This window comes from Chlorocebus sabaeus, chromosome 9, assembly GCF_047675955.1.
Source record: "Chlorocebus sabaeus isolate Y175 chromosome 9, mChlSab1.0.hap1, whole genome shotgun sequence".
NCBI classification, from domain to species: domain Eukaryota; kingdom Metazoa; phylum Chordata; class Mammalia; order Primates; family Cercopithecidae; genus Chlorocebus; species Chlorocebus sabaeus.
The window spans coordinates 121339725-121483903 of NC_132912.1; the positions used below are offsets into that span (position 1 = coordinate 121339725).

The 144179-nt window shown below is 43.0% G+C and overlaps 1 protein-coding gene and 1 pseudogene across 1 annotated transcript; both read right to left on the minus strand.

The window, feature by feature from the left end:
- Positions 1-7945: 7945 nt before the first annotated feature.
- Positions 7946-71502, minus strand: CACUL1 (CDK2 associated cullin domain 1). Its single transcript, XM_007964236.3, has 9 exons — positions 70913-71502; positions 49815-49941; positions 48815-48917; positions 26353-26448; positions 21867-21969; positions 16461-16550; positions 12540-12678; positions 8750-8793; positions 7946-8328 (listed from the first exon to the last, which is right to left on the minus strand). Exons 1-9 carry the CDS (start codon positions 71277-71279, stop codon positions 8288-8290), a joined length of 1110 nt encoding a protein of 369 aa, XP_007962427.2. The 5' UTR covers positions 71280-71502; the 3' UTR covers positions 7946-8287.
- Positions 71503-138278: 66776 nt separating this feature from the next.
- LOC140712471 (uncharacterized) lies at positions 138279-138961 on the minus strand (annotated as a pseudogene).
- Positions 138962-144179: the final 5218 nt, after the last annotated feature.

Below are 144179 nucleotides of genomic sequence, written 5' to 3' on the forward strand. Positions count from 1 at the left end.
CTCATCCATGTTGAAGCCCACAGTGGTATGATGCCTTGACTACTCTAGAGAATTCCACTATCTAGCATACACTTGTATGTAGCATACACTTCATTTATTCACTGTTTGCTAGATAGGCATTTGGCTCCCTCCTTCATTCCCTGTAATTATTACACATAATGCTGTTATAAACATTCCTGTATATGTTTCCTGGTACACATGCACATGAGTTTTTCTAAGTATAAATAGTGGGCTATAAGAGATGCCTATGTTCAATTTCATTAGACAATACTGTTCTCCAAAGTATAGATTTACACGCCAACAACAGATGGTTTGTTGTCATAATCTCTCAGACTGTTATTTTCAGACTTCTCATAATTTCTGCCAAGTTGTCAGTAAGGAAATAGTATCTGCGGTTTGAATGTGCATTTTCTGATGTCTAATGAGGCTGAACATCTTTTTACATTTATGGGCCATTTCTGTTTCTTCTGTGAAATGCCTGCTAGTGTCTGGGGTCTGTCTCTCCTGAGTTGTTTTCATTGCTGATTTGCATTCAGGTGCTCTTTAGCAGTTATGTATATATTATCAATATTTATATCTTATTCCAGATTTGGCTTCTCTTTTCACTCTACAGCATGTTTGGTATTAAGTACGTATGATCAATGTAGCCAAAGTACTTATCTTTTAATTGATAGTTTGCATTTTCTATCTTGATGAAATTCTTCCCTACTCCAAAGTCATTGTTTTAATCACTATCTTTGGCAGTAAGTGTTAGAATCTTGTAGTGCTCGTTCCCCTCACAATCCATTCAGAAAGGTCTTGGATATCCTTGGCCCTTTGCTCTTCCATTTATATCGAAGAATCAACTTGTCAGGTTCCACAGTGAAAATCACTGGGAACTTTTTTGGAATTGCAATTGGGAGAAAAAGTTGAGATTTAGATAATATTGAGTGTTATCCCTTATATTCTCTACATTTATTTAGGTCCATTAAGTTTTTTTCATTTTCTCATTTTAAAATTTCTTAGGTACTTTTTTTGTTCCTATTATAAACAGCATTTCTTAATTACATTAAAAAACCAACCTTGTATTCCTGAGACCAATCCATTTCAGTCATCATTTGTTACATTTTGAATACACTGTTAGATTTGGTTTACAAAAAATGTTTATTTTCCTACTGAAGGGTACAACGTTTTTTACATACGTGTGTGTATTTATCTGTCAGATCAAACTGATTAGCTGTACTATTTAAATCTTCTATGTCCTTAATAGTCTTCCTGATTTGGTCTTTGCAAGATCTATTAATTACTGAGGAGTCTGTTGAAAATGCCCCGTATGCTGGTAGATTCATCTATTTCTCCTTGTAGTTGTGTTCATTTTTCCTTTTTGTAGTCTTTTTTTAACTTTTTAAATTTTTTTCTAGACAGGGTCTCACTCTGTTATCCTAGCTGAAATGCAGTGGTATCAGCATAGCTCAATGCAGCCTCAAACTCTTGGGCTCAAGCAATCCTTCTGCCTCACGCCTTAGCCTCCCAAGTAGCTAGGACTAAAAACAGGTACCACCACGCCCAACTTTTTTTTTTTTTTTTTTGAGACAGTCTCACTCTGTTGCCCAGGCTGGAGTCCAGCAGTGCAATCTTAGCCCACTGCAACCTTCACCTCCTGGGTTCAAGTGATTCTCGTGCCTCAGTCACCCGAGCGAGCAGCTGGGATTACCGGCATGTGCCACCATGCCCAGCTAGTTTTTTTTTATTTTTTATTTTTAGTAGAGACAGAGTTTCTCCATGTTAGCCAAGCTGGTCTCGAGCTCCTGGCCTCAAGTGATCCACCTGCCTCAGCCTCCCGAAGTACTGAGATTACGGGCGAGGGCCACTGTGCCAGGCCCAACTTTTTTTTTTTTTTTTTTTTTTTTGCTTCAAATAGTTTCACTCTTGTCGCTCAGGCTGGAGTGCAATGGCGCGATCTCGGCTCACTGAAACCTCTGCCTCCCGGGTTCAGGCGATTTTCCTGCCTCAGCCTCCCGAGTAGCTGCAATTACAGGCGTGCACCACCACGCCCCACTGATTTTTGTATTTTCAGTAGAGACGGAGTTTCACCATGTTGGCCGGGCTGGTCTTGAACTCCTGACCTCAAATGATATGCCCACTTCAGCCTCCTCAAGTGCTGGAATTACAGGCATGAGCCACCATGTCTGGCCCTAATTTAAAAAATTCTTTTTTAGAGATGGGGTCTTTGTTGCCCAGGCTGGTCTCAAATCCTGGCTTCAAGCAACCTTCCCACCTCAGCCTCTGAAAGTGGTGGGATTACAGGTGTGAGCCACTTTTTCTTTACATATTTTGAGGTACACTATTAGACATGTAGGTACATTACTAGAAAGTTTTGAATTATTATGCCCTTCTGGCTTAACAATTTAGGGAGGGAGAAGGCTTAATAAAGGAAAACAGATTAAAAAAAAAAACCTACTCAAGATTACAACCAGTTAAGCTAGTTGCTCTCAGGTTCTATTATGTGTGATATTCATTCTACTATCATGCTTTTTGATATTCAAGGTATTTTAGAATTTTGGATTATTGAGAAACAGACCAAAAGAAGAAAAAAAATTCACACACATACACACACACACACACACACACACACACACAGCTGGTTCTAGTAGAAAAGGTTTGTACTTAGTAAAAAACAAACCTGCTAAAGGGGAGGGAGGTTAAATGGCACCCTACTTAACTGTGGGGCAGGGGAGTGAAAATGGAAATTGTCAGAGTTGCTGAATTCTGCCATATGTGATAACCAAACGGTAGATAAGGTTACAAATAACCTAGGGGATGGCACTAATTTCACAGCAAGAAAACACAAAGGGTTATAAAAAAAACCATAGTACCAATAAATGCAAACAAAAAAACAACCTAAGTCCAAAAGTTGATTAAAGGGCCACAGAAGAAACTAGGGTTTAAAACACAAAAATTACAAATATACTGATATCCGTATCCATACTATATATGAATATAGAATAGATATGACCATATGTATTTTGTTACACACAGTTTTTTAGCACTGGTTACAGAGGTCAAGATCAACACTCACCCTGCAGGCTAAGTAACTGTGCTAACAGACGTGTGCTCTGTGTGGCTGTCACTTAGGAGGCAATATTAATATGCTATAAGCAAAATCAAATGTTCTATATTATAACAAAGTTCCAGTGAACCAGGTATTAAGGCCAAGGACATCTGTACAGGATTTATAACATAACATAACAAGGCCAAGGACATCTGTACAAGATTTATTTCATTTACCACAATGTTTTAGAGTGATAGTATACGCCCTAATACAGAAGGAGTGATTCAGAACCCACCAAAAGATCAAGAGCCAAAGTCAGTGGCTTTGTATCCCAGGTCAGTAGGAGTTTCCTCTGCCATTTTGTTTTTCTTGGATTAATGAGATGATGTACAGAACGCCCTGTGCTGAGCTCACTATGGCTTCTGACAAACAAGCACCACTAGGCACAAGACTTCATTGCTTTATCCTTGCTCTGGCTGTGCTAGTGAGTGGCAAAAGCCTCTTGCCTGTGCTTGCCCTCCAAATTTTTCTTAAGCATTCCTGTTACTAGCCATAGCTTCCCATTTGAATAAGTTATCCTGAAGTGCGTGGCTGTAATATTGACAAATAGGACTAGTGAGAGTGAACTGCCATCTGTTTAACAAAACGCACTCTTCTAAGAGAACACCCACAGTCTTACTGCATTTAGTACATAGTCACAACATTGAAATGACATGTAAGAATCAATACAAAATATTTATTTTTTTTCAAACCACAGAATTCTTAACCCCAGAGCCACACTATAAAGTTCCCAGAATCGTAAGCCATTAACATTTTTCTAAATGCAGTCCAGAGATGAAGATAATTTCCAACCAGCAGGGATGCAATATATAGTAGGTTCCCCTAAGAATGAAGCTCGAATTAGCATTTCCTTTAATACTCCCATAGCCACTCCGTCAACAGAAGCAGAAACAGTACACGTATTCATGCCACTCGGCTCTGAAAAGAGGTTCAAGGTGGGTCTTGGCCAGTGGAGGAAGGAAGGTGTCTGGGACTTCAGTTAATCAACAGTGGGGACAGAGAAGGATAATTTCCCTTGGAAAAGAACAGGGTTCCTTTCTCATATTCTTGTGGCCAGAAACTGGGGTGAATTTCAATGGGGGTAATGAAAGAAATAGGAGAGCTATTTCTCCATGAACTCCTATGACCTCCATTTTAACTTCTGACAAAAGTGAACTTCATTTACACAATTGTATTGAAAACAGTAATCACAACCAAAAAGGTCCTATAAACCTGTAATAGGTGTCAAAGGGATTGACATTCCGAACTTTAATTTTAAGGACCCTTTAAAAGGCCTAGACTTGGATTAAAGTAAACATAATATTCCAAGCTAAAAGAGGCACCATAAAAAAATCAACTCAAAACATCCAAACAATAGCTAGATGACTAATGCAGGTTGTTTTCCTTTTTAGTTGCAAAGCTTTTCAGTATCTCAGATTAGTGTATTTCATAAAACAATGCTCAGTTATTTTAATAGCTGCTTATGAAACAATAACATTTTAACTCAAGGGCAATCCTTCTTGCATAATAATCACAAAAATAATTAACTGCTATAAAACAGGGGGAAAAAGAAGAAAATAAAGCCAGCCTCAATAATAATAAGACAAAATCTGGAAGGGTTACTCTGCTTAAAAAGAGATTAACCAGGATTATTTAAATACTATAATACAAGTGCTCCTGCTCACTTCCAACTGCAGAAACCAATTTTGTTTGCTAGATCACCATTACCTTTGCTAGTATGTGTACAGACCACCACTCGGAAGTCATCCTTTTGTGCTGAAAAACATTCAAATCCCTTGTTTGGTCAGTACAGAATATTGCGAGGTGATGCTCATGCAAACTCTTCCTGAGGAATTTATGTGTGCAAATCTGCAACCCGACAGCATGGCATGCAGCCAGGGAGTGGTAGCTGCACGGGTGTGAGCACTGGAGATGGATGTGCAGTGTTCACAGCCATGGACATCCATTCTTCTGCAATCTCATCTACCCACAAATTAGCTTTCACTCTAGACCCCAAAGAAAGGGAGGGTAATTGCTACAAATGTGTTAAAGGGACAGAAGGAAAGTAACTTGTCTACAAAATAATGCACAATGCATGCATCTGGGTTTGTGTTGCTTCTTACTAACCTTGCCTAAGAACTATTAGGATAATAGTCACAACACCAGGTTTTGCTTTCTGCCCCACAAAAAAACACTAGTAATTCCTGTCAGGTTAGGGTACAGCTGTGACAACAAAAGGTCACAAATGACAATGTTACTGAAACTTAAGGCCAACCTTTAAAATATGTACCGTCTCTCAAAACAATTATCTATTTACTTTTACATGTCATTTTTTCAAGATGACTGACCTGGCTTTCCTTTTAAGGAGCTAGTTTCAGGCTGCACATACATACTAGACAGTTTAAGCAAATCGGCCACTGACTAACCAGACAATCAGCCTGCATGTACAGTTTTCCATCTTCAATGATTTGGGCCTTTAGTGATGTTGGTACAAAAGCCAGTATGTAATTGGGGTAGAAAAACCATATACTGTACTGGCAAGAATACAAAATAAAAGGCCAGGCAAAGTGGCTCACACCTGTAACCCCAGCCCTTTGGGAGGCCAAGGCGGGTGGATCACTTTGAGGTCAGGAGTTTGAGACCAGCCTAACATGGTGAAACCCCATCTCTACTGAAAACAAAATACAAAAAGTAGCCGGGTGTGGTGGCACATGCCTGTAATCCCAGCTACTCAGGAGGCTGAGGCAGGAGAATCACTTGAACCCAGGAGGCAGAGGTTGCAGTGAGCCAAGATCACACAACAGCACTCCAGCCTGGGTGACAGAATGAGACTCCATCTCAAAAGCAAAATACAAGAAAATAGAAGAAAATACTTTCTGGCAAACAGTCAATATAAAATGAGGGGAAGGGGTAGGAAATCTTATTTCCTCTCATATTGCAAACTCAGAATTTTTAAGAATCCCAATAAATAACCAAGTCTATTTCAACTTAAACAGGTCCTTCATACTGCGATGTGCCTCAAGGGGCCAAGATGATTAACAGCCAGGACATGCAGACTGGGAGACTATGTACAACCTTCCTAGAGTGCCTTCCAGGCAAGGTTTTGTTGTAATAAGCCCTGACCCATAGCCAGCTGCAGTCACTGAGCAAAAATTTAGAGAAACTAAATTTTGCAGACTTTACTTTGCCCACTTTTTATTAATACATACATAGTAAAATATATTTCTCCATGAACTTAATAATGCAAAAGCATCCAAAGATTTTAATGCCAATTCACATTATACTGTGATGCTTTTATAGGGAAAGTTCTTTTGTAAAAGAATGCTCTCTCCCAGAAAAAGCATTTGGGTATATTATTAGGATACTGAAGAAATTGTCCACATTTAAAGAAACATTCCAATTTTATTCCTTTCAGAAAAATAATTAACACCACTCAGACTTCAGTTCTAGGTGTGATTTGTAAGCCTGCAGCAAGCATTCCATTGAGAAAAGTAAAATGTGAATGTCATGATGAATGGAATTCTCCTTAATACTAGAATGTTACCGGTGTAGTAAACTGTCCAGGTCATAGTGAGAGCCTGTCTACGTTCTTACAGTAATTCAGTGTTCATCGATGCAATCCAGGATGCTCACACAGTGAACTGAATCAAATTAAAGTCCACAAAATCCACCAACTCTGGTTAAGTACTTTAAAAAATAAATCTGACAACCTTTATCTTTACTTCTCTGCATAACAGTTTTGCAAATCAAGGACTTCTATCATTGGGTGACTTACTTGCTCCCAATATCCCATTTCTAACCCTCCCATCCACACCACTGCCCCCCAAAAATAACAAACTGAATTGGCAGAGGCAGCTTCATGAAAAACCTGCAGAGCAGGCGCAGTATCCCTGGGATGTTTCTTTTCCCCTCAAGTTCTCTGAAGAGGTAAATACTATTAGTCTGATGTTGCCTAGTAGAGAAGCCTATGCTCAATTAAGATTCAAGCAAAATTGAGAAGAAAAGTATTTTTCTCTTGCTGCATCTATTTTCTTGGGCTTACAACAACAACCTTTTATGAAGGACTAAAAAGCACTGTGGATGTAGAGAAACAGAAATATAGCTTTGCCACAGCTAGAAGGGAGCCTTAAGACAGCAGTGCTACTTCTTCCCTATCACACTCAAATATAATGTTCAAATGACAGACTTTTTTTAAGTAATTATCTCACTCCATTTAAAATGAAGTGATCGGGAACCCCACACCACTGGGTGTATTTGGACTTAATAACTATCTGCTTCCTAGAGCATTACAGGAAGTAGCTCTCAATAATACTAAGGGGAACTTCAGAGCTAAAGTACCGCCCATCCCTAGAGTACTGCCAATACTACAGCAGCTGGTGACATCGTGTTAAGTGGCACAGGGAATGGAAATGCTCTATGAGAGTTGGTCCCTAACATTAACATGAATATGCTCTGGTGAACCAGGGGAAAATCTGACCAATATGCAACAAGTGTCTATTTTCCCATTTAATTAGCATCCTGCTACAGGGCCACACCTGCCATCTGGGTGGGTGAGTTTAGATACCATACACTTCTCCAGGAGGAGTTTGACAACATGGTCACACAGTTGCAAAGTGCACAAAGCTCAAGGCACAGAATAGAAAAAAGTTGTGAACTGATGGGGGAAAGTTCTAGCAAAAGCAGAGTTAGCATTTTCCTTTACTAAGACTTTCTAATGCTAAACAAAGACCAACTCTTTTAAAAGGGGTTGTTTTGGTTATGGGTGAAAAATACTGTATTGTAATGATCTGCTTGGTTTTAAAGCAAAAGAGATCCTGACATGTGAAACCAATACACCAAAATGCCAAGTCCACAAATGAACAAAACAAGTGCTTAAAACAAAATTCTTCTGCTCTTCTATTTTTGGAGGAAGCTGCTGATTTTGGCTGTCAGATTTCACTTAGAAATGGTCACTTTCTGAGATGCTTTTTCCTCACAGAATCTGTAGATAAACTCATTAAAAGATTGTCCCATTTCAAAATCACCCCCAAGTCTAGCAGCAACTTTTTTTGTTTTTTAGTTTTTGTTTTAAAATTACAAACCAAGTAAGAAGTCCAACATCCTCTTCCACGAACAGCTTTGTGACAGAGCTCCTGAGTGTCTGCAGCCCCCACTGTGCTCTGAATACAGTCTCTGCAGCTCCAGTGTGTCCTCTTTTCAGGAAGGAAAGCACATTCACTATCTGTACCCCCTGGAACTTGCACACGCTGACGAACTGTCTGAAAAAACATCAGAACAGGAAAAAGTATGAAGAGCAGACAGCATTTGATAGTGGCAGGAATCTGTTTATTCAACACATTTCTCACTCCTCTCCCAACTCCCCAAAAAAGGCTTTAAAAAAAAAATCCTCAAAACCATGTGTGGAGGGAAATAAAAGGGGGCTGAGATCCTAAGGCACTGAGACTGGGCTACAATGTCACCCCAGTAGAAACTAAAGAACTTGGTGGCCTCTTGCCAACTCCCTGAGAACCATCACTACCAGCTGGAGCTGCCACAGCATGCAAAGCACCCTGATTACAAGCAGTGCCTTATGAGAGCAACATGGGTATCATCAAATTCAATGCACTGTTATCACAGTGCATTAATATGGCTGCTTTACATCACAAAACCATCAAGATGGGAAGGAATATCATTACTTACTATAAGCCAGCTCATCCCCAGCTCTCTTCCGGGACTGGTCACCTCTGGGGATAAGAAAAGAAGAGGCAGTCAACAAAACTGACTTCACATCAAAACAAGAAGAATGGATCAACATATTTGAAAATAAAAGTACAGCAGACATTTCAGTTCTAACCAAACAACCTATTTAAAAATACATATTAAACATCTTAGAATCTTGATGTACCTCACTATGCTTTCTGGAGATGGAAGAAAATGAGCCTTTACCTGTATCAAGCAGCTCATCGTCGAACACCTGTGGAAGTTCTAGTTTCACTTTGGAGTTAAGTAAATAGAGGTTCTCATCAAAACAGGAAGAATGGATCAACATATTTGATAATAAAAGTATAGCAGACATTTCAGTTCTAACCAAACAACCTATTTAAAAAATACATATTAAACATCTTAGAATCCTGACGTACCTCACTATGCTTTCTGCAGATGGAAGAATATGAGCCTTTACCTGTATTAACCAGCTCATCCTCAAACACCTATGGAAGTTCTAGTTCCACTTTAGAGTTAAGAAAATAGAGGTTCTGACTAGGCCCTAAGCTACCTATAAAACCTATTTTTTTGTCTCTCCAGCTTCTCAGACAATAACAGAAATGACTCAAATGCTTAGGTAATGAGTAATAATAATCACTACTGGCCTTTCTTCCTCAGCATTTGTAAGTGGATTTCTTCCTGAAACACGAGTTTTTCTTTTTAGGCTTCAGTAATGCCACAGCACATGTTCCTGACCTTATTTCACCCTGTCTGCCATCCTTTTCAGGTCTCCTTTGCTGGCTCTACCCAGCGCTCTGTCGCTGGTCATCTTTTCTTCTCCATGTGCATTCTTCTTAGTCTAGGATGGTGATCATACACTCTCCCCACAGGCCAGAGGCTCCCATATCTACATCTCCAGCTCTGCATTCCTCTCTCTCCTTGATATCTGCAGGTCCAACTGCCTCATCACCATGTCCATTTGGATGATTTACATACACTGGCAAGTTTACCATGACCAGAATACAATGCTCACTCCAATCCATCTCCATTCCTCCCTCAATCTTCCAGCTCAATCACTCAGCCCAAAATCCCTGGTCATCCTCTCTTTCCCTCATTCTGGGGCATTCTGTCCCAAAACCAATCATTCCTCATCAACTCCACTGCTATGATCCCAAGCCAAGTCACAGTCTTCTCTTCCCTAAACAAGTACACGAGCCTTATTTATCAACCCAGACAAGAGCCAGTGATCTCATGTAGAGGACAGACTAGTTCACGCCTCTCATGAAAGCCCTTCAGTGGCTTCCCACTACCGTTAAAAATTAAGTCCAACTCACTCTCCAGCCTACTCTCCCACCTCACTTTCCTCCACTCTCAGCCTCGGTTCACTACACATCAGCCATCCTGGCTCACTAGCTGTGCCTGTAGGGCTAGCTACTCAAAAAAATTTAAGGAAAAACTATTAACTATAATTCAAAATATAGATATGGCCAAAAAAACCTGAAAATCAGATACTTCTGCATGACTTCTGCATAGCAAAACAAAACCACCATAAGCAAAAACAAATTGAGAAAAACATGTCATATCTTGGGCAGAGAATCAATGTCTTCACTATAGAGATTTCCTAGAAATCAAGACTAAGAAAGAGAAAAACAAGCAAAGAACTTTAAACAGGTAGTTTGCAGAAAAACAAATGCAAACATATGAAAATATGCTCAACCTTACTCATATAAGAAATGCAAATTAAACCACTTCTGAGTAATTATTTTTCACCTACTAGGTTGGCAAAAATACAAACGTGTAACAACATACTGTACACGCAAGGCCATAAAGAATAGGGACTTTCCACCTTTGCTGGTGGATATGCAAAATGGCATAAATCCCCTGTGGAGGGCAATCTGGCAAATATTAATCAAAATTACAACTGCATTTATTGTTAACCCAGCCATCCCACTTCTGAGAATTCACCCTCCAGATATACCTGTAACAAGCACAAAATAATGCATATACAAGGTGATTCACTGCAGCACTGTCCATTGTAACAAAAGACTAGAAATAACTCATGTGGCCATCTACTGGGGACTGGTTAGGTTTTAGTCTATACATACGATGGAATGTGTAAGAAACAGAAATATGAGCATATATTGTGTTTGCTTGTATTTATATTTTAAAAAATGAAGGAATCACAAACATAAAAATGGTTACTTGATGGGGTGGAATGCGTAGGGAGATAGGTGGGAGGCAAAACTTCTCAATGTATACTTTTTATAAATGGCCTCATTCTGTGTATGAAAATAGTATCACCCTCTTTCTGCTGGAGCTTATTACAATTAATGTGAGGAAATACCTAATCCCTTGACACTAAAGAGAAAAACTCTACATTTCAGCATTTCCCACTGGCCCGCCCTTCCCCTAGCCACAGAAAGCCCCAGGTCTCCCAGGCCCATCTCCACAACTTCACTGATCCCTTCTAGTGTTAAGCTGTCAATGATGGGGTAAATGATCAGTGCATTACTCACTGCCCCCACTACCACACCAGTACAGATGTTACCAGGACAGAAAACGGAAATACCAGTCCAGGGACCAACAAATTACCTGCTTTTGTCCCTAATCTGAGACTTCATAACAGTGACCCTAGTCAAGGCTTGTTTTTCTGAAATTCAGTTTGGCCTCAGACCCTTTGAAAAAATGCCCAGCCCCAGCTCTAGCCAGATAAGTGAACACTCAACCTACTTTTTGTAGACATGACTATGCCTAAGATACCTCAAGCGTGTTCCTTTCCACAACTTTCTTCCTATCAGGAAGCCAAATGAGAGAGGGCACAGAGCAGCGCTAAGAGTAAGGATTATAAAAATGCACGATACGACTGTGCCCTTCAATGATTTGCTGATATAGGCTATTTTCTCATAGGGAATCACAAAAATTTTATTATAATGTATTTTAGTTGAAAAATGCACTCTGCAAGATTTTCTGGGATATGACCACGATAATGAAGTGCAAAAACTTTAGGAAAATTATCAAAACCAAGACAGGCAAATAAAGAGATGCCCTACTTTTTAAGAAGAAACCGCTAGAATTTAGGGCAAGAAGGGAAGTGTGAAATACAGAATTTAAAGCTCTTTGCTAGGTTAGCCATAAAAGTACATTATAACAGATCATAGAAGTTCTATAATGTTTTTCCATATGCACAGGACTAATACAAGAAAATCAAAGTTAAAAGAGCTCTTGGAGCTTGCCCTCCTAACTGCTCACCCAGTGAGAAATCCCTTCTTCAAAAGGTATGGGCTGGGCCTGGCAGCTCATGCCTATAATCCCAGCACTTTGAGAGGCCGAGGTGGGCAGATCACTTGAGGTCAGGAGTTCGAAACCAGCCTGGCCAACATGGTGAAACCCCATCTCTACTAAAAATACAAAACAATTAGCCAGGCGTGGTGGCGCACATCTGTAATCCCAGCTACTTGGAAGGCAGAGGCAGGAGAACTGCTTGAACCCAGGAGTGGAGTTGCGGTAAGCTGAGATTGTGCCACTGCACTCCAGCCTGGACAACAGAGCAAGACTCCGTCTCAAAAACAAAACAAAAAAAATGTATGTAATGAAGAGCAGCTTCCACAAAATCAAAACCTGGCTTCAACATTTCTACAGACAAGGAGCTAATTAATGTCTTCTTGCAGCAGCAAGACTCTTGGCCAGTTACCTCCCATTCTCAGAACCTTACCATTTATCCCATGTCAAGCCAAACTGGCCTAGGGAAATGGACATATTTGACCACTAAAGAAAAAAAACAACTTGCCTTGTAAAACCATTCTGTATAAGTTCTCTTTGAAATTTCTGATCTTGAGCAGCATATTCAGAAAGTTCAGATTCCACCGCCGGAGGGAGAATGTTTGGAATAAATTTAGAAAATAGAGTTGGAGCCATCTGAACCCACTCTGTGAGGAAAGGAAACAATTCATTAAGGAAAGCATATAAACACATCAAATTAAATGGAAAAGGTAAAGTTTTCTTTTAAAATACATAGTAAGCCAAATTTAAAGCAGGGGAAAAAATTAGTGCAATCCCATTCTGGTAAAAAACATATAGCAGTAAAATTTCCCTTCTAAAAAGAGTTTTACAGGCCAGGCGCGGTGGCTCAGGCCTGCAATCCCAGCACTTTGGGAGGCCAAGGCGAGCGGATCACGAGGTCAGGAGATCGAGACCATCCTGGCTAACACGGTGAAACCCCGTCTCTACTAAAAATACAAAAAATTAGCTGGGTGTGGTGGGCGGCACCTATAGTCCCAGCTACTCGGGAGGCTGAGGCAGGAGAATGGTGTGAACCCGGGAGGCGGAGCTTGCAGTGAGCGGAGATGGCACCACTGCACTCCAGCCTGGCCCACAGAACAAGACTCCATCTCAAAAAAAAAAAAAAAAAAAAAAAGAATTTTACAGTATGAAGAAAGCCATTTTTTATATATTTTACTGATTTTACTGATTTAACAGAACTTAGTGAAAATCCCTAGGGAATTTTTGAACAAATCTGAAGTACGGAAGAAAACATGAATGTGATTACCACACAATTCTGAGTGGGAGGGGGCTTGGTGGAAATATCAGCCTTATTAGCCATTAATTAAAACAATATATAATATATAGCCCAAGAATAGAACAGTAATTTAAAAAAAGAGGCAGCTCAAAAGGTAGGGGGGACTGAAAGTTTAAAGTGGGCTGGAGGTAACTGGTTAGTACTCTGAAAATATTTTTTGACCCCTGTTAAATTACAGCAAATATATATAAACAACAGTTAAAAAAAAAAAAAAAAAGAATTAAGTTATCAAATCATTTTTTAAAAGATCAGGAGACTATAGAAAATAAGGCAAAGAAGTTATAGGAAAACACCTGTACCAGATATGACAAAGACGAATTACTATCTTTATTATGACGAATATGTACAAATCAATAAGACCAGGTAAATGAAAGAACCTATAAGAGTAATATAAACAGAATAAATAGCCCTGTTAATATTAAAAAAAAAAATTCAAGCTAAAATAAACATGCTCTCTCCCTTTTATTCAGTGAGCATTAAAGAGAATTAACACCCACCTGTATCAAGGGCATGGGGAAACCATTATTTCCCTTCCTTGGTGGTGGTCCTCAATTAACGCTATTATTCATTTTGAATTGTTTTAATCTAGCCTGTTCACATTTTTCCTCTTGGAAAATATTTTGGCTATACATCTCAAAAACTATAAAAATATCAATATCTTGAATCTAGTAAACCCATTTTAAAAACAATAATCTGAGTAAATGATTATAAATTAGAAAAAGCCACGTTTGATGCTGTGGAACATTTGGTCTGTGTTAAGTAAAAAAGTGGAAGTTAACAAAATGTCTAACAGCAGAATAGCTAATTAAAATTGGCAAATAAACACTGCAAATGATACAAGGACCAATTCATTCAGTCACCCCTTGGGAGAAACTCGTGGCAAAATGTTTCCCTCCTTCCAGTCGAGCTCAAATATGGCTTCACCAAGAGTCTCAATACAGTGCTACGGGGAATCACTAATCAGTCAGAGCTGGCAAAGTCAAACCCATCTGCTACAAAATAAAGATGAAGAAACAAAGTGTGTGTATTAACTGAAAAAGGGCAGAATAGGATTGTTGCAACTATTTCTAAAGACTGGATGCCAAAATGGGAAGTCATCAGAATCTCCAAGGATTACAGCCCAGGAATCTAGACTTTAAAAAGCCTTCATAAGTGACTCAGATGCAGTCATACAAAGACCAGCTCTTAAGAACTACTGCAGTGGAACAAACTTTTCCTTTCAAAATTCAACTTTTAAAATATTCTAATCTTAATCTGTCAGGTGAATAAAATGGCTTTAATAAAGCAGGAACATAATGGGTACTGGCAAAACATGTAAATGTCAAAATATGTTTTCAAGTATCTCAGAAAATGTGCAGGGCAGCAAAAGGTTAGTATGTGATAAAATTCACCTTTTCAAAAGGACAATTCTCAAATATAGAATTCTCCTTACAAGTAGTATAAACCCTATTACAAGAGTTTGAACCTGGATAAAATAGCATTTAGATAAACGTGTACCCACAATACATTTCTACCTTTAGTGATTAACTTTATTTTGCAATTTTGTTACTTACAAAAGCCAGAGCTTATAAAGCTGCCTACTTGGGAGGCAGAATTTGTCATACTGCACTTAGATGCTTTCAAAAGAAAAAAAATCGTTCATAACCTAGTACACACACACACACACACACATACAATTTCAGGAGCCATCTTCATCACACTGCTGTAAAATTCTGAGAAACTAGATACAGAAAAATATCAGTTTATTGGACACATGCAATAAAATATCTTTACTACTTTATACAAGTAATTTCTGTCAAAAATCAGAGAGTAGAGCTCAAAACCTAGATCCAAATTTAACAATAAATTTGAATACTCTAGAAGTCATTACTAAGAAGGTTGTTTTTTGTTTTTTTTTTTTAAGACAGGGTCTTGCTCTATCACCCAGGCTGGAAGCTTCACCTCCTGGGTTCACGCCATTTTCCTGCCTTCCGAGTAGCTGGGACTAAACGCGCCCACCACTATGCCAGGCTAATTTTTTTGTATTTTTAGTAGACACAGGGTTTCACCATGTTAGCCAGGATGGTCTGGATCTCCTGACCTCGTGATCTGCCCGCCTCAGTCTCCCAAAGTGCTGGGATTACAGGTGTGAGCCACCGCACTCAGCTTAAGAAGGTATTTCTAAAATCAGTCTACCAGTACCAGTTTTCACTTGGTTTCCATTTTAGCTTGCTAAATTCTGACAGGTCGTTTAAATTAATGAAGCAAACAAGCCATCAATTAACTAAAATAACCATTAAACTCAAATGGATAGTAATAACAGCAGTGAATGTTTGCATGCTTATTACGTTATCAGGTACTGTGCGTTAAGCTCTTTATATCATGTTTTATTTCATTTAATCCTCAAACAATAAAAGAATTTCACAAAAAGGCAATTATTGTCTAAAAAGCATTCCTTGTGTTTATAGATTGTAGAACAATGTTCTATCTTGATAACTTCTGTAATCTCTCTCCCACGGACATTTGTAAGTTGCCAGACAATTCTGACAAGTTTGAGGTTCTCGCTTATAGAAAGATATATACAAAAGCTCCTTGGGATTCCTTTAAATTTATAGTGTTTTATTCTAAGACAGTCACATTAAGATAATTTTAAAAGCATGCTTTTGACTATAGTTATCTTTGGTATTTCCTTTAGTTCTTGTGATTATTTCTATTTCTCTCCCCAGAACATCTTTACAAAATGACTGTAACTTTACCAACACTTCTAGATTCTTTGCAAGTTACTTAACAGGCCTAAGAAGATGGACTTGTGAATGTGGATATCTGTATGTGCAGCGTGAGGTAGGAAGTAAAGGAGAAATTAAGACCAAATATGAGGTTCAATTTTATCCATAAAATAAATTGTATTCTACAAGTTATTTCTTGTATTTCCCTCACAGGTTCTGCAAAAAAACAAACTAGTTGGTTTCCACTAGCAGAGAACATTCCAACTGAGCTGAGTTTACATTTTACAATGATGAATGTCTATTCAATTTTTTTGCTCCAGCAAATGCAAGTACCATTAGGCCTCACAAAACACATACAGAACCACTGCCCTTTTGGAAAAGGCTGTAACAAACAGTTCCAACTCCAACAGAAATGAGAAATGTTTACCTGGTCTGAGGGTATACAGGCCTTTCACAATATTTGCCATAGTTGAAGGTGTGACCTGAAATGGTGTTGATTGGGCTTCTAAAAGTAAAGCTGAAATAAGAGAAAACAGGTTAAAAAGAATGTAACACGTATTGATTGTCAAGATTTCTCTATTACTGTTCTCCCAAAAACTCCTGAAACATAAACAATTGTAAGAAACGAACAGTCAAATAAACCAATCAAACATTTAGATACTAAGGATTTTATTTTTTCAATCCAGTGCAGTAGCTAAAATACGTGAAGGTCTGCTGATACACTAATGGAAATGAATCAATTCATGGAGGTTCTGAAAAGTAAATAAAGCTTTCTAAAAGCACTAGTACAACCTATCATGAATGATACATTATAACTGAGTTGAGTTGAAAATGCTTCCATTACATTTGGAGAATAAAGTATCATACAATAACCTCCCTCAATCATTTCTCCTTCCCCCAAATCACCATTAGTAATTACTTGGTAACTGTGATCAGAGACAGAAATTCATTTGCCCAAACGCTATAGCTACATCTACTATTTTCTTACAAGAGCTAAGGGCAAGGGATGATGATGGCTCATCTTTCTCATTTTTCATGTCTTTGGTGACCCTGACTCTGAACATGACAACAGAGACAGCTTTCTTTTATGTTATCTACTGCCACACAAACATTTTTTAAAAGTTTTTAATGAGGAGGAATAATTCCTCTAGATCACTAACAAATACAACTAACAATTCCTCTAGATTAGATCACTAACAAATACAAATTCCATTGATTAGTGAACACAACAGATACTACTGACCTAAAATGATTCATTTTTAATTTATCTCAAAGACCTACATTTGCTAATAACAACAACAAAAAACTTGGTATGATTTTACCCTAAGCCAGGCTTGTAACATCACATATAAACTGATTTTGTTCTATTCATGCCTTTCTAAAAAGAGAAATGCCATCTTACTAGGCCAATGAGGATTTTATAGTCTCAAACATACAATTTGAGTTATGTCTGCATATATATGATGACGGCCATCAGAGATAGACTGTTAAGTTTATCCTTCCGATTTTATCATCAGTAGACAGTTACAAGTTTGAATGGCATAGACCACCAGGGGTGTCCAATCTTTTGGCTCCCCTGGCCCACAATGGAAGAACTGTCTTGGGCCACACATAAAATACACTAACAACAGCTGATGGGCTTTAAAAAAATTGCAAAAACACCTCATTTTAAGAAAATTTATGGGCTGGGAGTGGTGGCTCACACCTGTAATTCCTTACACTTTAGGAGGCTGAGGAGGGTGGATCACAAGGTCAGGAGTTCAAGACCAGGCTGGCGAAACCCCATCTCCACCAAAAATACAAAAAAATTAGCCAGGCGTGGCAGTGGGCGCCTGTAACCCAGCTACTCAGGAGCCTGAGGCAGAGAACTGCTTGAACCCGGGAGGCGGGGGCTGCAGTGAGCCGAGATCACGCCACTGCACTCCGGCCTGGGTGATAGAGCAAGATGCCATCTCAAAAAAAAAAAAAAAAAAGTTTACAAATTTGTGTTGGGCAGCATTCAAAGCCTTACTGGGCCACGTGGGGCCCGCAGGCCATGGGCTGGACAAGCTTGGTGTAGGCAAATGCTAAGCTTTTCAGAAAATCATGTTGCTTTAAAATGCAATGTTTAAAAATTTAAATTCTAAGTGTTAGGTTTTCAGTTTTTTCTACTCATAAGATTCTAATTTCAACATGTATCCAAAATCCAAGCACTCTCTCTCTTTATTAATCCATCTTCCTAACCTTTTCACCATTTTGGCCTCCAATTAGGCATGATCCTACTAACTCTTCATATTTAACAACATATTATGTGGTCAAGTATATACATTTGCAAACCATTCCTACCATTACTGTAATCACCTATGTCAAATTTGATAGCTATGAAGAAATGATAAATACAAAGATACACACATAAAATGTACATAAATATTTGAAATAAATTTTAAAATGATTACATTTAATAACAAAAGATTATTAGAGTTAAGGTGTCACTCTTTTTAGGAAAAGTGTTTAAAAGATTTTCTAGTCAATCTCCCCTTTTAAGGAAAAAGAAATGGGAGTTTGGGGGTGGTAACTTGAGAGAGGAAAGAGTACTGAGCATTTAGCAAGTGCTAGGTACTTTACATATATTTAATTCTCACAAGTTCGATCATTTACCTTTTTATTTTTAACAGGTAAGGAAACTAAGGCCAAAACAAAAACCCCTCACTGAATAGTTCACCTGAACTCACAGAGTTAGCTAGAGGCAAAAGAGGTTCAAGAACATTTCACTCTAAATTCTGTACTCTACTTCACCATACCAACACCGAAATGCTTATATGCAACAATCATCACACAGATATCAATAAGCCATATAGTTTTAACACTAGAATAGGTAAGTTCTAATCGTAAAGTCTAGACAGGTTAAGTGCCTTGCTGAGAAAGTCACACACCTTCTGATACCTGAATTGGGACCAGAACGAAGCTCCTCTGCTCTTTCAAGTATTCCTCAGTGCTACACACTTGCTTAGGAGATTCTCTCCCTTATTAATTTGAAAAGCAATTCTTAAAATCAAAACTGAAAATACTCTTGGCTTCAAAAAAATTTCAAACTACAATGGTTTGAACTAAAAGGCAGAACTGCCTAAGGAAATTAACTAAAACGTAATTATTTAGAACACTATGCAAACTGAACTAGAAATCTTCTGCCGTAAAAGTCAACGTACTATATTTTCCCAGGAAATTTCTACCATTAACCCCATGCTACACATTTATTGTTACATTTGGTCAGAATCACTAACACACTATGTAAATAACCTTGATTAACAATAGATCCTAGTAGTTCTGCAGCTTTCAGAGTTTAATTCAAATAATTTCAAAGGAAAACAATTTTACTATCAGCCAAAAATAGAAGCCACTTTATTTTATAAGCAAATATGTAAAAAATGATTATACCATGGAGCCGACAGAAAACTAGTTTTATCCCCAGTAAGAAGTTACTGTTTTCATTCATGAAACATACCAATAATGAATGATATGGGCATTCAATAACTGATTCTTTATTAACAGAGACAGTATTGGTTTTACATTTTTGTATTGGTTTTAAGACATGGCTCCCAAATTCTTCTGACATGCCTTTTATCAAGAGGTAGGATACATTCCTCTCTCCTGGAATTTTGGCTCTGTGACCACTTGCCCAGCAGAATACAGCCAAAGTGGCACTGTGCCAGCTTCTGAGCCCAGGATCTAAGAAACCAGCAGTTTCCATTTCCTGTATCTTGAGATACTCACTCATGAAGGAAACACAGAGGAACCAAAAGCTAGCACCAACTTACCAGCCATGTGAATGAGTCACACTGAAAGCCCCAGCCCCCAGTTAAGCCACAACAGACAATGCTGAGCAGAGCAGACATAAGCTACCCCACCAAGCCCTCCCAAATTGCAGAGCAAAATAAAAGACTGTTGGTGTTTCAAGCCACTGTGTTTTTGGATGATTTGGTACACAACAATAATAAATGTGAACACTAGCTTCCCAGATCTATCTGAAGCCACGGGAAGGAAATTATTGATCAGATTGTAGAAAATTACAGAAATTGAATGTAGTTATTTGTTTTGCTGCAGTAAAGGGGTAATATAAAAATGTATAAGTGGAAACGATATTAATAGCTGTGCTTTTCTGGTTGAAACTTTAACCTCTCTGTTTTCGTTTCTCCATTTCTAAAATGAGGGTAATGATTACACCTATCCTATAGGGTTAGGAGAATTAAATATTTTTAAAGTATAGGTCCTACCAAATATAAGCAGTGCCTGTGTGTGTTTAAAAACCTTCGATGATCATCCACATAATACAGTTAAACATTGTCCCTTGTTGTTCTGAAGCTCAAACCAATGAGGCCAGTCATTTCTCTAAGTACAATGCCTGATAATTGTGCAATAAATATCTGACAAACTCACTTTTGTCCAATTTACAAAAGCTTAAGGACCTTTCTGTTTACTTGGAAATAAAAAGATATATCCACCTTTCAGTGTAATTTTTATTGAAAACCAGACAATATGATTGTTTTCTCTCATCAGATCTGGACTACTATATTCTTTCTTGAATATTCTCTTTGCATACATCCAATAAAATTAGTTTCCAAATTACTGGCAAATATAAAAATATATTTACAAAGTAGACAGGCTTTTTCTACCAAATGGTAGCATTTCTCTACAGAATTTTAACAAGATTTCAAAATGCTCTATCTTGTCATGAAAGCAAAAAGACAATGTCAGTATCAGGAAATACTTAAGTGGTTATAATACCTGAAATACCTCATGAGACAATGTTTAAAGATGTTTATAAACATCTCCCAGTCTTACAAAAAAAAAATGCAAGTCATATTCCCAAGACTCTAGGCCTCTTTTCTGATTCTGGAATCTCTTGGGAACATAATAATGAAATGTATATTATCTTCAACTACACTATCTTTGAAAAAACCCTACCTTTCTAAACTAGCCCCATGCTCGATAATTCTTTCACTTAACATTAAAAACAGGAAAAAAAAAAAGTTTATGGTCAAGCTTGGAACAATTCTTTTGTAAATGCTACTAAAAGTTCATTGTGGTAGACACTAATTATGGTTCACAGGAAAGCAAAAATACATCCTGCCAACCCAAATATGTGCCACATTCGAAAAAATGACTTGATGTGTCACACAAGATATGAGCTTTAAAAGGATGCCGAGACATTAGGTTACAGGGACTTCCTAACGCTACCTGGAGAAGTATATTCTTTCAGGAAAGGTAGGATGAGATGCTACCTACTGCGAGGGGAAGAGGACTCAAGAATGGGGAGAGGAGAAACTAACTGAGCTTAATATTCTTAATAATCTACACAGGCACATGAAATATTTTACAAATCCTAATTCACAGGAGAGAAAACTCAGGGCCACAAGAGGCAAAGAAGTTTGCCTAAAATAGAGAATAATGACAGAACCAGACTAGAGAAGGGTTTCTGCACTAAAGAGTAAAAATCAGAGGATTCTGTACTACCATTTCAGAGAAACAACACTGTATTCCTTCTAGAGTTACTGGTAGTAAAGTTAGAAGTGAACTTCCTAATAATACTTTCCCCACTGTCAGGGAAAAAAAGGGGCGGGCAACAAGTTATCAGGGCAGACACAACGGCACTGTCCAATGACCTGGTAAAGGTGCTCACAGCTCACCGGGTGACCTTCAAGTCCCATTTTTAATTCCGCAGTGTCTCAGGTGGGCTTCAACACTTCCTATCTGGTTCAGAAGATGTTAATATTGGGATTTACATGACAGTGCTCTCAGACCAAAAAGGAAAGATCATTGCTAGTGTTATCTCACCCCTATAAGCTGAATTACTTACGCATTAGGCTGTAAATGTGCTTTTCTGCAACATGTTCCGTAAACAGCTTTATAAGGTCATCTTTTAAGTCTCTGTTAAGCTTGGTTTCGATGTAAAACTTATTCTGAAAAATAAAATGAAATCTTTTTTGTGTATTAATTGGGGAAATGGTTAGTCTAATGAACTGGAGCACTAAATATTTTAGAAAACAATGCATAAAGGCATCAATTAAAACAGAAAAACTCAACATCCAACAAAAGCCCTGCAGCTGTTAGTTACTTGTCTTTCTGGCACGGGTTGAAAACATGAAAAAAAGTTTTGAACCATACATCTCCGAAAGAACACTGGGAGATATCCAACATTAACTAGACGGGTGCACAAACATTGCAGAACCACAGTGTGTAACACTCTTTAAAAATATATCATCAAAAGACAACATGGAGAAACACTAATGAAAAGTACCCCATTTATCAATGATCTGGGTTGAAAGCAGGCTGTGGACATGCACTGGTTGACTTCCCAGCACACACTCAATTTCACTGATGAAAGTCATTCAGCTTCTGGCATTCCCTGGGGACCACCTTTGGTTCAGACGTAGACACTCAAGGCAGCCCAAGCAGCCTTAGAGAAACCCTGGCATGAGGGAAAAATCTCTTGCAGTCATCTTATAACCATGAGGGGAATGTCAGGCCTCTGAGCCCAAGCCTGCACCTATACATCCAGATAGCCTGAAGCAACTGAAGAATCACAAAAGAAGTGAAAATGGCCGGTTCCCGCCTTAACTGAGGACATTATCTTGTGAAATTCCTTCTCCTGGGCAATGAGTCTCAGAAGCTCCCTCTGAGCTCCTGGTCTGAGCACCTTGTGACCCCTGCCCACCAGACAACAACCTCTTTGACTGTAATTTTCCACTACCTACACAAATCTTATAAAACTGCCCCACCCCTATCTCCCTTTGCTGACTCAGCCCACCTGCACCCAGGTGATTAAAAAGCTTTATTGCTCACACAAAAGCCTTTTGGTGGTCTCTTCACACGGACACCCGTGACAGGGAAGAGGATAAAGCAGATGTTATGGACAGCAGAGAGACCAAAAACCAAGTCCTTAGTAATACTGTTTTATCCACAGATTCAACCAACCTTGGACACAGCCTTATTTCTGGAGTTTTATTACAAGAGATAATACTCTTCATTATTTAAATCACTTTGAATCATGTTTTCTGTTTCTTGCAGCTGAAATCTTGACTAGAATTACTGGCAAGTCCAAAAAAAAGTTGGTTTTTTTTGTTTGTTTTTTATTGAGACAGTTTTACTCTTGTTGCCCAAGCTGGAATGCAATCATATTGGTCAGGCTGGTCTCAAACTCCTGACCTCAGGTGATCTGCCCACCTCTGCCTCCCAAAGTGCTGGGATTCCAGGCGTGAGCTACCACGCCCAGCAAAAAAAGTTTTTCATATTTAAGTGTTAATGCAGAAGAGTAGAAAACACATAGAGGAATGTTAAGTCGCTCACTGATTCTCTCAATTTAATTTAAAAAGATTTTTTTTTTTTTGGAGATAGGGTTTCAACTCTATTGCCCAGGCTGGTCTCAAATGCCTGGCCTCCCACTTCAGCCACCTGAGTAGCTGGGATCACAGATGTGAGCCACTATGTCTAGCCATTTAATGCTTACACAAGTTTTTTTCCATCTTTTTAAAAAATATATAAAAATAAGATGCACATGGTTAAAAAATAGAAAGCATGCAAAACAGTATGCAATAAAAAGTCTCTCAATGCAGACCTTCTGACCCAATCCCAAAAGGTCCCATTCATTCTACACTGGGAAAACTTCTGTATATTCTTTCTAGGATGTTCCTTGCATATACGTGGATATGCTTTTTTCCCCCTAAAAAAAAAAAATACTAGTGAGAAAATATTAAACACTGCATTGTATCTTGCTTTTTCATTTTTCATTTAATGTTGTATATTGGAAGATTTTTCTCTTAAAAAAACAGAGTTGTGTTAGTTATAATTGCATATTTTTCTGTCTTCCATAAATTATTTAAATAATAGTCCCTACTGATGACAATAAACCTGCGTAATTCTTATATGTGGAAGTCTTATAGGTGGACAGATGTTAGAGACCAGCCTGGATAACATACCAAGATCCCATCTCTACAGGGAAAAAAAAAAAAATTTCCTAACATTAGGTATGGAAAAATCTACTCCTTCCTTACTGATCTGAAATGTCACCTTTCTTATTAAACTTCTACATTTACTTCAGCTTATTTCTGGGCTCTGTTCCCTTGATCTATCTATCCCTGCCACCAATGACAATCTGTTGGGAGCAAGCCCCCCAAAATCTGGCCATAAACTGGCCCCCAAGACTGGCCATAAACAAAACCTCTGCAGCACTGTAACATGTTCATAATGCTTTTCTCTCCTAGTATATTGTCCTATTGACATTTAAGATCTGAATGCACAGCATTTTAATGTACCCTTTCTACTCTTTGTAAGTAACTAGAAACCATTAAAAATAAATAGTATGAAAACTTCAGAAGTACTTAGAAACTCCAATTAGTCCACCTGTTTTTAACTTTCTCAGGTACAATCATGTTAAAGTCCAAAATTGTAAGCAAAAATAAATGTCTTTATTTGATCTCTGTGCCTTTCAACAAGACCTTAGTTACAATTAATCTTCTAGTTTAATGACAATTTCTTGATATTCATATAGACAGACTTCTAACAAAGACATTAATTTTGACAAATGTTTTAAAAAATTTGTTTCTGTGTCAGCAAAAGAAACTTTGCTTATTATGGCACTAGTAGGTTAACATTTCAAACTATTTTCTTTAATATACTTTTCTAACAAAGCAGTACCAAAGTTCAAATAATTTCTATCTTCTGGACAATAAAAACAATTTTAAAAACAAATTTTCAAAAGTAACTACAAAGCAAATTCAAGCTCTTAATCTATAAGAAAAGTTGTAGTTAAGCTTTACAATCTAAGATCCCTTATTTGAATTCTGCTAGCTGAAAGAGTAAGTTTGAAGTTCATTTACTCTTAATTGACACAAGACTTCTTAAACCCCAGGATCCCACCATAAAGTTTAAGAAAGCAACAATGGCAATACAGAAAAGCGTCAATCACCTTTCTGTCTTAACCTATTCTTTTAATAAACTAGCTATTTACCTTTTGATTCAAAATTATAAATTAGACTTTTGTTTTTATTACTAATGCTGCCTAGCCAACATACTTACTGGTAAATGCCATTAAAATGGCAGACATGCAAGTCAAGAAATCTATTCACCCATCCTTAACTCCTTTATCCACAAATAGGCCCTGTCTTTCAGCTTCGCTTCCATACCTGGTCTCCACTGAAAACTTTAAAACAGCAAGAATAAGGAGTCGGCTGACACGGAAATAAAATGTTTGCTCTGTCAGTACAGGACATTTACCTAACACACACTCCTGATGAATAGCCCATGATAGGATTTCACCAAAATGATACAATGTAGCTACCTCCCAGGCTTACACTCTTCCCAGTAAGTTAATTCTGCTAACCTAGAGGCACTTATTCCTAGTGTCATCAATAATATTTTTCCTTAGTTTCATGATTCATAAAGGAGTTCTGGCACTTAAACCAAAAGAAAAGCCTTTTTATATATTCCTTGGTAAAAGGCAAAAACCCGTTTCTTTGGCATTATATTGACTAGAAACCTAGTACTATTAAAACTGTTGTCAGTAACCAAGAAATAAGTGTAAATGAAAATCATGAAGTACTACATTGTCTTTTGGGAAGTGCGTTCTAAATTAGAGGTAGGTGTACTTTTTTAGAGGTAGGTGTACTTTTGTTTTTGTTAAGTGTATTTTATGGAGAGTAAGTCATTCGTAAGATTGCCATCCACATACAGCAACCTACATGCTACAAAAAGTAGGATCAACCTGAACATCTCATTCCCTAGTCTAATAAAGAACGGGGATCATGGTTTCTAAGGGCTCCTCCATGCAACAGGAGCACTAACATTAAGACTCTATGACTCTGGATATTTAAAACAGGGAGGACGCTGATCAACAAAGTCACGGTCTACAGCTTATACTCACAGCATAACTCTCCAAATAAAACAGATCATCAGAATGGCAGCAATGTTTTACTGTTCTATTTTTTATGGAAGAACTTACTTGGCATTTTACTTTCTGAGGACAAGAAATCTTACATATCTTTATATTTGTAGAACCAAACACAGTGCCTTCCACATAGCAGAAATAAAATAAGTACTCATGTGGGTGACTGCTTATCTTAATGCCTACTTGTCTATTCAGCAATTGTTACTTAACGGAATTTCAAAGCAGAAAAAAAAGTTCTTCTATGTCAACAACTATCAAACATTACTGAAATAATTAAATTTCCATTTCTAACACAAATGTACTAAAAGAAAAATAGAACATGCTTAACTCTTTGCATCTATTTGTGCTCTGACCAATACACCTAGGTATTTGGGAAGGAGGAAGGAGCTCTCCAACTTACCATATATATGAAAAGAGGCACAATGCTCTGCAATGCTCCCATATATTGTCCAAGAGCTATATTAAATCTTTCAATATAGAGATCTGGAGGGCTGGCCTGTGAGAAAGAACAGAAGTGTGATCAATCTGGGAAACCTGGGAAAGACCTTCCACCACAATCTGAAATACAAATAGAAGGAATTCAAAATTCATAGAGATTCACCAAAAAAAAAAAAAAAAAAAAAAAGGAAGACACGTACACTCTGAAGGTAAGACTTCTACCTTTGTTCCAAAATCTATGTAAAACTGAGGTTTAGCCATCTTTAAAAGCTGTGTAACCTCAAATGTTAATTAAAAGGCTTCTTCTTTTACTGAATAAAAAGGTGCACTCAGGCCGGGGGTGGTGGCTCACACCTGTAATCCCAGCATTTTGTGAGGCCAAGGTGGGTGGATCACTTGAGGTCAGGAATTCAAGACCAGCCTGGCCAACATGGTGAAACCCCATCTCTACTAAAACTACAAAAATTAGCCAGGTGGAGTGGCAGGTGCCTGTAATCCCAGCCACTTGGGAGGCTCAGGCAGGAGAATCACTTGAACCTGGAGGCGGAGGTTGCAGTGAGCCGAGATCACACCACTGCACTACAGCCTGGGCGATAGAGCAAAACTTTGTCTCAAAAAAAAAAAAAAAAAAAGATGCACTCAAAGATAAATAACATGATTTTTTAAAACTATTACTGAATTACATGGATATTCTATATAGAAACCAAACTATATTTGAACCTGGAATAAGTTGGGAGGATATTCAACTAAGTGGTATAGGCTTCATGTACTACTAGAATGGCTAATGAAATTTACAATTACCTTAAGCACAGAAATATTATGATTTCTATGCTAACTTGGTTGTAAACCACTTCTGTAGCTAATTATAAATATTAGTTAGAAAGCATGGACACAAATGACACATATACATCTTCAGCTCTGTAGAGTAGTAAAATACAATACATTCCTCTATTAACTCACTTTTACAAAATACCAAATCATATAACCATCAAAAGAGAACACTTTCAACTTTTTTATATGTTATAAACTGAGTAGAATATAGACTGTGTTCCTCTAAAATTCCTATGTTGAAGCCCTAAACCCCTCGTACTGCCATACTAGGAATAAGGAAGTAATTAAGGCTACATGAAGTCACGAGGGTAGAGCCCTGATCCTATAGAATTAGTGTCCTTAGATGAAGAAACACCAGAACACTCAGGTTCTCACTCCTCCCACAGGGCTCAGAAAAAAAGGCCATGTGAGGACTGCAGTGAGAAGGCAGCCATTTACAAGCCAGGAAGAGGGCCCTCACCCGGAACCAAATAGGAAGCACCTTTGTCTTGGACTTCCTAGCCTCCAGAACCATGAGAAACAAATTTCTTTGTTTAAGCCACCCAGTTCATAGTACAGCTGACCCTTGAAAAACCGGAGAGTTAGGGGAGCCAACACCCAAACACAGTCAAAAATCTGTGTATTACTTTTTCATATCCCCCCCAAATTTACCAGACTACTGTTGACCAGAAGTCTCACTGGTAACATAAACCGTCAATTAACACATATTTTGTATATTATATGTATCATTTATACTGTAGTCTTACAATAAAGTAAGCTGGAGAAAAAATATTAACAAAATCATCAAGAAGAAAAAATGTATCTATTCATTAAGTGGAAGTATATCATCATAAAGATTTTCATCCTCATCTCCACAGTGGGAAAAGGGTTGGCCTTGCTGTGTCACAGGGGTGGGAGAAGTGGACCTACGTGGGTCAAACCCGTGTAGTTCAAGGGTCAACTGTATTTTTTTGTGGCAGCCCAGTCGAAGACACTGTTTTACAAAAGTGCATCCATGCATGCTTTCATTCTATTCTGTAAAGCTAAGTTAATTAGGTCCCATTTTAACACTAAAGAAACACCTAAATGGCCACTAATTTGTCTAAGATTAGACCATCAGCAAACGACAGATCCAGGTCTTCCAATTAAGAATTCATTTCTGGGTCAGAGTGTTGGGGGATGAGCATGGTACACAACAGAATGCAAACAAAACTGATTCTACACAAGAACTAACTTGTGGCAGGTCCCACAGCCTATCAATCACATCTTACACAAAAAGTCTTGCTTTCAAAATAAGGATATTAAGAAATGCCATATGGAAGGATTCCTAAATATTAAATTTTAAAACATGAAATTATAAGACCACTTCAGCTAAGCTGTTTCAGAAATGTTCAAATATTTTGATAATACTTTCAAAGAAGATTCAACTCATATTTCAGTTCTACTTAGAAGCTTATATACATGTAAAGAATTGTCTTTACTTATCCTAATTCATCTTTCATTACTGAGTACTTACAGGTTTGGTGCACGCTAGGTGTTTTTATTTACATTTCCTTTTTTAATTTTTTTTTTTTTTTTTTGTACATTTTGAGACAGGTCTTGCTCTGTTTTCCAGGCTGGAGTGCAGCTCACTGCGGCCTCCACCTCCCAGGCTCAATTGATCGATCCTCCCCCCTCATCCACCTCCCAAGTAGCTGGGACTACAGGTATGCAGCACTAGGCCTGCCTAATTTGTTTGTTTGTCTGTTTGTTTGTTTTGGTAGAGATGAGGTCTTGCTATATCGCCCAGACTGGTCTTAAATTCCTGGGCTCAAGCCTCAGCCTCCCAAAGGGCTGGGATTACAGGTGTGAGCCATCACACCCAGCCCATTTCTTTTTCTTAGTCCTTCTAACTGCCTATAAATTGAATGTTATTTCCATTTTACAGATGAGGTGACTGGGGCTCAGAAATAGTCACCTGTCTATAATTCTACAGTGAATAAACCCAAGAACTACGAGTCAAACCATGATCAATCCAAGGTCTTCTGCATCTACTTAAATTCTCCTTTGGCACCCTGAAACCTTTTTACAAACTAATCAATATAGGGCACAACTGTCCACCTCTGGTTGCACAGCAAAGAACAGGACTGACAATGGGAATACTAGCACTCCCCAAAAGACATAAGGCCTCCCTGACTGTTCTTTCTACCTGACCATCTCTATCCACACCCACTAAGCTGGCTAACTTCTCCTAGTCATTCCTTCAAATATATCTGACTACATGGCCCTTCCGTGGGGCACCACTACACTCACTTCCCTCACTGGGTAGTCTCTGTCCCTACCTTCAAGCCCCCGGAGGGCAGTATTTGTGTCTTATCTGTGTATCTCCAGTGCTGACCACAGTGCGTGGAACATAGTAGATACAGAATGCATTGTTTTGCAAGGAAAGAGTCTTGTTTAAATCTCAACTTTGACTCTCAATCTAATTTAGCATTATTTAAATCTAAATTCCTACTTAACAAGGCTGCATGACATTAAGAAATTCATTTTGCCCTCAATATCTATATCTATACATTCAAAATAGGAAAAATACTAGCTGTGGTACTTCCAAGATGTGATGAAAATCAAATAAAATAGTGGGTGTTTTGAAAATGTCAAGTATTACACATGTATATGCAACTAGGAAGTAAACTCCTTTCTGAATTAATTACCCATCTGTCTAATGCTTCAAAAAAAATCCAACAACATTTTTGTTTTTGAGATGGAGTCTTGCTCTGTCACCCAGGCTGGAGTACAATGGCATCATCTCGGCTTACTGCAACCTCCGTCTCCCGGGTTCAAGTGATTCCTCTGTCTCAGCCTCCTGAGTAGCTGGGATTACAGGTGTGGGCAACCACACCCAGCTAATTTTTGTATTTTTAGGAGAGATGGGGTTTCACCATGTTGGCCAGGCTGGTGTCGAACTCCTGACCTCAAGTGATCCGCCCACTTCGACCTCCCGAAGTGCTGGGATTACAGCCATGAGCCACCGCACCTGGCCTAATAACATTTTTAAAAGCATTCTTTGTTAACTAAAGAACTTGGGGAAAATGGATCTATGTTATAGGCAAACTTTCACCTATAACTCGTGAACAGAATCATATGTAACATCTTCCTCTAAACTGCTTTGAAGAACTCTAAAAATGATTATTTCGGCAAAGAAATACATTTTAGAAGTATTATGTGAAAAAAAATCTTAAAAGCTGTTGCATTAAAATGATGTTCTCTTTTTACAAAAGATCACTTCATCCTACACTCTAGGCCCCATTGGGGAAACTGTTACCTATTTGATTTACCTTATTTCAACATGACAGTATTTGGCTTGGACATTCAAGTTTTTACCCCTAAACAAGCAAGCTTTGCTTTTTCCCCAAAGAAAACAAGAAAAAACTGCCAGAAAAATAATAACTATTGTTACAGGATCTTCGGGGTGTCGTTTTTCTGGCCGGAAACCCCTGTCTTTACCTGAGTTTTGCTGAGACCCACTGGGTTCATTTTGCCCACTCGACCTGGCAGGCTGCGCTCGGCTCACACTACTGGCCTGGGTCCCACGCCTGCCAAAGGCAAGTCAGGTGTGGAATGGCAAGGGGTGTGTGAGTAAGCATGGGGTCCAGCCACTGCACACAGTCAGACATGCTGGCTGCTGCAGCAGGGCAAGCAGCTCCAGGTGCTGGCACAGGTGCCGGCTCTCTGAGAGGCTGTGGCCGGACCAGGCACACCACAAGCAGCTTCCACAGATGGCACTGGGAAATATGGTGGTGCCTGGAAGCTTGAAAACTCCAAGAACCAAAGGGCCCCAAAGAGGGAGTGACAGCCCTGGCTCAGGGAGCTCCCAGGTCTGGGTTTCCTGAAGGGTCACAACTCTTCTTTCCTTCTCTTCGCCTACAATGTGGCGAGCAAGGGGCATGTCTCAGCCCTGTTTGTGTTATAGCTCTTTAGCTTCACCATTCAGTGGACCCCGAGTTCCTTCCTGGGACCAGAAGAAAAGATCCGCAGACAAGTGGAGGAGCAAGACAAAGAGGAGCTTCACTGAGCAACAGAACAGCTCAGAGGAAACCTGCAGGGAGCAGCTCCTTTCCACAGCCTGGGTGTCTGGACAAGTGTTCAGCTCCTAGCAGAAAGGGTAGCTCCTCTCTGCAGCTGGCCGTCCCACTGTCTGCACAGCTCTCAGCAGAAACAGGCCCTAAAGTGAGTGGCTCCTCTCTGCAGCTGGTCATCTCAACAACTGTTCAGGCCTGGGTAAGCCCAGGGCTTTTATGGGCCCAGAAGGGAGGAAGTACATGCCCACTGGTCCATGGCCAGCCACAGGCAGGCCTGGAAAAGGCACCACAAGTTCCCACTCCAGTCTGTAAGACTGGCAGCCTGGCCCCAGCCTTCAGGCCCTCCTTGGCTTGAAGGTGAGGGCCTCACTGGGGACCTGCCCTCTTCCACCCAGGAACCTGCCTACTGCTGCCGTTCAAGGAGCCCACGCTGTAGGTGCCAAGGGGCGCCTGCAGGCCAGCGCCAAGCTGAGCTCGGCACCCCTCGGCTTCCTTTCTATACTTGTCGGTGCCCAAAGTCCAAAGGGGACTGAGGCAGCAGGGGGCTAGTGTGTTTGCAGTGCCCTGAGCATGTGCACACCTGGCCAGGCTGCGACAGCACCTGGGCTCACCCCCAACTTTGCTCCAAGATCAGAGTGGGTGCCAACAGCAGGGAGAAGCCAGGCAGTGGGAGCAGACTCTTCTGAGCGTTCGAGGGCAGGGGATCCTTCCTGGGCCCCCAAGAATGCAGGGATGTCTGAGTCCACAGCTGTGGACTGGGTGGCTGCAGCAGCACCCAGTGTGCTCCCACCCAACTCAGAAGAGGCAAAGCTCCTGCTTGTCCCTAGCTCCTGCCGGGTCCATGGAGCGTGCAGCCCCACCTGTGCCACCTCCCTACTACAGCGGCGTGATGGCAGTAGCCACTCCAGATGGACCGCCACCAACATCACTATTACTCCAAACTTGCTCCAATTTTTCGTAACAGATCTAGATTCCCTGAGTTTTGTAATATAGCTGTGTGAGAATATTTTTAAAACAATGAGTAATGCATTCATCTGGTTGAAAATTCAAATGAGTTCAAATGGGTTTAGAGTAAGTTTTCCTTTCATTCCTTCCTCCCTGAACCAACCAATACTTTTTATATCCTTCCAGAAGAACTTTATGCCTATACTAGAAAATAAATGTTCCATTTATAGCTCTTTACACACAAATGCTAAGGTATAATCACACACATCTGTACTTTCCCTAACAATGGATCTTGTAGTCAGTTTTATTCCAGTGGTTCTTGCTAACATTTTGGTCTCTGGAAACCTTTACACTCCTAAAAACAACTCAAGATTCCAAAAAGCTTTTTGTTTATATGCAGGTTGTATCTATGAGTATTTACCATAATAAAAATTAAAACTAGGTTCTAAAAATACATATTAATTCATTCTAAAATGACAATAACAAACTCATCACCATCTTATTTTTATGAAAAATAACTATTTACCAAAACAAAATTTAGTAAGAGGCGTGTCACTGTTTTTACATTTTTGCAAGTCTCTTCAGAGCCTAGCTTAATAGACGACAGCTGGATTCTCATATCTGCTTCTGCAATGGAATCAGTTGTGATGTGTTATTTTCTGAAACAGTCAATGAATCTGTTTTAGTTTATTCCATTAAAAGCCACTGGTCTATCTTCTACTTTGAATGGATCTTTTCCATATATACTTTATAACATCACACATTGGTCATTTGGAAAATACTGTTCTCTGAGTTATGTAGATCTTCCTAATGTTGATTTCATTAGACAATATCAAAAATACATCTCTGATGAGACAGTATCAACACTTATCTCATCAGAAGTCTTTTTAAGTATTGGGAAGCTATCAAGGTCACAGTGGTAGATACAAATTTTCCAAAATTTTAATTTTCGCTTCAAAGCTCAAACTCTATTATTGGCAACAAATACTGTCAGTCATTTTCCTTGAAGTGACAATCTTAGTCCACTAATTTCTGAGAAAATGTCTGTCAAATGCCAAAGTCTAACCATAGTCTGTCAGCCATTTTTCAAGTGAAAATAGTGTTCTATGGGGAAAGGCGGGGTTAGTTCAAAATTCATACAATCACACAAGCACTTTTTCTCAAAACCACCATTGTACTCTGGCATGCAGTGTCCCATTTCTTTACATAAAATATTTTTTAAAGTATAAAGTCAGAATTTAATAAAATTAATAATTTTCTCTGTTTCATCTGGGACATTCTTAATGAAAACGGCTTCCTCCCCCTCATAAGCATGTGGAAATGAAGATTCATGCTAAGGCACCAGCATCTATCCATCATTATTCATAGATCCCTCTAAAAGGCTTTTGGGGACCCTCCGAGGTCCTCAAAACACACACACTAAGAAGAATATCTATTTCTGTAAGATGCTTGAATGCACTATTTATTTAATCAGATGTCATACTGATAGCTTGGTGCTAATCCTTTGTTACCAGATTGTTGCACTGAGTAACTTCATATAGATGTTACAGACAATAATTTCAAAACAACTTTTAAATTAAAAAAGGTAGAACTAGATAATAGTCTTATGCATAATTATATAAAAAATAATTTCAGTGTCTAGTTTAAATAGTCAAATACCACTGTGAAATACCGCTAAAAAATATACATATACATACATGGTCCTAGTGTGAAAAATGCCTTACAGCATGAAAGGAAAAGACAGATTTGATATACATACCACACCTTCACAGAAGGGAAGGGGAAAGAAAGCTTGTCATCTTTAATTTTCAAAGCTAAACGAGAAAGGTTGGTTGGTCAGTCACCCTAATCTGATGTATAGTAATAATTTTAGAAGAGGATGATTTGTTTAAACAATTTTACTAGTCAACAGACTTAAATATACTATCATGTGGGTCAGTACTGCCCAAAGGAACTTTCTTTGATGATGGGAATGTTGTATATCTGCACTGTTCAATATGGTAACCACTGGCCACGAGTGGTTATTGAGCCTTGGAATGTGTTTAATTAAACTAAGGAACCAAATATTTACTTCATTTTAATTGTAATAGTCATACATGACTAACTGGACAACGCAGATGTAAAATACAAACGAGTTCTACAATTTCATATTTATATCCCTCCCCCTCTGCCTACCCCCATCCAACCAAAATGAAACATGAAAAAAATTAAGAATATGTGCTTTTATCTTCACAAAAGCATTCCGGTTGTCTTCAAATAAATAAGTGACTTTTGCATGCTGGAATGAAGTAGACAGGAAGAAGGGGAAGAAGAGAAGGCCTTAATAAACATGAAAAAACATGTATCTTTGTGGAAGTAATATATGTTCCTTGAAATTTTTAAAAATTTAAAATGCAACTATACAAAAATAACCACTACCAACATTGGTAGAAAATTATTACCATTTTGGTCCCTTTGTTCTTTTTTTTTCTTCCTGTGTGCATGTGTCTGTTTCTAAACAACTATGGCTTATTTTGTAACCTGATTTTATTTTTATTTTTTTTAGAGACGGAGTCTCGCTCTGTCGCCCAGGCTGGAGTACAGTGGCACGATCTCGGCTCACTGCAAGCTTCACCTCCCAGGTTCACGCCATTCTCCTGCCTCAGCCTCCCGAGTAGCTGGGACTACAGGCGCCTGCCACCACACCTGGCTAATTTTTTTGTATTTTTTTTTTTTAGTAGAGACGGGGTTTCACTGTGTTAGCCGGGATGGTGATCCGCCTGCCTCGGCCTCCCAAAGTGCTGGGATTACAGGCGTGACCCACTGCGCACAGCCTGTAACCTGATTTTATCGCCCAGCTATAGATCATCACCATCTCTCCCAGGTCAAATTTCTTTCTATAACCTAATTTTAACAACTGTTTGGACACATCATTGTCTATTTCATCAGTTCCTTGTCACTGGATATTTAGGCAATGCTTTGCTGTTTATGTTATCCAGGTCTGCATGGATACTTCTAATCCAGACCAGCACTCTAGCTGTGCAAATGTATGAGCAGCATCAGCAACAACACAATCTTACTTTTTTTTTTTTTTTTTTTTTTTGGACACAGAGGCTCACTCTGTGGCCCAGGCTGGAGTGCAGTGGGGTGATCTCGGCTCACCACAAGCTCCGCCTCCTGGGTTCTCGCCATTCTCCTGCCTCAGCCTCCTGGGTAGCTGGGACTACAGGTGCCCACCATCACACCCAGCTAATTTTTTGTATTTTTAGTAGAGACGGTGTTTCACCATGTTAGCCAGAATGGTCTCGATCCCCAGACCTCATGATCCGCCCGCCTCAGCCTCCCAAAGTGCTGAGATTACAGGCGTGAGCCACCGCGCCTGGCCCACAATCTTAAACATAAGATACACTGCACTCCCTGCTTAAGAGAGAGACTAGGTTCAAAACAATGATACATTTCCATAGGCCAATGGACCTCAAAGAATGCTTCTCTCCGAATCACTTGAAGGGACTGGTAATGATGCAGATTCCTTTGCCACACTCCAAAGTCTTGATGCGGAAACTTTCCGGAGGTGTGTATTTTTAGTGAGAACTTCAGGGAAGTCTACACAGCTGGCCCACCTGTCAAGCATTTAGGAACCTCTACATCTTAAGTCTCTTCCAAGAAATGAGAGGAGCTCTACAGGAAGGAAGTCTGCAGGATTCAAGAGAAAACTGAGCAGTAATCACCCATGTAACACAGGCATTTACTGCAGAACAATTTAGCTGCAAACTGCACTGAAATCAGTAAAAATAGGATACACTAACATTTTAACATTATTGTTAGACTATAGGTAAATTTTTCTCTTAAAAGTTAACGGCTTCTTGACTAGTATCAAATTCAGGGAGTACAAAGTTATTAAAATACAACTCAAGTTCCACCTCAGCTTAGAAAGCAGAAAGCTGTGAAAGAACATCACTCCCATTCTTATGATAAGAAAAAGCTGGTTAACCAAAATAATCATAATTTTTTGAGCTCATCAGACACCTAAGGTGTCTTTAACTTACACTTGCAATGTCCAACTAGGTGAGAAGAATTTCAGAGCGACAAGCTCCTCTAAAGAACATAAAGGACAGATGGACTATTTCTCTGTTGGTGATGGTAGTCATAAAAGCATGTAAGCAAACAACAGAAACTGTAATGAATCATTAAAGGCCACGTGTAAACTAACAGTGCAGAATCCCTGGGAGCTTCAACACAAGGGCAGTCAGTACCTCCTCTCCAACTCTTTTCCATGGGTTTCCACTGGGTCATCAAGAGAAGGACTAGGGGCAGGGAAAGAAATCAGAGAGGCCATCCTCCATGACAAGATGTGCCGGGCTTAGTAAGACTTGAGGATGAAGCAGGAATACCTAAAGAAGCCGATGAACACATCATAGGGTCCCCCTTGACAAAAAAGATGGTGATTAATTGCCAATGGAAGACATGAACAAAACTGCCTGCGCCCTAGAACCTACCCAGATTCAAAGGAAAAGCCATTTGCTGAAGGGAAGGAGTAAGAAACCCTGCACCCTGCTGACCCTTCTTTGACCTTAGGCAAAATCTATCTACCACTGGAAGACAGGCAGGTGATCCTCCAGCCCTGCTGACAAAGGTCAGCAACCATTTTCAGGATGGTAGAAAATCCACTCATGCCCAGCTTTCCACACTATTATGAAGCAAAAATACACTACTGCTGATGGAAGCGCAGGAAACTTGCTTACTCCCAAGGTTCCCCAAAGACACAAGGTAAAATGTGGTTGCCACAGGGTGTGTGCCAGGCAGGACAAGGGAGGGGAGAGTGGGGGAGGGAACTCACCTGCACACTAGACCAGAGATCAACAAACTAGAGCCTGTGGACCAAATCTTGTCTACCCCCTGCTTTTATTAAGTACAGTTATTTTGGAACACAGCAATGCCCCTTCATTATGTAATCTGTGTGGCTGCTTTCATTTGCACCAGCAGAGCTGAACGCAGGAGCTGGACAAAGACCACACGGCCCATGAAGATATTTACTATCTGACCCTTAACTGAACAAGCTGACAACCCCTCACCTGACAAGATGTAAGGGCTATCCACAACTGGGGTGGGGAGAAGGTGTATGGGAACACTGAGAAAGCCCCACCTCCGAGGCTTAGGGGCACAGGGACTACCTATGACTGAGGCAGGAGCAAGAAAACAAAACAAAACAAATTCCCAAACAAAAACCCACACACACAAACCTGCTCTGCACTCCCACCCCAAGCCGCGTATCAAGTAACAACAGCTACGGGAAGCTGGGAGAGGGACAATAGAGCAAAGACAGACATCCCCCTACCCCTCCCAGTGAGACAGGGCCTGGTAGGAGCTGAGGGCAGGAGCAAAGCACTGAAAACACTCCTGAATCACATAAAGAACAGGGTAGCCACAGTCCACCACTAGAGGAACATGAAGCCTAAAGCAACAAGAAAACTCAAACTATCAACTACTGACAAGATTAACTCAACTCCTCATACTGACAGAAGAGAGCCATGCCCATTTCGCTTTGTTTGTTTGTTTGTTTGTTTGTTTTGGGACAGAGTCTCGCTCTGTCACCCAGCCTAGAGTGCAGTGGTGCAATCTCTGCTCACTGCAAGCTCCGCCTCCCAGGTTCATACCATTCTCCTGCCTCAACCTCCTGAGTAGCTGGGACTAAGGTGCCTGCCACCACGCCCGGCTAATTTTTTCTATTTTTTTTTTTTTTAGTAGAGACGGGGTTTCACTGTGTTAGCCAGGATGGTCTCAATCTCCTGACCTCAGGATCCGCCCGCCTCGGCCTCCCAAAGTGCTGGGATTACAGGCGTGAGCCACCGCGCCCAGCCGAGGCATACCCATTTCCAAACAGAAACTGTTCTTTTTAAGCTAAACTGGTTCTTTTTATTTTAATAGTTCTAAGCTAAACTGTTCTTTTTATATACAATGTCCAACATTCAATAAAAAACTAAGACCAAAAGAGCAAAAACACAGCCCACTGTCAAGAATTAAACATTCAACACGCACAGACACAGAGAGGGCCCACATGAAGGAGCTATCATACAGACACTTTAAAATAACTATGATTAATATATGCAATGACCTAGTAGAAAAGGCAGATAACATGCACAAAAAGATGGAAGAATTTCAGCAGGGAAATGGAAACTATTTTTAAAAGAGTCAAATGGAAATGTTAAAAATTCTCAAATAGTTTATTCAAAGTCCTTTAACATTTATTCCTAATAAGTACAATTTTGGCAGTTTTGTATCCCATACAAATCCACCTGGATGCCATCTCAAGGATCCTTAATACTATTTTCTCAATCAAATTGGGAATTTTTCTAAAACTCTGCCTTTAGCTGACTATAGCAAAAACTACTAATGGGTAATATGCTTTTAGTCCAGCTTATTCCATGACTTTCCAGAGCAATACCATATACTACCATGGACAGTTGTGTCAAGGCTCTAGAAGCAACAGCTGTTACATACTGGAAGCTGACAAAGACGCTTCATAAAAACAGAATTTCTTGGCCGAGCACGGTGGCCACACCTGTAATTCCAGCACTTTGGGAAGCCAAGGCAGGCAGATCAACTGAGGTCAGGAGTTCAAGACCAGCCTGACCAACATGGACAAACCTCGTCTCTACTAAAACTACAAAATTAGCCGGGAGTGGTGGCACATGCCTGTAATACCAGCTACTCGGGGGGCCGAGGCAGGAGAATCGCTTGAATCTGGGAGGCGGAGGTTGCGGTGAGCAGAGACAGCGCCATTGCACTCCAGCCTGGGCAACAAGAGCAAAACTCCGACTCAAAAAAAAAAAAAGGTATTTCTTTCCAAATATACAAATACATCTGACACTCCATTCTCATTCTTGCTGTGCAGATATTTCCATATTAGAATAACATCCAAAAAATAGTGATACAGAAGGTAATGATCTTCAGGAGCTATTTAAGAGCTATTACATATCAGACACTTCTCATATAAACTATAAGCATGGTTTTCAATTGAAAGCTACAATAAAGTCAACTGAATCTAAGAAGATATTTCTCTTTTCACTTAGATCTTTTACTTCTCAACGTTAACTGCTACTATCATTATATGAAATTTTTTTCATGATTTATTTCTAAAATAAGACTTCCTTCATTTTCCAAATACTATTTGGACTTAATAAACTGAATTAAATCCGGCTTCTGTGATCCTGGGTTCATTTAGCTTATCTACATGAAACAATCTGTATTCTAATCCTAGCTTTTAAAGTAACTAGCTAGGTGACACTGAGCAGCTATAAAAGGTTCAAGTATTACTAAATGGAGAAATATTCAAAGAAGCCAGATAAAGCTAGGCTGACTTCTCCCTTCCCCACACACTTTATCTCTATGTAACACTTAGCAAACACTAACTTACTTACAGTACTTACACCTACTTGCTATTATTTTGGAAAGGAAACCTTTTTCCTTATCTTTTCTAACTTAAGTTACACAGTTCAGTCTCAAAGACAGTATATTTTAAAAAGAATACAATCCATAATTGTACTCTGTACACCATGATAATAAACAAATGCAAATAGCTATTATTTATGTGATTTTACTCTCCTGCTCATTTTCCAAGTTCCGGATGATGTTCCACCTGGAACAAATACACACCTCTAGTAATGTCAGTGGTAAAGCCAGCATATGTTTTTGTAACCAACTTATACCAAGTACTTTTTACTGGATCTCTATTTTGGGCCTGGTATTATGTTAAGTCCTATGAAAGCACATGAAAATGCAAACAAAATCCTTGCTTTCAAAGGAAGACAGTAAACTTATTAGAATCATGGTCTGAATGAGAGTCTATCAAATGATCGAGGGTTAGGGCATCTCCCTGGCAAATTCTTGGGTTTGCCACAACAACTGCTTTAAGTTCTAGTAGAGATTAAAAAAACAGATTTCCACATAACTTAGAAACATTTTCAGTAGAACACACATGTAAAGGGCTATTTACCAGTTGCAATGATATTTATTTTATTTGAAACCTATGAAGGTATCAATTTCTTATTATCTAAAATCTTACTTTAGCAAGGAACAAATAGAGTATGTGGGGGAGGAAAGTTTTCTTAGAATACACTTTGTAGTACAAGAGATTTAGAAATTAAAACCTTTAAAACGCATAAAAAATTTCAAAAGACCATACACAAGATAACTAGTTGAGTTATGCTGCCGCCCACTGGACAAAAAATAAATAGCAAAGCAATCCTTGCTCTCATTTTAACCACCAAGGGATTTTCACCACTCAGTTTATTGGCAATCTGGCAGTAAAGATTTTATATGCAAATTGGAGTCTACAAATAGTGAATCAAAGTTAAGTACTGTTGGCTGATTACGGTTTAGTTTCTATGAATTTCCATTATTAATTTATTTGACAGTCAACTTATTTTGCTTAAAACCAACATATAGTTAGACATCAATATTACTCTAATTTTATTAAAATGGTTTAAATGTAATCAGTTAACTTACTATTAAAAGTTAAATATTTAAACTACTATAAATTCAACCTTATTTGAGATAAAAACTACATTTCCCAGCACCTTTGTCTCTGTGGTCTCTCCTCAACAGGACCCTGAATGCAGGTTAGTAATATCTGCGCTAATCCTCCCATTTGAATGTTACCATCCTGGCCTAGGAACCAAATCTCTGTGTCAACACTGTTTACTAGGGCTAACGTACAGTGTGAGTTGCAAAGCACTGACAAAAGAACTGTTAATGGGTCACTGAGTACAAAACTACTATATCAAAATGTCAGAATATTTTTATTTGGTGAAAATATACTCTTTTACTCTTTTAGATAACACATTAGCATATACAATAAATGTATCAACACTAATTGGGGAGAAAATGCCTCACAATTGTTTCAATGGATTCTGGATTCAGAAATACACATAGAAAAAATGAAATGAGGAAGTGTCATTTAAGACAGTTTTAAAAGATTATATATCCATCTATCCATTACAGTAGTCCCCCACCTTATCCAGTTTCCCTTTCTGAGATTTAAGTTACCCAGTCAACCACAGTCTGAAAATATTAAACAGAAAACTCCAGAAAAAATTCTTTTTTTTTTTCTTGAGACAGAGTTTCGCTCGTCACCCAGGCTAGAGTGCAATGGTGCGATCTCGGCTCACCGCAACCTCCGCCTCCCAGGTTCAAGCAATTCTCCTGTCTCAGCCTCCTAAGTAGCTGGGACTACAGGTGCCTGCCATTACATCCGACTAATTTTGTATTTTTTTTTAAGTAGAGATGGGGTTTCTCCACGTTTCCCAGGCTGGTCTCGATCTCCCGACCTCAGGTAATCTGCCCGCCTTGGCCTCCCAAAGTGTTGGGATTACACGTGTGAGCCACTGCACCTAGCCACAATTCTTAAGTTTTAAACTGCATGGTCTTCTGAGTAACGTGATGAAATCTTACACCATCCAGCTCCCCACCTGAGATATCTATCAGCACTTTGTCCAGCATATCCACACTGTTGACACTATCCATCTGTCAGTCCCTTAGCCATCTCAGTTATTAGTTCAACTGTCACGATTATCACAGCACATGCTCAAACAACCCTTACTTTACTTAATAATGACTCCAAAGAGCAAGAAAAATGACATTGGCAATTCAGATATGCCAAAGAGAAGCCGTAAGTGCTTCCTTTAAATGAAAAGGTGAAAGTTCTCAACTTCATAATAGGAGGAAGAACTCTACTCCAGAGGTGGGGCTTGGGTATCAGGACCAAACGGAGGACAAGCTAAAAACAGGTCAGGGCAGAAGCACCTCCCCATAAGACATGCCCACCAGTGTGCCATGTCAGGTGACCACTGCCATGGCAACACCCAGAAGTTACCACCCCTTTCCATGGCAACAACCCAACCCAGAAGTTACCACCTTCCCCTTCGTTCTAGAAATCTCTGCATACAGCCCTTAATTTGCAATAGTTAAAAGTGGGTATGAGTGCAGAACTGCCTCTGAGCTGCTACTCTAGACACACTGTCCACGGGGTATCCCTGCTTCACAAGGAACAGTACCAGTCTGAAATTGTCTTCCTTTTTTTAATGCAGCACTTAGTCTTTAACATTTCATATAATAATAGACATGTTGAAGTTTTATTATCCTACTCTTTTTCTATTTATCTCATCTGTTGTCTGTACTTTTTAAAAATCCTTTCTTGATTTATTTTAAAATTATTCCATTTTTTTCCCCTCTATGTCTTGTTAACTATGTTCTTTTACTACAGACTGCATCCTTGCCTTATCATAGTCTAAAAGAAAGTAGTGTTTTACCATTTCCCGGACAATGCAAGCGTTTCAGAACATTTTAAACCTTCACTCCCCACACTTCAACCTTACACATTATTGTTGCGAGTTTTGATTTTATATATATATATATTCTTATACCCTAGAAGACATTATCATTATTATTGATCTACACTTGCATATTTATGTTTTCCCTTCTTCATTCCTACGTGAATCTTCAAGTTTTCATCTGGAAACATTTTCTTTCTACCTGAAAAACACTTTTATTTCTTTAAGAAACTATTGGTGATGAATTCTCCCAATTCTTGCCTAAAAACATACTTCACAATTTCGCCTGGTTTGATGATCGCCTCATCTCCTACTGTGACTAGTTATTTCGGATTAAGTGCCAGATTCTGCTTATGAAAAACTATAGAAACAATTTGATGCCTAGGATAATGGCATCTCTCCAGAATTTACTTTTGCTACTAGTAAGCTTAATCAAGGCTCTAGCAAATCAAGACCATCTTTTTTTTCTTTTTTTTTATTGGAGATGGTGTCTCGCTCTGTAGCCCAGGCTGGAATGCAGTGGCGTGATCTCGGCTCACTGCAACCTCTGCCTCCGGGGTTCAAGCAATTCTCTGTCTCAGCCTTCTGAGTAGCTGGGATTACAGGCGCCCACCACCATGACCAGCTAATTTTTTTATATTTTTAGTAGGGACAGGGTTTCACCATCTTGGCCAGGTTGGTCTTGAACTTCTGATCTTGTGATCCGCCCTCCTTGGCCTCCCAAAGTGCTAGGATTACAGACATGAGCCACTGTGCCTGGACAAATCAAGACCATCTTAATCCAATCAGGAATCAGGCTTTAGAGATTAAGAAGGCTAGTCTTTTTTTTTTTTTTTTCTTGCTACTCCTGGGATGTGGTACTTCAGGTTTAATGGGCCTTACACTCCAATTTATTACCCAACCCCCACAAGTGAGTCAAAGCTCTATTAAATTTCTCAGCTCATTAGCCTCCTTTTCCAGAATAAACAGGTGACCCCAGTAGATAAATGGCTCAAATGTTAGGTTCCTCTCTCTGAGTTTCCTTCTTCTCTTAGATCCTGGCGCTATAATTCACTTTTTTTGTTAGTTCTGTGGTCTAATTTTTGTAATTGCTCTCAGCGGGGGGACGGCCCACACTATCTAGTCTTACCAATTTTATGTCCACTACTGGACCTAATAGAGTCATACTTAAATATGATACATTAGCGTTACACTAGGAACCCCTGCAACCAATAAAACCACTCAGTTTTTTTACACGGACCAAAAAATCAGCTGTGTTTACTTAATTAAGGAAAGCAGTAAACAGTACTTTAGATTTTTGAACAAGAAAGTACATCCATCAAATTAGGGTTTTTAGATTGTTCAGCCAAAAGAAGAGACTGCAGGAAGACAACCAATTAAAAAAATACTCCACTAGTGCAGGCATGAGCCAATGACGACGTGGAAGAGGAAGACAACAACGGGAATGAAAGAGGACAGAGCAAGAGATATTATAGCATTCCATCCACCTTAAGCACCCAGAAATACGAGAGAAAAAGCTAAGAGGAATATGAAATATCAAGCCTCAGAAAGAAACTAATTTGAATGAAGAGGAATTTAGATTTGGACCTCAGTATGAGGTATCTGTAAGATGAAATTCAAATCCAACAGGCAAGTGTAGGTCCTAGTCTGAGGGTCCTGGTACAGGTCTCTCACCAAAAATATGGTAATTTCTAAATGTTTCCATAGAATTTTCCAAAACCATTCAGAATATTATTTACTGAATTGGTAAACCAATTTACTCTCTATAGTCATCTATTTGCATTCATTGATATAGGAAAATACCAGAATTGGAAATTTACATTTTGACGTTCTAGAGATACAGAAAAATAAAAATAAAAATAAAATTTCATTATCACATTTAAAAAAAGAACAGCCGGGAGTGGTGGCCCATGCCTGTAATCATAGCACTTTGGGAGGCCAAGGCAGGATGATCACTTGAGTCCAGAAGTTCAACACCAGCCTGGGCAACATGGTAAAACCCCACGTCTACAAGAAACACAAAAATTAGCCAGGCATGGAGGTGCACACCTGTAGTCCCAGCTACTTGGGAGTGCTGAGGCCAGAGGATCATTTGAGCCCAGGAGGTCAAGGCTGCAGTGAGTCAGGATTACACCACTGCACTCCAGTCTAGGTAACAGACTGAGACACTGTCTGACAAATAAATAAATAAATAAGAAGAGGGGAGTTAGTAAGGACAAGAGAAGAGCATGGTTTAAAAACATTAAGGCAAAATATACTGTCGCAATTTCAAATAATCCAGCAGTAAGTTAACATGTATAGATATACACATAGTGAAATATAATAGTAAGGAGAATACTAAGGGGACTTAGCTATTTGTTTTATTAGTTTAACAGCAACAACAAAAAAAAACTTTTTAAAGTGCCTGAAGTAGAAATGTCATTATTTCCAAAATGAAAGAAATGTGTTCAAAAAAAAAAAAGAGGCAGCAAGTTAGATTATGCTGTCACGTAAAAAACATTTACATTCAACAAATTATTCTAAAATCTCTAAAAACCATGTTCTCTAGTTTTGAAGTCACCACTAAAAATAACTGGAGAATATAGGAACATTATTTTATATACTCTTCAATCTCCCCAACAGGATATGCTTTGGGATAAAAATAAATAAATCCCTCTGACATATAAACTATACAAACCCGCAGCTATTTTAAGATGCCCTTGACTGAGGCTGACACCCTCTAGGTCCAAATCATTGATTTATCAACTCCAGCACTAAATTTCTGATTATCTGTCAAATGCAACTCCTCCCACACACTTGTTTTGGCTCATAACAACAATATTTCATTATGAAAACCAGAGCTGCAAACAAAATGCTCCATCCAAATAAAATGTTTCTGGCTCATAAAGCCTGGCACAGTCTCTTGATCTGTCCCCCATGAAAACTGCCTTAAGGTCTCTATAAAATAAAGATTACATCAGGCCACACACATCACACTGAACAAATAAAATGCCTACAAATCTAAAGAGCATAGGAGTAGCAGTCATCTGAAGCTAATTATGCTACTCTTTCCATTAGCACAGCTCATATTTAGTTACTCAGCATTCAGCCAAAACACATTTGCTGAGTTGTAATTGTGGCAGACACTAAGGATAAAAAGACAAACAAGACAGAGTCCCTCCCCGTCAAGGGAGGGCCTGTGAAGTAGCCAGATAGGGAAGCAGAAACAATAACACAATCACTGCCCTAACAGAGTTCTTATTGCTGAGCTGCTATGGATCCACAGAAGAAATGCCAATAGTCTGCTCTGTTTAAAGAGGAGTGCAGGAGTTCCAGGAAGGCTTTACATAGATGGACACAAATAAGTTTAAGCCTGAGAAAAGAATGAAGAAGCATTTGCCAGGCAGGAAGCAGAAGAAAAAAATACCTTACACTTTAGCGTAAAGAACTAGGTATTTTAGTAAATCTACTTCCTTTTAATGTCGAGAAAATACCTTACACCTTAGTGTGAAGGAAAAAGATATTTTAGTAAATCTACTTCATTTCAGTGTCAAGAAAATGTATAAGATGATATATATTAGCATGTTTAATAAAGAGGCAAACACACAAATGCTGAGAGACAGAGCTGAAAACAGAGCCCCGGACCCCCCTGTTTTAAACTACTCCCCACTGCTATTTAATAATGGTTACAGACTTTATATATAAAAGGAATCACTTTGAAGCTAGACTTTTCATAAGACCATATTGCTGAACTCAAAGTGGGACATGTATTGATTCTAAAAACAAACTAAATATTACCCCTTTTAAAAACATTAACATCAGGCTGGGCACAGTGGTTCACACCTGTAATCCTAGCACTTTGGGAGGCTGAGGTTGGCAGATCGCTTGAGTCCAGGAGTTTGAGACCAGCATGAGCAGCATGGCAAAACCCCATCTCTAAAGCAAGAAACACAAAGAATTTGCCAGGCATGGTGGCACACACCTGTAGTGTCAGCTACGGGGGAGGCTGATCACCTGAGCCCAGGGAGGTGAAAGCTGCAGTAAGCCATGACTGTGCCACTGCACTCCAGCCCGGGAGACAGAGTGAGACCCCCATCTCAAAAAAACTAAAAAAACACTAACATCAAAAGAAATATCACCCTGACTTATGTTTTAATCATTAATAAGAATCATTCCTATATATATAAAACTAAAAATTATTTAGTTTCATAATAGTCTGTATTAGTAGGGTGAGGGAAAATAGACACTGTGATATACACAGAACTGATGGGAATGCAACTTGATACAACTTCTGTGAACCACAATATGGACTTAGTAAACAACATTACTTACAAGACTGACTATTCACTTCAGCACTGTTAGTAATAGCCAAAGACTGGAAGTAACCTAAATATTCATCAATCAAAAACTAGTTAAGGTATATCAATAAAGTATGGCAGTTGAGATAAGCATTTACTTCAGCAAAACACTTGAGAAATGATGATGAACCTGACTAGGGTACTGGCAAGTGAACAGAAGTGGACAGAGTCCACAGCGAGACCAGAAGTTCATAAATTGGATTCAGGTGGGAATTCAGGTAGATGGTGGAGTGAAGAATTAGAAAGCAAATCACTCAAAAGCTATAAAGCACAGATCTAGGGTTTCATCAACAATTTATACACAATGCCTAGGCACTAAATATATGTGTTAAATGAATAAAGATTTTATAGTTGCGGCAAAAATATGAAGAAAGAGGCCGGGCGTGGTGGCTCAAGCCTGTAATCCCAGCACTTTGGGAGGCCGAGACGGGCGGATCACGAGGTCAGGAGATCGAGACTATCCTGGCTAACACGGTGAAACCCCGTCTCTACAAAAATACAAAAAACTAGCCGGGCGAGGTGGCGGCGCCTGTAGTCCCAGCTACTTCGGAGGCTGAGGCAGGAGAATGGCATAAACCCGGGAGGCGGAGCTTGCAGTGAGCTGAGATCACGCCACTGCACTCCAGCCTGGGTGACAGAGCGAGACTCCGTCTCAAAAAAAAAAAAAAAAAAAAAAAATGAAGAAAGAAATTTATACTAACAACGAGAAAAGTATACATTTGCCTATGACAAAACACAGCTCTAACATTTGAAAAAGAAAACAAAATGCTACTTAGTACAACAACTGTTTGGGGGGAAAAAGACAAAAAAGACTAAACTATCTCAGACCACAAGTTGTGAAGAACAATATCCAAAGCCCAAAGCACAACCCAGCATATGCTATAAACTGTGGTTATTTCAAAACTGCTGGGGTGCTTCCTAATTGTGGTGTAGACCCTGGTAATCTATTGTTGAGTGACTTTTCTTTTTTTTTTTTGAGACGGAGTCTCACTCTGTCGCCAGGCTGGAGTGCAGTGACGCAATCTCGGCTAACTGCGACCTCTGCCTCCTGGGTTCAAGCGATTCCCCTGCCTCAGCCTCCCGAGCAGCTGAGACTACAGGAGTGTGCAACCACGCCCAGCTAATTTTTTTGTATTTTAGTAGAGACGGGGTTCCACCGTGTTGGCCAGGATGGTCTCCATCTCCTGATTTTGTGATCCACCCGTCTCAGCCTCCCAAAGTGCTGGGATTGCTGAGCGATTTTTCTAGACATTGTTCTACTTCCATACCAAAAGCAAAGTGGGATCAAGCCCTGTTATAAAGATTATTTGGTTGGTGCAAAAGAAACGGAGGTTTCTGTCATTATTTTCAATGGCAAAAACCACAATTACTTTTGCACCAACTTAATACTACCTGATCTTCAAGCACTGAAGGTTTACTGAAGTGGGGAGGGGGAGGATCAAGCTAAGTGCTCCCTTAAACAGAAGACTTTCTGCAACCTGCCCCAGACTTTAGAGCTGAGATAATGCCTATTTACAGGAGGTTTATCAATAAAGTGTTTACTTCAGTTGTTCATATTGAAAGGCATTATAAATTAGCAGGCAAACCACTCTTCGAAGATGATAATACGAGTTCCAAAAAAAGTTAAAACATACACATATTTTGTTTTGTATCATAAAAGTCACCAAATATTGACATTTAACTGAAAAACATAAGGTTTTAAATAAAAGAAATGTTGACATGGTAATCAATGGAATCAGTTAAGTTCTGAAATATATTTAATCCAAAAATGTCCACAATTTATACCAAATTTTCAAATTAATAATCTATTCCAAAAATTACATGATTTGATCAACATTCATCTAGAAAACATTTATAAATTTATATCATAATCAAATTAACAAGCTTCCAAACGTGTATTAGACAAGCTAACTGCAACCAGTCAGGAAAACCCAAGGAAGCAAAAATCAATACAATCAGTTCTTTACCTGCAGCTCCTTCGAGACTCTCTCTAAGTGATTAGTTATCTTTTTAATCAGATCACTATACATCTGTTCCGAGTGCTGCTGGCATACACATTTATACACACAACTGTAAAACAAACAAAAACCCCCACAAACCAAGTTAATCATAAAGCACTTAACTCAGACCAAGTTTTTAAAGCACACTTTTGATATATAGCCACAGATCCAATAATTCACACCTTCAAAAAGTAAGCAATCACAACTTTTAAATAAAAAATTCATCCTTCCCCATCAGTGTTCGGATGGAAAAGATAGTACCATCTGCTGTAAATATGCTCTTCTAAGTAGTGTATTACACATTTAATCAGTACTAGATAATCTAACATTAGGTGAGAATCTAAGGTCTGAATATGATAACTATTTATAAACCAGGTTCTCTCTCTCTCTCTTTAAATGAATGTCAAAATAAGGAAGAGAGAGTGATTGATAATCAGTAAAGAGAGGTTTCTAACTCACGGAAGTGTTTGCAATACAACCTCTTTGTACATCAGCTGTGTGGAACAACATACTTGCCACTTCCTCCTTTCACTGTGCTGATCTCATATCCCACCCCACTTCCTAATTTGCTGCTTCCATTTACCAAAAGCTGGGAAACAAAATAACTGAAGAGAGTTAGAACTGCATGTCAATAAACACCAACAGATTAAACTAAGGTCTCCCTCTGAGACTAAAAATACAATTTTTATGCCAGATACTTCAGTCATTCTTGCTTTTATTGCTGACTTCCACAGTGTCTGCATTAAGTATGGTGGAGGTGGCAGGCTTACTCTGTCATAATTTGAAAACCACTTTTCAATCAAAAAGTATAAACCAAACCCTCCAATCCGTTAAGTGTGGAATACATAAAACACTTACAGAGCCTCATCTTTCGTTTTCTACATTACATATTTGTGTGCAGAATAATTCAAGCGCCCTGAACCTCGGTATACCCTTTCAAACCCAAGCAAATTAAATCTTGACTTACCTGTATATCTGTTCATAGGATATGGGGATATAGTCACCAGGACTCTGAGTTAAAAGTTGATCTATGGCACCATCCAACTTTGGCCAGTATGTGCTCTTATAATCTTCAATAGTTATAACATTCATTACTAAAAGTAAAAAGTAAAATAAATATTACTACATGCTATATGTGCAGCAAACACAAATCACAGCCATTTTGCACTCTCAAATTCCTCTCACTTACTCTTCTGATTTTACACTGACACTCTATCACCTGACTATCCTATTTCAATTAAAAACAAAAAAAGCAACCTGGTCAAGGATGTTAAGCAGCCACTAATCATGAGTTTAAGAGGAATTAGTATGAACCTGTCCATCTTTAAAAATAACAACCCAACAAGCAAGCATCACTGGTTTCCTTCTGGATTTCCTGTAAGCCTCTGTCATCAGCGGAGCAGTCTCAAACATGCTCTGACCCTCAAATACACAGTCAATTATGTGACAAAATGACCTATCAATGAACCACAGGAAAATTCACAGAAACTGTGAACACCAACAATCAATCTTTGTAGACATCCTTGAGGAAATGTACCTAAGGACAGGACTATGAGGATTAAGGTCCAAATGCTGCAGTCACAAAGAGGTTGCTGGAAAACTTGCTGAGATTTACAATACCACCAGCACCTCTTCATCATTACTACAGCTCCAACTCAGGCTGCTATTATCTTAAACTGGATAAGCCCAACAGAAAAGAAGTCAGTGATCTGGCATCCTGTGCTGAGGCTTACTTCACTCCTACAGACAGGCTCTTACTCCCACACTACAGGTTTCACAAAGCATTTGTACAGTGGATCCTAACAGCTTTGAAATCCAGGTAACAGTTGCTTCACGGCACTGAAATGTTAATATTTTAAAAAGAGCTACCAGAAGAACCTACCTATATTCTGTATCATGAACCACAGTTACCTCAGGAGTAACAACAACGAGACCAGGTATTTCATTATTTTACCAGACTAGGAAGCAGAGTGGTTAAGTGACTCAAGAACACAAGACTCATTACTGTCAGAGATACCAGGTAAAACAAAGCCTTCCCAGTGTGTTTTTATCACATTATCGATTTCCACACCTTCGTCATCCAGGTTCCAGATTTTTTTCTATGTACCATCTATATCACTTTTGTTCAATACTTTCTTTAAATCGATTCACTTCTGTTATTTAATTTTATTTCACAGGACATCTGAGGAATTAACTACTGAGGAATGTTCACAAAACAGCATGGCATAATCTTAAATGCATTTTGCTAAGTCAAAGAAGCCAGACCCAAAGGGCTACATAGTCTAAGAGTCCCACTTACATGATACTACTAAAGGCAAAACCACAGGGAGGAAAACAGATCAGTGGTCGACAGGGGCTGGAAGGTGGGGAGAAGGATTATCTATAAAGCAGTAGCATGAAGGAATTTTTATGGCAATTAACTGTTTCGCATGGAACTGTGGTGGGGGATACACCACTTCACGCATTTGTCAACACCAACAGAACTGTATATCAAATGACTATGCAAATTTAAAAAAACAACAACAAAGCTGTAGTGGTAAAGACGGAATGCAAAACACAACAAAACGAACCTAATTACAAATGAATCACATAACCCACACTGAAGGGAATGGTGAATAAAGGAGTGTTTTGACTAATGTAAAGCTAAAGACAAAAAGAATTGTACATGCATGTGCGCAAACATACAGTAGGAAGAGGCCAGACCATGTAGGTCCTTATGGGCCATTGTGAAGACTTTGACTTTTACTCTAAGATGGAGGCCTCTCTGGAGGGTTTTGAGCAGAGGAGTGACATGATCTGGGTTAGGTTTTATATGGATCATTCCAGCAGCTGTGCTGAGAGTAAACTCAGTTTGGAGGCTGTGAGCTGATATGGGATTGGGCCAGAGGGTGGCACTGAGGACAATAAGGAGAGGTCAGATTTTGAAGATATTTTAAAAATAGAGTCAACAAGATTCACTGATAGATTAGATGTGAGATGTGAAAGTAAGGTCAACAGTGGCTCCTCCAAAGCTTTTCGCTTGAGCACCGAAGGATGGGGTTGTCGTTTACTAAAATGAGGAAGACCGCACAAAAAGCTTAGCTGTCCAGGGGGCATAGCAGATACTGTCGGTGCCCCACCCACCCATTTACCCCATCCATACCCTAAAGCTACTTCTCTCAGTGTTTTGTCCAGCTGCCAGAGCTTGCTCTGCTTGCAGAAGGAGCAGGTAAGAAATTGTGGGCGAATTAACAACCCCAGAGCAGACTTCAACCAATGACTGCTGAAGATTCAGTGTCATTACCCCAGTAGCTCCCTCTCCTTTTGGGTGAGATGACTCTCAGGCCCCTGTGCTACACTGACTCCCAGAGCTCCTCACTGGTACTAAACTCCAGCTGCCTGCAGTGGTGACTTTACCTTACTGGCTTCCTTACCCTCCCTGTCTCACTTCCCCAATCCCCCTAGAGCTGCTTCCCAGGGTCACCCTCTTGCACTTGATACTGAAAAGTGTTACACACTAGCTCTAGAATATGACCTTTGTATTTCTGTAATCCTTAGGATTCAAAAAAATACTGAAAAAGAAATTACATTCTATGTGATTCTGAGTTAGAGAATCCCTTATCAGTGTATCACCTAAACCACATGAAATACCTCTCTACACCAAAAGTTGAGAGTTGAAGCTTAGATAATATGCTCAAAAAGAAAACTACGAGTAGTAATGCCAGTAATTAATATACCAATCTCCTGGGCTCCTAAAATGCTTAGTTCAATAAACCACATGCTATGGCTCCAGCTGGGAGCACTCCTCCTTCTCAAGCACAGGCTCCGCACTTTCGCAAACCACCAAGTCAAAGAAGAAGTGGGGAAAAAGAAACCAAAATGTAAAGTCCTGTAGTTCTAAGTACAAAATGGGGGCTCACTACAGAAACAGTGACTGCTGATGCTTTTACGTATCTTTGAAAAGAGACTTTAAAACCAAATTGAAAAAGGCATGTGTCACAGTAGAGAATCTAAAGCCCTATTTCCACACATTAAAAAAAAAGCTGTTTCTATTTCCACACATATTATTATATACTATATATATATATATATATCTATGTTACCTGAATAACTAATAGAAAGCCAATTCAGTGACCTTACATGCTAGCTAACATTTCTTCCCAGGAAGGTTCTTCATAACAATCTGCAGTGAACACTTAAAATGACAATCCAGGAAACTTTAAGATATTTATTTACTTGCTTATCTCAACCCAATCCTTGGTTTAAAAAAAAAAAACTCCTAGCTATTTGTTCAGTTTAACATCTGACACATACAGTCTCAGAGTGTGCGTGTAATCTTGAACTTAAAAACTAGATCCTTATGTTAGAGATATGTAATCACTTTCAACTTTGCCCACAGAAAAGTTTACACTGACCAAAAGAAAGAGAAGGCCAGGTGCGCTGGCTCATGCCTGTAATCCCAGCAGTTTGGGAGGCCGAGCCGAGAGCAACAACTGCGCCCAGAAGTTGAAGACTACACTGGGCAACATGGTGAGACCTCAACTCTACAAAAATTTAATTAAAAAAAAAATTAGCTGAGCGTGGTGACGCATGCCTGTGGTCTCAGCTACTCGGGAGGCTGAGGTGGGAGGATCTTTTAAGCCCAAAGACCAAGGTTGCAGCAAGCCATGTTCACACCCCGGTACTCAGTCTGGGCAACAAAGCAAGACTGTCTCAAAAATGAAACAAAACACAAAAGAGTAGCCAAAATTCACGCTATGTGTAGAAGACAGCTGATTTACTACTTTAAAATGGGAATGCTAAGATCAGAGCAGCATGATGAGATCTTAGGAGATCTGCAGGGCTGCCTATTTAGACAATACTTTTCAACTTTTTATTTCTTGATTTCTATAGTTCAGTATTAAGCCTGTATTAGAAAATACATAAGCAAAAGGAGGAAATAAAAAATCACTCATAATCTCACCACCAGTATATTGTGGCTGTGCCAGTGTATTGTGCCAGTCTTTTCAATGTATATTATATGTGGCTAAAGAGTATATACAGACATCCAATGAGCTAAAGAATTCCTTGAATTTTACTTTTTAGATAATTAACTAAATTCCTTTTCTGTATGTAATGAGCATTATCAGCAAGTAAGAGCCAAAATGAAAGTATGAAATCTAAACAAAATTAAGTTACCACTAAATTACTAAATTTCATCTAGGTAAGATTTTCAGCTTGAAAATAATGAACTACTTTTTAAGCTATTTAAAGAAGGCACTACAGGCACAAACACCTACAAGAGCCATGCTAATAACATAAACAAGTAAAGCAGGCCTGGTGCAAGAATAATAAAAGTGGTGAGGGCTTTATTGAACAGCAGAATGTGTGTTGCCCTCTAGAGGCATTGAAGTTCAAGAAATTTTAAAACACTTACTAAAAAAAATGTAAAAACATCATGCCACAAGGCTTAAACCTAGAAACACATATTTATAAAATAACAAGCTCACACAGTCTAAATTCCACTGAGAAAGTAGTTTAACTGACCTTTACTAAGATAAAATGAAACAAAGTCTAAAACACATGGAATAGCTGGAACCTTCATTCAGGAAATATTATCGGGTTGCTGATAAACAGGAAACCATTAGAGGTCTATAATTCATACCAGGCAGGAATAAATATGTTCAACTCTTACACTTTTTTAATCCAAATAAGTTGACATATTATTTATTGTCAATCTCCCTCAAACTAGACGTAAGCCCCATGGAGAAGGAATTCACTGCTAGAACCCCAACTCTAAACAGGATATGACACCTGGTAGGTACTCAATAACATCTGTAAAGCGAATTAACTTAGTGAGTCAAAATAAATGCTGAAAAGAAAAACAGTACAAGATATGCTGCTTATTAGCTGTTTTGGAATTAAAGCTTAAATCACATGTGATTTCACACAGGCTAAAGCAAACCAGGTTAGCCCTACTATACAATCCTTTTAAGGTTTGTTTGTTTGTTTTATAAGGGAAGAATAAATTCAGAAATTATAGTAAGCATTATGAATTCATACTTGGTCTACTGTAGAGACTGATCATTACTTTCTATCAGTGCTTCCAAAGTGTAGATCCAGAGCAGCAGCAGCAGCATCACCTGGAAACTTGCTGCAAATGCAGACGGCCAGGCCCCAACACAGATCTGCTGAATCAGAAATTCTAGGGGTGGGTGGAACCCAGGAAGCTGTTTAACAAGCCCTCCAGATAATTCTTAACGCCTGTTAAAGTCTGAAAAACATTCTATTGCTTCAGCAGCTCAGGACAGCCAGGGTTCACTTAGGTGTTCCTCTTTCCTCAATTGCTAATATATGGTTTGTCTGTTCTCAACAACTTGAATTAAGAGTCAAATAAAGGTGTGAATATATCAAACAAAATGTTAAAAAGATAGCTAGGAACTGTCTTCCTACCAAAGATTCACTAAAACTCTTCTCTTCCATACCCTTTCTCCCCACCAAAAGTCACCTTCATTTAGAATAGAATCTTTAAGAATGTAGTAATTGCAATTATAAAATAAATAAGCCAAATTTAAAAGGCCAAATTATAAATGACTTTTTAGATTAATTATAATTAACTGCAACTAGATAATCAGAACGGACAAGGAGAAAAGAGCCCTTTGTTACCTATTGAACTCCAGCTAGTTAATGTATGCTATCTAAAAGAAAAATATGACTTTTTGTCACTAGATTATGCTTATCTGTCAATAACAATCCAATAAATCTGGCTGAATGTTCCAGCAAAATGTTCTGCTCCCTCCAGCACAGGGGGACGACTGAACTCTTCCAAGTGTCGGACTCAGAGCAGTTGAAGGCCAAGAACATAACCTGAGGAATGGAAGGGAAGCCCTTGTAGATAAAGGAGAGGAATGGTCATAAAAAGTGTAAGAAGTAAAAATCATACAGAAATATTTTTAAACAGAAAAAACTTTATCAGGATAAGAAAATACTTTTGTATAGTTGTACTGTGTTTATGTTTTAAGCTAAGTGTTATTAAAGAGGAGCCAAAAAGTTTAAAACTTAAAAGGTTTATAAAGTAAAAAAGTTACAGGAAGCTAAGGTTGATTTATTATTTATTTTTTTATTTTTATTTTTTTTGAGACACCGTCTCTCACTCTGTCGCCCAGGCTGGAGTACAGTGGCGCAATCCCAGCTCACTGCAACCTCTGCCTCTGGGGCTCAAGTGATCCTCCCATCTGAACCTCCAGAGTAGCTGGGACTATAGGCAAGTGCCACCACACCCAGCTAATTTCTGGTTGGTTTTTTTTTGGTAGAGATGAGGTTTTGCCACGTTCCCCAGGGTGGTCTCAAACTCCTGGGCTCAAGTGATCTGCCTGCCTCGGCCTCCCAAAGTGCTGGGATGACAGACGTGAGCCACAGCATCCGGCCAGAGCAATTTTTACATAAATTTAGTAAAACCTAAGTGTACAGTGTTTTTAAAAAGTCTAGAGCAATATACAGAAAGGGCTTCACATTCACTCATGCCACTCACCCACACAACTTCCAGTCTTGCAAGCTCCAATCATGATAGGTGCCATATATAAGTGTACCCTTTTTTTTACCTTTTAGACTATGCTTTTACTGTACCTTTTCTATGTTTAAATATACAAATACCATTATGTTACAGTTGCATACAGTATTCAGTACAGTAGCATGCTGTACATATATACAGGTTTGTAGCCTAAAAGCGATAGACTATATCCTATATAGCCTAAAGGTGCAGTGGGCTATACTACCTAGGTTTGTGTAAGTATACCCCATGATGTTCCCACAGTATGCGAAATCGCCTAACAAAACAATTCTCAGAATGTATCCCTGTTGTTAAGCAAAGCATAACTGTACTTTATCCTTTTCCTTATTAGGAGGGGAAAAAAACTTGTACCATCTACTCGGGTATACTTTGATTTGCCAGTACAAGAGGGCAGCAATTGTTTCTAAAGTAAGTTAAAGCCTTTTGAAAGTTGTGTGCTTCAGGTATTTGGGAAGTTTCTAAGCTTTAGGGTTTATGGTTTATATAATTCAGTTTAAACACTATGGACAATTTAAAATGTCTACTGTGATCAAGAGTTAGTCATTCCTCAATGTATAGTTACATTCACATAAACTACCAGATAACAATGATGTCTTATTTTCATTTCATCTAAGTTCCCATTAACGTACTCTTTAAGGGTTCTGTGCCCCCCACCCCATAACAAGACAACATTTTGGTCCAGATAAGCCTTGTAACATACAAGCAGTATAAAACCTCCTTTGCCTTGCTTCAAATGAAGTGCCTCGTCCCCCAAAACACTGTAAAACTTGTAGAGCAAACACACGGTTACCGTTTTACTGCTTAGAAATCTACACAATTTTCAATTAGAGGAAAGGTAATAAAATACTAGAAACTTCCTTCATCACTACTATCTTAAAAAAAAAAAAAAAAAAAGGCCTAGCTGTTGTAACCTACCAGCAGATTGAGATCTATGTTCCTTTAGAACAGTTACTGTACAGCACTGGTTCTACCACTACAACATCCCATAGGAGCCTGTGACACAGTTCCTAAAATGGACATGTTACAACATACATACACATACAAAAAGTTTAAGAGCTATCAAGACATCCAATTTGGTTCCAACTCCACCTAATCCAAAATCTCATAAAATTCAAAGTACTCAAAACTCAAAACAGAAAAGTATTTGCCCAACTGAGATTACATAGGTGTAAACTATGCTAATTGCAGGTTTACCACAGTTTTAAAATTTAATGGTGTCTTCCAAGATTTAAGTAAGTCAATCTCTTTGGCATTAAAAGCCCAGTAGAGTCTGAACCTTGAAGCAGTAGCCTGAGGCAGGTGCTGAGGTGGATACCAATGGTGGATAAACAAACCTTGCCCTGTAGGCCCCTGAAAAGGTCAGGACTTGAGGACAGAATACTATGAAAAGGTATTTTTGGAAATGGGTGGGAGATGCAGTAGAAAAGTTTGCAGACTAAACAGTAAAAAGAAAGGAGGAGGATTATTCTGTGGAGAAACAAAGGGTTAGGACTCTGAGACCTAGAAACATGCGGCTCAGGACTGTGAGGGAGTGAGAAGCACAGGGCTGGCAGATTAAGCAGAAGTCAGCATAAGAAATGCTCAAACATCTAGCCCCACTCCTTTCATTCCAGAATGCTATGCGCCGGGAAAAATATGCTTTACTTCCCCCTCCACCTATCCACTCTGCCATTCTCTCAGAGTGGAAGATCCTTCTCTAGAGAAACTAAACAGTCCCAGAGAAAAGACATTCACATACTAATATTTGGCAGTTCCTCAACAAAATAGCAGCCCTGCATTCAATCAGCCTAACAAACATGAAGCCCAACACTTAAACCTGACAAGGCTCATTATAAACACAGAGCTAGCAATTATCTTTTTTCACTTTTAAATATGGATAGACAACTAAGAATCACGAAAGATTTGTAGAAAGTCTCGGACAAGAGATCAAAACAAAATTTGAAAAGCTAAAAACAAAGATAATCCAGAGAATAGAACTTGCTTAAAAACTATAATTAGTACATTCAGAAAGGTAAGATAAAAATTAAAAACTGTGTCATAAAAAACAAGCAATCCAAGCGCTCTTTTTTTTTTTTTTTTTTTGAGACGGAGTCTCGCTCTGTCGCCCAGGCTGGAGTGCAGTGGCGCGATCTCGGCTCACTGCAAGCTCCGCCTCCCGGGTTCACGCCATTCTCCTGCCTCAGCCTCCAGAGTAGCTGGGACTACAGCCACGTGCCACAACAACTGGATGATTTTTTATATTTTTAGTAGAGACAGGGTTTCACCGTGTTAGCCAGTATGGTCTCCATCTCCTGACCTTATGATTTACCCACCTCGGCCTCCCAAAGTGCTGGGATTAGAGGCGTGAGCCACCGCGCCCAGCCCGAAGTGCTCTTAAAAAAAAAAAAAAAAAAAAGGCCGAGCGCGGTGGCTCACGCCTGTAATCCCAGCACTTTGGGAGGCCAAGGCGTGTGGATCACGAGGTCAGGAGATCGAGACCATCCTAGCTAACTCAGTGAAACCCCATCTCTACTAAAAATACAAAAAAAATTAGCCGGGTATGGTGGCGGGCGCCTGTAGTCCCAGCTCCTCGGGAGGCTGAGGCAGGAGAATGGCGTGAACTCGGGAGGCGGAGCTTGCAGTGAGCCGAGATTGCTCCACTGCACTCCATCCAGGGCGACAGAGGGAGACCCCGTCTCAACAACAACAACAACAACAACAACATCATCAAGAAAATCTCCCACAGCTTTATGAGAAAGGGGATGTAGCAAAATGTGGTTAACAGACTTAGAAGATCAAAACAGAAATTCAACATTTGACTACCAATAATTCCAGAGAAAACAGAATAAAGAAAACGTAAAGGGAGAGAAATATTAACACATTAATATTTTTTAAATCTCAGAAATTTTCTCAAGGGGAAAAAACGAATGGCACCTGACTTCTCCATTGTAATATGCGTGCTTAAAGTTAATGAAGCAATACTTTTAAGATGCCAAGGAAAAGTTATTTTCTGTTAAGAATTCTATACCCAAACTATCAATCAAGTGTGAAAACAGCATTTTTAGATATGCCAAGACCTTAAACTTTATCCACACACTCTCAGGAAATGACTAGAAGATATGCTCTATACACATACTAGGAAATTCATCAATAAAAATGACAAAGAAGCAATCATTCCAAGTATCTGGGAAGTCCCTGAGTGGCAACTATGCACTGGCCCTAAGCAATAAACAGAAACAAGAGGACTAAGCTTCACAGACAGACAAAAACAAAAGCTGATTTGTTCGAGCATTTCAAAAACACCAGTGCCAGGGACATGGTGAATCAAACGAAGCTGTTGAGAAGTTTTAAGAGTAAGTTCGGTTGGGTGCGGTGGCTCATGCCTGTAATCCCAGCGCTTTGGGAAGCTGAGGGAGGTGGATCACCTGAGGTCAGGAGTTCGAGACCAGCCTGGCCAACATGGTGAAACCCCGTTTTTACTAAAAATACAAAAAAATTAGCTGGGTGTGGTGGTATGCACCTGTAATCCCACATACTGAGGAGACTGAGGTGGAAGGATCGCTTGAACCTGGGAGGCGGAGGTTGCAGTGATCGAGATCACACCACTGCACTCCAGCCTGGGCGACAGGGCAAGACTCCATCTTTAAAAAAAAAAAAAAAAAAAGAGTAAGTTCAACAATAATTATGCCAATACAAATAAGGCAACTAACAACATTCTATGTAAAATAAAATGTAAACTGAGTACACTTTAGGCCCTTCAGTAAATATTTACATAGCTATAATGTAAATATGGCTTACTGATTAAACCACAAATTGTGGCCGGGTGCAATGGCTCACATCTGTAATTCCAGCACTTTGGGAAGCCAATGCAGGCAGATGGCTTGAGACCAGGAGTTCAAGACCAGCCTGGCTAACATGGCAAAACTCCATCTCTACTAAAAATGCAAAAACTAGCCGGGCATGGTGGCACATGACTGTAATCCCAGCTACTCAGGAAGCTGAGGCACCAGATTTTCTTGAACCCACGTGGCAGAGGCTACAGTGAGCCGAGATCACACCACTGCACTCCATCTCTACCAAAAATACAAAAAATTAGCTGGGTGTAGTGGCAGGCGCCTGTAGTCCCAGCTACTCAGGAGGCTGAGGCAGGAGAATGGGGTGAACCTGGGAGGCAGAGCTTGCAATAAGACAAGATCACGCCACTGCACTCCAGCCTGGGCGACAGTGCAAGACTCCATCTCAAAAACAAAACAAAACAAAACAAAACAAAACAAAACTGCGATAGTAAAAGAACTAGAAAGGTAAGGTATGTTAGAGGTGTAAAAGAATTAAATCCTGGAAGTCAATAGACAATATAAGAATGATAAATTAAGCAGTAACAATATCACCACATTGAAATGTGTGGCTAATACCAGAAGAAACAGCTAAATGAATCGTAATTAAATGACTGACTTTGAGTAACAGGTCTAGGAATGGGAAGGGGTAGGGAAAGGAACCACTGATTTTCATTATGTGTCTTTTTGCATAATTTGAGTTTTAAAATTATAAACCTGTATTATTTTAATAAGAGCAAAGTACTGTTTTTGTTTTTTAAGTACAAAGAGTCTGGTGAATCTCAAATCCTCAGAAATGGAAAAGCAAAATCTATTAAAATTAAATTTTTGTTTCAGGATAAATTTGGTTTCATAGTCTCTCCAATATTCTAAGGCAAAGGAAATGAGAAAACTCAGAATTTACCAACTGCCTCTGGACCTCTCTACCTGACTGTTCCATAGACACCTTAAAAGAGACAGACAGACACAGACACACACACACACACAAACCCTCACTTCACACCTTTACTCCTTCACATCTGGGTCAAAGGCACTGACAGCTACCCATCATCCAAACCAGCAATCTTTAATCTTCATCTTCCTTCCCTCACCCCCCAAATTTTGTAGATTCTAGTCCCTAAATATCTCCAAATTGAAACCTAAACCTCCTGTCTTGTAAAATTTTATTCATTCAAGTCTTCATCTTTGTCTAGACTACAGAAATTCTAACACCCCTAACTAGCCTCTAGGCCTTCATTCTCTCTCCGCTCTAAATTAACACACTAAAACAAATTTCTCCCTTGAAACCTCCCATTACTACAGAAGAAAATCCTTCCTCTAACACGGTCCTTCACTATCTAGCCTTTTCTATCTATCCATGTTTAATTTGTGCCACTCTCTCCTCATCCTCTGTATTCCAAAAATAATTTCAATTCTGGGTCTTTGGCACAGGCTGCCCCTCTGCAAGGAAGTCTCTTCCAGTCCAGCTTCCCCACCCCCACCCCCATCCTCCTGGCCAACTTCTATTCATTTTTATAAAGACTCTCTTTCCTGAATGCTACCAAATACATAACTCTTTTATAGCATTTAATCATAATGTATCATAATTATCTTTCTGTCATCTCCCACATTAAACTGTGTCTCTTCATTACCAGAGGCTAAAATATTACTTTGGCATACAATAAACACTTAATAAAATGCCATTCAGATGATGAATCAGCATACCTGCAACTACATATTACAGATCTATTCAACTTTATCTATAGAGGTTAATAACCAAATGTCCACAGAAGCAGGAAGAAAAATGAAAGGCCAGTTTGCCCTGTCAAGACATACCATAAAAGGATATCAACAATCAACTTTTACATAGTGCTTAACAGTTTACAATGTGAATACATATGGTCTACGGTTTACAGAGTTTACAGTAAATAAACAGTATTCAATTTCTTTAGAGATTTGGGACTGGGCCTTAAGTAAACATTAAAATGGCTTTCTCTTACAGTTTCATCAACGTCATTTTATATGATGCAGGTCAAAAAATAGCAAGACAAGATCTCCAATAAGATCCTGAAGTTTGGCCGGGAACAGTGGTTCACTCCTGTAATCCCAGCACAAACGGGGCCAGTTTGGTGGAGTATGATCAATCTGAAAACCCTGACCTCATGAAACCCTGCTTACACACCCCTCCTTCCCAACATGAGACTAACTTTACTTGATTGAAGACCTTGCCATATTATTACCTGAAACCTCACAAAAAAGATTCTCTCTCTAAGCAGAATTCACTGTCTCTAGATCTCTAACTAGAATCAGATTTCCCAAGGGAATAAGTACCAACCCTCAATAAATAGGAGACAGCTTACATTCCAAAAGAACTACAAGACTTTAATACATTATACAGCAGAAATCTGGGAATACATGTGGGAATGGATTCGGAAGGTGCTGAATAATGAAGACAGAACTTTAGATGAGACAGGTCATTAAAAGGAATACACTTACTAAAGATTCTTTTTTCACTATACTACTTCAAGAAGCTGGGTACAGTTCTAACAGTTTGCTTGGTTAACTGAAACCTGGACTGTCAGCCTGCATTAAAAACACTTGGAACTCTCACTGATTAAGAGCAGGATTAACAGCAGATTAGATACTGAAAAAGAAAACATCAGTTAGCGTGAAGACATAGCATTAAAATTTATCCAAACTAAAGCACAGAGAGTTAAAAAAAAAAAAAAAAAAAATCTTTACGAAAATGAACAGAAAGAACCTCAGTGACACATGGTACAATAATTAAGTGATATATGTGTAACTAGTGGCAGGGGGGTTCTGACAAAAAATAATGAATAATTTTCCAAATTTAACAAATTCTAAAACCCCACAAATTCAAAAAATAAACACCAAAAAAGAACATAAAAAATTGCTGAAAACTTAAGATTAAGTAAAAATTTTTAAAGTACCCAGAGAAAAAAGGGACATAAATAGAGAGAAACAAAGATAAGACTATACAGACATTTATTAAAGAAACAATAAGGTCGAGTGCAGTGGCTCACCTGAGATCAGGAGTTTGAGACCAGCCTGGCCAACATGGTGAAACCCTGTCTCTACTAAAAATACAAACATTAGCCGGGCATGGTGGCACATGACTGTAATCCCAGCTATTCAGGAAGCTGAAGCACCAGATTTTCTTGAACCCAGGAGGCAGAGGCTACAGTGAGCCAAGATGACACCACTGCACTCCAGCCTGGGAGACAGAGTGAGTCTCTGTCTCAAAATAAAAAATTTTTTTTAAACTGTGATAGTGGCCAGGCACCGTGGCTCACGCCTATAATCCCAGCACTTTGGGAGGCTGAGGCGGGTGGATTACAAGGTCAGGAGATGAGACCATCCTGGCTAACACGGTGAAACCCCATCTCTACTAAACATACAAAAAATTAACTGGGCGTGGTGGCGTGTGCCTGTAGTCCCAGCTACTCAGAAGGCTGAGGAAGGAGAATCGCTTCAGCCCGGGAGGTGGAGGTTGCAGTGAGCTGAGATCGCGCCACTGCACTCCAGCCTGGGCAACAAGAGCTACATTCCGTCTCAAAAAAAAAAAAAAAAGAAAAGAAAAGAAAAAAGAAACAATGCAGGTCAGAAGACAATGGAAAGACATCTTGACATCTTTAAAGTGCTTATAGAAGAAAAAAAAAAAGGCTGTATAGCTAGAATTCTACATCCAGCAAATATCCTTAGAAAATGAAGATAAAATAAAGATTTCTGCAGACAAAAGCTGAATAAATTGAAGGCCAACAGAACTACATTATAAGAAATATTAAAGAACTACATTATAAAAAATATAAGAAAAAATTGTATAATATAACTACATTATAAAAATATTTTCTTCCCTAAAGAGGGAAGAAAAATAAGAGGTGGAAACTTCCATCTACACAAAGGAAAGAAGAGGGACAGATATGGCAACTATCTGGGTAAATACAAAAGATTTACACTCCAGTTTATTGTTATTTCAAAGAAATCTCAGTATGATTCCATTCATAAAAAATATCTGGAGGCTGGGCAAGGTGGCTCACGCCTATAATCCTAGCACTTCGGGAGGCTGAGGCGGGCGGATTACTTGAGGTCAGGAGTTCGAGACCAGCGTTGCCAACATGGCAGAAATCCCGTCTCTACTAAAAATACAAAGTTAGCCGGGCATGGTGGTGCATGCCTGTAGTCCCAGCTACTCGGGAGGCTGGGGCAGGAAAATCACTTGAGCCCGGGAGGTGGAGGTTGCGGTGAGCCGAGATCACACCACTGCACTCCACCCTGGGCAACAAGAGCGAAATTCCGTCTCAAAACAAAAACAAAAACAAAACACACACACAATGATCTGGAATAGGTAAACCCATAGAGACAGAAAGCAAATTGGTGGATGCCAGGGGCAGGGAGAAGTGAGGAAATGGGACTAATTGCTTAACGGGCATGGAATGTTATTTTGGGTTGATGAAAATGTTTTGAAACTAGATAGACAGAGGTAGTTGCACAACACTGGGCATGTACTAAATACCACTGAATTATTCACTTTACAATAATTAATTGTGTGTTACATAAATTTCATTCCAACTTTTTTGGGGGGCTGGGATGGGAACAGATTCTCGTCATGCTGCCCAGGTTGGAATGCAATGGTGCAATCTCAGCTCACTGCAACCATCACCTCCTGTGTTCAAGCAATTCTCCTGCCTCAGCCTCCTGAGTAGCTGGGATTATAGGCACGCACCACTATAACCAGCAAAGTTTTGTATTTTTAGTACAGATGGGGTTTCACCACGTTGGCCAGGCTGGTCTCGAACTCCTGGCCTTGTGATTCACCCACCTCAGCCTCCCACAGTGCTGAGATTACAGGCATGAGCCACCATGCCTGGCTTATTCCAACTTTTAAAAAAAGATAAACGCCTGTTTTGAGCAAAATTAATGACAGTGTATTTGGGGAATTATGACATATATTAAAGTAAAATGTACAACAATTGCATAAAGGACAAGAGTGGATAAATGGAAGTATACTGCTATTAGGTTTTTGTATTATAAGTAGTCTAATACTACTTAAAGGTAGACTGTTATAAGTAAAACTTTCATAATCATAAATCCTAGAGTAACCCCCAAAGAGCAAAACAACCATCCTAATAAGCCAAACTGGAGACAAAACTGAATCATAAAAATAACAAAAAAGAAGACAGGAAAAGGGCTGGGCACAGTGGCTCACGCCTGTAATCCTAGCACTTTGGGAGGCCAAAGTGCGCCGATCACCTGAGGTCAGGAATTCAAGACCAGCCTGGCCAACATGGCGAAACCTCATCTCTACTAAAAATACAAAAATTAGCTGGGTGTGTTGGCGCATGGCTGTAATCCCAGCTACTCGGGAGGCTGAGGCAGGAGAATCACTTGAACCAGGGAGGCGGAGGTTGCAGTGAACTGCTCCAGCCTGGCCACAGAGCGAGACTCCATCTCCAAAAAAAAAAAAAAAAAGACAGGAAAAGAGGAAGATTTTTAAAATAACAGATGGACAAAAAGTAAACAAAAGTGCAAGACAGTATGATTTAAACCCTACCATATTGGTAACTACATTAAACACAATGGTAGCAGAGGTTGTCAGACTGGATTTTAAAAAAGCAAGATCTAACCATATGCTGTCTACAAGAAATGTACTTTACACAAATAAAAGTAAAATGATGGTAAATACACTATACAAACAACAATCCTTTAAAAAAAAACCTAGAATGCCTACAAGTAAAAGTAGTCTTCAGGGTAAGGAATATTAACAAGGATAAAGACAGACATTCCATCATGATAAACAGTCAATTCATCAAGAAGATATTCAACAATCCTAAATATGGGCTAAGTAAGATTAATGAAACAGAACTGACGCCCATACATACATGATCAGTTATTTCTGACAAACTTGCCTCAGTAAGAAAAGGTCTTTTCAACAAATAGTGCCAACACAATTAGATATCCATATGTAAAAAAGGAGCCTCAATCCTTATCTCACACTATAAAGGTATCAACTCATAATTCAGATCACAGACCTAAACATAAAAGCTAAAACCATAAAACTGCTTGAAAAAATACAGAAAATATCTTGACTTTGGGGCAGACAAATATTTCTTAGGATACAAAAAGCAACAGCCAGAGAAGAAAAAATTGACAGTTTAGACATCATCAAAATTAAAAAACAGCTACTCTTTGGAGGACACCATTAAGGAAAACAAAAGACAAGCCAGAGAGAGAAAACAGTAATAATACATGCCTGACAAAACTTGTATCCAAAACTTACAGTGAATTCTTTACATACATGAAGACAAACAACAAAAGATGTAAGCCGATGCTCACAAACAAAATTATAACGCAAGCAAATGATCACAAGAAAAAGCCAACAGCACATGTAAAAGAGAAATGCAAAGTAAACACACAAAGAGATACTACTACTTATCCTCTAGAACAGGGGTCCCCAACCCCAGGTTGTGGGAACCGGTCGGTGGCCTGTAAGGAACCAGGCCACACAGCAGGAGGTGAGCTGTGGGCCGGTGAGCATTACCACCTGGGCTCCGCCTCCTGTCAGATCAGTGCAGGAATTAAATTCTCAAAGGAGCGCCAACCCTATAACGCAAGGGATCTAGGTTGACTCTAAGATACGATGATCCGAGGTGGAACAGTTTCATCCCCAAATCATCCCCCAGTCCACAGAAAAATCGTCTCTTCCACGAAACTGGTCCCTGGTGGGGACCAATGCTCTAGAAAGGCTAAACTTTAAAAGACTGACAATACCAAGAATGCAGAACCTAACCAGCACAAGTGCCAATTAAGTAAGTGGAGCAACCGGAGCTGTCATATACAGCTGATGGGAGTGTAAAATGGTGCTACCACCCTAAAGAATTGTTTGGCAGTTTCTCATAAAGTTTACGTCAGTAACATATAAGCAAGGAATTCCACTTGTATGAAACCTTGACCCACATCAAACCTTGTACATGGTTGTTTACAGCAGCTGTGTTCGTAACAGCCAAAACCAGAGACCACCTACATGATCAAACTAATGACCAACAAATTAATGATTTTTTGGTAAATCAAAAAAAAAAAAACCTACTTTGGGATATCCAAAAAAAAAAACTACTACTCCTCAGCCAGAAAAAAAGAATAAGATACTGACATATGTGAGAACATGGAAGAATCTCAAGAACAGAATAAGAAGGAACAAGTCAAGCACAAAACAATACACATTGTATGATTTCATTTATATGAAATCCTACAGTGACACAAAGCAGATCAGTAGGAATGCTTGGGGCTGGGGGAAGCAGGCAGGGTTAACTGACTGCAAAGAGACACAGCGAAGGCGGAGCATGGTAGTTTACAACTGTAATCCCAGCACTCTGGGAGTCCGAGTCATGTGGATCACTTGAGGCCAGGAGTTCGAGACTAGCCTGGTCAACATGGTGAAACCCCATCCCTACTAAAAACACAAAAATTAGCTAGGCGTGGTGGTGTGTGCCTGTAATCCCAGCTGCTCGGGAGGCTGAGGTGGGAGAATCACTTGAACCCGGGAGCCGGAGATTGCAGTGAGCCGAGATGGCGCCACAGCACTCCAGCCTGGGCGACAGAGTGATATGCTGTCTCAAAAGAAAAAAAAAAAGAGAGAGAGAGAGAGACATAGGGAAGTATTTCAGGGTGACAGAACTGTTATCTTGGTTGTTGTGGTGGTTACCACTGGACAGTCCTCTGTGGGCCACACGCACTCCCACGTCTTACTGAGTATGCCAGGAATGCAAGGCCATGACCAATCACTCTTGAACCTGGGCCATTCTGTACCTGGTAACCTTGAAAGATGAGATAACATCTCCCCCTAGACAAAGAGCAGGCTTGCTACTGCTTTCTATAAAAGTAGTGGATTCCCCAAGTTTGATGTTCTTCAGCTGCAACACAAAACCACTGAGAGAGCATCCATCTTGGCCATAGCATGTCACCCTCTTGGGACTTGGGGCAAGGGAGAACCTATGCAAATATAGCAATTCTCATGCTGTGTGCTACAATAAGAAAAATAAATTCCTTCATCTCTCACCCAGGAGTCCCCCAGCTTATGTCAGTACCCAGTAATACAAGTAGAGAATTCTAAATCCAAAAATCCAAAATCTGAAACTTTTTGAGCACCAATATGACGCTCAAAGGAAATGTCCATTGGAAAATTTCGGATTTTGAATTTGGGATGCTCATTTAGTATAATGCAAATATTCCAAAATCCAAAAAAAATCTGAAATCCCAAACACTTGTGGTCCCAAGCATTTCGGATGAGGGATAGTCAACCTTTAATTGTAATAGGCTACCTTTTAGCTATTAGTAGGGTAAAATCAAACTCCACGCCAGACGGTAACATGGGTTAAAATGCATCAAACTGCACAACTAAAATGGGTACACTCTATTGAACGGAAGAGAAGGAGAAGAGGTGTGGAGGAAGAAAATGGACACAGAGGAAAAAGAGGAGAGGAAAAGGAAGAAGAGTCAGGAAGAGGTGGTCAGAATAGAAATGCCTTAGTAGGTGGAGAAATGAGTCCAGACATATGAAGAAAGGAATATGAATTTGTCATGTTCTAACCCACTCTTACTCCCTAAACTGTGCTCTGAGAAGGTCCTTCACCAACTGAGAAATATATAAATAATTAAATATAATTACTGAAAAAAATGCTGTGGTGGTTGTCCCTTGTAATTCTGGATTAAAGATGGGCAATACTGCCATTAAAAGGGGTTCCCTGATTTCGGTGGAATAGTTGTACTTCCAGAGCAACAAAGTAGACGTTAAACCACGCTTACATCTCTAGGATTAACTCTATGGATCACGACTGTTAACACACTGTTGGATTTGATGAGTTAGTATTTTTTTGCAGTATTTTCATTTCTATCTAAGTAAAACAGACCTATAATTTTCTGTTCTTACACGTCCTTATCTGTTTTAGAATCAAGATTTCACAAGCCTCATAAAATGAACTTGGTGTTTTTTCTCAGCATTTTCCAGGACAACTTGCAAAAAGAATTAAGTGTTAAAGTCTGATGGAACTCATCAGAGTATCTGGATCCAGAGCTTCTAAAAAGGGAGATCTTTACCATTTCAGTTTATTCAAGATATTTCTTCTGACACCAATTTTCACATTCAATAGTTTTCTAAGAATTCTATTTGTCATTTAGGCTTTCAAATTTACCAGCCTAAGTTCATAACGTTCTTTTTAAATCTGATATTTGTAGTTATTTTCCATTTTTCATTTATTGGCATCTTTTTTTCTTGTCGATTTTATCAGAGGTCTGCCTAGCTTACTAAACTTTTCACAAAAATAATCTTTTGGTGTGACAAATCCTTTTGTTCTCAATTTTACTGATTTCTGTTCCTAACTTTATGCTTTTTTTTTTTTTTTTTTTTTGAACTCTTCAAATGAACTTTACTAAAGCAAGCTTCCTTCATGACTCGGGTGAAGTCATTCTGCCACTCTACAGAAGGTCTGGTTCCACAACACAGCCTTCAACACACAAACTATACAATACAAACATGATTATCATGAATAAGGAGACAAAGTGTATATAAATTTTACCAAACCTACATATCAATGTCTTTGACTAAGGCAGTATCTTGAGGCAAATAAAATTACACGCTGTTCCCACACACAGTGTGTAAGATTCCGACTATCTGCATCAAGGCAAATATTTTCTCTGCACAGCTAACTGGACAAGTACAGCTTGATAAAATTAGTAGCTAGAAATGAACTCTCCAGTTGCTTACTAGATGCCATTCAAAACTTGCAGTTAATAATAGGAGAGAAAAACCTGGCTGTGATGGTCACATCTCATTTTCAACATCCTATCACCACCACCACCACCACACACACACACACACCCCCCAAAGTAAAAGCACATTCTTTTCCTAGCTATGGAAGCATACATACATCCTGATCAGAGGCAGTTTCGGATTACAAAACAGATTTTGGTCTTAAATCTTTCTGCTTGCAATTGAGCGTTAAGACAGATCACTAACATGAAGTTCAACATGCAACCCAATCTTGGGTTTGGACACAAGACATAACCCATCCTGAAAGGCTTATTCTTATGAGTGTAAGCTCTGAAGAGTGACTTTATGCATTATTAGCTTCAAAACAATGTCGGAGCTGCCACCGCGTAGGAAAGTAACTCACACATTACCCTAGCAAGATGCAAAGGTGTAACACAGACGAGGAGGAACGAGGTGTAGATATAGGTCAACTTTCAAAGTCCTGACTTGTTTAACACGGCCTAGCCAAAAGCACAAGAACACAAGTTGCCAGATTTCTTTTTTCTCTCTGGCTGCAAAAGACTGAAGGCCTTTCCCTAACGAGACTCAGGCAGCCTTATTTTCCCCTCACTTTGAGGGTGAAACTTCAAGAGAAGACGGGTGCGAAAAACGGTTCCCAATGTTGAGAGACTGCCAGTTGTGATAGGGATCGCGTTGGTAGAACTTGGGGCTCCGTGTGTACCAGGCTGCCTCTCTAGACCAGGTAATACAAGAAGCCAGGGCCGCTCAGGCGCTGGCCGCAGACACCAAATGAGGGGGAGGGGACGGTGAGCGGGAGGGAGGCACGGAGGCGAAGGGGGACGGGAGAAGAGGAAAGACCGAGGCCTGAAACAAAGGAAGCGGGGCTTTCTCCAAGAGGGGGTGGATTCGGCGTCCGAGTGAGGTGGAGAAAAGCCAAGGCTGCTGGGAAAGGCTGGACTCACAGAACTTGGAGGTGGAGGTGTTGATGTTGATGGTGGAGCTGGCGGTGGGGGCGGGGGCCGCCTTGGCCACGGCGGCGGCCGCGTCGCAGCTCTTCAACATCATGATCACCCCATTAGCCTCAGGCGGTGGCGGCGGCCCCATCGGGAGCCCCTCCTTGGGGCCTTTCCTGTCCACGGAGACCGCGGGCACCGCCAGCAGCTGCCCCCCCGGAGGCTCTCGGGCAGGGACCGGGATCGAAGAGGGGGGCGGTGGGGGTGGCAGGGGCTGCCGGAAGCCGTCCACCGCAGCCTCCCAGTTGTTGTGGTTCTGGTCGTCCATCATCGCCTCGTAGCTGCCCCCCTCCTCCTCTTCCATGCTTTCCTCCATCCTGCTGGCCCCCGGCACCCGCCCGCCTCACAGGCACCTGCCGCCCGTCTCAACCCCGGGCCAGCGGGCACCGCTGCCTCCGCGAGCTCACATCGCCGGGAGCAGGAATGGGCGCAGCGGAGAGGGCTGCGGTGCGCAGGGTCTCTCGCTCTCCACGGGGCCGACTAGCTTGGAGACGCGGCTGACGGCGGTGGGCGCTCCGGGGCTCTAGTCTTGGAGAGGCAGCCGTAAAGCAGCGCGCTCCTCACGACATTTTACAGCGGCTTCCAACAGGCAGTTGGAAAGGGCAGCTGGGGGCGCGGCCAGGAGGGCACGTGGTGCAAGGGACTGGCCGCAAGAAAGCGGAGCCAAAAGGGGCGGGAGCTGTGAGTCACTCCCACGCAACAGTGCAGAGGTTCGCCCCGCCTCGGCTGGCAGGGAACTGACAAGGGAGGCGCGACGGGTCCGGACGGGCATTTGCCGGCCCCGCCCCCGGCCCGGCCTCACGTGACAAAGGTGTTTGTCCTGCGCACGCGCGGTCGCAATCTGGTTACCATGACTACGAGGAGCCGGCCGGCTCCTGAGGACGCGCGGAGCGATCTTAGCAGTAGCTGTGGACTGACCAAACTTATCGGAGGTGTTTTTATCGCGTCCTCCAAATCTAGCCGGCCTTAGCACCTCTGAGTGTCTGAGAGCCCCGGCTTTTGCTTGGGACGGAGATACCGGGCCACAAGAGACCCCGGGGTCGCAGGTTATAAGCGGATGAGACCGCCCTGGGCGGCCTGTGGTCCGACTGTTCCTTGGGTCGGTCCCCAGCTGTCGCGACACAAACACAAAACCGAGACTAAAAACCGAATCACACATAGCACGATGGCGCAAAAAAGAAATGCGTTTGAGTTACTCATGCGTGTTTGTAAAATTCCTTTACGCTTGTATGCACTGAGGCCAACAATCCAACTTTTAAAAATGCCGGCTCCCGCCGGGCGCGGTGGCTCACGCCTGTAATCCCAGCACTTTGGAATGCTGAGGCGGGTGGATCACGAGGTCAGGAGATCGAGACTATCCTGGCTAACACGGTGAAACCCCGTTTCTACTAAAAATACAAAAATTAGCCGGGCATGGTGGTATGTGCCTGTAGTCCCAGCTACTCGGGAGGCTAAGGCAGGAGAATTGCTTGAACTCGGGAGGTAGAGGTTGCAGTGAGCAGAGATCGTCCCACTGCACTCCAGCCTGGGCGACAGAGCGAGACTCCACTCAAAAAAAAAAAAACGGGCTGGGCGCAGTGGGTCAGGCCTGTAATTCCACCACTTTAGGAGACCGAGACGGGAGGCCCGCTTGGACCCAGGAATTCGAGACCAGCCAGACCAACATAACAAGACCCAGTCTCTAAAAAAAAAATTAGCAGGGCATGGTGGCGTGTGCCTGTGGTCCCAGCTACTCCGGAGGCTGAGGTAGATCACTTGAGCCCTGGAGGTCGAGGCTGCAGTGAGCCGAGATCGCGCCACTGCACTCCAGCCTGGGTGACAAAGTGAGACTGTCTCCAAAAAAAAAAAAAAGGAAAAGAGAATTAAGTGGTATGCTGAAGGGGAAAACATAAAACCTTAGAATTACATGTGTGGCAAAAGAAAGGCAGAAGGAAGGCAAATTCTGTTTCAGACAACTGATGATTTATCATCAACAGACACTTTCTAGGTAGATGGTGGGTGCGTGCGATGAGATAAAGGGTCTTCACATTTAAAAAAAAAAAAAAGTCCAATATAGAGGGAAGATAGAGTCAAAAAAGTGTCTCTAACAGACTGTCATAAAGCAAGTCTTTACATATCTAAGGATTTATATCATAGCCACCATATAGCCACAAAATATATGAAGCAAAAATGAACAGAAGTATAAGAAGACAGAGAAGTCTACCATCAAGAGTAGGTGATTTTTCACTCCCTCTCTAATTGCAGTGAGTTGAATACGGCCTCCCACAAGGTATGTCCATATCCTAATCCCTAGAACTTGTGAGTATGACCTTATTTGGAAAACCGGCATTTGCAGATGTAATCAAAGTTCTTGAGAAGATCATCCTGGATTATCCAAGTGGGCCATCAATCCAATGACAGTGTCCTTATAAAAGACAGGTAGAAGAGGAGAAGACGCAGAGAAGAAGAGGAGGTAATGTAACCACAGAAGCAGAGATTGGTGTGATGGCATTCACAAGTCAAGGAATGCTGGCAGCCACCCAAAGCTGGAAGAGACAAATTCTCCTCTTGAGCCTCTGGAGGGCGTGTCATCCTGCCAACACCTTGATTTCAGACTTCTAGATTGCAGAACTGAGAATTGATGTCGGTTTTTTTAAGCCACTTGTTGTGATAATTTGTTAAGCAGCTCATTACAGGAAACTAATACATAGATCAAGGGACCAAAAAAGTCTTTAAGGGACTGGAAGAGTTGAATAACACAATTACCAAGCTTAATCTAATATATATGTGTAGAATATTGCCTTAATGACTGTAGAATACAAACTCCTTTCCAGAATATGCTAAACATTTACAAAAATTGAGCATACTGTGTCATAAAGCAAGTCTCTACATATCTAAGGATTTATATCATAGTAACCACATTTTCTGGTCACTATATAGGTAAGTTAAAAATCAATAACCAAAAGATAACTGGTAAGCCCCATATTTCCACTATTCCAATTAACTCATGAGTCATAAAATCATAACAAATTAGAAAACATTTAGAACGGATGGGCTTGGTACTATCATAGCAATATAACTTACATCCTCTTCAGGGCCCTGCTCCAAGGGTTTTTACCCAGCACACTGATGAATACTAAACCTTTTGTATGTGTGCTATCAAAATGATCAATATAAGACACTCATTTTTGCTGTAATTAACTACTGTGACAAGACCTAATGACAGTTGAGTGAAACCAGTCACTGACAGGGGACAATTTTCTATAAGAAATCCTACTGAAAGGAAACCAAATGAACATATTGGTAACTGGTTGATTTTGTGGCATTGTAAGACATTGTTATACTTAAGAGCATATTATACTTTAATAGTTATTAACATAAAATCTTTGATTTGTTCTGGGTTGTGGAGATGGGGTATAAACATTATTGACAACATTGACCCAAAAGCAGTGAACACAGGTTAATAGCCACTATGACCTTCCATAGTCACAGATATTCATCTATTAGTTTGGTTTTTGTTTGTTTCTATTTCCCACTAGGCTGTGAATTTCATTAAAGCAGGATAAATACATGTGTAAAATTTCTGTGTCAGTTTGGATACATAAAGAGGAAACTAACTCAAAACTCAATAGCAGTTATCTAGGGATAATGAGATTATGGATGGTCTTAATCTTCTTTGTATCTTTCAATGTTTTCTTGGTTCTCTACAATAAGTGTTATTTTTATAATCAGAAAATAATTCTGAAACTTAAAGATTAACAAATAAACAAAAACATTAAGGAAGTATAAATTGGGATTCCATAGGTTAAAATGGAATTTGTTTTGGCTTCCAGAAGTGAAAACTCAAATAAAAATTGCTTTAAAATCAAGGTTGTTCATTGGCTAAGAGACTGAGAAGGTCTAGGAATGGCAGAGGTGAGGCAGGGTTCAGCGATTACTGAGCTCTGCTTCTCTGTGGTGTTCTTTGTCCCGTTCTCTCTTGTGCAGGCTTCACCTTTAGGCTGCCTACAAAATGCCTGCCACAGCCCCTGGCCTCATGTCCATGTACAAGAAAGTCAAGATGAAAAGGGCTTGTAAATTCTGGTAGCTTTCTATTATGAGCAAATTCCCAGAAGCCCTCAGCAAACTTCCTCACAGTGTGTCATTGGTCCATTCCTAAACCAATCACATGGCACTTAGACCTGGATTCCAGAGCCCTTTACTAGAAAGGGTATGGATTCATTCCTGGAACTCAGCATGGGATCAGCTTCTCCCTAAGTACATTGGCTGAGAGGGGAAGGAGTGGATAGAAGAACAAATATTAGAGTCAATCTCGAAGATTTAAATAAGTGCTGGGTAGGCTACAATGTCCATTATAGGCTCAAGTATGGAATCTCCTAGAACTCCTATTACCTAACCTTACCCCAGCCTCTCTACTACATGCCCTTCATAAATGCCTCCCTAATCAATATATCTATGCAAAATTATGTATGTACTGATTAGAATCAAGACAGACATAGCCGGCCAGGCACAGTGGCTCATGTCTGTAATCCCAGCACTTTGGGAGGCCAAGGCGGGTGGATCACCTGAGATCAGGAGTTCAAGACCAGCCTGGCCAACATAGTGAAACCCTGTCTCTACTAAAAATACAAAAATTAGCTGGATGTGGTGGCACATGCCTGTAATCGCAGCTACTCAGGAGGCTGAGGCAGAAGAATAAGTTGAACCTGGGAGACAGAGGTTTTTTTTTTTTTTTTTTTTTTTTTTGAGACGGAGTCTCGCTCTGTAGCCCAGGCTGGAGTGCGGTGGCCGGATCTCAGCTCACTGCAAGCTCCGCCTCCCGGGCTTACGCCATTCTCCAGCCTCAGCCTCCCAAGTAGCTGGGACTACAGGCGCCCGCCACCTTGCCCGGCTAGGTTTTTTTTGTATTTTTTAGTAGAGACGGGGTTTCACCGTATTATCCAGGATGGTCTCGATCTCTTGACCTCGTGATCCGCCCGTCTCGGCCTCCCAAAGTGCTGGGATTACAGGCTTGAGCCACCGAGCCCGGCCTGGAGACAGAGGTTGCAGTGAGCTGAGGTCGTGCCACTGCACTCCAGCCTGGGAGACAGAGTGAGACTCTATCTTAAAAAAGATAAAAATAAAAAATAAAGACATAATCCATGTTTCTTTAATTATGAAATGCATATGTGGCCAATTGTCTCAAATAGTTAAAACATGGGGGTGGGGTGCTACAGAGACTTGATCACTCAGGATTAGTCTTTGTATGACTTTAAATACATTGTCACTTTCCCACACAATATTTATTTGTAATTGTTCAATACTTTTTAATGAATAAGTGTATGACTAGCTTAAATCTACTTGAAATCATATTTTATATCAAAAGATGTTTTTCTTTTTGAGATAAGATCTTGCTCTGTTGCCCAGGCTGGAGTGCAGTTGCATCATCATGGCTCACTGTAGTTTTGACCCCCCAGGCTCAAGCGGTCCTCCCACCTCAGTCTCTCAAGTAGCTGAGACTACAGGTGTGCACCACCAGGCCCAGTTAATTTTTGTAGAGATGAAGTTTCATCACATTGCCCAGGCTGGTCTCAAACTCCTGGGCTCACCTTGTCCTCTGAAAATGCGGGATTATAGGTGTGGCCCATGGTGCCTGGCTGAAAAGACTTTTGTCCTTTAGTCAACTCTGACAGCACAGCATGTACTATGTGATACATTTGTCCCTAAGAGAAAGTATTATTGCAATTTTTATTTATTTTCATCTATCCTTCCAACCTGGCATTTGTGGCATTGTTAGTGAAGGATGAAATTGCTCAGAAGTGAATAAGAGGAAAGAAGGGGAGAAAAAATATATGCGAAAAATCCAAAAATTATACATGCCTCTTCTAAGCAGTCAGTAACTCATTGAATCAGAAAAGACTGTAGTAGACAACATACAGACGTATAGATGATTTCTCTTTAATTGCTATTCATTTTAAGTTGACTATTAATTACACAAAGGAATTAGCATGGAAAACTGAAAAACTCAACTTTGATGGAGATAAACTATATTAGGATAAAGAAGAATGAATACTTGTGTTTAATCCCTAGGAGATTAGAATTGTACCAATACAGCATTGACAAAGAAATAATTTGTGAATGCATAATGCAGTTGGAAGTCTAACTGCAAAACTATTGGAATGATCTTGATTAGAAGGTAAGAGGATTAGAGCCGTGTAAATAACTCAAGCCTCAACAGTTGCACACTGAGATTACGGATTACAGTGAGGATGTGTAGCCACTCGGGGGAGTATTCTGTATTCAGTATTTCTTTCCATGTTCAATTTTATTCCTTCCTTTTACGTCTTAACATCTGAATTCTGAATTCCATCCTAGCAGGGAAACAGAGAAAACGATGCAGATTCTCTCATAAACCTGATGAGTTTAGGAGCTGAAGGAAATTACTTGAGGCTGAAGAAGTTTGGGGGAAAACAAGCAGGCAAGGGACGGAAAGTTATGTCGACACCTCACTGCAGGCCTATCCCTTTCACTCAGTCATTCACCAATATTTCTGTGTTCAGGTACTGTGCGGGGGCTATAAGAGTAAATGGATTGCTGGGTGCATGGCTTACGCCTGTAAACCCAACACTTTGAGAGCCCAAGGCAGGAGGATCACTTGAGCCCAGGAGTTCAAGACCAGCTTGGGCAACATGGTGAAACCCTGTCTCTATGAAAAATACAAAAATTACCTGGGCATGGTGGAGTGCTCCTGTAGTCCCAGCTACTCAGGAGGCTGAGGTGGGAGGATCACTTGAGCTCAGAGGCGGAGGCTGCAGTGAGCCAAGATCACACCACTGCACTCCAGCCTGGGTGACAAAGTGAGACCTGTCTCAAAAAAAAAAAAAAAAGTAAACAGACAAAAAGCACTTCTTCTCCTCATGGAGTTTCCATTCCATGGGGGTATCAAGCACTAAACAACCAAATGAGCCAAGGCATGACAAGCGCTACAAAAGAATGCCATGACTGGGCATTACAGAGAGAATTCTTTTACTTTGGAGGATCAAGGAGAACCTCTCTGAAAAATAATATTTCTGCTCAGATGACAGGATGGGTAGAAGAGAGCCAGACAATGAGTTAGGAAGAGAACATTCCAGGCAGAAGGGAGAACACAAAGAAGATGTTTGATATCATCTCTGAACTGAAAGAAAGGCAATGAGACTGCAGTAGCGTGAGGGGGAGTGGATGGGAATGGCGTAGGCAGAAAGGACATGGCTGGGTCATGCAGGTCCTCGTAAGGCCTGTTGGGGATTTAGTGTTTCTGTTTGAATGGAAAAGAGGTAGAGAAGTGGCATAGGAAGTGACCTACATTTGATAAGGACATCTAACTGCCTTGAGGGGAATGGCCTGTAGGAAAGGAAAGAGTGAAAACAGAGACTAACTGGGGAATTGTGGCAATACTTCAGGCAAGAGATGATGGTGGCTTGGACTGGAAGGATGGCAGTGGATATAGAGAGAACCAGGAGGCTACAGATTTTGACATTAGAATGGACAGTTCTTGATGGTGGATTCAACATTGAGGGCCAGAGAAAGGTTTCAAGGATGACTCGTTCTGGTATACACCGGGATAGAGCATCACATTCTATTCAAAGCTGGGAATTTATGAGATGCATGCAAGGGAAGGAAAGTTCAGTGAGCAATGGAAATGATGAATCAGCCATGGACTCCAAGCTGAATAAGAAAGTGAAGATAGATGGAGCAGATGGGTAGAGAGAAGGTAGAGTTTTTCATAGATGAGAGGTGTCCGTGAGGTTGAAGAGCTATTGCAAGGGACATCTGTCCTTAAGCAAGAAACTAGCAGGTTGGGTCATAACCCAAAGTTAGGCTGAATTCATGATTTCAAAGGTATTGCGGTCGCTGTTGGTGACAAGACCTACTGTGGGAATAGCAGACATTGACCTTTGTTTTTGTCTGTCAAGTGCTTGATTTCCTTCCTATTTGTACACATTCACATTTGTTTGCTTAGGCAAGTCCCCACCTACTGTGGTGCAGGAAGCCAAAGGGTGCCAGACATTCCCTCTCCCCATACGCTACCATCAAGAGCAAGGGCACACATGCTGTGCTCAGCCAACCAGATCCCTCTGCCAAGGTATCTGAGTCTGAAGAGAGTAATACAAAACCACGGGAATCACTGGAAATGATTCATGACATCTGCAGAGTTCAGGTTTCACAGTAAGGGTGGGACTAGAGGCAATGTGTTAACCAAGCTTCCCCTCTGGCATGACCTCAGCTGTATTCTCAACTGCCCAGCTTTCCTTGCTTTCTGTCTGTGTTCTAGGCCAGTTTCCTCAAACTCGATGTCCTTCCAATAAATTCCTCTTCTACTTTAGTTAACTGGCATTGGTTTCTGTTGTTTGCAACCAGAAACACAGACAGGTATAGTAGGACCATGGGAGTGGTTGGCCAAGATGGAGTGGAAGCAAAAGTCCCTGGGTGGGAGGAGACCTCACCTCAAAAGGGGCCGCTGCCAGGGCCCCACATTTTAAAGAGCTCTGTATGTGCCCTTTGTATGCTACACACAATAAATTCACCAAGGGCATACAGGCATTGGTATTCAGTGCTCAGAGCTGGTGCAGCATAACCACACCCCACACATTCACTCTCGTGCCTCACACCACGCAGCTCCCATTAAGTGCTTCTCTGCACTCTTGGTCCTCAAATCAGAAAGCAACCGCATCTGGAGGCCATGCAGGTTTCTGGATGGTGTCATATGAATGAAAGAAACTGCTTCAGAGTGCAGAGAGGATCTGAACAACAGAAGCACTTAACTGAGAGAGAAAACTAACTTTTCAAATCTTTTTCAGTCGGCATTGATGCAGTAGATTCTTGCAAAGCAAAATCTCATTTCTCAGTTGCACCAAGTGACCATTTTTGTGTTCTCATGCAGGGTCCTGGAGCTACTCGCTGCATTAAAGCAATTTAAGTTAGACAAGATAGATGAGACACACTGGAAGAGTTCAGTGAAACAATAAATGATGTTCAAATATGAGTGAATTGTGGTCTTTAGTGGAAAATGAAATTACTTTTGTATTTGCAGTATCCACAGTTGCACAACCACAGTTGGTGTGAACTGTCACTTACAAGAAAAAACTAGAGTTGTCTATTTTACTTCTTGAATTTACTTCTTGAATAATTTTTTTAATTTTTAAAGAAAATTTAAAAGGAAACAAACATGTTTGTATGACCATGAAGAAAATTAATGTGTGATTTTCTAAAAATTTCCTTTAATTTCTTTGGAGAATATTTTTGGCCATTTTAGATCATGATACAATCTGGAAAAAGATTTTAATAAATTGAATAACATGCTGCTGTTGTCAATTTTCTTGTTACATCCCAGCATTAAAGAATTTGAAAGGAAAATACTTAAAAGTACTGTATTGATCTTGATGTTGCTTGGAGACGGTGAAACTCATATTAGTGATAGAAATTTACATAATGAGGCCAGGCACGGTGGCTCACACCTGTAATCCCAGTACTTTGGGAGGCTGAGGCAGGTGGATCACGAGGTCAGGAGATCGAGACCATCCTGGCTAATATGGTGAAACCCTGTCTTTACTAAAAATATAAAAAATTAGCCAGGCGTGGTGGCCAGCACCTGTAGTCCCAGCTACTCAGGAGGCTGAGGCAGGAGAATGGCGTGAACCCGGGAGGCGGAGCTTGCAGTGGGCCAAGATCATGCCAATGCACTCCAACCTGGGGGACAGAGTGAGACTCCATCTCAAAAAAAAAAAAAAAAAGAAAAGAAATTTATATAATGAAATTGAAATATTTTGTACTATTTTCTGTGACAGTAATTGATTATATACAGCCTAACCCCATTAAAATGTTTGAGCATGATAAACTTATAGTTCATTTCCCATCTAAGTATGGCTTTAAGAACTTAATTGATAATTCCAGTTGCTCTGACCTCAGCAGAACATAGTTTCTGCATTTTCAAATTAATGAAAAACACCCTAAGAACCATAATATCCCCAGAAAGGTTGCCTAATTGTCATTACTCTCAATAGAACACAAATTACATAAAAGTCTTGATTATAACAACATAATTGGTAATTTACTTAAAAGATGGCAAGAAAATTAACTTTCATAAAATACATATAATTTATGAATTATGTATGTTTTTTATTACTCATCCACATGTTGCCAGTCCGTCAAAAGAACACCCAGAGATACACAATAATAGTTCCATTCAGTCATCCTTGTTATTTTACCATAACTTTACATGCATTTTTCATTTTGTTATCATCTGAAGGTATGTTTGTCAAGGAAGGAAGATAGGAAGTGTGTTACTTCGCAGTTTGTTAGCTGTATGTATAACATTTAAATATTTAGACATACAAATGAGTCCATTTGCACTTGTGATGCAAAAGTTAGAATTAGGCCTGGTGAGGAGGCCAGGGAGGTAAGAGGCCAGAGGACTGGAAGGGCCATCCGTGGGGATGTTGACGTTTCCCTCAAGAGAATGAATGATGGCAGGAGTTGGCATGGAGATTAAGTCCACCTGGGAACAAAAGAGAGAAGGTTGGCTGGGCGCGGTGGCTCACGCCCGTAATCCCAGCACTTTGGGAGGCCAAGGTGAGCAGATCACTTGAGGTCAGGAGTTCAAGACCAGCCTGGCCAACATGGCGAAATCCCGTGTCTACCAAAAAATACAAAACTAGCTGGGGGTGATGGCGCACGCCTGTCATCCCAGCTACTCGTGAGGCTGAGGCAAGAGAATCGCTTGAATTCTGGAGGCAGAAGTTGCAGTGAGCTGAGGTCGCACCACTGCACTCTAGCCCAGGAGACGAGTGAGACTGTGGGCGGGGGGGTTGATAATGAGCAGGAAATTGAGGTGAGGTTGGCAACTGTGAGCAAGAAGACACCTGGTTCTTCGATCTTGGCACCAACACTCTCAATGGATTAACCCTGGGTAGAGGCCAGCGTGTCTTTTGAAGGCCACACTAATCATCCAGGAGGAGTTGGTATCTATCTTGTCATATTTAAGAGGCAGCAGATACAAATGAGTCTCCACTTCACTTGTTTCACACACAATCAGCTCTTTCATACACCATACCTCAAATCACCTTTCATATTCTAAACCCAAACATCAGCTTTGGCACGGAGGTGCCTCCTGCTAGCCTACAGGTCAGTTTTGGCAGCAACCCTCTATGTATCTGGTCAATATTATATGTTTATAAAAATTGCATGCTTTGCCTCATTACTTTATAAAAATGAGTAGAAAATGGAAAACTAGATGATCTGATACCAGTGATTAAGAAAAAAATCTATAAAGTTAATCCGATTTAGACACAGATAGAAACCATTGGGAGGAGGCAAGCAGGCATTCTAATCTCTATCCATCCACTCTATCCGAGTCATTCATGTGTTTCATTGCAAAGTAAAGAACAAAATTAAGTTCAAAAGGCAACAGAGTACTGTCAAGGACTATTGGAAAGGACAGTTGTCATTGAGAATTTTATAATATTTTTAGCTTTATGAGAACCGTTCAGTTGTCCCAATATTTTGAGAGGCATGTTTTGTAAGGAAACAGAGGCCTTCCTGTGCAGTCATCAGAGATTCAAAACGGAAAATTCTTTCCTGGGGCACAATACCTCCGAGGTGAGAGTTTAAGCATCATCCTTAAGGTTTGAAAATGGGAAGGTCTGGCCGGGCGCGGTGGCTCAAGCCTGTAATCCCAGCACTTTGGGAGGCCGAGACGGGCGGATCACAAGGTCAGGAGATCGAGACCATCCTGGCTAATCTGGTGAAACCCCGTCTCTACTAAAAAAAATACAAAAATACTAGCCGGGCAAAGTGGCGGGCGCCTGTAGTCCCAGCTACTCGGGAGGCTGAGGCAGGAGAATGGCGTAAACCCGGGAGGTGGAGCTTGCAGTGAGCTGAGATGTGGCCACTGCCACTGCACTCCAGCCTGGGCGGCAGAGCGAGACTCCATCTCAAAAAAAAAAAAAAAGAAAAAAGAAAATGGGAAGGTCATTGACATGGTTGTATAATTCTAAGTCAGGGAAGGCATCCGATAGCTGTTGTAAAGCTACTGGGTGCCTGGCCCATACCAGTGGCTTCTTCATCCAGCCTGGGCTGCCTTTCCTTTAGACAAGAACTACCCTTAAAACCAACACTGAGGAGCCTGAGGGTGAGGATGGCCACAGCATTATACAGCTTTTCCATGTGGCCCAGAGCACCATGCCTAATAATACAGTCATGCGTTGCTTACTGATGATAATGCATTCTGAGAAAGGGGTTGTTAGGCAATTTTGTTGTTGTGGGAACATCATAGCGCGTATTTATACAAACCTCAATGGCACAGCCTACTACACACCTAGGCTATGTGGCACAGCCTGTTGCTCCCAGGCTACAAACCTGTACAGCATGTGACTGTACTGAGTCCCGTAGGCAATTGGAACGTGTTGTGAATGTAAACATACCTAAACATTGAAAGGTACAGCAAAACAATATGATATCAAAGATAAAAATGGTATACTTGCATAGGGCACTTACTGTGAATGGAGCTTACAAGACTGGAAGTTGCTCTGGGTGAGTCGGTGAGTGCGTGGTGAGCGACTGTGAAGACCTAGAACATTGCTGTGCACTACTGTAGACTTTATACAGTACACTTACACTACACTAAATTTATTTTCAAACATTTCTTTCTTCAATAAGTTAACCTTAGCTTACTTTAACTTTTCTACTTTCTAAGCTTTTTAATTTTTTAACTTTTTGACTCTTTTGTAATAACACTTAGCTTAAAGCACACGTTGTCCAGCTATACAAAAATATTTTCTTTCAGCTGGGCACAGTGGCTCACGCCTGTAATCCCAGCACTGTCAGAGGCCAAGGCGGGTGGATCCTGAGGTCAGGAGATCGAGACCATCCTAGCTAAGAGACCAACATGGTGAAACACCATGCGTACTAAAAAATACAAAAAACTAGCCTGGCATGGTGGCAGGTGCCTGTAGTCCCAGCTACTTGGGAGGCTGAGGCAGGAGAATGGCGTGATCCCGGGAGGTGGAGCTTGCAGTGAGCTGAGATCGCGCCACTGCACTCCAGCCTGGGCGACACAGCGAGAGACTGTCTCAAAAAAAAAAAAAAAAAAAAAAAAAAAAAAAAAAAAAAATTTTTTTCTTTATATCCTACAAGAAAGCTTTTTTCTATTTTGAAAATTATTTTTTACTTTTTAAACTTTTTTGTTAAAAACTAAGACAGAAACACACATTACCTGGGCCTACACAGGGTCAGAATCACTAAGACATCAGTAGGTGACAGGAATTTTTCAGCTCCATTATAATCTTTTGGGACTCCCGTTATGCATGTGGTCTGTTGTGGACCAAAACATCCTTTATGTGGTGCACGACTCTATTAGTAATATTAAGGCTACTACTAACAATGATAATAACAATGGCAAACATTCACTGCATGTTAACTATGTAGGATATAATAAATTCCTCTTCAAAGGTTTTAGCCTGTAGATTGTTAAGTACAATGAGTTCTGAGATCCTCTCCGAGGAACCAATGTATCAGTATGTTCAGCTCCCCTATTCTTTGTCCTTCATTTTAAAGTTTAACTTCCTCATAGTTTCAGTAAACAACCTTCTCCACCAGTTTTAATCAGTAGTTCACATCTGTTCCTCTGGTCACCTGCTCCGTCCTGACTCATACTGGTCACCTGGTTTTTTTTGTTTGTTTGTTTTTTGAGACGAGTCTCGCTCTGTCGCCCAGGCTGGAGCGCAGTGGTGCGATCTTGGCTCACTGCAAGCTCCGCCTCCCGGGTTCACGCCATTCTCCTGCCTCAGCCTCCCGAGTAGCTGGGACTACAGGGGCCCACCACTAGGCCCGGCTAATTTTTTGTATTTTTAGTAGAGACAGTGTTTCACCGTGTTAGCCAGGATGGTCTCGATCTCCTGACCTCGTGATCTGCCTGCCTCAGCCTCCCAAAGTGCTGGGATTACAAGCGTGAGCCACCGTGCCCGGCCTGGTACCTGCTCTGACCTAAGTCACCTTTAGTTACCTGTTCCATAACCGTCTTTCCCATCGAAGCTACTCACCCCTCCACTCTGATTTGTACCCCTACTCTCTTTAAAATAGCCAATCAGAATTAGCTTAGACTCTGTGGTCCAACCCTAGCCAAGAGAGGAACGACACAGCAGGAGGGGCTACCTGCATCAGGAATAAGAACCCCTTCCCCTCCCTTGTTCAGGCATGCTCTCGCCATTGCTCCATCCACAAGTCACACCCTTCTATAGAAGTAAAAATTGTCTTGCTAAGAAAATTAAATTTATGTTTGAGCGCTATTTCTTTGGTGGCACCGAAAATTTATTTCTAACAACTGCATGCCAGACACTGTGCTAAGCATTTTCTATGGATTATCTTGTTTAATCCTCACTAGAACCCTATGAGGTAGAGTTTTTACAGCTGAGGAAGAGCCGAGGCTAAGAGAGCATAAGGAAAGTCCCACGGTCAGAGGTTAGGAGCTGGAATGTAAGTAGGTGTCCCCCACACCCCATTCTGGAGGTGTCCACAAATGGCCCAGAGGGACGCACATGCCCTGGAGAAACGCAGGTGGCTGGCCAGCAGGAGGATGGTCAGTTCCGGAGGCAGCCTGGGGCAATAGGACAATAGCATTTAGGTCAGACAGATAATACTTACCTCTGAGAACTGCTGGGAGGGTTCCCTGAGGTGCTGAGGGCCTGTCTCCTTCTTCCTGATACCCTCTTTCCAAGAGGCACCGCTCTCAATATTCCCCAGAGACAAGGGAGGTGTGGATGGGAGGGCTTGGCCACTCCCTAGCCATTTGTACTTCTCTTCTTCCCATCAGCTAACCTCCTTCTTCATCTTTAGAAGGTCCTCTCTTTCTCCTCTTTTTACCATTCTTTTTCCCCACCTATCTATGGCTTATGCTGCCAACACTACCTAAAAGCAATGCTAAAGCTTAGCCCTGTAAACCCTGAAAATAAAATTCTAAGCCCCACAACCAAATTGAATGAACCCCTCCTCTCAGCCAAGGGGATTTCAAAGAAACCTGAAAAACTACTTCAGGCCGTGATGGGAAGAGGGAGTTGAACATGCCTCATTATACTCTCCTCCCCTTGGCATATCAGGCACAACTGACCAGCATTAACATTAAAAGGGCGATCTGAAGACAGTCAGAACAGACTCTTGGTAGCAATAAGATACCGAATCCCAACCTGACTCTACTATAGCATCACATGACAGATAGCAGGCCCTGAAAAAATTCCAAGTATTTTACCCCAAAATATATTTATTTGACATAATCTGATATGGCCTTGCAAATATCCTCTTGTGGGAAAAATTTACTTTCTATAGAGAATCCCCTTCCCTTTTCAGGTCTTCTTCTGAGCCTGAAGAGATTGGCTGAGAGTCCAGCACCTTTTAAGGGTCTGAATAGAAAACACTTGTCATTTATTCCCTCTAAGGGCTGCCACCTATGAGACTTCATCTACATAATAAGAACCTTGGTCTCACAACCCTTTATCTTAACCCAGACACTACTTTCTATTGATTCCAAGTATTTAGATAATAGCATAGCTCTCTCAAGCCAATCAGAAAATCTTTGAATCCACCTGTGACATGTAAGCCCCCAACTTTGAGTTGTCCCACCTTTCCAGGCAGAACCAACATATACCTTAGATATATTGATTGATGATGTCTTATGTCTCCCTAAAAGGTATAAAACCAAGCTATAACCCAACTACTTTGGACACATGTTCTCAGGACCTGTAAGACTGTGTTATGAGTCATGGTCCTTACACCTGGCTCAGAATATATCTCTTCAAGTATTTTACAGAGTTTGACTTTTCTGCTAACAGCCCTATGAAACATAGAGATGGCAGATATTTGATGCAGTCAAGAAGCAATTATTTGCAGCTGGATTTCTCTGATTGTATTGCAGACTTGGGCTGGGCTCACCCAGACCTGCTGAGGTTGTGGCCACACTAGTTCCAGGTATGGACAGTTGGCAGCCTAGCAACAGCCACTCCCGTCCCTATGGCCTCTACGGAGGTGCTGGCAGGCATCAGGCAACCATGATCACCAGGAAAGACTCTACAAGATGAATCTTGATTTGCTCAAGCCAGTCATGGTGATTCCTTAGGCAGAGTGATTGACTTAAGAACAGGTCTGTGCTGCAATCGTGGCCAAAGAGTCATGAGAAGTCTACCAGAAGCTGAAGGGATACAAGAAGGAATGTTCTCTTCTAGGGGGGATGGGAAAGTTTGGGGCTGCAAGAACCATCATACCACCAGTCAGGGACTAGACTGAGGATAGAAGCCAACATGCCGAAGTTGGTAGAGCAGGAAGATGGAATGAGTCTAGGTCCTTAAGGACATTTTGAAAGCAGATTAACCAACCCTGGAACTCCCTTATCTCCATGCTTCTTACATTAGATGTTAAGTCCTCTTGAGGACTGAGCCATTTTCAGTTGGATCCTCCATAACAGGCAGCTGAAGACACCTGACCAAACAGCCCAGCAGCATCTGGGGGCCCTTGCCACCAAGATATGTACCAGGTCTAAATCTGTACCAGACTAGGGATGCCCTGGGAACTTGAGTCCAGTTATTACCACCCCAGACCTGGGCAAAATCAAAGTAAGTGGGAAATTATGAACTTTCCTTGAGGCCGGGAGAAGTGTCAAAGCACTTTACAATCAAGCCTAATTGAAAACAACAGCTCTTTAATCTAAATTTACAACATAATCAGCCTTCTGGTTACCTAATTATAATTAAATTAGATTGGCAGTGTATTTCATATGTGCTAATTAAAAGCACCAAAAGAAAAAGCTGTATTTGGTAACTGCTGTGTCTGTACACTCCCTGCTACAGCCAAGAGTGAAAGAACTCCCTGGGCTGTAAATATGGAGATGTGGGTTCCAGTTCTGCCTCTGCTCAAATTGGCTCTGTGACTTTAGGCAAGTCACTTAGTCCCTCTGAATCTCTCTCTTTTATTTTTATTTTTTTTGAGACAGAGTTTCACTCGTATTGCCCAGGCTGGAGTGGAATGGCGTAACCTCAGCTCACTGCAATGTCCACCTCCCGGGTTCAAGCGATTCTCCTGCCTCAGCCTCCTGAGTAGCTGGGATTACAGGCACCCACCACCACGCCAGGCTAATTTTTTGTATTTTTAGCAGAGATGGGATTTCATCATTTTGGTGAGGCTGGTCTCCAACTCCTGACCTCACATGATCCACCTGCCTAAGCCTCCCAAAGTGCTGAGATTACAGGCGTGAGCCACCGTGCCCGGCCTCTCTCTTCTATCTATAAGATTCCAATCAAAGGGATTCTTTCTGGGAAAGTGCGTGGCATTGCACAAAATGTCACCATTGATTAATTTTGCTCATTCTTGAACATAACTAAAATAATACAGTGTGTACGTTTTGTGTGTGGTAAGAAGCCCACTACATTTTTTAGGGCATTTCATTGCCAAAGAAAAGACAAGCCGAAACTAGGAAAGGTTTTGACTGTTCAAGCATTAAACAATCCTTGGGCCCCATGGATTGCACAGGCGGGAAGCTGGCTTACACACACTGTGCACTCTCTAAGAGGGGCAAACTCCCCAGCACTAACTTTAGATGTGGCCCAAGAAATAATGATCAAGGAGGAATCTCCCAAAGGGTGGGGTCAGGGCCACCAAGAACAATGGATCAGGGTGCTTCTTCTAGGAATCAGAATGGGGTTTAATGGAGGGATTCCATCAGTGGTCTCACCTCCCCAGTGCCTGCCTTTGCAGGATCTCACAATTGCCATAGCCAGTGGCTGCTGTCTGCCATTCTTTCCTTTCTGAATTCAGGTGTGTAGTGTAGTTGCACTGTTCCTTTTTTTTTTTTTTTTTCCTGAGATGGAGTCTCACTCTGTCCCCCAGGCTGGAGTTGGAGTGCAGTGACGCGATCTTGGCTTACTGCAACCTCCGTCTCCCTTTCAAGCAATTTTCGTGCCTCAGCCTCCCGAGTAGCTGGGACTACAGGTGTGCACCACCACACCCGGCTAATTTTTGTATTTTTAGTAGAGACAGGGTTTCTTCATGTTGGCCAGGCTGGTCTTGAACTCCTGACTTCAAGTGATCCGTCCGCCTTGGCTTCCCAAAGTGTTGGGATTACAGGCGTGAGCCACTGCACCTGGCCAGTAGTCATGCTGGCTGTTCCTTTCTTCCTTCTTTCCTCCCTTCCTTTCTTTCTCTCTCTTTTTTTTTTTTTTTTTTTTTGAGACGGAGTTTTGCTCATGTTGCCTAGGCTGGAGTGCAGTGGCATGGTTTCGGCTCACTGCAACCTCTGACTCCCAGGTTCAAGCAATTCTTCTGCCTCAGCCTCCTGAATAGCTGGGATTACAGGTGCCCACCACCACGCCCAGCTAATTTTTGGAATTTTTAGTAGAGACAGGGTTTCATCACGTTGGCCAGGCTGGTCTCAAACTCCTGACCTCAGGTGATCCACCTGCCTCTGAGCTCCCAAAGCACAGGGATTACAGGCATGAGTCACTGCACTGGGCCATCATGCTGTTTCTACTCTGCCTCTGTATGCTGGGTGTGGAGGTGGGGGCGGTGGGGAGTCATTTGGATAACTTCTGCTTTTAGTTTATGTGTCACCAAAGCAAGAGAAGCTGCATCCAAACTCAACAGAGGACGGCACATCCTCAGCTTTGAGCTGGATATGACCTAAGAGGTCTTTGAGATATTTCCTTTGGGGAGAAGGTGTGTATTCTGGGGACAGTGTGAGGCAGATATGTGCACACAGATATTTAGCTGGTCACCAAAGATACGTGACCCCCTTTTGGATTGTGGGGTTATCATTAGGAAGCAGCAGCTGTCCAGCCAGGGACAACATTTTCCAGCCCCCTTGCTACCTTTTTAGAAATTCAGATGGGCCGGGTGCAGTGGCTCACGCCTGTAATCCCAGCACTTTGGGATGCCAAGGCAGGTGGATCATCTGAGGTCAGGAATTCGAGACCAGCCTGGTCAACATGGCAAAACCCCATCTCTACTAAAAATACAAAAAATTGCTGGGCATGGTGACTCACGCCTGTAATCCCAGCACTTTGGTAGGCCAAGGAGGGCAGATCACCTGAGGTCAGGAGTGCGAGACCAGCCTGACCAACATGGAGAAACCCTGTCTCTACTAAAAATGCAATAATTAGCCAAGCATGGTGGCACATGCCTGTATTCCCAGCTATTCAGGAGGCTGACGCAGGAGAATCGCCTGAACCTGGGAGGGGGAGGTTGTGGTGAGCTGAGATTGTGCTGTTGCACTCCAGCCTGGGCAACAAGATTGAAACTCTGTCTCAAAAGAAAAAAAAAATACAAAAAATTAGCCAAGCGTGGTGGCAGGTGCCTGTAATCCCGGCCAGTTGGGAGGCTGAGGCAGGAGAATCGCTTGAACCTGGGAGGCAGAGGTTGCAGTGAGCTGAGATTGTGCCACTGCCCAGCACAGAGTGAGACTCCGTCTCAAAAAATACAAAAAAAAATAAAAATAAAAAAAATTCTGATGAAATTCACATAACATGAAATTAGCCATTTTAAAGTGAGCCATCCAGTGGCATTTAGTATATTCACAGTGTTGTGCAGCCACTCCCTATATCAACTTCCAAAACACTTTCATCACTCCAAGATTTGAAAAGCCTGTACCTACTAAGTAATTACTCCCTAGTCCTCCTTCCCCCCCAGCCCCTAACAACCACTGAACTGCTATCTGTATGGATTGACCTATTCTGGATATTTCTTATAAAAGGAATCATTCAATATGTGGCTTTTTGTGCCTGATTTCTTTTATTTAATATATTTTCCAAGTTTATCCACGTTGTAGCATATATCAGCACTTCATTCCTTTTTATGGCTAAATAATATTCCATTGCATGGGTAGACCACAATTTGTCTATCCATTCATTACTGACGGACACTTGAGCTGTTTTCAGCTATGAGCTGTTGTGAATAATGTTACACACACTTGCGTACAAGTACTTGTTTGAACACCTGTCTTCAATTCTCAGGGATGGAAACCTAGAATTAGAATTTTCCAGCAATAGAATTGCTGGGTCAAGATGGTAATTCTATTGAACTTTTTGAGGAATAGCCATATTATTTTCCACAGCATCAGCTCCCTTGGATTTTGGTGGGATCATGTGACTGAAAGCCTGTTTTTGCCAATGGCAAGTGAGTGGAGAGTATCTTTGTCACATTTGGGCAGGATGCTTCCCCACAGGCCTGGCCTAGGCATAGTTGACTGTAGAGGACTCCAAGGTTATATACAGGAGGGAGGAGCCACAAGAAGGAAGGATGTGCTTCCTGGGTAAAGGCTGCCTGAACACAAATAGCCACGTTTGTGGTACAAACAAGAAATCAACTTGTGTTAAGCCACTGAGGTTTTCAGGCTTTCTCTGCCACAGCACCTGGTGTTATCTTAACTAATGCATCACTCAAGAACCAATCGCTCAATCCCCAGCTTCCTGGTAGAGTTCCACATGTATGGCCCATTCCTGCATCTCAACTTGCCTATATCAGAAACCATATTTGTCATTTCTATTCTATTCTTTTTTTTTCCCCCATTATTTCTATTCTAGACAGGGATATGTCGGTTGCAAGGATCAGAAACCATTTAAACTAACTGAAGCAGAAGGCAGGGTTTATTATAAGACTACCGAGATCTCATGAATGCTGGAGGTAGAAAAACAAAATATCTCCAAGCCTCCTGCAAATGATCAGAGGCACAGCAAAGGGAGGTGGGGGGCAGAGAAGATGCATGTCCCTGAGTGCCAGTCAATGGGGGTGCCACAAAGATAGAGGCAGAGAACTTTCACCATTTTGGTTTTTGCATTGAGTTCCTATCTTTAGCTATGTTGAACATGAAACCTCTGGTTAGGTGTTTCCTATTAGTTTCCAGGAAAATTCTGGTCCCCAGCCTCCATTTATCTCTCCACCCTAGGACGGGGATCCTTATCTCTTACCATAGGAAGCCAAAGCAAGTACTACTGTTACGGAAACATCAGGGGCTCGGTCTAGGTCCTGCTGCTTGCCACACAGAAAGTCAATCATTCGGATGACAGAATAAGGCTTTAATCGGGTGCTGCAGCCAAGGAGATAGGAGCTCAGGCTCCAATCCATCTCCCTGACCAACCAAAACTAGGGGTTTATACAGCAAAGAATAAATGTAACAATGTGTAAGAAAACAGGAAGTAGGTGGGGAAGGAACCAATCATGATGAATGAAGGGCCTGGAGTCCTTTTGTCTGGATAGGGTGATCTGATGAGTTTCAGTTCTTGATTACTTTCTTTTTTTTTTTTTTTTTTTTTTTGAACTTTTTGCGCAGGCTGGAGTGCAGTGGCACAATCTCAGCTCGCTGTAACCTCCACCTCCTGGATTTAAGCGAGTCTCCTGCCTCAGCCTCCCGAGCAGCTTGGGTTACAGGTGCCCGCCACCAAGCCTGGCTAATTTTTTTGTGTTTTTTGTAGAGACGGGGTTTCACCATGTTGGCCAGGCTGGTCTTGAACTCCTGACCTCAAGTGATCCACCTACCTTGGCCTCCCAAAGTGCTGGGATTACAGGCGTGAGCCACCACGCCTGGCCTGATACCTTTTTTGAGAGGCCTGAAGGTCATTTCCTCAGGAAGGAACTCAGATAAAACAAATGTAAGTTTCAAGCTTTAAGACCAAAAGGGTCCATTTCTATGTATTAAAAAATAAAAATAAAAAATAAAATAAAAGATCATGGGACATTGGATCGGTTTCACTGTCTCCACCTCCCCATCCAGGGCCCACGTGGTCTCTGGTCTCTGCTTCTCTCCTGCAACTGTTCCACACACTCTGGATCTAGACCATCATCTTTTGCCTGCTTCTCCTTTCCTGTACTCCACTCCCCACTGGAGATAGCCCAGCCCTCACATCTGAACATCCAGACCTCACTGGCTTCTTTCTGTCCTCTAGAATCTTAAGTTGTGCATGCTCCACTCCTATTTGTCACCTGAAATTTATTGCCTTGTGTGGCTGGTTCCTTCCTTAGTGCATCTCTGTCTCATCTCCGGGCCACAGTTTGATGCCCAGATCAGAACCTGGCTCCACCATGTCACCTTGTGATCTCAAGCAAGTTATTTAATGTCTCTGAACCTCGGTTTCCTCAGCTACAAAATGCATAGAATAATCAATGTACTAATTGTGTTTTTAAAAAATAAAAATAAAATGGGTAGAATAGTACTCACTGTTCTCACAATGATTTTTTTTTAAAAAAGATAATGCAGATAAAGTGCTTAATAGAGTACCTGATACACAGTAAGAGCTCCCAGTACCAATGGTTCCAACTCCCTCCTCAGTCTAGCAGGAGCTTAGTGAGTAGCAGATGTGATGATTGAGTCAATCAGTGGTTCTTGGACTTTCAGATGATCAGACTCAGATGAGCAGTTTGGGGAAAGGTTCCTGCCTCTTCCCCCTATGCAACTGGGTGAGAATCCCAGGGTTGGGTTTGGGAATCTGAGATCCTTATTACCAGCCGGTTTTGACACACTCAGGGAGACTCTACCAGGCTGGGTGGGCCACCTCCAGTGGGAAAAGGGAGAAAGTGCCGATGTCCACCTCCGTTGGGTCTTTCCGCAAGCAGTCACAGGAATGCCCCCCTCACTGAAGTCCTTGTTCAGTACCCCTTCCTGGGAAGGTGGCTGTCTCCCCCCATGCCCTTCCTAGTCCCTCATTGCACTTTTCACTCCCTGACCCTGGAGTGTGTGTTTTTTCATCATCTGTCTCTCCTGCTGTTCGATGAGGGCAGAGACCTGTGCCCCTGGCAGTGCCTAGCGCATAGTATGTGGCAAGTACATTTGGCAAATCAAAGAATGAACCAGTCTTTGTTAACCCTTCCTTTCCCATCACTTCACAAGATCTTGGGCAGATTTCAGAACTTTCGGATCCCTTTCCTTATTGAAGCTCAGCCCCGTCTGGTTTAGAACTCTAATCTCTTATCTGACTCCAAGGTGACCCCCCTCCCCACCACAGATGGGCTCGCAGCTACAGGGTTTTGCACGAGGTCAAGCACTCTGCCTTCCCGTCTTCCTCCTCTATGACCTGGGGTGGAGGGAATCTTGGTCTGTCTCTGGGACAACCCTCCCTTTCTCTTCTCCAGCTTCTTAGGAGTAGGAGCTGGGAGCCAGAAATTCAGGATAAAGGACAGCAGTCTCCTAGTGTAGCTGTCACATTGCAGTCTTCTCAGGGTTGGTGGGTGTTGCTTACAGGGCTAACCCTTACTGGGGGCAGCTTCCAGAGGCTGGTGCCTTACGGGATGCAGACATGAGTTCACCTAGATCCAAGGGGGGCCTTCCATTGCCTAATTCCCTAACATGAGCAATCTAGCTCTAGTCCACCACACACCTGAGCTATCTTCACTGGCAGTTACACCAATAGCCTCTTGCTGGTGGATGTAACCTTCCACTATGTACCTTGGACGCCTGGGAAACTCACACATATGGGTGTTCAGGGCCACACATGGGTGGACAAGTGTCTGCCCCAGCCTACTGTCTGCCCTCTTCTCCCCTGCTCAATGAGGCCCGTCCAGAGATCGGCGCATTCAGAGATCAGCAAGTCCAGGGCCTGGGCATTATCTGACCGGGATGGAGTACCAGGCTCTGCCCCCTGAGGGTACCCCTGAACTCTATAGGGATTCTTTGGCAATCTTCCCCCTTCACTGGGCTTACAGGCATAATAAGGGGAACAGCCCCTCCTCCCACATATAAATCCTGGGGAGAAAAGGAAATTGCCCCTCCCTCACAAGGCCCAGTACAGTGACTTCCTCTCCTCATCAGTCTTGGACCCAGAACCACAGGGCAAGTCCCAGCGTACAAACTGTCCAACAACCAAGCACTTCTTGATCTTCTGATCAAAGCTTCCAGCTTACAGACTCTGCCAAGTGCAACGAGCCCATGGGCCTTATGAAAGCCAGGCTCCTAATACAGTGATGGGAACATAATTATTGTTTCCTCCTCCCTCCATTCCTTCCTTTTTCAATTCTCCTAGTGGCTAAAGGACTATAAACTGAATTGTTGCATATGACTTCCAGGAAGTGGTCCTGAAAGAACAAGGCAGGAATTTCCCCTTCTTCCTGATGGCTAAAAGGTAGACATGATGGCAGGAGCTGCAGCAACCATCTCGGGCTATAGAGTAGATTCTAATGCGGATCCCAGAGCAATGAACTACATTGCTGACAATCATAGAACTGCTTTTACAACCCTAGGCTGCCTGCCTCTGGTTCATTTACACGAGAAAGAAACATACTTTATCTTGTTATACCACTCTTTTCAAGCTTTCTGCCTCTCACAGCCAAACCTCATTCTTCTAGCCTGGCTCTGAGCTCGAGGCCTGCTCCTTTTTGGAAAAATTATTTTCTTGAAATAATCAGAACTGAAAGATAAATGGAAAGGAAATGACTTTTGCATTATAATTTAATATTTTTTTTAATGTGCTTGTGCAGGACTTAAATTATCTCTCCTACCACAGGTGGTACCTACCTCACGCTTTAGAAAACCTCACAGGTTTCAAAGTCAGTTGAACCCAAGTTAGAGTTTAGTTCCTAAGATTTACTAGCTGTGTAACCATGAGTAAGTTACCCAACATTCCTAAACTTCAGTTTTGCTTTATTAAATAAAAAATTAAAATGTCCTTCAAGAATTTATCAAACAAGGCCAGGCGTGATAGCTCAAGCCTATAATCCCAGCACTTTGGGAGACCAAGGCAGGCAGATCACTTGAGGTCAGGAGTTCGAGTCCAGCCTGGCCAACATGGTGATACCCTGTCTATACTAAAAATACAAAAATTAGCTGGGCTTAGTGGCATGCGCCTGTAATCCCAGCTACTCTAGAAGCTGAGGTGGGAGAATAACTTGAAACCGGGAGGTGGAGTTCGTAGTAAGCCGAGATTGTACCACTGCACTCCAGCCTGGGTGACAGAATGAGACTCCATCTCAAAAAAAAAAACAAATTTTTATTATACATCTGCCATTTGCATGATATTATGCTGAAGATATGGAGAAAAAGACAGGTAAGACTTTGACCTTCATGGAACTTGAAGCCCAATGGGGAAGAGATGATAAAGAAAGCAAATAAACACACAAAATCATCACAGCAAATAGTATACTGTAATGGAGAATAACAGCATGGGAACACTTGGAACTGGAAGCTCGTTCCCTTCAAGGACTGAAAGAATAACCTCATGTAAAGCTCTGAGCACACTAGTCAGTTACATGAGAGTCCTCTCCTAGAAGCTGCCAGACCTGCTCCCTTCAGACCGGAGCCTGCCGTAAACAAAGCCCAGTGGCCCAGCATGCACCCTGTGTGTAGACCTTACCAGGCCAATCCAATCTGTGCTGCTTCTGTCTATCTGAAGATGAGTGCAGGTCAGGACGGACAGACAGAAGGCTGCACACAGACTGCTACCAGGGAAAGCTATTGGCTGCAGAAGCCCTGCCTAGCGCAGACTCTCTACTGAGCTGGCTTTGTTCCTTTGCATAATGGGCACCACCTGGGTCCCAGGGACTGCAACTGGCATCAATTAGTTCTCATTGAGCCCAAGCTGGAGCACAGCCTGGCTCTCCTCCTAGGTACTAGCGCTGGAAGCAGCCAGTTCCTGGTCTGCATCTTTTACTCCTAACGACCTCCATTGGTGACCTCTTCCCAATCAAGCAGGGCCCACCAGGCACACAGCTGCCACCATGATGAGAAACCTGGTTCTCAGAGCTAAGTGATCAGACCCCAACCACCACTGTATGCATGGAGGGGTCCAATGAACTAAGGACAACTTAAGCAACAGAGGGACTCTGAAAATTCTGGTACTGGCTTTTATTCTCAGAATGTCATTCCATATAGAGGGACAGGCAGTCTAGAATTGGTGGTATTGCATAGCACCTAAGCAGCTACTATGCAGGCAGACAGGCAGGATGGGAGCGACCCAGTCTCTACCCAGCTGTTTCCAGTGGTCTAATCTCGGGCAAGGGAATTAACTTCCCTAAGCTTTGGTTGCCCCATCTTAAAATGGGCATGAAAATCATAGTACCTACCTCATATTTTGGGCAAAGGATTAAGTGCAAAAATCCATGTAAACATATTTAGGAACTGTTCAGTGTGTATTTGCTATGATTTATTTTCTTCATTCACTCACTCGATAAATGTTTTTGAGCATCTAATATGTGCTAGGCCCTATTCTAGGCTCTGGAAATGTCACACATCTGATGAACATCCATTTGTGAGGCTACAAGGCATTTAAACCGGGCAAAAGAGCTTGTGATGTACCTGCCCCACTGTAGGACTTGGCTCTTTCTCTATAACCACCCAGAAACTTAGTGGCTTCAAGCAACAGACGTTTCTGCTTTCTCATGACTCTATGGGTGATCCAAGCAATGCATGTGTTCTGGACCAGGTTAGCCAGAGACGGGTGGTCCAGGATGGCCTGATACATGGGTCCTGGGCCTCAGCTGGGATGTTTGCAGCCACCTTTCCCATGGTTTCTTGACCTACAAGAAGGGTACAATGGGCTTGTTCAATAGGTGGCAGAAGGTCCCACAGTAAGAAAGAAGGTAAACTCCAACTCACAAGCACTTTCCTCTAGCTATTTTTCCATTGTCCAAAGCAAGTCACAAGGCCAGAGTCCATGGGAGGGGACCACCCAAGGGCATGGAACCAGGGAACCAGGAACAAGTGGGAGCTGTTACTGCCACAACCAACCACACTGACCCATTCCTCAGTGGTCTCCAAATGTTTTTGATCATATATCCCTGTATTAGTCTGTTCAGGCTGCCATCACAAAATAACACAGACAGAATGGCTTAAACAACAGAAATTTATTTTTCATAGTTCTGGAAACCCAAGATCAGGGTGCCGGCATGGTTAGGTTGTGGTGAGGTCTCTCTTCCTGGCCTGCAGATGGCCACCTTCTTGCTATATTCTTACATGGCCTTTCCTGGGTGCATGCACGTGGAGAGAGAGTGCAACCTCTCTCTCACCCCTCTCTTACAAGGTCACCAATTCAATTGATTAGGACCCCACCCTTACGACCTCATTTAACCTTAATTCCCTCCTAAAAGCCCCATGTCCAAATATGGTCACATTGGGCTTCAACATATGTATTTGTTGGAACACAGTTCGGTCCATAGAAATCTCTATTTTTAAAAAAACTTGCAGCTCTAATACATGCGTATTTATGTATACATTACATATAAATTTCATTAAATTTTTAAAAGATGAGTTAAAGATGTAATCTTTTAGTTATGTATACATTACATATACATTTCATTAAATTTAAAAATTTTAAAGATGAGTTAAAGATGTAATATTTTGGTGCTTTGATGGCATTTTACTATTAATAAATAATATTGCAAGGCACAATACACACTAAGGGTGAGCTCATTATGAATGACAGTGGCCGTAAATCCATCTTTCAAGGGACCCTCTTGATCATTTTAGTTTGGGGGGCAAAGAGGCTGACTTTTCGGCAGATTTCATTTTACCTCATAATGTGCTGATACAGAGCTGATACTAGCCACATAAGCTCTGCCAATTTCTTACGGTTTTCTGGGACTTGTACTATTAGTATTATCTTTAATCTTCAATCTATAATAATCTATTAAAACCATATTTTCATTTTGTAAAGACCAATTTAGGTAAAACTAAATCATGGGTTGGGTGCAGTGCCTCACATCTGTAAATCCTAGCAATTGGGAGGCTGAAGCAGGAGGAGCTCTTGAGGCCAGGAGTTTGACACTAGCCTGGGCAACACAGAGAGATCTCATCTCTACAAAAAAAAAAAGAAAAGGCTGGGTGTGGTGGCATGCACCTGTAGTCTCAGCTACTCATGAGGCTGAGACACGAGGATTACTTGAGCCCAGGAGTTCGAGGCTGCAGTGAGCTAAGATCACACCACTGCACTCCAGTGTGGGGGACAGGGCCAGATCCTGTCTGTTTAAAAACAAAAACAAAAAAGGATCTAGGTTATGTAGTTTGTAAATCCATCTACCCACTTGCAAATAGACCAAACTATCTCAGATTCCCCTGAGTGTTGATGTGCAGGTGGTGAGGTTACCAGCACTGGCCCCGACATCATAGAGCCTTCAATGGTGCACCTGTGCCATGGGTGACAAAGGAGCCTCTAAGGAAAGCTATGACTGTCAAGCTGAGTCCTTTTTATCCTTTGTGTTTTTTTTAATTTTTAATACTTTTTGGTGTTCTACACATTCAGAGAAACTTTTCTAGTAACAAATGATAGAAATGATCCTTGAAAGTATTATCTTCTGAATATTAAAAGATTAGGAAAATATAATTGCTTTCTTATTTTTTAGCCCCAAAGTTCCAATATTTTTCACACAACCCAGCAGATTGTACTGAGCACCCCACTTGGAAACCACTGACTTGCTTTATCAAAAAAAAGTGGTTTTGTACATGATATTAAAATGTAAAACAATGCCTTATGCCCAATGTTAGCAGCAACTGAATAGTTTATATAAAAGTATCTGGTAAGTAGGGCTTGGTCTTCTATAAAATTGGAAATCTGGCTGGGTGTGGTGACTCATGCCTGTAATCCCAACACTTTGGGAGGTTGAGGCAGGTGGGTCACTTGTGGCCAGGAGTTCAAGACCAGCCTGACCAACATGGTGAAACCCCGTCTCTACTAAAAATACAAAAATTAGCCAGGCGTGGTGGTGTATGCCTGTAGTCCCAGCTACTCAGGAGGCTGAGGCATGAGAATCACTTGAACCCAGGGGGCGGAGGTTGTAGAGAGCTGAGATCAGGCCATTACACTCCAGCCTGCGACAGAGCAAGACTCTGTCTCAAAAAAAAAAAAAAAAAAAAAAAAAAAGGAAATCTATGGGAGTGTGAGTGATTTACTCAAAAGAAACCAAAAAAGGCTTTATATTCACATGAGCTTGTGGCCCTTGGGGAGGACATCCTCAGCTCCCTCTCCACCTCCCTGACCATAGACTGGCCTTTAGGACTCTAGTCCTATGTCCCATTAGTTTTCTACAACTGTCATAACAAATTACTACAAATTCAGTGGCTTAAAACAATAGAAATTTGTTCTCTTACAGTTCTGGAGGCTGGAAGTCGAAATCAAGGTGTCGGCAGGGCTACGCTCTCTCTGAAGGCTCCAGGAGAGGCTCCTTTCTTGCCTCTTCCAGTTTCTAGTGCCATCAGCATTCCTTGGCTTGGGTGACTTTGCTCTGTCTTCACTTTACCTTTTCCTCCATGTGTCTGTCTTTTCCTCTGTGTGTCCTTTATCAGGACATGTGTCATTGGATTTCAGGCCCACTCGGATAATCAGGATGACCACTTCATCTCAAAATCTTGAATTACGTCTGCAAAGACCCCGTTTCCAAATAAGGTCACATTCGCAGGTTTTTAGGGTCATCATTCAACCCACTGCAATGTCAATGGATGAATTGGGGTCCAGAATGAGAGGTGGGGCACCGTGTGGAGCAGCCTTTGTCTTTTCCTCCTTCCTGACTATGCAGGGCTCCTCTGAACACCATGCTTTATCACGGAAGGCTTCCTCCTTGTACTCCACAGTTAACTTACATCTTCCATGAGAAGGAAATGCCTGAGACTTAGAAAAGGGGCCCTATGCTTCTTTCTTTGTCTTCCCACAACCATTCCATGCATTTCCTCTCCTCTATGATGCTTCAAAGCACTCTCCAGGCAACCACCAGCATAGTTTCTGATCTCCTAAAAAGGAGCCACCCTTTTGGTGGGTTATCATGTCAGCCCAATGGCAGTAAAGCCTGACCAGCCCCATGGCAGAGTTCTTGCAAATGGGGAAGAGAAAAGTGGACCAAAGAGACTTTCTCTGGGCCTTGGAGTCAGACTACTTTCAAATCTAATCAGGGGCCGGGTGTGGTGGCTCATGCCTGTAATCCAAGCACTTTGAGAGGCCAAGGCGGAAGGATTGCTTGAGTTCAAGAGTTCGAGACCAGCCTGGATGACATGGCAAAACTCCATGTCTACAAAAAATACAGAAATGAGCTAGGGATTGTGGTTTACACCCATAGTCCCAACTACTTAGTAGGCTGAGGCAGGAGGATTGCTTGAGGAGGCAGAGATCACAGTGAGCCAAGATCACACCACTGCACTCCAGTCTGGGCAACAGAGTGAGACCCAGTCTCAAAAAATAATAATAATTAAAAAATAATAATAGGCAGTGCTCCTGGAATCTGAGGATACTCTGGCAGTTGGCAGGGCAGTGGTGTTGGCTTGGGGTGAGAAAACATCAGACAAGGAGACAGAAAAATAGTTGGGTGTGGTGGCAGGGCTAACGTGCCCCAGCCTTGAGGTCACACTTCAAGGAACTAAAGAAACAAGAACAAACCAAACCCAAACCCAGCAGAAGAAAAGAAACAATCAAGACCAAAGCAGAACTAAATTAAATTGAAACAACCAAACTAACAAAACCTATACAAAAGATAAATGAAACAAAAAGCTGGTTCTTTGAAAAGATAAACAAAATTGATAGATCATTAGCGAGATTAACCAAGAAAAGATGAGAGAAAATCCAAATAAGCTCAATTAAAAATGAAATGGGAGATACTACAACCAATACCACTGGAATACAAAAGGCTACTGTGGATACCTTTATGCACACAAACTAGAAAATCTAGATATGGATAAAGTCCTGGAAATATACAACCCTCCCAGATTAAATCAGGAAGAAATAGAAACTCTAAATAGACCAATAACAAGATTAAAGCAGTAAAAAAAAAAAAAAAAAATTGTGAACAAAATAAAGTCCAGGACCAGATGGATTCACAGGCATTCAAAGAAGAATTGGTACCAATTTTATTGAAACTCTTCCAAAAGATAAAGAGGGAATCCTCCCTAAGTCATTCTATGGAGCCAGTATCATCCTGATTCTAAACCCGGGAAAAGACATAATAAAAAAACAAAGCTACAGACCAATATCCCTGATGAACATAGATGCAAAAATCTTCAACAAAATACTAGCTAACTGAATCCAACAGCATATCGAAAAGATAATACACCCATAATCAAGTGGGTTTCATAGCAGGGATGCAGGGATAGTTTATCATACGCAAGTCAATAAATGTGATACTTCACATAAACAATTAAAAACAAAAATTATATGATTATCTCAACAGATGCAGAAAAGGCATTTGGCAAAATCTAGCATCGCTTTATGATTAAAACCCTCAGCAAAACTGGCATAGAAGGGATATGCCTCAAGGTAATAAAAGCCATCTATGACAAACCCTCAGCCAACATCATACTGAATGGGGAAAAATTGAAAGCATTGCTCCTGAGAACTGGAACAAGACAAGAATGCCCACCTTCACCACTTCTATTCAACATAGACTGGAAGTCCCAGCCAGAACAATCAGACAGAGAGAGAAATAAAGGGCATCCAAATCGGTAAAGAGGAAGTCAAACTGTCGCTGTTTGCCGAGGATATGATCATATGCCTACAAAACCCTAAAGACTCATCCAAAAAGCTCCTAGATCTGATAAATGAATTCAGTCAAGTTTCAAAATCAATTCAGGAGGCAAAATCAATGTACACGAATCAGTAGTACTGCTATACACCAACAGCAACCAAGCCGAGAAATAAATCAAGAACTCAATCCATTTTACAACAGCTGCAAAAAAATAAAATAAAATAAAATACTTAGACATATACTCAACCAAGGAGGTGAAAGACTTCTACAAGGAAAATTACAAAACACTGCTGAAAGAAATCATAGACAACACAAACAAATGGAAACACACCCCATGCTCATGGATGGATAGAATCAATATTGTGAAAATGACCATAGGGCCAAAAGCAATCTACAAATTCAATGAAATTCTCATCGAAATACCTCCATGATTCTTCAAAGAACTAGAAAAAACAATCCTAAAATTTATATGGTACCAAAAACGAGCCCACATAGCCAAAGCAAGACTCAGCAAGAAGAACAAATCTGGAGGCATCACATTACCTGACTTCAAGCTATACTATAAGGTCATAGTCACCAAAACAGCATGGTACTGGCATAAAAATAGGCAGGTGGACCAATGGAACAGAATAGAGAACCCAGAATAAAGCCAAACACTTACAGCCAACTGATCTTCGACCAAGTGAACAAAAACATAAAGTGGGGAAAGGACACCCTATTCAACAAATGGTGCTGGGACAATTGGGCAAGCCACATGTAAAAGAATGAAACTGGATCCTCATCTCTCACCTTATACAAAAATCAACTCAAGGTGGATCAAAGACCTAAATCTAAGACATGAAATCGTAAACATTCTAGAAGATAACTTTGATAAAACTCTTCTAGACGTTGGCTTAGGCAAAGAGTTCATGACCAATAACCCAAAAGCAAATGCAACAAAACAAAATTAAACAGATGGGGCCTAATTAAGCTAAAAAGCTTCTGCAGAGCCAAACAAATAACCAGCAGAGCAAACAGAAAACCCACAGAATGGGAGGAAATATCCACAAACTATGCAACTGACAAAGGACTAATATCCAGAGTCTACAAGGAACTGAAACAAATCAGCAAGAAAAAACAAATAACCTCATCAAAAAGTGGGTAAAGGACATGGATAGACAGTTCTTCAAAAGAAGATATACAAATGGCCAAGAAACATGAAAAAATGTTCAACGTCACTAATTACCAGGGAAATGCAAATTAAAACCACAATGAGATACCACCTTACTCTGTAAGAAACGTCATAATTCAAAAATTTAAAAATAATAGATGTTGGCATGGATTTGGTGACAAGAGAACACTTTTACACTGCTGGTGGGAATGTAAACTTGTATAACCACTATGGAAAACAGAATGGAGATTCCTTAAAGAACTGAAAGTAGATCTACCATTTGATCTAGTAATTCCACTACTGGGTATCTACCCAGAGGAAAATAAGTCATTACATGAAAAAGACATTTGCACACACATGTTTATAGCAGCACAATTCACAACTGCAAAAATATGGAACCAGTCTAAATGCCCATTGACCAATGAGTGGATAAAGAAAATGTGTTATATGTACACCATGGAATATTACTCATGTGAATAGCATTCATAGCAACCTGGATGGAGTTGAAGACCATTATTCTAAGTGAACTAACGCAGGAATGGAAAACCAAATATCATATGTTCTCACTTACTAGTGGGAGCTAAGCTATGAGGACACAAAGGCATAAGAATGACATAATGGGGGGCCGGGCACGGCGGCTTGCACCTGTAATCCTAGCACTTTGGGAGGCCAAGGCAGGCAGATCATGAGGTCAGGAGATCAAGACCATCCTGGATAACACAGTGAAACCCCATCTCTACTAAAAATACAAAAAATTAGCCAGGCATGGTGGCAGGCACATGAACCCAGGAGGCGGAGCTTGCCATGAGTCGAGATTGTGCCACTGCACTCCAGCCTGGGCGGCAGAGCAAGACTACATCTCAAAAAAAAAAAAAAAAAAAAAAAATTACCTAATGGACTTTGGGGACTCAGAAAGAAGGGTGGTGGGGGGTGAGGGACAAAAGACTACACATTGGGTACAGTGTACATTGCTTGTATGACAGAAATTACCACTAAATTATTTATCCATGTAACAGAAAACCACCTGTTTCCCAAAAATGACTGACATTTAAAAAAAGAAAACCCCCCAAATAATAATAATAATAATAATAATGTTTAATTAGATGTTTGCCCTTTGACCGGAGTTGCTGTATTTAGCAAAGAAGAATACAGAAGGCCCAGATGAATTTGTTTTGTATAGCGGACAAGTGGTATTTTAGTATGAGTATGTCCCACGGAATATTTAAAAATTTACAAATGCAGCCGGGCATGGTGGCTCATGCTGTATTCCCAGCACTTTGGGAGGCCAGGGTAGGCAGATCACGAGGTCAGGAGATCAAGACCATCCTGGCTAACACGGTGAAACCCCGTCTCTACTGAAAATACAAAAAAAAAAATTAGCCAGGCGTGGTGGTGGGCGCCTGTAGTCCCAGCTACTCAGGAGGCTGAGGCAGGAGAATGATGTGAATCCAGGAGGAGGAGCTGGCAGTGAGCCGAGATGGCACCACTGCACTCCAGCCTGGTGACAGAGCGAGACTCCGTCTCAAAATAAAAAAATTTACAAATGCAATATTTGGAACATATTTATACTAAAAATTATTCGTTATTCATCTGAAATTCAAATTTAACTGGGTATCCCATATTTTATCTATCAACCCTATGTATGACCTTCCTTTCCTTCCCTCTTCTTTGCTTCCTTCTTTTCCTCCTCTGTTCTTCCTTCAAAAAAGCCTTTGTTGTGAGACTACTATCTGCAGAGTCCTATACTAGAAACAAATAAAGCATAATGTTCCTCTTCAGGGTATTCGCAGCATAGGGGAAGGGAAAAAGCAGTAGCAAATGCCTTTAGCACAATGCAGTTCCCCTACTCCAATAAATGTACATATAAATAGTTCAGGGACCACAGAGAAAGAAGAAATTAATTCTGTTTGGGGTAGAACCGGATAAGGTGGAGGAAAAGAGATTGAGAAAAGGTGCAGGGTGCAGGCTCTTGGCCCATTCTTGATGGACAGGTGTAAAGCAATGGAAAGGTATTCAGGCCAAAGGCAAGTTCAGGCGAAGGTATGGCATGAGAAAGACATGCTCTATACGGGGGACATGGCAGATCTGCCATGGCTGGTTTGGTGAGGTGGGATCTGGATGTGTCTGTGGATAGGGGTGGCTCTGATTTCAGGAGAGAGGATCAGAAACCCCACCTTGCTTGGAGTCAAGTGTGAAGGGCTCTTGATTCCATGCTGAGGAGTTGGAGCTTTCTCTGATGTGTCTTGAGAGACTGAATATACAAATGGACAGTGGCCAGACCTTAGATGACTGTGGACCTCTGATCCACAAACTTAGCAGTAACATGACCAGAAGCCAAACCACAGACTCTGCAGCAATCAGCCAGAAAAGTCAGGTCTTGGGCAACAACTGCCAGCTTCCCTATTTTTTGCCCCTGCTTCCAACCACCTCAGGAGTAATCACATAAAATGCCCTGTTTCTAATTAGTCTGCCTCCAGCTTCCCTGTGCCAACAACCTCCAATCAAAGTACACACGAAATCTTCCTTTCTCTTCACCATAAAGCTTCCCCCATTCCCCTGCCTGCCTTTGAGTTTCTGTTCTAGATAAACAACCTTGTATGTTCTCATTTCAGTGGTTTTCGTTTATTTCCTCAATATACACTGTACAGATTGCTTTTGAAGAGGGGGAGAGGGAGCAATGGGAGTAGTTAGCTCTGTGAAACTGATACCCTAATATATAGTGCTGATAGAACAATAGGTAGTGGTGGCATTCAGAGCTAGAAAAATCTGCTTTTGAGATCGTTTGCTATGTATACACACATACCCACACACAACTTTTTAATGTTTATATACCTGAACATCCTCTAATTCTTTTACACTCTAAAGAAAGATTTTAAATCTTTAAAGTGCATTTTTTTTAAAAAAAAGGATTTTTAAAGTTACCCTTAATTTTATTTTATTTTTTATTTTTATTTTTATTTATTTATTTATTTATTTTGAGATGGAGTTTCCCTCTTGTTGCCCAGGCTGGTGTGCAATGGCACGATCTCGGCTTACTGCAATCTCCGCCTCCTGGGTTCAAGTGATTCTCCTGCCTCAGCCTCCCGAGTAGCTGGGATTATAGTTGCCCACCACCCTGCCCAGCCAATTTTTTGTATTTTTAGAAGAGATAGGGTTTCACCATGTTGGTCAGGCTGGTCTTGAACTCCTGACCTTAGGTGATCCACCCGCCTCGGCCTCCCAAAGTTCTGGGATTACAGGCATGAGCCACCGTACCTGGCCCAATTTTATTTTCAATGTAATATTTTCTTTCTTTCCTCTTGGGTGGGAGATTGCATCATTGACTCCAGTTTGTCACCCTTGCCTGTATTTACACCCTTCGTCATTTGACTCTGGTACTTTCCATGAAGTGGGCATTGGCTTTCCACCCCACCAGTGCCATGGTTGGCCACGAGACCTGCTTTGCCCAATGGGATGTTGGCAGACATGATGCAAGAAGAGGCTTGGAACAGACCTACACTCTGGGCCTGGGCTCTGGTACCTCGACCGCCTTGGTGAGAAGAAAATGCCCAAGCCAGTCTGTGGTCGCAGGAGAAGGGTAAGAGTTAGGTGGAGCTGAGCCATGTCCAGCCAGGCCTAGTCTACTTTAGACTACCTCCAGCTGACCCACAGAGATATGAGCTCAATCAATGGCTACTATTGTTTTATGCCTCTGAAATTGTTGTGGCTGTTTGTTATGCAACATTTCCATAAAATAGTTGAATATTACACCCCTTGATTTCAGAAGTTGAAGAAATGTTCTGTTATTTTTAACATGATTGGTTTTTTTGTTTGTTTGTTTTGTTTTTGAGACAGTCTCACTGTATTGCCCAGGCTGGAGTGCAGTGGTGCAATCTTGGCTCACTACAACCTCTGCTTTCCAGGTTCAAGAGATTCTCCTGCCTCAGCCCCCCAAGTAGCTGGGACTACAGGCGTGCCACCATGCCCAGTTAATTTTTTGTATTTTTAGTAGAGACAGGGTTTCACCACGTTGCCCAGGCTGGTCTTGAACTCTTGAGCTCAGGCAATCCACCCACCTCAGCCTCTCGAAGTGTTAGGATTACAGGTGTGAGCCACCACGCCAGTCCTTAATACGTGATTGTTAATAGCAGCTCTTATTGGTTACCTACCCAAATCCATTCTTTGCTGCTGGTAGAACCTTGATTTTCTTCAGGATTTCACCGTCTGCCCAGCCTGGACAAGCATTCAGGGAAGATGCCCTCTTCAACATAGGGAAAAAATCTTAACTAATCCAAGCCAATTGCAGTTTTCTGGCAATTGGTTGAAGAGAGAGCATATAACACAGTTACAGCCAATGAGATGTGAGGAGTCAGCTGAGGGGCTTTTTGGAAAGGCTTCCCTCCTCTTTGAAAGAGATCCATGAGATGATTCTTCCTTTCATCATGCCAGTAGACTTTTGGAACTGTTGCCGCCATCTTGGGACCATGAGGGGGCCAGGAAGAGGACAAACCAACAGGCTGAAGAAGACAGATTGGGAAGAGCCCAAGTTCAAAATGTCATTGAAAATCCGCCCAATTGGCAACCCTTGGAGCTGCCCTAACTCAGGGCTACTTGGTACCTGTCCTCATGGTTTAGGCCACCTTTCTTTGCAGGTTTTGTTCCTTATAGTTCAGTTCTTCCTAGATGATTCAGATACCTCCTCAGAAGAGGAAAATCCAAGTTACAGAGAATGATGTATTGGTTTTCTTTTCTTTCTCACGTTTCTATCCAAGTGATTCATCCCTGAGTGAGGACCTCTGACAAACTCTTTAAAGATGGGCTTAAAGAATGTTCACTCCAGAACTCCCATTCACAATGCTAAAAAGAGAATAAAATACACAGGAATACAACTTACAACGGATATGAAGGACCTCTTCAGGGAGAACTACAAACCACTGCTCAAGGAAATAAGAGAGCACAAAAACAAATGGAAAAACATTCCATGCTCGTGGATAGGAATAATCAATATCATGAAAATGGTCATACTGCCCAAAGTAATTTATAGATTCAATGCTATCCCCATCAAGCTACCACTGACTTTCTTCACAGAATTAGAAAAAACTACTTTAAATTTCATATGGAACCAAAAAAGAGCCCATAAAGCCAAGACAATCCTAAGCAAAAAGAACAAAGGTGGAGGCATCATGCTACCTGACTTCAAACTATACTACAAGGCTACAGTAACTAAAACAGCATGGTACTGGTACCAAAAGAGATATATAGACCAATGAAATAGAACACAGGCCTCAGAAATAACACCACACATCTAAAACCATCTGATCTTTGGCAAACTTGACAAAAACTAGCAATGGGGAAAGGATTCCCTATTTTTAATAAATAGTGTTGGGAGAACTGGCTAGCCATATGCAGAAAACTGAAACTGGACCTCTTCCTTACACCTTATACAAAAATTAACTCAAGATTGATTAAAGACTTAAATGTTAGACCTAAAACCATAAAAACCCTAGAAGAAAACCTAGGCAATACCATCAGGACATAGGCATTGACTAAGTCTTCATGACTAACACACCAAAAGCAATGGCAACAAAAGCCAAAATTGACAAATGGGATCTAATTAAACTAAAGAGCTTCTGCACAGCAAAATAAACTATCATCAGAGTGAACAGGCAACTTACAGAATGGGAGAAAATTTTTGCAATCTATCCATCTGACAAAGGGCTAATATCCAGAATCTACAAAGAACTTAAACAAATTTACAAGAAGAAAACAAACCCCATCAAAAAGTAGGCAAAGGTTATAACAGACACTTCTCAAAAGAAGACATTTATGCAGCCAACAAACATATGAAAAAAAAGCTCATCATCACTGGTCATTACAGAAATGCAAATCAAAACCACAGTGAGATGCCATCTCATGCCCATTAGAATGTCAGTCATTAAAAACTCAGGATGCTGGAGAGGATGTGGAGAAATAGGAATGCTTTTACACTGTTGGTGGGAATATAAATTAGTTCAACCATTGTGGAAGACAGTGTGGCGATTCCTCAAGAATCTAGAACCAGAAATGCCATTTGACCCAGCAATCCCACTACAGGGTATATACCCAAAGGATTATAAATAATTCTACTATAAAGACACATGTATGCATATGTTTATTACAGCACTGTTCACAATAGCAAAGACTTGGGACGAACCCAAATGCCCATCAATGATAGACTGCATAAAGAAAATGTGGCACATATACACTATGGAATACTATTCGGCCATAAAAAAGGATGAGTTCATGCCCTTTCCAGGGACATGGGTGAAGCTGAAAACCATCATTCTCAGCAAACTAACACAGGAAGGGAAAACCAAACACCTCATATTCTCACCCATAAAAGGGAGTTGAACAATGAGAACACATGGACACAGGGAGGGGAACATCACACACCGGGGCCTGTTGGGGTGTGGGGAGCTAGGGGAGGGATAGTGTTAGGAGAAATACCTAATGTAGATGATGGGTTGATGGGTGCAGCAAACCTCCATGGCACATGTATACCGATGTAATAAACCTGCATGTTCTGCACATGTATCCCAGAACTTAAAGTATAATAATTATTTCAAAAAAAAAAGAATGTTCACTCCAATGGATGGCTCTGAGACTTTGAGGGTTTTACCGTGGCTCTACTATGTTAGGAAATTACTTCTGGCCTCTCCATTAGACCCTCTGATCCTTTGCCCAGTGAAATGGGGACCCCTTGAGGACAACTTCAGAACCTGGCAAGTGCAGGAAGAATTTCAACTATACGATTCCTTGGTAACATCCATCCTTCCAAAGAGAGACTTCCAGGCTCTATTGACTTGGAGCTGCTTCAGGTAGCAAGGGTGAAGTTGACCTTTCTTACATATTGGCAGCAAAATTACAAAAAGCAAAGTCAATCTACAAGAATGATCCTTCTCCAGAACAATGAATATACTTCACTGGTGTGATACATTTCATTTCAATAGACAGTACTTTCAGAAAACACATTAAAATGTCATTAGATTTCATCTAAATTTGCTGGTAATTTTGGTAACCTATCTCCCCCTCCTCCTACCCTGTGCTCAACAGAAACAAGCTCATACCAAATTAACATTCATTTTGTTAAAACTAAACCTCAGACCACCTTCCGGACTTGCCCAGCTTTCTCCTGCCTCTGGGTCACTTGTCTGGTTCTTTTCTTCCCTGGAATGTCTCTCTCCCACTCACAACCTGGCAAACTCATCATCTGACAATACAAAGTTCAAAGGTCAATTCCTCCCCAAAACTTGGCCTTGGACCCCTGAGGCAACGCTGCATAGAGGGGAGGTTGAAGTCAGGCTGACCTGACGGTGGATCGAGCTGTGTACCCAATTAGCTGGGTGACCTCTGCCAAGGAAGCCAGTTTCTCTGAGCCAAGTGTCAGGTTTCTCACCTGTAAAATATGAATCACGATTCCTCCTGCCTCGGGCCTGTGCTGATGATGAGATGAGCTCATGTAAGCATCCCTGGCACGGAGTTAAGGACTCAATGTGTTTTGGCTGTTGCTACAGGATACCTTCCCACAGAATCATAAAGCTTTATAGCCATAAGGGACTTCAGAGTAGCTCTTCTCGACCTTCCATGTACAAGCCAATCACCTGGGGACACAGATTCTGAAGTTCTGGTGCAATGCCTGAATTTTTTGTTCCGTTTTGTTTTGGTTTGGGTTTTTATTGTTGTTGTTGTTGCTGTTGCTTTTTGTTTGTTTGTTTGTTTTGCATTTCTTGCAAGTTTCAGAGGGCTGCAGATTTCCCTTGTCCCAGGAGCACACTTCGAAATGGCAAGACTTTAGGAGACATTGACTTCCTGCTCATTTTACAGAAAATAAGCATGAAGCCTAAAAGGAACTGTTCCTAGCCCAAGAGGATCCAGAAAGCGGCCAAGAAAGGCAACACAGAACACAATCGGCACAATCTGGTGGAGTTTGAGGAGAGAGTCACTTTCAAAGCAGCTGCTGGTCAGAAACAACCTTGTGAGGTTTATCTGTAAATTGTGAATACATTTCCTCCACCCAAGAGCCTGTACTCCACTTGCTGAACAAGGTAAGCTTTATTCCTGACTCTGAGATGGGAGAAAATTGGGTGAGATGGGCAGTTTCAAGAACAAAGACATTAAGCGAAAATGAGTAGTATGCTATCTGGGGAGGAGTGGAAACGCATTACCCAAGGGCCTGTGGCATACAACATAGCTTAGAAGGAGCAGCAGTGGGGTTTTCTTGTTTGTTTCGTTTGTTTGTTTGTTTTAGACAGAGTTTTGTTCTTGTCGCCCAGGCTGAAGTGCAATGGCATGATCTCGGCTCACTACAATCTCCGCCTCCCCAATTCAAGCGATTCTCCTGCCTCAGCCTCCCGAGTAGCTGGGATTACAGGCATGTGCCACCACGCCCGGTTAATTTTTGTATTTGCAGTAGAGACAGGGTTTCACCATGTTGGCCAGGTCGGCCTTGAACTTCTGACCTCAGGTGATCCACCTGTCTCTGTCTCCCAAAGTGCTAGGATTACGGGCATGAGCCACCACACCTGGCCGCACCTGTGGGTTTTTACTCTTCTCAGAATATCCTTAAAAAATCAAAGTTTTCAGGACATTGGAGGAGAGTGCAGGAACAGTCATTGCTTTTCCAACGTAAGATAATTTCCAGATTTGCAACATTCGGGAAATGGGCACAACTCACTCCTCTTTGAGGCAGCGCCCAGCTGATGCAGCTCCATTGTGTGGCCAACTGAGAGGGTCCTGCAGTTTTCCTAAGTGTATCCCAGAGTTATTCCTTCATGAAGAGGACCTAAGCCATTCCATTCCACGGTCTGTGGTGCTGCCCAAAAGCCCATCACGTGTACGGCTACTGTGGGTGCTTCCTTCTTCCCACGTCGGACCCTTTATCCCATTTGGCTTATTCCAAAAGCTCAGTCCATGCTCCCAGGCATGGATAGGAAAGAACTCACTGAAAAAATGCACTATTCATCGAAAGTACTAGAACCCACCAGTCTCTGATTGCAGTCCTTTTGAGAAGGCATGACTCAGTCCTGAGTAACATCTGATACTTAACAAATGTCCCTGAGCCATAACACCTACTGGTGTCTGAGTGGTTTTCCCATCAACCTCTAAAATAAAAGCAAATCAGTTAGCCAGGTGTTGCATATGCTCAGAAGGCTATAGCAGCTCAGAGGTACAAGCACCTGGAGAAAATATATCAACCCTTCTGCATTATAACAACAATTACTGCAGAAATTCTTGTCATTGTCTATCAAAGTGAAATCAACGAACCCCCACAAGTTTCTGCACTGTTTGCTAGAAGTAAAGAGACAAATGAGACAAACAGCTCTTGCCCTCAGAGAGTTGACAATCTAGTAGAAGAAAGAAGAAGCCATCCAAAAAACTAGGAAACAAGGTAAAGAGCAGCTCCTGTCCTAAGAAGGCAGTAGGATTGCTGAAGGGAATGTGAACCCTGGTCTTGTCCTTCAGGCAATTTTTCATAGTTATGGATCCTGCATTCTCAAATTACATAGGGATGTCTCAAATATGAGACAAGCCTTCTAATGTAACAAGTAAGTGGACACTGGCAGTCCTCTGCTTTTATAAATATGAAAATATGTATCAAATTAACTGTATAGAAGTGCAATAACTTATGCATTATAAGTGGTTGTTCCATCCCAGGCAGCACTGTACAGTTGGTAAGGTTGTACACTATACAAGGGCATCTGACCAAGGGTTAGACTGAAATCCACATGTGTATCCTGATGTAGAGTTGTACTTATCCAGAAAAGAAAGGAATTCCTTTTCCCAATTTGCACAAGACACCATTTAGCTCGTAGTGGCCCTGATTCCGAGAGGTCCAAAATAGTTTTAAATTCCAATTACATATGTATAGCATTTTATTTTATGTTTTTCTTTTCCTTTGCCATTAAGTCTACAGTAGACCCACTTAAGTCCAGTAAGCATTCAACTGAACCCAGAGATTGGTCACTGATCTCCATTTTGGAAGCAAGTGTATTAAGCATAGAAAATTTACATTGCTTATCTTTGAGATTACTCTTTTTTTTCTACTTTCCACTTGTTTTTGTAAAACAACATGGACAAAGTACAGTAAAATTTTCAAATAGTTGTGCATATTCTGTTGAACAAAGAGAGCGACTGACTGCCCACAGCGAACAGCTGGCTGGCAGGCAGCACCACCTGGGGGCAGCTCAAATTATTTTTCTCAGTAGCTAGTGTATGACAGTCTACGTCTGTTATCTCCTGTAACAGAGCGATGAGGGGTATCAGTGGTTTAAAACGCTTATCTGGGCCAGGTGCAATGGCTCACACCCGTAATCCTAGCACTTGGGAGGCTGAGGCGGGCAGATCACAAGGTCAGGAGTTTGAGACCAGCCTGGCCAACATGGTGAAACATGATTTCTACTAAAATACAAAAATTAGCTGGGCATGGTGGTGTGCACCTGTAATTCTAGCTACTTAGGAGGCTGAGCCAGGAGAATTGCTTAAACTTGGGAGGTGGAGGTTGCAGTGAGCCGAGATCATGCCATTGTACTCTATCCTGGACAACAGAACAAGACTCTGTCTCGGGAAAAAAAAAAATGCTTATCTGATTATCCCATTGAGGACAGCCTCTAACGCCGAACAAACATTAAGTGGGTAGCCTCCTGCTTGATGCTAAGAATTCCTGGCAAATTCTCCCCAATGCCTTTTTCCCTAATGCTTTATTCTCGGGCTGGTCAGAGAGGCCTTGAACTCCCATAAACTCCTGTGTCATTCTTGTACACTTACCACATCTCTCTGCCTCTTTGGCATAGTTTGGGAGCAGCCAGAAATCACCTCTCAGCTCCACCTCCATAGCAACTACCCTCTCACAGGATCCACCTCCTCAGAGGGACTAGGAGCTCCTAGGTCAGGAAGCGGCAGTGGCTGGTGTAGCCTGATCTCCCCGAGAAGTGGACACCCCTCTTTGGTGCTGCCTGGTGAAGCGGAGGACTTATTTACTTTCACTGAAGATCCCCTCTAATTTTTTCTTTCCTCCTTCCCTTTTCCTAATTTGGTTTTTCATTCACAGATGCATGCCTTTTTTTTTTTTTTTTTTTTTGAGACAGAGTCTTGCTCTGTCGCCAGGCTGGTATGCAGTGGCACGATCTTGGCTCACTGCAACCTCCGCCTCCCGGGTGCAAGAGATTCTCCTGTTACAGCCTCTCGAGCACCTGGGACTACAGGCATGCGCCACCACGCCCAGCTAATTTTTGTACTTTTAGTACCTACAGGGTTTCACCATGTTGGCCAGGCTGGTCTCGATCTCTTGACCTCGTGATCTGCCCACCTCGGCCTCCCAAAGTGCTGGGATTACAGGCATGAGCCACTGCCCCCAGCCAGATGCATGCCTTTATTCCACATCTACCAAGTGACTCTTGCATGAGGCCCTGTGCACTGGGCAATGCGCTGACAGACAGAGCGTGGTGCTGACACCCTATGGCGGGGAAGGTAGACAGCAAACAAAACAAACAAACAGACGTTAATGAGGACGGAATGATGCTCTGAAGGACTTGGCAGAGTGTCCTTTGGAAGAGTGGGGAGGAGGATAGAGGGACGAAAGGCCTGTCTGAGACCCGAAGATAAGAAGGAGCTGGCCATGTGGAGAGCAGAAAAGAGGGGTCCAGGAAGAGACAGAGCATGGGTGACGGTCATGAGCCCTTAGCAAGGCCTGGAAGAAAGTCCAGACGTGTCTGGAGCATGATTGGGGAAGGGAAAAGGGCATGGTGGGGTGGCTGACAGGGGCCGCTCACACAGGTACAGCCTGTGTCCTAGGGCCCCTCATTCTTATGGGGCCTGCAGGAGCCTCTGATCCTGGACCTGCTCGCCTTACATCACTTGGTCTGGTCTTGCTGCTTTCAGATACACATAGCCCTTCCACCAAAATTGTATACGTTGATTCAAATGAACATCTATTCCTCTTTGCTTTTTTAAAAATTTTATTTTATTAGTTTGTGTAGAGATGGGGATCTCACTATATTGCTCAGACTGGTCTCGAACTCCTGGGCTCAAGCAACCCTCCCACCTCGGTCTCCCGAAGTGCTAGAATTACAGGCCTGAGCCACCATGCTGGGCCTTCTTCATCTTTTCTACACAGAGATTCAGAGGTTACAAAAATCTGAATAAATTCCACCAGATCAACTTGATTGGTTCACCTTAAAAGAACACTTGAACTCAGGCTACTTTTGAATTGATTTACTGTTAAGCGTCTTGTGTGCCAAACAATAGGCTTACCTGATGCCTCAGCTTTCACTCGGGAGCGTGGCAGCCTGAAGACCCGACCAGAGACGGAACCTGAGGCAGGACAGGGGAAAGGAGAGGAAGCGGAGGAGGACAGCTCCCCAAAGCACAAAGGGCACACCCTGCACAAAGGGCAAAGGTGTCTCAGGTACTGGTGCCTGCTGGGAAACCAGCCATGCCCTTCTACCCAGCTGGTGGGAAAGTAGCAGGTGTAGTCTTTCTAGCAATTCTGCTTTTTTTTTTTTTTGAGACGGAGTCTTGCTGTCTCCCAGGCTGGAGTGCAGTGGCACGATCTTGACTCACTGCAACCTCTGCCTCCCAGGTTGAAGCGATTCTCCTGCCTCAGCCTCCTGAGTAGCTGGAACTACAGGCGCCCGCCACTATGCCTTGCTAAGTTTTGCATTTTTAGTAGAGTCAGAGTTTTATCATCTTGGCCAGGCTGGTCTCAAACTCCTGACCTCAAGTGATCCTCCCGCCTTGGCCTCCCAAAGTGCTGGGATTACAGGTGTGAGCCACTGGGCCGGGCCTCGGCTGACATTTCTAATGCAGGTTTCCTTTAATTCTGTGCTTCTACCACTAGGTGCCCCCTATGGATACATGCACAAAAAAAATCGAGGTGTGCACATGTGATGGTCACTCCAAAAGTTGGAGGCCACCCAAATGACTCTCAGTTGGTCAAAGCAGGCCAAATCAATTTCAGCCCATCCATACAACAGAATAGTCTGCAGTGATTAAACATAAGGAGGCAAAGTTCTAGACTCAGTAAAAGACCCTGAAGATACATCATTAAATAAATGGGGGAAAGGCCAGATATAGAATAGTGTGTATATATCTTACTCCCCTATGTAACTGTTTAAAATGATATATATTTCTATACAGATAAACGCATACTTTTTTCTGGTGGGATACATAGGAAACTTTGGGGATGAAGATTGGGGTCACAGAAAAGGAGGGAGATTTTAATCATTTTTCTAGATCTTTCTGTACTGTTCAAATTTGTATATCACACACAGTTATTGCTTTTATTTAAAGAGTAATAGGAAGAAAGGAAGAAAAGACAAGACACCAGCCTTTAAATTGGTAGAAACCAATTTAGTCCTCCCTTAAACCCTGCCTGCCAGTGACTGATGCCACCATGGAGAAGGTCACTCAGGAGCCTTCCTCACTCTCAACTCACTGCTCACTTGCTGGGGGAGTCGTGGGACTAGGAAGTTTCTCCATGGGAGAAAGTGTCTTTGTGCCAGAATTAGGCACAAAGGGCATTAGGACACTCGGCTGTCTGTGGCTATGTGACTCAGGACACATAAGTCACAAACTCTTTTCACTGGAAATTTTCAGCTCAATCTGGCAACCCATCTATTGAACACCTACTATGTGTCAGCACTCTGCCAGGCCCACAGAATGAGCAGGCACAAAGGCAATTTAGCCCTTGCCCCCAGGAACAAGATAAACAAATGAGGCTGGAAACTGCTGATGAGGGAGAAATGCTGCAAGAAATGGGGGCAAAGTGGAGGAAGGGAGAGATTCCCTATGGCCAGAGGGACCAGGAAGGCTTCCTGGAGGAGGTAGGAGTTGATCTGGAGCTTTCCCAGGCCAAGAGAACAGCTTGAGCAAAGATTGGGAAGCAAAAGAGAAACTTGTGCAGGGAAGGAGGAGGAGAGGCTGGAATCCAGAATTCTGGGCTGGGGAGGGAGAGGTGGGCAGGGGAAACGAAAGGTTAGATCCACTGAAAGCAAGAACACGAAGGAAGACAGGAGCTGGGCCAGAGAGTGCTGAGTGCCCCACAAGAGGTTTGCACTTAATTCTGTGAACACTGAAAGGTTTTGATTTGGGAGCAAAAGGGTCAGAGCTGTTTCCGAGGCTCATGTTGATGATGACTGTCTGCTTTGTAAAAGTCAGTGTCGCCTCCTGAAAACATGGAAGTGCCTATGGAGTAGATGCTGGGATGAAGGGCAGGGAGGAGCACCGTGAGCAGTCTTTGAGGCTGCCCTTGCAGACAGCGGGGACAGCAGGCTGGGCTCTGGGGAATGGGTCTGCTGGGGTCTGTCGGGATCTGCTGGGGTCTGCTGGGGTTGGCCGGGGCTTTAACGTTAAGCATCAGCTCCTGACTTGCCTGGAGGCAGGATGAGGGTTTCCGCCTCCCGGGCCTTGAACCTCGGCACTTGCCACTCTAGTTGCGGTTCTAGATGACTAGGCTCAGCTGCCCCCAGAATCCCAGCCCAGAATCAGCCTTCTCCTCTCTGTGTTTTCAGCCCTGAGAGTATTGTGAAGATTGATTAGAGAGAAGCTGTCTGCTAGGAGGCAACCGGGGTACCAGTCTCTGGAGAGCAGAGCCCTGTCTAACTTGGCTTCTCATTCCCTAAGTGCCTGCTGAGCGCGCCAGGCCGTCTTTCAGGTGATGGAGCACAGTGGCTGCGGGCCCCGCTCTGGAGAAAGACTGCCTGGGCTTCTCTCTCTGCTCACACCACTGGGTGTGGCGGCTCACCCCTATAATCCCAGCACTTTGGGAGGCCGAGGCAGGTGGATCACCTGAGTTCAGGAGTTCGAGACCAGCCTGGCCAACATGGTGAAACCCTGTCTCTACTAAAAATACAAAAATTAGCCAGGCATGGTGGTGCACGCCTGCAGTCCTAGCTACTCGGGAGTCTGAGGCATGAGAATCGCTTGAACCCGGGAGGTGGAGATTGCAGTGAGCTGAGATCACGCCACTGCACTCCAGCCTGGGTGACAGAGCAAGACTCTGTCTCATAAACAAAAACAAAAGCAAAACAACAAGTTATGTGAACTTGGCCAAGCGAATGACCCTCTCTGAGCCTTAGGCCTGATGATATTACCTACTTCTTAAAGTTTCTGAGAATAAGAAATGAGAACAGATGTCCACACAAAAACTTGTATACAAATGTTCATAACAGCCAAAAAGTAGAAACACTCCAAACATCCATCCACTGGTGAATGGATAAATAAAAAGCAGGCTATCTACAGAATTGATTATTATTTGTCAATAAAAAGGAATGCAGTAATGACACATGCCACCACAAGGATGAACTTCGAAAACATTATGCTAAGTGACAGAAGCCAGGCATGAAGGTCCACATATTGTATGACTCCATTTACAGGAAACATCCAGAACAGGGAAATCTAGAGAGACAGAAAGTGGATTAGTGATTGCATGGGGCTGGAGGAGGGGAAGTGGAACTGCCAGTGGATACAGGGTTTTGCTTAGCGGTAATGAAATGTTCTAAGATTTATTGTAGCAATGCTGGCATAACTCTAAATATACTTCAAGCCATTGAATTGTACACTTTATTTTTTTTAGACAGAGTCTTGCTCTGTTACCCAGGCTAGAGTACAGTGGCACAATCATGGCTCGCTGCAGCCTTGAACTCCTGGGCTCAAGTGATCCTCCTGCCTCAGCCTCCCGAGTAGCTGGGACTACAGGTGCGCACCTCTACACTCCATTCACGCTTTTCTTTTTGTTTGTTTTTTGTTTTGGAGACGGAGTCTGGCTGTATCGCCCAGGCTGTGTTGCCCAGGAGTGCAGTGGCGCGATCTCGGCTCACTGCAAACTCCGCCTCCCAGGTTCATGCCATTCTCCTGCCTCAGCCTCCTGAATAGCTGGGACTACAGGCGCCCGCCACCACGCCCGGCTAATTTTTTTTTTTTGTATTTTTAGTAGGCACAGGGTTTCACCGTGTTAGCCAGGATGGTCTCGATCTCCTGACCTCAAGATCCACCCGTCTTGGCCTCCCAAAGTGCTGGGATTACAGGCGTGAGCCACTGTGCCCGACCCACTCCACTCACTTTTACATATACATATTTTTTTTGTAGAGATGGGGTTGCCCAGGCTGGTCTCAAACTCCTGGGCTCAAGCAATTCACCTGCTACAGCCTCCCAAAGTGCTGGGATTACAGGCGTGAGCCACTGCACCCAGCCAGACTGTACATTTTAAATCAGTGAGTCGTAGCGTATGAATTAGATCTCAATAAAACTGTTGAAAATTTTTTTAGAACAATGCCTGGCAAATGATAAGCACTAAATGAGTATTAGCTACTATTATTTGTTGCTAGGGAAATAAGTGAAAAAATGGGCAGATGCAATGGCCTGAATGTTTGTACCTTAGCCCCAAATTCCTAGGCTGAAATCTTCACCCACAAGGTGATAGTATTAGGAGGTGGGACCTTCGGGAGGTGATGTGGGCCATGAGGGTGGAGTCCTCATGAGTAAGATGTGCTTCCTTATATAAGAGGCCTAGGAGGGACCCCTTGCCCCTCATGTAAGGACACAGTGAGATGCCATCCATGGGCTGGAAAAGTGGGCCTCACCAGACATGGAATCTGCCGGTGCCTTGATCTTAGACTTTCCAGCCTCCAAAACTGTGAGAAATGAACTTGTGTTGTTAATGCAGTTCCCAGTGTCTGGCATTCTGTGGCAGCAGCCCACACGGACAAACACAGCAGGTTTCCAGCTTCGGGGAGCATGCATTCACCAACTTCTCCTCTGCATCCCATGCTGGGCCTGGCACCGAGTGGGTACACAGTGGACCCTACAAGCCTCTGCTAGACCATGTGTGTTCTCTAAAGTCCCGCCCCGCCGTGTCACTCCATGTGAAGATGAGACTTGTCACCTCTGCTCAAGGCTGCCTGCCTGGCCCTTCCTGGCCCTTAGCAAGGCTCCCGCTCTCTGGCCCACACAGCCAGATCACCGTCTCACTGAGTTTCGTCGCAGGCCACCGAGTCCTTGTTTGCACCAGTTCTGTTTCTGGATTTTCCCAGCTCCTGACCTTCTGACTTGGTCTCATGTTCTGCGAGGTCCTTGGCCCTGTCACCTCCCACCCCACCCTTGGACTTGACAATGCATCTACTTCTCCGGGTTGGTCCTTCAGTTCTACTGGACAGGCTCTGTTCCCCACCCCACCCAGGTGATAGGACAGTGACAGTGAAACCAACATTCTCATTCTCCAGGCACTGCCAACATGCCAAGTGCACCAGTTCTAGGAACATGGGATTCACAGGAGACTCTGAGTGGGGAAACAAATGAAGAACAGACCTTGTCCCCCAGGAGCCACTCCTTGTTTCACCCCAAGTCACCTGGTGACCACAGAGCCACTTTCCTGGAGAGGCTTCAAGGGAGCAGGGGAGGCAGAACACCAAGGCACCACCTCTAGCCCACCTCCCAGTGACCCCCCTCAGTCCTGGGCCACTCTATTTCACAACCTGGTGGGAGGGGAGCTCTCCTACCAGAGGGTCCTATGGGAGGGGATGTCCCTGCCCCTCCACCCTGCCCCTCTGCTGCTCCTCCTTCTCTGATGCTGGTAACAGATAGGGCAGAAACAGTCATGACAGCAACAGGCCAAAGGCAGAAGGCCAGGGCCAGGCAGCCAGCGCTTGGAGGTATTGTAAGACTGGGCAGCCTCGCCTTGCATGCACAGCGGGCAGAGGATGAGGGATCAGAGCTGCCCATGGCGCCACTCCACCGTCAGCCAGGTGGTCCTGATGCAGGAGAGCTGGCTGCCTTCCCGGAATGAGGCAGAGAGGAAAGACGAGGAGGCTGAGGGGCAACTGCATTCTAGGAGACGACCTGAACCAGGGCATCTGTCCTCCCCCAGAGGCAGAACCAGCTCCCGACCTGTCCGCAACTGCTGAGTTTGCCCTTGTCGTTCTCGGTTTGTGCCTTCGTGTCACACACCTGCCTGGGTGACAGCAATCATCTATCTTCCTGTGCAGGTGGCCAATGGTCATTAGGTGGAATGAAGCTGGCGGGATGGAGCGAGGCGGCCACAGCTGCAGGCAGAGCCGTGGGATCGGGAATAACGAACGCCGCACGCAGAGCCAGGCAGCAGAGAGCCCCAGCCAGCGCAAATGACTGGTCTCCCTCTCTCGCCAGTGGCTTTTCAGGGGCCAGCCCCTCTGTCCAGGAGAAATGGGTCACAGTGTGTGAATTCACAGCAGGCCCGAGCTGATAGGGACAGGCACCCGCGGAGGCCATCAGGACTCCAAGTGCCTGCCGGAGAGCAGGGCGGCGGCCTCTGGCTTGTTTTGTGCTGTGGGGTGGGGCCTTGCCTCTTCCTCAGAAGGAGGGGTTCAAGCAGGAGGAAGAGGAGCTTTCCTGGCTCCTGCAGGGCCACACATACTCTGTCACTTACTCTTCTGTCTCTCCTACCCTACATGGACCAGTGAGGGGGGCTGGGCACGTTGTGTATAGCTGGTTGGCACATGGGCCCAAGATGATGAGGCCCCTCTCCCTGGTGCTCTAGACATGGGGTTGAGAGCAAATGCCAGAGGTCATGCCCAGGCTGGGTGCCAAAGCCAAGATGGGCAGTCAGTTCCCACTGTGGTCAGGCGAGAGAGAGGGAAGAATGAGAATGTGGAGTCAAAACAGGGGGGAGGCGGGAGAGCCAAGGACCTAGGAGGACTGAGAGGGAGCAGAGAAGGGGGCCGCCAGGGATGGAGGGTGGGTTTCAGAGGAGGAGCACCAGGTTCATTTGGGGCCAGAACTGGTCAGACGTGAGATCATTCCTGACACCATCCTGCAGCTGGACACTTTCTGACATGTGACCATTGCCAGCCCCACGGGGACCTGCAGCTGGATGCTTTCTGACACATGGCCATTGCCAGCCCTACATGGACACCAATTACCTCAGTAATGCCAGCCCTTGGGGCCAGAATGACTTCTAGCCCACAGGCCTAAGCTTATATTTCCAGGTCACCCTTAGGGTCACATGCCTGCAAGTTGACCCCTAGGTTGGCTCAGAAAAAAGGACAAAATTCCTGCCTCAGTTTCCCTGCCCAGCACTCCATTGAGCCCTGCTCTGACCCCACTGTCTGCTTATTGGGGGCCTCAGCATCCTGTTGGAGTTTCCCAGTCTCTTCCCTCGAGGCTGGAGCTTGCATCCCAGACTGCCCAGAGCTTCCCATATCTGTTGGAGCCTGGACAGTAGGTCATTTGGTTGGCCTTACCAGGGCCACACCTGCCCCATTCCCCTGGTCCTGAGGCCTTCGCCCTTCCCATGAGCCTGTCAGCTGGGATTACTGTGGTCCCAGTAGGTCTCACACCCAAACTTGTCTCCTTTCTTCCCTCCTCTTTTCATATTTATTCAGTGGACTAGACAGTGTGGTTCAGTGGCTGGATGATGCAGTCATTGCCTTACCAAAAGCAGAGAAGAGCTAAAAGGGAGCAGAGGCAGGAAGAGGCCAAGTGTCCGTCACGGGAGCCAGACATGATTGCTCCAAGGAGTCAGAGCAGGAAAGGTTGCGGGTGTGAAGGGGCGCTGGGAGGAGGCCCAGTGCAAATACAGACACCAGCATCATGCAAACATGTATTGCATGTTCAATGTCCAAGCTCCACAGTCAGACCACCCAGTTCAAATAACTTTGGGTGATCTTGGGTAAATAACTTAATTTATCTGAGTCTCATCTGAATGTCCTTATCTGAAAAATAGAAATAATGAAACCTTAAAGGGTTGCAATAAGAATTATATGAGACACCCCATCTCTACTAAAAACACACAAAAAATTAGCCGGGCATGGTGGTGCACACCTGTAATCCCAGCTACTCAGGAGGCTGAGGCAGGAGAATTGCTTGAATCCAGGAGATGGAGGTTGCAGTGAACCGAGATCACGCCACTGCACTCCAGCCTGGGTGACACAGAGAGACTCCGTCTCACAAAAAAACAAAACAAAACAAAAATTACATGAGACAGCATACAGACTGTGCCTGTCATAGGAGACAGGAGACACTCTAAACAATAAGAGCATTATTTTAATGGAAAATAGATATTAATACATCCTACTTTGGGTATAGGAACTCCACCTCCAGGAAGCCTTCTAGGCTTTCTTTCAAGCTTCTAGAGCTCTTTTTCAAGAAAGAGAGAGCAAAGAACTAGGGTGCGTGCACATAAAGATAAGAAACAGAAACAAGCATACATTTTGCACCTACCTGGGGCCAGGCCCTGTGTTAGACCCTTAGTTTACTATACCTCATTCTACCTACCCAGGATCCAAAAAAATTGACATTCTGGTTGGCCCCACAAAACAGTAACTGAACTTCCATCACTGGCCTGTGAGTTGCTCCTACGTGTTTGATGTGGTGACCTGCAAGGCCCGCAGGGACACCCCTAGGCAAATGGCTCAGGACTGGCATTTGGTGATCTGCGTGGAGAGGAACTGCTCTTTCCAAGGCCGAGGGGTTGTAAGAAGCAGAACGTTGCACTTTTTTCTTGCAGAGCAGTGGGGTGAGGGAGAAGCAGCAGCGTGGGCCCTGCCAATCAAAGGCGAGGCCAGACATCATGCTCAAATTGGGGATGGAGGCTCAGTTTCTTCACGGTGCTGGGTCATAGGGTAACTGGTGGGGCGGGAGTTCTGGAATGATCTGTTTGGCTCTCTGTGAATGGCTGTTTGCCATGGCAACGAGCACTGCAGAGACTCTGAGCTTGCTCAGTTGAGAACCTGCTCTCCAGGGACATTTCAAAGCTCTTCCCCTCATTATATGGGAGCACTGCTCACCAGATGCATCCCTGCAGCCTGGGAGAAGCCTAGCGCTCCCCACAGTTCCCTCAGTGGCAGCCAGTGCTCTCGGCTTTCCTTTCTCCAAGAGTCTCAGATCAGCTGACAATGGATGTGCAGAGGGGAGAAAACGCAGCATAGACTCCAGTCGGGACCAACCTCTCTGGGAATTCACCTGCCACAACAGCTCTCTCCCGATCCCGCTCCCACCGGCAGAAGTCAGCAAGCCTAGAAAACACTGTCCCCTCGCCCTCACTGAGCCAAGTGTTACTTTCTACCCCAAGATTTTCTCCCATTCCTTCACCGTATACCCGTTCCACAAGCAGTTAACTGAGAAGGTAAAAATAAGGGAAGGCCACAAGTACAGGGTCAGCACTGGGGCTCGTTCCACAGATGAGGGGCATAGCTTGACAGCGTCAGGCATGGTGGCTCATGCCTATAATCCCAGCACTTTGGGAGGCAGGCAGATCACATGAGGCCAGGTGTTTGAGACCAGCCTAGCCAACATGATGAAACTCCATCTCTACTAAAAATACAAAAATTAGCCAAGTGTGGTGGCGTGTGCCTGTAATCCCAGCTACTTGGGAGGCTGAGGCATGAGAATCTCTTGAAGCTGGGAAGCGGAGGTTGCACAGCTGAGAGCTGCACCACTGCACTCCAGTCTGAGTGACAGAGTGAGACTCCGTCTCAAAAAATAAATAAATAAATAAAAATAAATAAGTAGGCTGGGCGTGGTGGCTCACGCCTATAATCCTAGCGCTTTTGGGGGCCAAAGCAGGTGGATCACGAGGTCAGGAGTTCGAGACCAGTCTGACCAACATAGTGAAACCCCGTCTCTACTAAAAACACAAAACATTAGCCATGTGTGGTGGTGGTGTGCGCCTGTAATCTCACCTACTTGGGAGGCTGAGGCAGGAGAATCGCGTGCACCTGGGAGGTGGAGGTTGTAGTGAACACGGGTGACAGTGCAAGACTCCATCTCAAAATAAATAAATAAATAAATAAATAAATACAGTTCCCCCAAAAAACAGGGGAGTGGAGGGGCCCAGGCTGTGCCAGCTCGGCTAGGTATGGGTCCACATCACCCCAACAGGGAAAGATGGGGTCCTGGGAAGTTAAGGAGGTGAAATTTTCTGAAGATGCCACCCCCACCCCTAAACTCACTTCTCCTATGGTCCTCCCTATCCCATAATTGCCAAGTCCATTCTTCCAATTATTCAGGCCCAACCTGGACTAACACACCCCTCTCTTTCTCTTGTGCCCATATCCAACCTGTCAGTAAAACCTCTGGACTTTAACCTTCAAAAAATACTCCACGTGCACCTCCTTTCCCCACCTCTACTGCCATCATAGGCTGTCCCATCTCCCCCTTCACTGCCCCTCCCCACGGAGCAGCTGGAGTGAGCCTGAAGTCAAACTGTGTCCCTTGCTCACTGGTGACTTCCCACTCCACTTGGGGACCAGCCACAGGTTCTAAGGCCCTGAGGGACCTGGTCCCTGCTATCCCCAGATCTCCTCCTCCGTCCCTCCCCAGTCTACCTTAGTTGTGCTGACCTTATTGTTTCCCCTCCAGGACACTTCTCCAATGTCACCTTCTCAGGTCTCACCCCACCCCTGTGCTGGAGGCTGGGATGCTCCACCCAGACCCCCTTCAGATATAAAAGGTGATGGCCAGGCACAGTGGCTCATGCCTGTAATCCCAGCACTTTGGAAGGCTGAGGTGAGCAGATCACCTGAGGTCAGGAGTTCAAGACCAGCTTGGCCAACATGGTGAAACCCAGTTTCTACTAAAAATACAAAAATTAGCTGCACGCCTGTAATCCCAGCTACTCAGGAAGCTGAGGCAGGAGAATCACTTGAACCCGGGAGGCAGAGCTTGCAGAGGCCGAGATGGTGCCACTGCTCTTCAGCCTGGAGACAAAGCAAGACTCCGTCAAAGAAAAAAAAAAGAGAAAGAGAGAAAGAGGAAGGAAGGAAGGAAGGAAGGAAGGAAGGAAGGAAGGAAGGAAGGAAGGAAGGAAGGAAGGAAGGAAGGAAGGAAGGAAGGAGAGAGAAGGGGAAGGGGAGGAAAAGGCGACTCCCCCTCAGAATGCAGGACAGCCTTCAGCTATCACCCTCTCTGGGTATGGCCTCAGCTGAGAGAGCCCCCTCGCCCAAAGTCACACCTCCTTCTTAGAGAGCTTGTGCAGGGGGCATGAAGTGCTCATCCATTCACCCCAAATTGGTACAACCCTGTCTTAGTCTGTTTGGGCTGCTGTTATAGAATACCATAACCTGGGTAGTTTATAAACAACAGAAGTCTATTGCCAAGAATTCTGGAGTCTGGGAAGTCCAAGATCAAGCCACCAGCAGAATCTGTGTTTTAGCCCATTCCTTATGAACGTGGCTTCTTGCTATGTCCTCACATGGTAGAAGGGGTGAGGGGTCTCTCTTGGGTCTCTTGTGCAAGGTCACTAATCCCATTCATGAGGGTTTCACCTCCATGACCTAATCACCTCCCAAAGGCCTGACATCCTAATACCATCACCTTGGGGGTGAGAATTTCAACACAGGAATGTAGCAGGTGCACAAACACTCAGACCATAGCAAGCCCTCAAGGACCATCCCACCTCAGAACTCCCCTGCAGGGTCAGCTGAAGCTTCCCTCGAAACTGCACCAAAGCTCAACTTCTCCCTCTTCCCCATCCTGCTTCCTTCCCCTCCTTGCATCCTGCAGGTGTGGATCAAATCACCCACATAGAACGAACAGCAGCATCAGGCTTCGTGGAGCCGACAGTTTAAGACCCTCCATATGGGATTCTTCTCTACCAGACTGACTAGGTTTGAATCCCAGTTGCATCCTTTGCAGGCCATGACACTGGGCAAGTTCTTTAACTGCTCGGTGCCTCAGTTTCCCCATCTGCACAATAGAGGTTACACACTAGATCTATTGTGATGATTAAATGGGTTAGTATTCAGAGCAGTGCCTGATACATGGGAAACGCTAACAATAAAAAGATGCTATTTCTTAGCTCCCCATCCTCCTGAAAAGCTCCACGCTCCAGAGCAGAGTTTTCTCCCCTTGCCACTGTTGCTGGGGGAGCTGCCCCTCATGCGTGGATATGAATCCCAGCTTTACTGGCATCAAAGGGCCTACAGGGGCCAGCCTCACGTCGCCAAGCAAAAAGGGTTCAGGCAAGGCCACAGGTACAGGGTCAGCACTGGCGCTCGTTCCACAGATGAGGGGCATAGCTTGACCCAGGCTGGTTGGTCAGCTCAGGACAGAGCTGGGCAAGAATTCCAGAACAAGGAGGCACCACCATGGGAGAAAGCTTAGGTTCTGGGCCAGCCCTGGATTTTAGTCCTGAGCCTGCCACTCACAACTGTATGTCTGTGACCAAGTTACTTAGTCCCTATGACTCCCTGCATCCCAGTCTCAAAGCCAGGCTGGTGGAGGTGCCTACCTTTCTGGTGTAAGAATTGAATGAGTTCGTGGCTGGGCACGGTGGCTCATGCATGTAATCCCAGCACTTTGGGAGGCTGAGGCAGGCAGATCATGAGGCCAGGAGTTCAAGACCAGCCTGGCCAACATGGTGAAAGCCCATCTCTACTAAAAAAAAAAAAAAACAAAAAAACAAAAAATTAGCCAGGTGTGGTGGCAGGTGCCTGTAATCCTAGCTACTTGGAGGCTGAGGCAGGAGAATCGCTTGAACCTGGGAGGCGGAGGTTGCAGTGAGCTGAGATTGTGCCTCTGCACACCAGCCCCTGCGACAGTGTGAGACTCTGTCTCAAGAAGAAAAGAAAAAAAAGACTTGAATGAGTTCATGCCTGAAAAATATCTGGAAAATGGCTAATAGGTAGTAATGTCCTCCTCCCAGCCCTGTATCAATGAGTTATGGCTGCATAACAAACACTCCAACACTTTGTGGCTTAAAACAGCAGCACATTTCTTTTGCAAGTGAAGCTGTAATCTTTTCTTTTGCATGTGAGTGGCAGGACTTAGTGGAGGCAACCTATCTCTGCTTCACTCAGCAACAGCTGGGGCGACTTGAATGCAGGGAGCTGGAATCATCTGAGGTCTCGCTCCCTCCTGTGTCTGACGTCTGGGCTGGGACCCTATAGCAGCTAGCCGCTTGGGCTCCTTGGGTCTTTTCTCTCTGTCTCATTCTCTCTCTATCACCTCGGAAGTCACTTTGTCACACGACTGGTCAAGCCAGTTACAAATGTCTGCTCAGTTTCAAGGGGAGGGAACATAGATCCCCTCCTCTCATAAAGGAGCATTGATGTCACACTGTAAGAAGAGCATAGGGTGGGGTACGTGTTGGTGCAGCTGTCTTTGGAAAATACAATCTGCCCCACAACACATTTGGCACGGCTCTGTGCCATGCCTGCCTTCCCAGAGGCTTAGGTGGGATCCAGGGCTCCCCAACAGGGTCTGGCTCCCTCTCTCGCTGAACTTAAAAGGGCACATCTGTGTTTTAGGCTCTACCTCCTTAAGCTCTTTAGGCCCTGGCCAAGCATTACCTTTGTTAGTGCCGGCAACTAAGAACGCTAGGACCCGCCTCTTGCCTGCCAGCCAACAGGCCCTTCCACCTGAGCAGGGCTAGGCTGGCAGCACTTCCAGGCCCCCTCAGGGAAGGCCTCCTTCAGAACCATCTGCACCTGAGCCCACATGAGTCAAATTTACATCCCTAACCCAAAACAATTCTACAGCAATTCTTTAGGTTTCGAATTCCTATCATTTACGCCCAACCAGTTGAGATGAAATAAGACTAAAGGAAATATTCAAATGCCCCAGCTCCTTGCCAATGTTCAGAAGGGACGGCTTGTGCCCATTTAAAGCCCCTCCCTCACCTGGTCTGCGGACTCATCTCTTCGCTTTAAAGGCCAGTGAGGTGTGGACAGTGGGCTTGACCAGAAACCTGGCAGTAAAACAGGCCGGATCCACCCACCACGGGCTCAGGTGGCTCAGATTACTTATCTAGAGTATCTATAACCCAGGTGTCACCTGGGGTCTCCCTGCCCCTTCAGATCTAGACGTCTTTGCCTCAAACCCCCTCCCATTGCCCAGCCCCGGGCACTAAAAGAGAGCTGGACTAGGCAAGGGTCCATCCAGCTCCCCATACTGGCTAAAATATCACTGTAAAAGATCCAAGGTGACTCCAGGGAGGACGGACCGACTTCGTATCAGCTCAAGGGGGTCAATGTGCACATCCCAGGCTGCAGTCAGTGGTGTGCTGTTGTGAGAACGTGCCATTGTGGACATGCAAAGGGACTCTGGGCTCTTTGGCCCACCCCATCTCTACTAAAAATACAAAATTTAGCTGGGCATGGTGGTGCACACCTGTAATACCAGCTACTCGGGAGGCTGAGTATTTGGGGAGCCAAAGCACTACATTCCCCTGAATTTCCGCTTGCAGCTCCCTGTTATAGGCTTGCTTCATTGTACTTATGTGGCCCCTGCCCAACCACAGGACACAGACCCCACTGCCCGCTCCAGGCCTGAGCAGGAAACTGCAGTGGCGATTTGGGAACACAAAGGGCAGAAGGATCCACAAAACAGGTTTGAAATTAAATCTTGGATGTGCCTGCCCTCATGGAGAACCTCGGCCATTGCTCCAGCCTGGGTGCCAGCTCCTACCAGGCTACTCAGCCTTCTCTTTCATTGTAGATCCCCCTGCAACTTCCAAAAATTCCCCCACTTTATCATGCAGAGTATCTCAGCTTTCTCCGGCTCCAAACGCCAAAGAGCCCAGGGCCCCTTGGCATGTCCACAATGGCACGTTCTCAGAACAGCACACCATTGACTGCAGCCTGGGATGTGCACGTTGACTCCCTTGAGCTGATACGAAGTCAGCCCGTCCTCCCTGGAGTCACCTTGGATCTTTTATAGTGATATTGTAGCCAGTATGGGGAGCTGGATGGACCCTTGCCCAGTCCAGCTCTCTCACCTGGCCTCACCCACCTGCTTCTCCGCTCAGGTGGGGCTGGGGTGGGTCTGGAAGAGGAGGAAGAGGAGACAGCTAGCTGAGATGGGGACTGGACTTGTGTGTGAGCCTGGCCACTCTAGCACTACACTTAAGGCCATCAGGGGCTAGGAAGCGGTCAGTCACAGCTCCGAGAAGTTAGTCAAACTGTTTAACCTGAGCAGCCAAGCCTGTGGCTCAAGGGTACAGGATGGGATGAGGAGTTTGTGGACCTGTGACATCATCCGCGGTCCTTCACTCCAGAGAATGGGAAAAGGTTGATCCAGCCTAAAGTCCACCTCTGCTGGGACATCTGCAGGCAGGATGACCATGGAGCAGCCACCACCACCCACCCCTGGAACACCCTGACACAGGCCTGTGGACTGGGCACATCTACCCACATCTCACCTTCGCCAGTCCTCAGCAATGTAGAAGCAGCCAGCTGACAGGTCCCTGGGGATAGTGACAGGCGTGGAAAGGAAAGGCAGCTGGCAAGGTGTCAAGAATAAAAGCTGGTTGGCCCAAGCAGAGGCAGGCAACACCTGGAGCCTTCCCTGCAGCCACGGTCAAGCGCCTTCTGCTTGGCTGGCCTCTCCTCACGGCTCCGTGCCCAGGCCTTCCCGGGAGTTTTTTCACCCTCCGTTAGCCACCATCTGGCGGTGTCATTGGGAGCCTGGAGGGTGGCCAGGCGCTGGCGCAGGTTGGTCGTGGAGATTGCTGGCCTGTGTGCTGGGCCTGGCTCGAGGGACATCAACTCTCTCCTGATTCGATGACTGGGGAGGGTTCCAGCTGTACAGAGAGTGGCCTCCCAGGGCCGACAGATGGGCAGCCCCAGGAGGAAGCCACATGGCAGGACCGTGTTGTTGTTAAACGCAGCTCATTAGGTTTTATCAGCAAGATGCTGCTCGGTTGGCAAGAACACAGCTGCCCCCTGCAGCAGTGGCCCACAGAAGCACCAGCGGCCCTGGGGAGACTTTGCTGGGGAGGCCGGAGCAGTGGGCCTGTTCTCAGGGCTTGGCAACCCCTCTATGCATGGAGGCCCCCTCTATGCATGGAGGACCTCAGGGAAAAGCTAAAGGGTATGGAGGCACAGTGCACAGAGGCCAGGGAACCCACATCCCACCATCCCCAGGGACGGTCACCAGAGGGCAGCCAAGATGTGGGGGCAGGGCCAACTCTCCCCACTGGCAGCTGCTGCCCCAAGGCTGGACTCTACCAGCAGGCCACCCTGAGGACCAGCAAACTTTGTAAAGGCTCAGATAGTAATGATTTCAAGGCTTGCAGGCCACGAGCTCAAAATTGAGGATATTGTGTAGGTACTTGTAAAAATATTTAAAATTTAACCATTTAGAAAGAGAAACCATGCTTAGTTCACAGGTGGTGGGCCAGATTTGGCTCTTGGGCCACAGTTTGCCGACCCCGGGCTTCAATCCCCTGGATAAAGAAGCCAGCAGAGGCCAGTCACAGCGACTCTCGCCTGTAATCCTAGCACTTTGGGAGGCCAAGGTGGGCAGACCACCTGAGGTCAGGAGTTTGAGAGCAGCCTGGCCAACATGGCGAAACCCCGTCTCTACTAAAAATACAAAAATTAGCTGGGCATGGTGGTGCACACCTGTAATACCAGCTACTCAGGAGGCTGAGGCAGGAGAATTGCTTGAACCCAGGAGGTGGAGGTTGCAGTGAGCCTAGGTCACGCCACTGCACTCCGGCCTAGGTGACAGAGGGAAACTCAATCTCAAAAAAAAAAAAGGGCGGGGCATGGTGCCTCATGACTGTAATCCCAGCATTTTGGGAGGCTGAGGCAAGTGGATCACCCGAGGTTGGGAGTTTGAGACCAGTCTGACCAACATGGAGAAACCCTGTCTCTACTAAAAATACAAAATTAGCCGGCGTGTTGGCACATGCCTATAATCCCAGCTACTCGGGAAGGCTGAGGTAGAAGAATCGCTTGAACCTGGGAGGTGGATGTTGCAGTGAGCTGAGATCGTGCCATTGCATTCCGGCTGGGGCAACAAGAGCGAAATTCCATCTCAAAAGAAAAAAGAAAAAGAAAAAAAGAAGAAGCCAGCAGAAGAGGTTGCCTGTGGCTCTCCTCCAAGGAAGAGCCCTCAAATCTCAAATGTGGGTGCCATGAAGGAGCTGGGGGCTAGAGGAGTTGGCACAGTTCCTGTGCACACCCACCTATCTCATGACATCTCACCTGGGGCACTGGACCTGCCTGTGTGTCAGTCTCTCCCCAGCCACTGGCCTGGCAAGAGTAGTCAGGGAGGCTCCGTCTTCCCCAGAATCCCAGTACCACCCCACGCTATGCTGAGGACTCTTCCCCAGCTCAGGACTCCCATTTGGTCCTGCAGGCTCTACGTTGCACTGTGGCCATGCTGGCTTCTCATGGTATTACTTGCCCCTCCCCAGTCCCCGCCCCACAGATTGCAGAGATGAGTCCAGAGGATGCTCCACCTGGAGACCCCAAGCTGTGCTGCCGCCCCGCTAACCCTCCCGCTGTACCATGGCCAGTGCTGGGCTGAACTTGTCTTCCTGACTGCCTCTACTTTAGGGGCTTTTCTCCCAGCAAATTCCTAAGTCCATCAGGCAAATACACTTCTGGGTGGGCCCCAGTGCCCCAGCCCAGCCACATCTGAATCCACTTAGCCTCATGCTGGGACCCTTGTCACTACCTTATATTAACCCACCCACCCACCCACCCACATCTTACAGGAAAAACTAGCAGAAAGGGGCCTGAGCATGAGGCCAGGCATCCTGGGCTAGAACTTGGGCCGTGGGACCTCGGAGCCAGCTGCTCAGCCTCATACAGCTCCTCCTTCCCCATCCGCTAAGTGTGGTAACTGCTATCTGCAGCCCAGGTGCTGTCCATCATCCTCTGTATGGGGTGCATACGGCGTAGGATGCATATACAGCCTGGCATGCATTTAGTCCTCAGTGGCTGCTGATGGGATGTGCATTTGAAATGGAAGTCCAGGAAAAAGATGAGATGTGGAGATGAGGATGCAGAAACAGCCATGGGGAAGGCAGACAGAGGCAATGATGCGGAGCTGGGGAGGAGGGAGCGCAGAAGAAAGCTAGGATCTGAGCACCTGCACCTTGTTTCCCAGAACAGCGCCCATTGATCTGTGGCACAAAGGTTGGGGAGGGGTGGACAGGAAGCGGGGAAGTATGGGAGAACCATCTGACCACCTGTCATGGGTGAGACATCGAGACAGAACCAAATCCAAGCATCCTTAGAATCTCCTCCATCCCTGACTGGGAACAGACGCCTTCCCTTCGCTGCACTTGGCCAAGGGCCTCATCACCAACCTAGTGGGAGGAATCGGTGGATCATTCCAGGTTATTCTGGAGACATACCTGTTGGCAATCAAGGCTATTGCGGCATAATTGAGTTAACGCTTTGTAAACTAGACACATATTTGATTCCAAAATACAGACTCACTCATTTTTAACCAAGTCTGGTGCTGTCTTTGTAAAGCCTCAAGTTAAAATAAGCATTTCAGAAAGCACTCTACCAAATGACTTGCACAAGAATATTCATAAGGCAGGCATGGTGGCACACACATGTAGTTCTCGCTACTTGGGAGGCTGAGGTGGGAAGATCACTTGAGCCCGGGAGTTCAAGGCTGCAGTGGGCTACAGTCACACCACTGCACTCCATTCTGAGCAATACAGCAAGACTCTGTCTCTAAATTTTTTTAAAAGAATGTTCACAGCAGCCTTATTTGTATAGATCAAACTGGAAATAACCCAAAAATCCATCAACAGTTGGGCCAGGTGCAGTGGCTGACACCTATAATCCCAGCACTTTGGGAGGCCGAGGTGGGCGGATCACTTGAGGCCAGGAGTTTGAGACCAGACTGGGCAACATGGTGAAAACCCGTCTCTACTAAAAATACAAAAATTAGCCGGGCGTGGTGACATGCACCTGTAGTCCCAGCTACTGGGGAGGCTGAGGCAGGAGAATCACTTGAACCGGGGAGGTGGAGGTTGCAGCGATCCAAGATCACGCCACTGCACTCCAGCCTGCGTGACAGAGTGAGACTCTAAAATAAAAACAAAAACAAACAAACAAAAAGTCCGTCAACAGTTGGATAAATAAATTTGTGGAATATTCCCACAATTTAATACTACTCACTAAAAATGAATCATTGACGCATACAACAGTATGAATGAATCTCACCAATTCAAAGAGGCAAAACTTATCAGTGGTGACGGAGGATGGACTACTGTTCAGCCTCTGTTGGGTACTGGCTGATAAGAGCACAAGTGAGGCTGGGTGCGGTGGCTCATGTCTGTAATCCCAGCACAGCCCTTTGGGAGGCTGAGGCGGGCAGATCACGAAGTCAAGAGATCAACCTGGCCAACATGGTGAAACCCTGTCTGTACTAAAAATACAAAAATTAACTGGGCATGGTGGTGCGTGCCTGTAGTCCCAGCTACTTGGGAGGCTGAGGCAGGAGAATCTCTTGAACCGGGGAGACGGAGTTGCAGTGAGCCGAGATTGCGCCACTGCACTCTAGCCTGGTGACACAGCAAGACTCCATCTCAAAAAAATAAAATAAAATAAAAGCAGAAGGGAAATTTCTAAAGTGCTAGGAGTATTTTAGATCCTGATAAGGGGGTGGCCACATGGGTGTATATACATATATAAAGATTCATCTCACTGTACACTTAAGATTTGGGTTCTCAAAGTTCACTTTTAAGTTAAACCTCAATTTAAAAATATTATTCTTCCAAAAAAATCCTGCAAGAGTTGTTCAAGAGTTCGCACCAGGACAATCCAAGGAACATCCTTATCATAGCACTGGTTTCCCAGGCGACTGACCAGGTGAGTACAAGACCACCAAACCAGCCCGTGGTCCCCCGTGTCTGCCTACCAGGTCTTGATTGCCATACTTCCTGTAGTACAGGTGGTAGCTTTTGCTCCTTGTTCCTTCTCTTTGTTGGGATGGCTTCAGTTGGGATGGCTTCGGCTGCAAATAACACCCAAACAAACATAGTTTGAACAGTAGAGGTTTTCGTCTCACATAACAATAAGTCTGGAGGTGGAGGTTTGAGGGGAGGTTGACAGCTCTGCAACGTTGGGCTGCATATCACATTCTCTGAGAATCTATTGTGTTAACCTTACCCTCCTGATTCCAATATAGTTGCTGCAGGCATCACTTTCCCAGGCAACTGCATCAGAAGATCTGAAGTTGGGGGGAGGGGTTCTCTTCTAAATCAAGACCTCAGGAGACTTCCTTCAAGTCTCATTGGCTAGAGCTGGTCACGTGCCCAGCCCTAATGTTCTTGTTGGCCGAGGTATGAGGGTTGGGCCAGAGATTCACCCCCACCGAGCATGTTGTGCCCTGTATCTGACCACATTTGAGGTTCTGTTGGAAGAAGATGGAAGGAGTGGATGTTGGGTTGGAAACCAGCTGAGCTGCCAGGCCTTGTTGGTTATTTTGTTTTTGAGCTTCTGCATTATTTTTAACTAGAGATATTACATTGTCAAAACAAGTGAGTCATCATGCCCTTCTGACTGAAGCCTGGAGAAGTTTTAATACTTCCATCCAAATTCCCAGGGAGACACAGATGCATGCATGGGATAAGGCAAGGAAATGTTAGGCTGCCCTTGGAAGGGTTGATGTCATCACAGCAGGAGCTGGAATGCTGTGTTTATGGAGAGAGGCTGGGCAGGGGACCCATGCATAGGTCCCATCAGTTACCCATTGGTAACTGATGACTTGTATTCATTTACTAAGTGACAAGCACTCCACTAGGACAGAAGGGAAACAGTCCACAAAACATTAAGGGGAAAAAAACAAATTGAATTGTCCAAATACTTCTTACATGACCCCAACAGGGAGGGGAGCCTTCTCTTGACCCCTACTGGTCAGTGAAATGGCTCGAGAAGCCGTGGGAACACCAGGCCCGGAAGCAGGATACCAGCATTCTGACTGTAGCTGAGTCACTCGCTCTGGGCCTCACTTTCCTCCCTTGTAGAATCAGCATTGGTGTCAAGGTCAAGATCCTTGCAGCTCTGATCTTCTGTGACTGTAACCTTGCACTGCAATGGCAAGCAGGATCTAAAGGTCTGAAACCAGCAGCCCTCTGGATCCTGGTCATTTGATTTAGGCTGATGAAAATAATGTAGTGGTGGTGATGATGATACCCTGCATGCTGAACCCTTGCTCAAAGCCCTTGCCATGCTTTGGTCTACATGTATTACCTCATTTAATTCCCTCAAAAACTATGGAATAATTATGTTTATTGTCCCCATGTAACAGATGAGGCAACTGAGGCTTAGGGAAGCTCCTGGCTAAGGTCACTTTTGTCGTGCCAAACCCCAATCATCTCCCATGGGCATGGCACCAGTTTCAGTAGCCTGAAGAAGAGACCCAGAGCCAACAAATGAGACATGGGATTTTATCAGGCATACAAGGCAGAGAGCCCAGGAGCAGTGAGCTGGACAGGAGAATCACAGTGGCTTGCAAAAGGCATGCACTGTACACAGCATTTTCACTTAGCACCCGCCCCCTAATGACCTCCACCCGCCAACCTTCATCTAGCCCAACTCAAAGGGCCTCAATCCCCTGTATGGCCCACGCTCCACAGGACAGGCTGGGTGCTCAGATGTTCCTCATAGATAAGAAATGGATCTCCACATAGGACACTCCCAGATGCTTCGCTGGGAACTCCGAACTGCACTCAGGGCCATCTGTCATACAGGGTCATTCTCAGGGTATGCTTAAAGTTTTCTTTAATTTTTATATTTATTTCAGTAGTTTTTGGGGAACAGGTGGTGTTTGGTTACATGGATAAGTTCTTTAGTGATTTCTGAGATTTTTGTGCACTCATCACCCAAGCAGTGTACACTGTACCCCATGTGTTTGCACAGGGTACACTATTCATTTCTATTTTTTAATTTTTTTGAGATGGAGTTTTGCTCTTGTTGCCCAGACTGGAGTGCAATGACATGATCTCGGCTCACTGTAACCTCTGCCTCCCGGGTTCAAGAGATTCTCCTGCTTCAGTCTCCCAAGTAGCTGTGATTACAGGCATGTGCCACCACATCTGGCTAATTTTTTTGTATTTTTAGTAGAGATGGGGTTTCACCATGTTGGTCAGGCTGATCTCAAACTCCTGACCTCAGGTGATCCACCCATCTCGGGCTCCCAAAGTGCTGGGATTACAGGCCTGAACTCATGACCTCAGGTGATCCACCATGCCCAGCCTGTACAGTGTACACTGTTCAAACCATGTGTAGTGTTTTATCCTCACCCTGGCTCCCACCCTACCCTCCCAAGTCCCTAAAGTTCATTATTTCTTATGCCTTTGTATCTTCATACCTTAGCTCCCACTTTTAAGTGACAATATACATATTTGGTTTTCTATTCCTGAGTTACTTCACTTAGAATAATGGCCTCCAGCGCCATCCTAGTAGATGCAGAGGACATTGTTTCGTTCCTTCTGGGTGAGTAATACTCCACGGTGTATATTGTATATACCACATTTTCTTTATCCACTCATTGGTTGATGGGCCTTGGGTTGGCTCCATATCTTTGCAATTGCAAATTATGCTGCTATAAATGTGTGTGCAGGTATCTTTTTCATTTGACTTTTCCTTTGGGTGGGTATGTTTAAGTTATTGTTATCAAGTGCATTTACCACACTACTTGTTATAGACTGAATTGTGTTCCCCTTATCCCCACCCCCACTCCTATGTTGGGGCCCCGACCTCCAATGTGACTATATTTAGAGACAGGACCTTTAGGAGGTATTAAGGTTGAATGAAGTTACAAGGGTGGGACCTCAATGCAGTATGACTGATATCCTTATATAAGAAGAGAAAGAGACAAGAGGGGTGCACTCATAAAGAAGAAAAGCCATGTGAGGACATAGCGAGAAGACACTGTCTGTAAGCTGAAGGGGTGGCCTGCCCCTCCACACCTGTGGGTATATCTTGTCAGGTGGGATGAGAGACTGAGCTAAGAAATAAAGTATACAGTATACACAGAGACAAAGTATAGAGAAACAACAGTGGGCCCGGGAGACCGGCGCTCAGCCTACCAAGGACCTGCACTGGCACTGGTCTCTGAGTTCCCTCGGTTTCTATTGATTATTATTTTCACTATCTCAGTAACAGGAATGCTGTAGGAGAGCAGGGTGATAATAGGGAGAAGGTCAGCAAGAAAACATGTGAGCAAACGAATCTGTGTCATAATTGAGTTCAAGGGGAGGTCCTATGCCTGGATGTGCACGCAGGCCAGATTTATGTTTTTCTTCGCCCAAACATCTCAGTGGAGTAAAGAATAACAAAGCAGCATTGCTGCCAACATGTCTCACCTCCCGCCACAGGGCGGTGTTTTTCCTATCTCAGAACTGAACAAATGTACAATCGGGTTTTATACCGAGACATTCAGTTCCCAGGGGCCGGCAGGAGACAGTGGCCTTCCTCTATCTCAATTGCAAGAGGCTTTCCTCTTTACTAACCCACCTCAGCACAAACCCTTTACGGGTGTCAGGCTGGGGGACAGTCAGGTGTTTCTCATCCCACGAGGCCATATTTCAGACTATCACATGGGGAGAAACCTTGGACAATACCCGGCTTTCCAAGGCAGAGGTCCCTGTGGCTTTTCACAGTACATTGTGCCCCTGGTTTATTGAGACTAGAGAATGGAGATGACTTTTACCAAGCATACTGCTAGTAAACATTTTGTTAATAAGGCACATCCCACACAGCCCTAAATCCCTTAAACGTTGATTCCATATAACACATGTTTTTGTGAGCTCAAAGTTGGGGCAGTGACTGGGGCAAAGTTACAAGTTAACAGAATCTCAGTAAAGCAATTGTTCAAGGTACAGGTCAAGATGGAATTTCTTTATGTCTTCCCTTTCTACATAGACACAGTAACAGTCTGATCTCTCTTTCTTTTCCCTACAGTAAGCCAAGGAGAGGCCTCAGGAGAAACCAACCCTGCCCATACTTGATCTTGTCTCCAGAACTGTGAGAAAATAAATGTCTGCTGTTTAAGCCTCCCAGTCTGTGTTATTTGTTATGGCAGCCCAAGTTGACCAAGACATCACCCAACGGCAAAACCCGCATTTGAACCAGACAATCTGACTCCATGTTAAGGCCTTCATCATCTACAACTGAATCCTTTGATAGGAGAGATGGGTAGGAGGCATCCTAATGGCTGGGCCTGCGTGTACAAAGTATACAGACTGTCAGATCTTACCCGCTTCCCTCCTTACTCTACATAACAAAAGACAATCCACCTGGGACTAGCCAAGACCCATGCTTTGGATGGAAATGGTTCCAGGGAAATATGGGCCAGTGTTCAGTGGGTGGATAGAACCATCTGGGTAATTTGCAGAGCTGGGTCCTGCCTAAAATGGCTGTAGGCACCAAAGAGATTTGGGTAAGAGATTTAAAATGGTATCACCATCTGCTTCCCAGGGAACAGTCTTGGATGCTGCTCAAACTAAACAGACCTGGATTTCAGTCCTGCCTTCCCTCAGGTGTGGGACCTTGGACAAATCACTTCACCCTCTCCACCTCAGTCTCCCCATCTGTCACGTGGAAATAATCAATCTGACTCTAGAGCAGGGTTTTAAGGGTGAAAGCAGATACACTGTGGGAAACTCCTTCACAGATGGTCTTAATTCAGTAACACCTCACCCAAGGGACCACCTGAAATTCCCCCTTAGCTTCATCAAAGCAATGCCCACAGTTACAAATCCCCTGGCAGGCAGCCGCCAGTCCTTTCTGGAAGGAGCTGGGTATAAATTATAGATCACAGCCTCTCGAATCAGCTGCCATTCTGGCTCTCACCCCCGCCTGCAGGATCTGGCCTGGCTCTCCTCAGAGCGCTGCTCACAGCCCCAGGGAGTCTCTGCCTACCCTGCAGTGCTTACCTCTTGCCCCTAGCTTTCCTTCCCCCAGACAGCAAATACTCCTTGGGCTGGTGTTGAGGGGATGCTCTGGAAGGACTCCCAGAAAGTGGCCCTCCCACTGACCTCGAAAGCCTAGAGGTGACCACACCCAAGTCTCAAGCTCCAAGCCCCAGCGCCACTGAGCACATCCACACCATGTTGGAGGCTGCAAGAAGCCAGTGTGAAGCAGCCCTATCTTCATAGCAGGGTCCTGCACTGCTTGGGGAACTGAGCCAGTTTCCTTGGCTCCCCTCCTGGGGCCCCACCCTCCCTGCTACCACTCACTCACAATCTGGCCACATTCCCAAGGCCACATGTGGCACTGGGCTTTCTCTCTCTTCCCCAACCCCTCTCAGAGGAACCCTAGCCAGGGCCAGCCTAAGCTAACAGCCGTGGGTAGATGACATCCAATTGCAAACATTTCTTTGCCTGGGATACCTGGGGCTCAGCTGGAAGAGCAGAGTCGAGCCCGCCAGCCAGCATGTCAATCAAGTCACCATTTTCTAGCCCCATGGCTTTGGCAAGCCACTCCTTCTCTGCAAGCTCTGTTTTCCTCATCGGTAAAAATGGAGATACCAATCACACCCACCTCACCAGGGCTGTTGTGAGGATTAAATGAGACAATGCAGGAAAATGGTTAGCATGGGGCAGGGAGTAGGTGCGAAACAGATGTTGGTCATTTCTGATACAGTTCTGAGCCTGGGCTCAGAAGAACAGCAAACTTCCCAGGGCATAAAATATAAGTCTGAGAGTGAGGGCTTCCTTCAATTTTGTGCCCTAGATGCCTTGCTTTTCTAGTCCGAGTCCTGCTCTATTAATGTGTGCAGGTGACACAGAGATGCAAAAAACCTTGAATCACTGGACATTGGCGTCAACCTCCAGGAGGAAGAGAAATAAACAAGCTCGCCTGCAGGGGGCGCAGTTCCCAGCTCCTGCACCACTTTTCTCACCTCACTTCCTGGGGCTGTGTTCTCATCTGAAGGGCTAATTGGGTTCGTCCCCCTCCACCATCCCCATCCCAGAGTTGTGTGGAGACCATATAAGATAAGGGAGTGAAGGGGCTTTGTGTTCTATGGTGGGCTGGACCACTCAAAACATGACGTTCATGACTGGATCCTTTCCATTCCGCTTCTTCTTCCCAGCCCAGCCCCATTCCTAACAAGTTGGAAGTCCAGGTATTTAAGGTTTCCATTAAACACATTCAGCTACCACTTGATTCTCTTGCTTCATATCTTTGTAGCTGAGAAAAAGAAAGCAAAATTATCCAAAACCTAAGTTGGTAATTAAGTGCTCCACAGCAAGACTCATTGGTCTCACTTCCAATTTAATTTTTTATACCACTACCACAAATCACCAATCACCACTTTCATTGAGTTAAATTGTAGGGAAAATCAAGGAACAGCACAGATTTTAATCAATGTTTGCTTCGACCATGAAAAAAAGAGGTTCCTCTTTTGCCTGTCTCTAATCAGGAGTGTTAATTATCTGGTTACATGCTAGCAAATTAATTATGAACTAATGAAGTTAAAGGAAGTCATTTGTTAAGGAAAACTGATTACATATTGTTAGCTCTGGGGGATTAAATGGAAAACCACTGTCATGAAAGCAGCTTTAAAAACTAGACCCCATATTTGATCTGAGAGGTTGCCCAGCTGAAAGGATGAATAATGAAGGTGTCTATGGCCCGAAGGCCACCATCACTGTACCCTCCAGACCAGAGGGATCATTTATCTGCTTCACCTGTTCCAGGTTAAAAAGCAGTAACTCTAGAAGAGGTTTTCTTTCCTTAGAGAGAGTTGAGGGGACATGTGGGTGAGTGTGTGAGACACAGCAAGTCAGCTGGGGGAATGCAGTGATGTGTATATGGCAGGATCCAACCTGTGGCCCTAAGCCAGCAGTGGCTTCCTGGTGGGTGACTTCAGGGAGGCTGAATGGAAACTACTCCTACTTGCTGGGGAATAGAATAAGACCCATCGGCCACTCTGCCCTTCATGTGGGTTTCCAGAGGCCACCTCGGAAGAAGCAGAAAGTCTGAGGCTGAAGGCAAAATGCTTGGGTGTGGTCAGAAGTTGGTAATCAAAGTCAGGGCTGAATGACCTTCTCTTTCCCATCCTCTTATCTCTGTGAACCAGGCCTGTAATACAGGAGGGGAGGAACAGAATGGACTCACTGGGGTCAAAGTTCATTTGAGGCTTTGATTGTCATGCTAAGAAACTGCTACTTGCAGAACTGCTGTTTGCCTATCTATATCCATTCTCTCATTCTCAGAAGCAGAATCCTTATTTAATTCACTCAGCAAGAAAACTGTATTTCACAGCCTCCCTGAATCTGAGTGACTAAATTCTGGTCAATGAAACGTAAGCAGAGGTTGCTAGGTATGATTTCTGAGGAAAATAGAAAGCTGATTTTTGTTCTTCTCTGTTTCTTTTTTCTACCTGGAATGTAGACGTGATGGCTGGAGCTCAATAATCATCTTGGATCAGAGGCAACTACTTTGAGGATGAAAGCTACTCACCAACAATGGTGGAGCAGAAAGGCAGAAGGAATCTGTATTTCTGATCACTGTGGGACCCCATACTAGTTCTGGTCCCTGGACTTCTACATGAGAGGAAAACCAAAACACTTGATTTCATGTGCTTGTGCCATGGTTTTAATTTGGGGATGTGGATGTGGGGAGGCTCTCTCTTTGTTCAGAGTTGAATACTATTTCTAAGTAACGCAACAAGGAACACAGCCATCCTCATTATCAGCAGTGAGTAGCCCCAAAGGCTTGGTCCTCTCAAAGCTTGCCAGACTGGAAACAGAAACCACCTAGAAAGGGGAACCCCCCTGTGAAAGCAGAGAGCAGAAGTCTGACCATGGTGACCCCCCAACACACTCTAGACACACTGGCCCTGCTCTTCTTCCTGTTGTATCAGAACATTCTAGCCCCTCTGAGCCCACCTATGTCCTCAGGTAGACAGGACCCACACAGCATTGGGATTTGGCTGGGAGCTGGGCTGCAGGGCCTTGGCTTCCTGTATCCCATCCTCATCCAGCTCTGCTTGGCAGCCCTTCCTCTAAGGCCACTGCCCATTGAGGTGACCTCTTTCTAAGTCCCATAAGCCTGTCTGCCTGCCTCTCTGAGAGTTCAGCCAAGAGCAGCTGCTATCAGGAGCACCCTCTATGACCGTGGTCTTGGAGAACCAGGAAAACAGCCAGTCTCCCTCTCTCCAAGCAGAGACCTTGGAGATGACCTCCTTCATCCATGTCATGTAAAAGGGGAAAACTGAGGACAAGAAGGGCAGGGATGTGCCCAGTCTCCAGCCCAATAGACAGAGAGACCATCTTTGGCCCCTCCAGCTCCTCCTAATCCACCCCTCATTCCAGGATAGGAAAATGGAAAGCTTGAGTCATTACAGCCCCCTTAACTAAGGGTTGGAAAGAATTAGACCCAGGCTGACCTCTATATGGCCCACAAAAAGTATTCACTCAGCCATATTCTAGAACAGCACTGCCCACTAGAAATAAACGCCTGTCACATGTCAAATATGTCAGTCTTTTATAGCATCTGGGTTTTGTGACTTGTTGGAGAAGGCTTACACTTCCCCAAGATTACAAAAATACTCTCCTATATTTTCTGCAAATATTATCCTATTCTAGTTTTTTGTTGTTGTTGTTTGTTTAGCTCTTTGCTCCACCTGGAATTTATTTTTGCCCAGTGCTATTCTTAGCTTATAAAAAATTAGCCCCTTAATTAGCCAGGCATGGTAGTGCATGCCTGTAATCCCAGCTACTTGGGAGGCTGAGGCACGAGAATTACTTGAACCTGGGAGGCAGAAGTTGCAGTGAGCCAAGATGGCACTGTTGCACTTAGTCCCTGGTGCTCGCTTGGGGAGGGAGGAGCTCCCTGGAAGGGCCTATTGGGTGCAAAATGCAGAAACATAGCTGGAAGAGAGCCCCACATGGCAGAGGACAGAAGCTTCAGTGAGGGTGGAACCCCCAGCTGGTAATCTCAGGCAGATTTCTAATCCCTGAGAACCTCAATTTAC

Coding starts and splice junctions, on each gene's coding strand:
- CACUL1 (XM_007964236.3), bottom strand. CDS start 71,279: ATGGAGGAAAGCATGGAAGAGGAGGAGGGGGGCAGCTACGAGGCGATG. Junction 16,551..21,866: donor GCACATTTACAGCCTAATGC/GTAAGTAATTCA, acceptor CTCTTATTTCAG/CTTTACTTTTAGAAGCCCAA. Junction 12,679..16,460: donor CCTGTATACCCTCAGACCAG/GTAAACATTTCT, acceptor CTTTCCTCACAG/AGTGGGTTCAGATGGCTCCA.